Here is a 136,586-nt window from a genome sequence, read left to right on the forward strand (position 1 = left end):
CTGAGCCTGCCTCTGAAACCCTCAAGGGACTCCTGGCCTTGTTCATGTTGCTGTGGAAGTGCTGTGATCCCTCACTGTAGGGAGGTCAGAAGCTCCACTTGGAAAAGCATTGACCCCTTTTCCCACGAGCGTCCCCTCTCAGCTTCCTCTGGGGACAGGACAGTAGGGAGGAAGAGGGAGAGTCAGGTGCAGATGTGTGTCTGGATAGGACAGAGACTGGCTGTGGCAGTCAGCTGGGCCTTCCACCTGCCTTGCCCTGCCTTACACTCAGTCTAGCCTGAACCTGCTGATTCAGGGCCTGCTCCCAATTTGAGGCCACCAGCCCATGGCCTCCTCCTTGGTATTGGTAGGCGAGATGCAGCTAGCACCTCCCTTCTGTTCCTTGCACCTGTTGGGCCTCTACCATGGGCGTTCTTGGCCTAGTGGGTGGGTCAAAAACCCCACACGTGGACTTGGGTGAGGCAGCTAAGCCCGTATGTCCTGCCTGCCTACTCCTAGGTCCTTATGGATCCTCTCAAATTTCCTCAGTGTACCTGAGTCACCGTCAGGAATGGTGAGCATATGTGTGGGTCCCATCTTCCCACCCTCTACTGGGGGGCCTTGACCAGTATGTGGGTTCCCAATCTGTTTCCCTCCTGTTTCTCTGCCCAAGTGCCCTGCAGTTCACCTCTTGGCCTGGCCTGTAGTCTCTTGCCAGGATGTCTGTCCCCAGGGAACTGTATCCCTGGCCCTGAATTTGGCATCTTCTGGCCTTCCTGCAGCCCCAAGCATGTGATGTGGAGGGATGGTGACAGGACCTCCTGCTTAGTCCTACTGTGCATGGGATGTGTGATGCTTCTGAGGGGCCTTTCCAGGCCTTAGCATGTGATAGAATGTGACAGCAGAGCTATTTCTTGTAGGTAGGGTTGGTGCCAGGAAGGAATAGGAGGCTCTGGGTGACCTGGAGCAGGCAGGGGTGTGCTCAGTGTGAAGGGTCCTGGGCATACTGGGTATTGAGAGGAGAAAGCTATGTTTTTTGGGTCTCCCATCCTCCCCTCCATGATTCTGGACCTCTTTGGACCTGGTTCTGCTGCCTCCTATCTCCTCTCCAACTGGTCAGCTTCCAACAGCCTCCAAGAATGTGGGGGCACCCCACCCTTCCTTGCAGTTGAGCAGGAGTAGTAGTGGGGCAATCATGGGGGACCAGACTTTATCCGGCTCCATCCTTGCTGCCTCTTGGGCAGTATCTCTGTGGGACTGGCCACCTTGAGCCCAGGGAGCAATCTGCCCTTATTTTAAGCAGTGTGAACAATGGCATTTTCTTGCCTGTAGCACCTTAGGATCAGGTGGTTGCTTGTTGTCTTGGAGCCACAGACTCTAAACCTTTGAGCTTTTATGCTAGGGGTGCAAGGTGGGAGCTGACGCCAGTTCTGTCCAGCATGTGCCATCCTCATGCAATTGCTGGCTCTGTCATAATTGGTAGGGCAAGAGTACCTCTTGACTAGCCTACAGTTGTGTGCCATCTCTCCTGGTCTTGTCTGGAAGACTGAGATAGAGGGTCCAGTCAGGAGCATGTGTTCAGGATTTTCCTGCCCTTACAGGGCACACTCCTCCCCCTTGGCTGGTGGGGTGCCTCCGTGAGCCATTAGGGGCCAGTATGGGAACATGGTGACTCTCTGGGTATATAGCACTGCCTCAGGCCACATCCTCATGGCTTAGGAGGAAGTGAATCCAGAGACTGAACAGTGCCTGGCCTCTTGCTGCCCCCTTGCTGCCCCTGCTGTGTCCTCAGTCCTAGAGCCCAGGGGAGGGGAGCGGAGGGTGTGTGGGAATCCTGGAGCCCTCAGAGGTCTTGTAGGGTAATTCTAAAATCCTTGGAAACTTTTAGGAGGGGCCACAGTAGTCCCTCAGAGGTCTTGAGGAATGGGTTCCAGACCCTTGAGAGCATTTAGGTGGAGAGACCTGCTTGGAGGCTGCTGAGGCCCTTGAGTGTCCAGAGACTTCATAAGCCTGTGGTTGAGGCACCTTGAGCACTTGGGTTTTGCCTGTAGCTCCAGTCCTTGGAGATTGGGGAGAACATGTCATTGGAGTGGGGGCAGAGGCCAAACCCAAATGGGAGGCTTGGGACTTGGAAAGGAGCTCAGGCATGTAGCTAAACCCTGGGGTGGGGGGAGCGGGGAGAGACCCAGAGGAATCTTCTATTTGGTCCTTGTGCATGGATAAACATGGAAACCCTTGTAGAATGAAGGGGTGAACGGGGAGTCTGTAACATATGGTTGGCCACTGTTATCATCCAATCTTCCCTCATGCCAGGTACCATAGCTTCCGGGCACACCCACCTACCTGCTCTCTTATACCCAACGTGCAAACAGTTCCAGGATCTGAGGCCTAGAGGACCATTTTGTCCTTAGGTCTTGACACCTCTTTCTCTGTTCTTGGGATGCTCTAAGCCAAGCTCCCCTTCCTCTTGTGATGTCCTTTCTCTTCACCACTTCAGAGATTTGGAGTGTCAACCCTGCCACCACCCAGGCCCCATGTGGGTTCTTGTCTTCATCAGGCTGCAGTCCAACAGCAATTCCATGTAGTCAGTCCCTTCTCTCAATAGCTGGTGAAACAGGAGGTTGTCACCATGTCCTTCTTAGGTCCTGGTGGGGACCCTGTTTGTTCTGCCCACTCAATGATCCTTATTACTGATCTACAAGGAAGTAGCATCACCTGCCCATGCCCACCACCCACAATGGTTCATCTAGGTTGCAGGGCCAGAATCCAGTCCTTTGTATTGACATTGGAATGGTGAGTAGAGAGAAGGGGACTGGGGGTCAAGTAGTGGCTGGGTGCTTACTGGGGATGAGCCAAATGGGAGGGATTTACAGCAAACAAGAGAATCTGAGTCTATAATGAGTGGTAAGAAAACCAGAACTTTTTTTTTTTTTTTTGCGGTACTGGGGCTTGAACTCAGTCTGCACCTTCAGCCACTCCACCAGCCCATTTTTGTGACGGGTTTTTTGGAGATAGGGTCTCAGGAACTATTTGCCCAGGCTGGCCTCCAACTGCAATCCCCCTGATCTCTGCCTCCTGAGTAGCTAACATTACAGGTTTAAGCTACTGGTACGGTGTTAGTGTTCTTGTCTTTGTAGAACATTTGAGTAACATTTTCTTTTTTTTTTTTGGTACTGGAGATTGAACCTATGGTCCTGTGCATGCTAGGCAAGTGCCCTACCACTTGGAGACATGGCCTCACACTGTAGCCCAGGCTGGTCTCAAACTCCTGATCCTCTTGCTGCCACATCCTAAGTCCTGGAATTACAAGTATGCACCACCACGCCTGACTCTTGTGCCTAAGCAAAAACTTATTTTTGCTGTTAGAGATTGGACCTAGGACTTAGCTACACCCCTAGTCTCTTTTCTTCAGATTTTAAATGCATAAGAACCATGCATTACTTTTAGGATCACAAAAAAAAGTAGGTAGGGAGGCTAGGATGCAGCAGAGAAATGGTCAGGGGTCTGTCTTACCATAAACTCACTGTGTGGCCACAGACAACCAAGAACTCCAGAAGGCTGCAGAGCTCAGGATGCATGTGAAGGAGTGCATAGGTACTGTGAGCAGCCAGCTTAAGTCCCACAACCTTTAGCAAGGAACAAACTGGAGCTGAGCACTGGTGGCTCACATCTGTAATCCTAGCTAATTGGGAGACAGAGATCAGGAGGACTGAGGGTTGAGGTTTGAAGCCAGCCCAGGAAAGTAGTTTGTGAGACCCTATCTCAAAAAAAAACCAACACAAAACAGGGCTGGAGGAGGAGTGGCTGAAGCAGTAGAGTGCCTGCCTAGCAAGCATGGGGCTCTGAGTTCAACCCCCAATACCACCAAAAAAAAAAAAACAAACAAATTAGTAAGAGGGACTGAAGCCAGGACCTCACCCCTGGCTGGGCCTCTGCTTCCCACTTACTGGTAGGGAGTGCATGCCAGCCCTCTGTGCTTTCCTTCCCTCAGCTGGCACCATGGACCCAGGCACAGAAGACATGTGGCATTTTATTCTAGATTTCTTTAGAATGCACTGTAAGAAATATATGTAAACTGAGAATTATGAAATAATATACCTGGGGTAGCAAAACCGGGAATAGAACAAGAATATAAAAATGTGAAGCGTTGTAATGTGGCAGGAAGGCAGGGAAGGGGAAGAAAGATTAATGAGAGTTACAGTAAAACAAAGAAAAACCGGAGCTGGGGAATGTTACCTGGAGACCAGAGAAGGGTCACCTCATCCCACAGGTTAGAGCGGCCAGTGAAATGACGTAATTATTTACGGGACAAGCTGCACCCCCCCATTTTTGTAACCTGCTCTAAAGGGTATATAAGGAAGGACCCCTTTGTTCTCGGGGCTCAGCCTTTGGACTCAAGTCTGCTGAGTTGCTGCCGGCTTGCTTAACAAACTTGCTTTCCGAAAGCTTTGGTGCCCTCTCAGTCTCTGTCTAAGCCCTCCTGTAACAATAGCCACATATAAGAGGATACTGCCATCTTTGGAGTATCCCCCCATGTCATTAAAGGAGCAGTGAACCCAGCAGCTGAGCAGCAACCCACCACCAAGATGCTTTGTTTCCTTTCCGTCCCTGTGCCCTCAGATGCTTAGGTTGGCTGGTGAGCTTTTCCTGGTGAAAATACCTACAGAGGATATTGTATATACAGCTTTGTCTATATTTCCAAGAGGGTTCTCTCTACACTATTTATTGTATGGTAGTTTTTTTTTTTAAGTAGTTAAAAATGCATTTGGGGAATGAGTCTGAATAAAACTCAAACATCTATGGGTAGCATTTGATTCCTTTCTCAAGACCAAAGTAAAAAATGCAGAACAAATTGGGCAAAGCAACATAGGGATCCTTGAGGCCCAAGACTGAGAGCCTCCATACCATGGAAGCCCAACTTCTCCCCCTGCAGTAAGAGCCAACAAATTAAAAATAAATGTTTTTTTTTTTTTTTTATTGTGTGTCCACGAAAACAAAGGGTGGCCTTTGGTTAATCCTCCCCCAACAAGGTGACAACAAATAAACAGAAGGCATGCATGACAACAACATGTTCTCCTCTAAAGGAGTGAGGTCTTGCCCTCCTGGGCCCTAGGGTAGAGACAAGCAGGGCTAGGAGGCTCCAGAGGAATGCACAACCAGGCCCACCCAGCCATGGAGTCTGCAGCTTCCCTGGCAGGATGAGGTGGAGGGGGAGCAAGCACTGCCCTGGGACAGGCCCTGCACCCCCAAGCTAAAACACAGAAAAACCCCCACCCCCACCCAGCCCTGCTAAGGTAGTCAGCCAGGATGTCCTAGAACAGCTGGCTGTGGAGCCAGTACTCCTAGGGATCCATCCAAAAGGGGTTGCCTTCCTCAGCCTGCATAGAGTAGTAAACAAAGAACAGGAAGGCAGCAAAGACCAAAAAAAGCAGTAGCTGGGCCCAGAGTGGGACCTGGCGATCCTGGCCCAGACCAGCGACAGGAGCCTGCTTTTCTGGTCTGATGGCACGGCGGGTGAGCCAGGAGGAGGGGGAAGATGAAGATGAGGACACAGACGAGGCGGAGGACGCAGGATAATAGGACAAGCCCAGGGAGCTCCTGGAGACGTTGGAAATGGGGCGATAGTGCGCGATGCTCTGGTAGGCACTGTCCCGGCCATATACAGGGCGCTCCCTGAGGCAAAAGTAAGGGAGCAGATGGGCAGGAGAGCCTGGGCTCAGAACCTGCCTGGCCCCTGCCCTGGACCACTACTCACCTATCCTTGCCCTCCTCTTCAGAAGAAAAAAGAGAGTCATCACGCACCTGCAAAAAGAGAACTGGGGTTAGGGGACTGCCCTGTCATATCACTTAGTACAAATGTCCCTGGCCATCCCACTCTGACCATAGCTTAAAGGCCAGACCCGTGCCTCTTCTAGAATCACTCTGGGTTCTCGGGCTTTTTTCTGTGGGTCCTTGGCATTTAGTGACTGTCCCAGTTGTCTTTGTCCCATTACCCTCCTCCCTGAGGAGTCTCAAAACCCAAATCCAAGACCACAGCTTTTGGTGTGCTTCATGTGCGCTAATAAAAAAAAACATTTTTTGCAGTGCTGGGGATTGAACCCTAGGCAAGTGCTCTATACTTCGGAGCTACACACCCAACCCTAAATAAATGGGTTTTTTGGTGGTACTGGGGTTCAAACTCAGGGTTTCATGCTTGCTAGGCAGGCGCCTTACTACTTGAGCCACTCCACCAGCCCAACAAATACTTTTGAGACCCCCAATGTAGGACTTTGACCAAACAGCTGTATGCTGACCTCAACCTTCCCTGGAGGCCTAGGAGCTATCATTTGCCCTCAACAGCTTCCTGACTTACACAAACCCCTCAAGTTGCACCCTAATACCTAATAACCAGCTCACCTGGTGGTGGAAGGTGTCAGCATCTGAGAGTGAAGTCGTGGACTGGCGGAAGCCCTTGGACATGCCTACAGACTCGGGCTCCCCATAAGTCCTGGTGGTCAAGTAACTCTCCTCACAGTAGTCGTCATTATAGCCTTGGAAAAGGGGACAATGGTAGAGGAGGTAGTGGTGTCCCCACCTGGCCCAACGTCCCCAGTCTGAATCCCACTAAGAGCCCTGTGCCAGTTTCTCCCCTCTAGGGCTACTGAGGAATGGTGGGAGATTAAGGTCTTAGGTTCTCCCCGTATTGGGGTCCCTGATGGAGAGGGGGTGAAGGTGTCAGGGTGTCCACCTCACCCCTACCTTACCCTTGCTCTGGTAAAGTAAGGCATCCTCCTTCTTGGGCAGATCATACATATCCGAGTCCACAGATGCTGAATCCAAGTCTGAATTGAGATGAGGACAGGACCATTTGACCCCAGGCTTCCCTCCATTCTCTCGAGTGCCCATCTTAGCTAGTGCCCCTGCCACACCCTCGCGACCCCATCCTCCCTGTTGCCCAAGCCCCGTCCCCACAAGTGGCCAGAAGGGTCAGACATCTCACCCGAGAACCGGTAGGAGAATGACGAGTTGGGGGGTGACAGCCTCCGCCTCTGGGTCTCGTACTCGAAGATTTTCTTTTCGTACAGCTTGCGAGTGGAGCCTGGTCAGACACAGGGCGCGGGGCGGTCAGGGGTGCGAGACAGGGGGCGCAAACCCAGGGGAGAGCATGCGGAGAGCGAGGGAGACCCGGGTGGGAGGAGGAAGTAAGGACGGGGAGCGCAGGAAGCGGATCCCAGGAAGGGGTTCAGCGCGCCGCCTGCCGCCGCGTACCCACGACAGGCCCATGAGGGATGTTGTACTGGCGCAGCACTGCGGCCAGCTCGGTGTCCGACAGTACCGCGTAGTCGTCCATGGCAGGCGCGACAGGCACTGGGAAGTGGGTGATGAAGGCCGGGGGAGGGGGCCCGAGCCTGGACACACAGGCCGAGTAACTGTGTGTTACTCGCGGCAGAGGCAGCGCCAGCGCCTCGGGAGCGGCCGCTCCGCGTCACACTGCGTCACGCTCACGTCACAACCGCGGGCTCTGTAAGCTGCGCGCGCTGCGAGGGGCGGAGCCAAAACGCGAGAGCAGCCGGTGCAGACCGGTCCAGCCGTGGGAGTGGGCGGGACCTTGCTGGGTGGGGGGGGGCTGACAAGCCGACAAATCACAGCCGTGCGGGATTGGCTAGCAGTAGAAGAGGGGCGGGGCTTACAGGAAAGCCTGAGAGGTTCAGCGGGATCTAGCTGTGGGAGCGGATGGGTGAGGCCGGGCGGAGCGAGGAAGGGCAGGGCGGGGCGGGCGGTGAGCCGAGATGTCACATGTGGGTACTTTTGTGCTTAACATGCGAGAAGGGCGGAGCGTGCACGACTAGAACCGGCAGAAACTGGCCAGGAGTTGAGATCCCGCAGAATCGGATGTGGTTCTCATCCCTGCGTTATGTCAGCTTCACCATGTTCCCCTCATCCGGACGCCAGGGCTTAGGGTCCGGACTCCAGGCCTGAACTCTGGTCTGCAGCAGTGGGAAGGGCCCAATCGTAAGAGCGAACCCTTCCAGAGCGCTTTGTGAACACAACACCACGAGAGCGGCTGCCCCAGGAGGGCTCGGAGCCTACGCAGCCGCTCCCAGCCTGAGCATCTGCTCCCACCGGTTCCCACTGCCTTCCCCCCTCGCTCCAGGAGGAAGTGGGGCACTGGACCAGGAGGCCGCCAGCACTCCAGGACCAAGCAGCCTTCCAAGGGCCCGGTGTGCCAACGGGCACGGCCAAGGGCACCTACCGTTGTGACGCTTGCAGACACTGCGTGCCTACCTAACCCACCATTCTGTCCACCTGGGATCCTGGGGGACCTAAAGGAGCGTGTTCTCCTGGTGGAGTAGCTCCTGAACCTGGCATGTCCCATGTTAGTAGACAGGCAGGGCGCAGAGGGTGGTGGCAAACCATGGGAGTCTGCCAAGGCTTGCTGAGGCTCCCAGACTGTGGCTAACTGTTGGTGAGGGCCTTGCCCAGAAAACGACTGTCCTGTGGAAAGACAGTGGTTGTCATATCAACCAAGTAGGGTGCCCCTTACTGGACAGGGTGAGAGCTAAGGGGAACAGAGATGCCTGGGATGCCTGGTCTCTTACATGATGCCTGGGGCTGGGGAGAAGAGGAAAGAGCGCGCAGCTCCAGCTGGTGAGGGTCACAGGCAATATTCCATAGGGTAAGGCGCTGGTGGCTCACGCCTGGCTACTTGAGAGGCTGAAATCAGGTGGATCAAGATTCAAGGTTAGTCCAGGCAAATAGTTCAGGAGACCCCATCTCCAAAATAGCCAGAACAAAATGGACTGGGGGTGTGGCTCAAGCGATGGAGTGCCTGCCTTGCAAGAGTGAAGCCCTGAGTTCAAACCATACTCACATCAAAAAAAAAATTGGGGGGGGGGTTTGAAGAGACAGACACTTAGATAGTAGTGAGGAAAAGGAGCCCTGCTTTGACCATACACAAAGACCCTAGTGAAGGAGACTTGCTGTTGACTGGGTTTTCGAGCGAAGGCATGGTCCTCTTCCCAGAATTATGGGAGGAGGTGTGTGGGTCCTTGAGGACACAGCACAGCACGGCAGTAAGACAGGAGAGCCTTGGGCAGAAGCTTGCTCATTTTCTCTCAGAATGGGTGTGAGCAAGCATGTGTGTGTGCGTGCGTGTGTATGCCCTGGTCCATTCAACGGCCGCCTCATGGAGTTTTTAGTTTTGGCAAAATCACATTCCCCAGCCCCTCTCCAATCTGCCTTCTGCAGTGCTGGCCCCTCTCCCAGAAGACTGTGTGTACAGAGTGCTTGTTCAGTCCTCCCCCATGTCACCCCTCCCCACATAGATCCAAGCTGTTTCCTTATGAGGTCAAGGAATTTTAGGTTTGCCTTCTCCCTGAGGAACACTCCCCGTACCTGCTTTAGCACTCTGCCTTTTACGTCCACCTTCCCCCAATTGCCCCGCTATGAGCTCCCAGCACGTAGGGCATCAGGAAACTGAACTGTGATGATCTTCTTACACCCGCCCCACGGATACCTGACGTTTAAGTCTAGCCCCACTGCAGTGCAGCTCTGTCCTAGACCACTAGAAGCCAGGCACGCCCTTAGCCAAAAGAGCGAAGAAGATACAGCACACCCCCATCATGCAGAGGGAGAATCAGGATGTCAGGGTAGGGGAAGACAGACGTTTGTGAGGACAGCATTTCACTCATGGAAACATTACCCGCAGTCAGTACCTGCTCCATTGGGTACTGACTTGACTCACCTCACATCTCTCAGGCAGGATGGGCATATACAGCACATTCTGAGGGTCTCTGGGGAGTTCTTCCTGAGAAAGACAGGCAGAGTGGACATTGGGGGTGTAATCAGAGGGGAAGCAGCTGATTACAAGCAAGAATAAGAAAACTGAGGCCAGATGGTGTCTTACACCTGTAATCCTAGTTGCTCAGGAGGCAGCGATCAGGAGGATCAAGGTTCAAAGCCAGCCCTGGGCAAATAGTTTGAGACTCTGTCTCAAAAATACCTAACACACAAAAAAAGGGCTGGCAGAATGGCTCAAGTAGTAGAATGCTTGTGAGCCCTGAGTTCAAACCCCAGTGCCACCAAAATAAAAAAAAAAGAAAAAAGGAAAATTGAGTTTTTCCCTTTAAGAATGGGGAATTGCTTTGAAGAACTATATTGTACAACTTGCGATTCCAGCAAGATTGAAAATGGTAAGGAAAAAAGTTTGCTTAAAAACATTTCTTCAACACAAGGAGATCTTCACCAGGGAACAGTGGCAGTATACAAATCTTTATGCTGCTAGACCTGGAAGACATTGAGGCAAAGAAGTAACTTCTTGTGTTTATAGAACTTGTGCAGTGAGTGAGTACAGAGTTCAAATGCAGTGGGAGTCCTGAGGCTCAGCCACCACCTATTCTACTCCTGGCTCTACATTGCCATGGTAGGTGGGTCCCCCCTCAAAGGACAGTTTGGCCATGAATCCAGCAAAGCCACCTCATGGCCTGACTCAGGCCTCTAGTCTAGCAAGTGAAGCTCACCCACCGGCCTCCCCAGCAGAGGAGCTACTACTGGAGAGAACAGTGGGAGATCCTGGCACTGTTTGGTGGCTCCCATGGTGAGTCAAGGTGTGAAATGTCATTGCCAGCAGAGCCAGGAAAGGCAGCAGTGGATGCAGAGAGCCTGGAAGGCAACCAGCACCTTAATATTCAAGTTAGACTACAGATTGCCAAATTCATTCAGCAAGTATGACCAAACTCCTGCCCTTCCTGGCTCCATCTGTTCTTCCCTCTTTCTTTTCTATTTCTTTTTTCTTTTTTTGGCAGTATTGGGTTTGAAATCAGGGCTTCATGCTTGCTAGGCAGGTGCTCTACAGCTGGAGCCATACCCCCAGCCATCCCCCCTATTTCTTTATTCCTTCTTTTCTCCTTTTCTCTCCTCTACTTCCATCCCCTCTCCCTCCCCTCCTCCCCCTCTTCTCTGTTCTTCTTTTTCTTTTTCTTTCTTTCATGCTGGAGATTGAACCCAGAGCCTTGCACGCACTAGACCAGCCCTCTTACCACTTGAGCTATGCCCCAAGCCCTTTTGTTTTTATTTATTTTCTTTTTGAGACAGGGTCTTGAAGCTACCTTTGTGTGGGCTGGCCTTGAATTCCTCCATCCTCCTGGATCCCTCTGCCTCCTGAGAAGCTAGAATTACAGGTGTGATTGACCATGCCTTTTTCTCTCTCTCTCTCTCTTTTTTTTTTTGCGGTACTGGAGCTTGAACTCAGGGCCTTCACCTTGAGCCACTCCACCAGCCCTATTTTTGTGAAGGGTTTATCAAGATAGGGTCTCATGAACTATTTGCCTGGGCTGGCTTCAAACCGCAATCCTCCTGATCTCTGCTTCCTGAGTAGCTAGGATTACAGGCATGGGCCACTGGCGCCCAGCCTTTCATTCTCCTTTTGATGAAGAAAAACAGAAAATGCTGGTTGTGTTGATGGCACACATCTATAATCCCAACATTCAGGAGGCAGAGGCAGGAGGATCACAGGTTCAAGGCCAGCCTGGGCTACATGGTGAGACCCTGTCTCAACAAAATGAAACAAAACAAGAATAGAAAATATCAGAGCACACTACAGGTAGTGAGGGAAAGTGTCCTGCTACGAAATGTTCGTTTCAGTTTGTGTGTGTACGCACGTACTTGGTCAGGATGTAACATGTAGCTCCTATTGGGGATTGCAGGCAAAATGTTCCAGTGGCACTGCTGGCTGGTGAAGGGACTCAAGTGATAGAATGCCTTCCTACAAACACCCAGTACCCTCAGTACTGCCAAAGCAACATGGCTCTGCTCTGTGTGGCTTCCCCACTGGCAAGTGACATTTGACTTGACTCTGAAGCTATCAGGAAATGGCCATGTAGAAGAGGAAGAGAGAGCCTGTCAGTGCCAGGGCGTGGCTGTGTCCACCAGCTCCACAGACACTAGACTTTTTGGCTGCACCCCACCACACACTGCTAGGCTTTGGGACCACACCCAGCTGCACTGAGAATTCAGTACATTTCTGCTCCTTGCTCCCAGACCAGGCTTTGCACTTAGCAGGAGGCAAATCCGTGGCAGCCAGGTGACTTGTTCATCACTGGGCTCAAGGCCCTGCAGTTCATGTTGCTTGCTGAGGCCTTGTGCATAGTAAGCACTCAGTGAACACCTACAATGGCCTGCTGCCCCCCACCCCAGGGTGCAGGATCTGACTTGTGTGGCCAGCCCAGACTTGAATGGAAATGGACGGCCACGGTGACTGTGGAAAAGGTGGCCTTAGAGCTGAGCCTTTTCAGCTCCCCTGAACTTAGTCACTCAGAGTCCTTGGGATTGGGCCTAGACTTGGGCCCCTCAGATCCCGAGCTGGAGGTGAGCCTCCCCTACCCCACACACCACGGGGCCTGGAGGCCCTCGCTGAGCGGTGAGCTCATCCTGGGGGGCGGCGTCGCCAGGCGGCCAGGGCACTCGAGCTGATGGCGTGCCCCCGCACCCCACCCTCCGCCCCCGGCTCCTGGGCGATTTTACCAATTAAGGCTTTCTCGCCGGGCCGGGCCGGGCCGGGCGCAGGGCGGGCGCGGGGCGGGGATGCAGTCAACAAGAAGGCGGGCGGCGGCGGCCCATTCGCGTGGAGGCGCGCGGTGCGCAGCGGAGGCCAGCGGAGGCCAGCGGAGCCCTCAGGCGTTGGGCGCCGGCTCGGGCGCGAAGGAGAGCCGCGCGCCACCCCGCGGTTGCCTGCCGCCCTCCGGGACAGCAGGTGAGGGCTCCACAGCCCGGGTCCACGCCTGATGGTCGCCGCGCTGCTCGCGGGCCGGGGACAGAGGTGGCGAAGGCGGGCGGAGAGGCTGGAGAATGCAGGCGCCGACGCAGCACGCCCAGGTCCAGGCCAGGTGCAACTCGGGTGTGTGGGTTTGGGGCCCAGGCATCTGGGAGTGGGTGTCCAGTGGCTGCCCTTCATAGTTTACCCACAAACCCGTGTCTATGCCCACGAATATGGTAGCCCAAAGCCATGGCGGGGGTCCCTGAGAGAGAGGGGGGAATGTCTGGGCGTTTGACAGGAGATGGGTGAGGGTGGAAGATGGATACAGGCGTGGGTGCCCGTGAACGGGTCACTACATGAGACCCTTCTTTTGTCGTATGGGATGAGGATAAGTGGAAGGACACTTCGCAGCCGGTGAGAAGGGTGAGGGAAGGGAATGGTGGGTCCGTTGCTGCTATCAGCTGCTTTGGGCACAGGAGAGCTGGCTCTTGGGGCTGTGGCAGGGCTGTGGCCAGCTAGATTTCCTGGTTGAGCCCTGAACCCTGTCTGTCTTATGCTGGCTCTGAGTGGGATGATCACCGCCATCAGAATGTAAGCGCCAGTGTTCCCAGATTCCCATGCTACCCAGGGCCAGAAAAGTAAGTAGGTGAAATCCACTGGTAGGCCCATTCTTATGTGCTCCGGGTTGCATGGTCAAGGTAGGAGCTTCGGAAATAGATGTCCTCACCTGTCACACCTGGATTCGCCTCGCCAGTCCAGGTCTCACTTTGCCAATCTGCCACTTCCTTCTGTCTTGGCGCCCCCTGGCTACACAGGTCTAGAAAAAGCTCTTTAGGGGGCTGAGGGCATGGCTCAGGTGATAGAGCACTTGCCTAGCACGTGCAAAGCCCTGAGTTCAAACCCCAATACCACCAAAAAAAAAGTCCTAAGTTAGAAAAAGGTCTTTAGGGGTTCCAGCCGAACAGCTACTGGGCTTGGGGCTGTAGTTCCCCAAGGGAGGGCCTGGCCTAGGGTCTGGGGGTGGGGGTGGGGAGGTGGGCGGGGTGTGTCTAACATCCAAGAATCTACTCCAAATAAGGGAAAATATGAAAGAGCTGGATTTTGGCTTCTTGGGGCTGCCCCATTTGGGGGCTTTGGGATGGGGCGACATCTGGTGGTGGCACTATGTCCTCCTAGGGACAAGAACCTTCTACACTCCCATTTCTTCTTTTCCCCTAAATAGCCAAAACTAGGGCTGGAAGATAAGATACCCAATTTCTGTCCTATCTACTAAAGTTGACTACTGGTCAGTTACTGCGATTCAACTTCCTTGTTGCCTGAATATTAAGGAATGAACCTAGATGACCCGGCTGGATGGCACTTGGAGAGAGAATTGATTTTTTAAATTTCATCCCTGCCTCGAATGGCACCTGGCAGGGTGGGATCTATATGGGTTTTCCCTTCACAGCTCTGTCACCTCTTCTACTAACTCTCACTGTGGTGCGTTTGGTGCAGGAGTGTATGAAAGTGGTCAGAAGAAGGGAGAGTATACCTGGGTGGGCGTTAGCACTAGAAAATGCCGTCTGATCCCTACCACTACCATTGGTGCGAAAACCGTTGGGGTTATAGGCATCCCACAAAGTGAACATGCTGACGGGTAAGAGAGATGTCCACTGGGATCACAGCCCACTGCAGGGAATGCAGACACCCAAGGCCACAGGAGAGTCAACCATATTTGGGCATGACATGCTGCTCGACCAGGAACTCCTTCTCCCACTGGTCTTAAGAAGATAAATTAATTACTGCTAGAATTAAGCAGTAGGAACAGGCCTGCCTTTCTGGAGAAAAAGACATAGGAGAAGGGAACATTCTGGAGAGGGGAGGTACAGATGACTGAGAGAAAAGGGAGTCCAGCCTGGGGAAGAAGCCATAGGTAGGCTAACTTTTCTTGACTAAGCAGGGTGGCAGTGAGTGTCCCCTACGTTCTTCTTGCTCCTGTGCCTTTGCTGGTCTCTGTGTTGGCACAGCAGCCTTTTCATCATCTCCAGAATTAGCTACCAGAAAATTAACTTTCAGTCAATAGTTTCACACTACTCTGGGAACACAGCCTGGGCAAGTGTTCCTAAGCAAGCCTTGGCAACCCCTGTTTCACCCTCCTCACCTGGCCCCCTGTCCTCAAGCCCCCTGCACGCCTGCCACTGAACTTGGAGTCCACTGAGACCCAGGTGCTCAGAGCCTGAAAAGCCTTATGGGAATCCCTGAGCAGGCCCTTCTGGTCTGGAAAGCCAACCCCCCTCTATATTCTGCTTGTCTACCTGCTGGGACATGCTAGGTTCAGGAGCTACTCCACCAGGAGAACACGCTCCTTTAGGTCCCCCAGGATCCCAGGTGGACAGAATGGTGGGTTAGGTAGGCACGCAGTGTCTGCAAGCGTCACAACGGTAGGTGCCCTTGGCCGTGCCTGTTGGTACACCCGAGCCCCTTGGAAGGCTGCTTGGTCCTGGAGTGCTGGCGGCCTCCTGGTCCAGTGCCCCACTTCCTCCTGGAGCAAGGGGGGAAGGCAGTGGGAACCAGCGGGCGCAGGTGTTCAGGCGATCACTGGGCAGAATGGGAAGGGTGGTGGAGGGCAGGGGACTGCTGGGGGTTGCGTAGGGTCCGAGTCCTGTCTGGCAGCCGCTCTCGTGGCGTTGTGCTCACAAAGCATTCTCGAAGGGTTCGCTCTTAGGATTGGGCCTTTCCCACTGCAGTTGGCCTGGGACCCTATTCCCGGAGGCGGGAGGGTGGGGGAGGAGGGCGAGGCGGGTGCAGGGGCTGGGCGGAGCCCAAGAAACTCCGGGACCCTGTCCGCACCACCCCCCGCAGGGGCCTTGGGGAAGGAAAGTCCCTTGTAAGGACGTGCCAGCTGGAGCGGAGCAATCTTGTGCCAAATACTGCTCAGCCTTTCCTTGCCTTGCTCCAGGGTGCATTTCCTGCAGTGTTAGAACGGAGATTGCGGGGTCAAGGAACCGCCTAGCCCGCCTTTGGGGCCCAAAGACCCTATGCGAAGCCCAGGAGTTGGGTTGTACCGGCGTGAGCTGGGGTCTTTGTGGAGGCATTCCAACGGGTGGGGCGGGGCGGGGCGGGCGCGGCCCGAAGCTCCACCCAGAGGCCCCGCCCCAAAGAAGCCCTGCCTCCGGCTCCGCCCTCCGTCCGCATTTAAAGGGCTCGCTCTCTCCACAGCACAACCTCTGTTCTTGGCCTCGACTCTCACGCGCCGAGGTGCCTGCTGCTTTAATTAAAGGGCCGTCCCCTCGCTGAGGCTGCAGCACCGCCCCCCCGGCTCCTCACGCCTCAAAATGAGTAGCTCCCACTCCCGCTCCAGCCAGAGCGCGGCGGGCGCGGCTCCGGGAGGGGGCGCCGACACGCGGGACGCTGAGATGCCGGCTACCGAGAAGGATCTGGCGGAGGACGCGCCGTGGAAGAAGATCCAGCAGAACACATTCACGCGCTGGTGCAACGAACACCTTAAGTGCGTGAGTAAGCGCATCGCCAATCTGCAGACTGACCTCAGCGATGGGCTGCGACTCATCGCGCTGCTGGAGGTACTCAGCCAGAAGAAGATGCACCGCAAGCACAACCAGCGACCCACCTTCCGCCAGATGCAGCTGGAAAACGTGTCGGTGGCGCTTGAGTTCCTGGACCGCGAGAGCATCAAACTTGTGTCCATCGGTGAGGACTCGGGCTGCGCGGGTGGGGGGTGTGGTGGAGCGGGGGCTTCGCGCGTCTATCCCCCCACTACGGCCCCCTCCCAGTACTCCTCCCTGACTGTGCCACAGTCACTTTTGTCCTTGGGGCCCCTCGGCCGCCTGGCTTCGCGCGGTCCTTGAGAACAAAGGCGCGCGGGCTGGCCTGCCCAGCATTCGAACCGCTACGCGCCCCCGCCCGCTGCGCCCCGCTGGCCTGCGCCCAGACTGAGCTCACATCCTCCACAGGCCGCGCCCCCACCGCTGTGCCCGTGGTGGGACAGGGCTTGGCAGGGCGGGCAAAAACCGGGCTACTGACCCCGAGTGCCGCACCCCATCCCCGAAGAGGCTGGGGCGGGGGTCGGCGGGGGAGAAAGGCAGGCTCTCTACAGCAGTTGTGAGAGGGCCCTTTGGTCTTCAGGTGCCCCTGTGGTTCTAAAGTGGAGGTTGGTGTTTGTGGATCCCATTGTCTAGGGCTCTCTCAGCTTCTGTTCTGGAAGATGCCCCCCTCCCCCAATTGGAGGTGGTTCCACAGTCCCAGCTCCCAGTTTAGGCTGCCCGTCCCTCTCCCCGGAAGCATAGTTGGCAAAACTGCACCCGAAGCTAATTGGGCTTGGTTGAGTGAGCAGACCTGTCTTGTCTGCTTAGACAAACTCTCGCTTCCCTTGGTTTTTCTGCATTTGGACTACTGGAGTTGGTTTAAGGTGCTCCAGCCTTAAGGTGCTCCAGCGTGCACTCGGCTCACTGCCAGACCCGTGTCCTTGTCACTGGACTGGACTGGAGAGGCTGGCATTGGCCAGGCCTACTGCAGCATCCCAGGCCTTCTTAAAGTAGGGGGTGCTCGAGGACAGGCACTTGAACTGGTGACTTGGGGAATGTGGACCAAGAAGAGTAAGAAGGGGGAACGAACCTTTTCTTCATGGTCAAAAAGAGCCTTCCAGTTATCCTTATGGCCTTGGACTGGTAGATGCTGAGCCCAAAAAAGCGAAGGGACCAAGACAGGGTTCTCTTGGCTACTCAGAAAGCAGGTTCCGGGAGCCCAGTTCTTTCTTTGGAATGCCAGTGGAGGTATGGAGGCCCACCCCCCAGTCCCAGCCTCAGTCTAGCCAAGCTGAGTCATTTCTGAGTCTGGGGGGGGTAACCGGATGTGGGGAGGCAGGCCACACCCCAGCTCTTTGGGGGGGGTCTCCTCCCTCCTCCCTTCTCCCCTCCTTCTTGTGAGCTGGCTGGAGCAGGCCTAGTTCCCAGAGCTTTGCCATATAAGGCAAAAAAATGTTGGAAAGCAGCAGTGATTAGGGGAGGGAGGGGGCTGGCTGGCCCAGGGGCTGGGGAAAGGGGGTGGGATGGGGCGGGGCCATCTAACCAGGCAGTCTCCCAGCTCCAGGCCCTGGTCCTCCCCTCCCTCTTGGAGGGGGAAGGGGCTGGCATAGGCCTGCTTGATATGGACCAGGGGAGGGCCCTGCCTTACTTACCAGGGCTGGTGAGCCTAGCCTTGCTCTACCTCTTCCCCTTGGAGGTCACTGAGGAACCAAGGCCTCCTGAGGGCTCTTGTGCTGCACCCAGGACTTTGGGGTGGGGTGGGGTCCTGGTGGGAAACCCCTGCAGATCTTGTGGCCTTGGTTTTCTCTGAACCTCCCCTCCCTATTTTCCCACCATTTGGGGGCAGTGAGGAGCAGCCATGAGGGGCCAGAACCAACCTGTTTGGGAACAGGGGAGGTTGCTCTGCTTTGAAGGGCTCAGTTGGTCCTCCAGGTGCTGTCCCCTGGACTGGGAGGCCACCTGCCGTTGATGGCCCTTCAAAGGGTGTCTGTCTCATCTTTGTGGCCCTTCCGCAGTTGACTCACTAGACAAGTATTCTCTGATTACAGGGAAGGCCAGCAGGGTTTCCAAAGATGAGCTCTTAGAAACCCCAGCCCACTCCCAGCCACCCACCCTTGAGGCAGCTTTGGGTGGGGCTCAGAATGGTTTCCATGGTTATGGGTGTTCAGGGTGCCCGCCCTAACCACTTCCCCTGTGGTGAGCCTGGTGGCTGCCTGAGACATATAGGCCCGTTAGGTAGCAAGTGGGGCGGGTGGTTGGTGGCAGCTGAGCAGGTTCTGCTGAAGCAGCGGGACATGCAAACCCCACCCAAGGCCTCTGCCTTACAAACTGTCAAGCAGGCCCTGGGCACCAGACTGAGGCTCACCCAGCCCCACCCTACTCTTCCTCTTCCTCCAGCTGGGCAAGCGGGGCCCCACAATGTCTCCTGCTCTGTCACTCCAGCAGTTCCCTGCAGGCCCCAATGAGTCAGGACCATGAAGTCCAACCGCTTGTTCCTTCAGGCCCTGACCCTCCCCCAAGCCAGCTCTGTAGCCACCTCCTGCTGCCTCTTGACTCCTAACTTGGCTGGGGGATACAAGGAAGTGGGGAGGGGTGGGGTTCACACCCCTTCACCCAAGGGTCCTTACCCAACGCCTCCACTTCCCTTGCCTTCCACCCCACCACCCCCACGCCTGGAACAGCGGTTACATTTCCCAACATCCCTTTGCCAACCTGGCCTTCCTCTTCCTCAGTCCCAGCCCAACTTGAGGTCCAGAGTTCTGGTTTGTAGGCCAGCTGAGGCTGGGCTACTCCTCCTGGTTCCCAGAGATCTCTGGAGATGGGAGAGGGAAGTCTGTACCTCAGTAGCTGCAAAGCATTCATCTCAGTCACTCTCCAGAGCTGCCCTGTGTGGGGCATATCCTGGCTCTTTCTGCAGCTAGGTCAGTCTTCTGCCTTTCCTCTGGGCCCAGGGACTGCTGCCAGTCCTCTTATTGCACTATATTGTCATTGTGCATCTATGGGTGCCTTTCCTCCCCCTCAGAAGTCTCTTTTCCCTCTGAACATCCCCTTGTGTCCTCCATAGAGGTTCTGAGTAGAGGGTGCCTGATCCACACCCCACCCCTAGCTGGGAGGGGGCCTCTCCCTCCTAACTGGGCCTCCCTGTGCTGCCAGACCCTGGCCCCCACTGTCCGGGAGTGGCCTGACTCCTTGTCTGTGGGCGCCTTCCTGCAAAGTCACAGGGAGAATCTGTGCTATCCAGTGCTGCCACTCCTTTGCCCCACAGACAGCAAGGCCATCGTGGACGGAAACTTGAAGCTGATCTTGGGCCTCATCTGGACTCTGATCCTGCACTATTCCATATCCATGCCCATGTGGGATGAGGAGGAGGATGAGGAGGCCAAAAAGCAGACACCCAAGCAGAGGCTCCTAGGCTGGATCCAGAACAAGCTGCCACAGCTGCCCATCACCAACTTCAGTCGGGACTGGCAGAGTGGTCGGGCCCTGGGTGCGCTTGTTGACAGCTGTGCCCCAGGTGAGGAGGCACAGAAGTAGGGGATACTGGGCTGAGGCTGTCTGGGTGACCTGGAACATGGCCCCAGACTCACTACACAGCCATCCTTGTGTTGCAGGCCTGTGTCCTGACTGGGACTCCTGGGATGCCAGCAAGCCTGTGAACAATGCCCGGGAAGCCATGCAGCAAGCCGATGACTGGCTGGGCATCCCTCAGGTATGCCTCCCGTCTGGCCCTGCCCAAGGCTGTGTGGGGCCACTTCCACAGTGAGGAGAGGCCCAATGGCCCCTGCCTTTTGCCTGTGACAGGTGATCACTCCCGAGGAGATTGTGGATCCCAATGTGGATGAGCATTCTGTCATGACCTACCTGTCCCAGTTCCCCAAGGCCAAGCTGAAGCCCGGGGCTCCCCTGCGGCCCAAACTGAACCCAAAGAAAGCCCGAGCCTACGGACCAGGTGAGGGAGCCTGGCCAGGGTTGCTCCTGGGAGTGCACTGACATCCTCCTCATGGGATAGTGTCCTCTCTGAACTTGAAGGTTCCAAGGGGTCCCGAGTCACGGGGCAGCTAGGTGAGCAAATAACCTCTCAGGGGAATGGCTCACAACAGTTCAAGAACTGGTCACTTGACAAGAGATTGCCAGTAAGTTCCTCAAGCTCCAGTGGGGAAGCCTCCTCAGGGAGGGAGGACCCAGCGGGTTGATTTTCTATAATGGGACATGAACCATTTGGGGATCACACAGCAGCAAGGGCTCAGGCAAGGAGTTGGGTAGTCACACTAGTGCGACAAACTAGCATGTTGCAGAAAGCAGGCATAGGCTTGTTCAAGTGACAAGAGCACAGCCAGGTCTCTAGGACAGGCTCAGTGTACTGGGGTTATCATTGAACAAACTTGTCCAGTTGTAATGAGCCTGGTTTCGGGGGACTGGCAATGAGGGGAATTGAGCCCGCAGAGTGACAGGGGCTCTATAATGCTTTGTCCTTGGTACTCCTGAAGGGCCAGAGGCTCTTTCTGCCTGTCTGAGTGTCTGGGGACCAGGGAATAGAGGGTAAGGCTGTGGCTCTAACCGCTGGCCCATGGCTTCCTCACCCTCTCCCCTGACAGGAATCGAGCCTACAGGCAATATGGTGAAGAAGCGGGCAGAATTCACTGTGGAGACTCGAAGTGCCGGCCAGGGAGAGGTGCTGGTGTATGTAGAGGACCCAGCTGGACACCAGGAAGAGGTAGGGTTACACCCTGGTGGGGCAGAACTCCGCTATGCCCCTTTTGGAGGGGAGGGGCTGCTCTTAACAAAGGCTCATGGACTTCCTCCCACCACAGGCAAAAGTGACTGCCAATAATGACAAGAACCGTACCTTCTCTGTCTGGTATGTCCCGGAGGTGACAGGGACTCACAAGGTGAGCATTCAGCTGGCAGGGAAACTGGTAGTCATGGGCAGTGGCTAGAGGGCCCAACCCTGCCCTCACAGCCCGCCCCTCTTGGGAACAGGTGACTGTGCTCTTTGCTGGCCAGCATATTGCCAAGAGCCCCTTTGAGGTGTATGTGGACAAGTCACAGGGTGATGCCAGCAAAGTGACTGCCCAGGGCCCTGGCCTGGAGCCCAGTGGTAACATCGCTAACAAGACCACCTACTTTGAGATCTTCACCGCAGGTGAGGCTGCTGAGATCCAGCTGGCCTGAGGGACAGGCATGCTGGAGCCCAGGAGCTAAGCCTGTGCCTTGTGGCAGGAGCTGGCACAGGCGAGGTGGAGGTCGTCATCCAGGACCCTGCAGGACAGAAAGGCACAGTGGAGCCTCAGCTGGAAGCCCGGGGTGACAGCACTTATCGATGCAGTTACCAGCCCACCAAGGAGGGCGTCCACACTGTGCATGTCACCTTCGCTGGTGTGCCCATCCCTCGCAGCCCCTACACTGTCACTGTTGGCCAAGGTAGGCCCAGCCCTGGATGCCCCCACTGTGGTGCTGTGACCTGGGCCTCCTGTGGGAGGGGGAGGCTATTTGGGGCCCGTCCCACGCCAGCCCTACCCGGGTGCCCCAATCTCTGAGCTTCCACTGTCTGGGCATGTACTGTCTTTCCTTCCTTGCTGGGACCCTTCTCCTCCTCTCCTCGTCCTTCTCCATCTCTCCTCTCCATGCTTTTACCTTCGGAAGAGCTCGTTCCAGCTGTCTAGAAACCTGCTGCTCTCTGCTCTGCTCACAGGGTCAACGGTACTTGGATCCATCTTCCTCTTGGAGGGGAGGGGTGGTGGGAGTCTGTGGGCTGGTGTGTAGCAGGTGGGAGAAAGCCTGCCGTGTCCTGGCTTGGGATGCAGGTCCTGGGGTCACAGCCTGTTCCAGTTCTTTCTTGCATGTGCCTCACCAGCCTATTGGGCCAAGCTCTGAGGGACTCTCCAATCCTAACAGCCTGGCCCTGTGGGTAGCAAGGGAGGGGTACCCAGGTCCAGCTCCTAGCAGCTCAGCTGGCCCCTCTGCCCACAGCCTGTAACCCAGCTGCCTGCCGGGCTGTTGGCCGGGGCCTCCAGCCTAAAGGTGTACGGGTGAAGGAGACAGCTGACTTCAAGGTGTACACAAAGGGCGCTGGCAGCGGGGAGCTGAAGGTCACTGTAAAGGGACCCAGTAAGTTGGTCTAGGGCCAGGGCTGGGTGATGGCAGCCCTTGGGGTCACTGCTGGGCAGACCTGAGCTTCCTATTTTTTGGCAGAGGGTGAGGAGCGTGTGAAGCAGAAGGACCTGGGGGATGGCGTGTATGGCTTTGAGTATTACCCCACAGTTCCTGGCACATACACTGTCACCATCACATGGGGTGGCCAGAATATCGGACGCAGGTGAGACCTTAGGCATTTCCCCTCCCCACTGCCCTGCTGCCTGGCATGCCCTGAATCCTTCTATCCCCCTGTCTGGTGATGAGGGGCCAGCTGGCTCTTCCTGTGTGGCCCACCACTGCTGGGTACAGGATGGCTCCAATGCAGGGCGGTGTCTCTCCATGCTCTCCTGTGTGACTCTCCCACTTGCAGTCCCTTCGAAGTGAAAGTAGGCACTGAGTGTGGCAATCAGAAGGTACGGGCCTGGGGCCCTGGGCTGGAGGGCGGCGTTGTTGGAAAGTCAGCAGACTTCGTGGTAGAGGCCATTGGGGACGACGTGGGCACTCTGGGTAAGTTGGAGGCTTCATTGTGGGCCCCTGGGGCAGAGGGCAGCCCACCCTCAGGCTCCAGGGCACCAATGGGACTGGTGGCTGTTGTCAGGGTTCTCGGTGGAAGGTCCATCACAGGCCAAGATCGAATGTGACGACAAGGGCGATGGCTCCTGTGATGTTCGTTACTGGCCCCAGGAGGCTGGCGAGTATGCTGTTCACGTGCTGTGCAACAGTGAGGACATCCGCCTCAGCCCCTTCATGGCTGATATCCGTGATGCGCCCCAGGACTTTTATCCAGACAGGGTAAGGGGCACACAGCACTGGCCTCAGCCTTGGTCTCCTGCTTCTGCCTGGGAAGTCAGCTGGGGGTGGGCATAGCCCTGTCTGACCAGCCGGGCTGGGGTCCTAGACCCAGGCCCTGGGCTGCTATCTGCAGCACCATGCTCCTTGCCACTCTGGTTCCTGGCCACCTTGCCTTGCTTGGGGTTTTGGTGCCTTGACTTGGTCTCCTGAGATCTGGGCTCTCTTACCAGGTGAAGGCGCGTGGGCCTGGATTGGAGAAGACTGGTGTGGCTGTTAACAAGCCAGCAGAGTTCACTGTAGATGCCAAGCACGGCGGGAAGGCCCCTCTCCGGGTCCAAGTCCAGGTGGGGTGCTACCCATGCTGGAGGCAGGGCAGGCAGGCACCCAGACCTGGGCGCTAACCATTAGGCTGCCTGCTTCTGCCTGCCTTGTAGGACAATGAAGGCTGCCCTGTGGAGGCATCCGTCAAGGACAATGGCAATGGCACTTACAGCTGTTCCTATGTGCCCAGGAAACCAGTGAAGCACACAGCCATGGTATCTTGGGGAGGTGTCAGCATCCCCAACAGCCCCTTCCGGGTAAGCCAGTCCACATACCCATCTCCCTAGAGCTCCTGCTTTGTTTCTTGGACAAGTCTTTATAAGTTAGAATTGGCATACTGTGTGGTTTACCCCTTTAAAGTGGACAATTCAGTGACTTTCAGTACATTCCGAGTTGTCCAGTCATCACCACAATCTTAAGTTTAGGACATTTTTGTCATCCTCAAAGAAATTCCCACTCTTCCAACCCGCCCTTCTCCCAGCCCCTGGCAACCACTAATCTTCATTCTGTCTCTATGGATTTGCCTCCTCTGGGCCTCTCATATAGATGGAATTACGCACTGTGTAGCCGTTCGTGTCTGGCTCCTTTCATTGAGCATCACGCTAAGGTTTGTCCACGTCAGCATGTATCGGTGCTTCATTCCTGCTTAGGGCTGAATAATACCACTGTATGGAGGGACAGCGTTGTGTTTGTCCATCCATTCTATGGACCTGTAAGAATGTGTTCACTTTGGGGCTGTTGTGAAACAGCCCTGCTAGGAACATCAGGCTGGGTACAGCGTTTATGTGGACTGAGTTTTCCATTTCTCTCGGGCAGTAAGCTAGGAGTGGAAGCAGAGCATCACATGGTCGCTCTGTTTGAGGAACTGCTCCATGGTTCCCAAGGCAGGTGTGCTATTTTGCCTGTTTACCAGCAGTAGCTGAGGGAGCTTCTGCCTCTGAAGGCTTGCTGTGCCCTTGCACTTGCCCCTGTGTCTTACAGGTGAATGTGGGAGCTGGCAGCCATCCAAACAAAGTCAAGGTGTATGGCCCAGGAGTGGCCAAGACAGGGCTCAAGGCCCATGAACCTACTTACTTTACTGTGGACTGTACAGAGGCTGGCCAGGGTAAGGCCCAGCCCTGGGTGGAAAGACAGGTGGTATGGGGTCTCCCCACAAAGTCCCAGCCTCTGCTCCTTCCACCTAACCACAGGTGATGTCAGCATCGGCATCAAGTGTGCCCCTGGAGTGGTGGGTCCCACTGAGGCTGACATCGACTTCGATATCATCCGTAATGACAATGACACCTTCACAGTGAAATACACGCCCCGCGGGGCTGGTAGTTACACCATCATGGTCCTTTTTGCTGACCAGGTAGGTGCTACTGCTCGTGGTCCCTAGACTGCTAGGTGTTGGCAGCACTGTTCTCAGCCCTTCTCCTCCTACCACCTACAGGCCACCCCCACCAGCCCCATCCGGGTCAAGGTGGAGCCCTCCCATGATGCCAGCAAGGTGAAGGCTGAGGGTCCTGGCCTCAGTCGCACTGGTAAGGACGAGTGTCCTGTGGGAAGTTGAGAGGTAGCGAGGGTGAAGGATGCAGAGCAAGGTTCTCCTGTGTGGTTGCCATGTCTCCTCAGGTGTTGAGCTTGGCAAACCGACCCATTTCACTGTCAATGCCAAAGCTGCTGGCAAAGGCAAGCTGGACGTCCAGTTCTCAGGGCTGGCCAAGGGGGATGCTGTGCGAGACGTGGACATCATCGACCACCATGATAACACCTACACAGTCAAATACACTCCTGTGCAGCAGGTAGCCATCCCTGCAGCCATACTCTCCACTATAGCCATTGAGTCTGGGCCTCCTTACATGGTGGGCTAGGTAGGCTGCTCCAAGGAGCTTCCTGCCAAGTCTGATTTCTCTCCTGGGAGGGAGGTTGAGGGGCAAAGCAGGTATCTCTGAACCCCCTATCCCCCATGTTCCAAGTGGGATGGCTGTAAGCCAGGGAGACCAGGCTCCTGCCTGATGACTCTTACCCTTCTGCACCCATCTCAGGGCCCTGTAGGCGTCAATGTCACTTATGGAGGGGATCCCATCCCCAAGAGCCCCTTCTCAGTAGGAGTGTCTCCAAGCCTGGACCTCAGCAAGATCAAGGTGTCTGGCCTGGGAGAAAGTAAGTAGTTGGCACTTGTCATGGTCACTAAGGACTCCCCAACCCTGCCCAGCCAGAGTCTTGCCCCAGGGCCTGCCTAAATTAGATGTCATGGTGGTCTTTTTTTCCCTCCTCTTACCATCTCAACAGAAGTGGATGTCGGCAAGGACCAGGAGTTCACAGTGAAGTCAAAGGGTGCTGGTGGCCAAGGCAAAGTGGCATCCAAGATTGTGGGTCCCTCAGGTGCAGCGGTACCCTGCAAGGTGGAACCAGGCCTGGGGGCTGACAATAGTGTGGTGCGCTTTGTGCCCCGTGAGGAGGGGCCCTATGAGGTGGAGGTGACCTATGATGGCGTACCTGTGCCTGGCAGCCCGTTTCCTCTGGAAGCTGTAGCTCCCACCAAGCCTAGCAAGGTAATTGGGTTTGGGAGGCCTTTAGGGTGGAGTCTTTACCCTTTGTTACTTTTGTCCTTATGATTGACTGATGGCCTAGCAGCCTGAGCCTGCTCATGTCCCTGTTTGGGGGGTGAGGAGGGGAAAGCCAGGGCAAAAGAAAAGGCTTTAGATGGAGGGTTGGGCTGGAGGTAGCATGGTCTCAGCCCCTGAACCTCCCTTCCTCAGGTGAAGGCGTTTGGGCCAGGGCTGCAGGGAGGAAGTGCAGGCTCCCCTGCCCGCTTCACCATCGACACCAAGGGTGCTGGCACAGGTGGCCTGGGCCTGACAGTGGAAGGCCCCTGTGAGGCACAGCTTGAGTGCCTGGACAACGGAGATGGCACATGCTCTGTGTCCTATGTGCCCACTGAGCCTGGAGACTACAACATCAACATCCTTTTTGCTGACACCCACATTCCTGGCTCCCCGTTCAAGGCCCACGTGGTTCCCTGTTTTGATGCATCCAAGGTCAAGTGCTCAGGCCCTGGGCTGGAGCGGGCCACTGCTGGTGAGGTTGGCCAGTTCCAGGTGGACTGCTCAAGTGCAGGTAGTGCAGAGTTGACCATTGAGATCTGCTCTGAGGCGGGGCTGCCAGCAGAGGTGTACATCCAGGACCATGGGGATGGCACACATACCATCACCTACATTCCTCTCTGCCCTGGGGCCTACACTGTCACCATCAAGTATGGCGGCCAGCCTGTGCCCAACTTCCCCAGCAAGCTGCAGGTAGAGCCTGCTGTGGACACCTCAGGCATCCAGTGCTATGGGCCTGGGATTGAGGGCCAAGGTAAGGAGGCCTGTTATGGGGATACGTGGAGGTGGTGTGTAGAGCCAGGGTCACTAGGGCCCAGCCTCCTCACTGTGTCCCTGTCCAGGTGTCTTCCGAGAGGCCACCACTGAGTTTAGTGTGGATGCCCGGGCTCTGACACAGACCGGAGGGCCACACGTCAAGGCCCGTGTGGCCAACCCCTCAGGCAACCTGACTGAGACTTATGTGCAGGACTGTGGTGACGGCACATATAAAGTGGAATATACGCCATATGAGGAAGGTACATGCTGGCACTCCCTTGAGCAAGGCAGGGGGCAGGTGGGGCAGCCCGGGCTACTCTTGACTTGGCCTCTCCTGTAGGACTCCACTCTGTGGATGTGACCTATGATGGCAGCCCTGTGCCTAGCAGCCCCTTCCAGGTGCCTGTGACGGAGGGCTGCGACCCCTCCCGGGTTCGTGTCCATGGGCCGGGCATCCAAAGTGGTACCACCAACAAACCCAACAAGTTCACAGTGGAGACCAGGTAAATGAGCCACCAGGGAGGCAGGGGTACCCAGTGGGCTCGGAATCCGGGGAATGACAAGGCTGTCCATTTGGAACAGGGGAGCTGGCACAGGTGGCCTGGGCCTAGCCGTAGAGGGCCCCTCTGAGGCAAAGATGTCCTGCATGGATAACAAAGATGGCAGCTGCTCCGTGGAGTACATTCCCTATGAGGCCGGCACCTATAGCCTTAACGTCACCTATGGTGGTCACCAAGTGCCAGGTGAGGAGATGATGGCCAGGGAAGGTCTAGGACTGCCTCATCCTCACTCAGTCTTATACAGCTGCTGTTCTTCTGCTCCAACCTCCAGGTAGTCCCTTCAAGGTCCCTGTACATGACGTGACAGATGCATCCAAAGTTAAGTGCTCTGGGCCTGGCCTGAGCCCAGGCATGGTCCGAGCCAACCTCCCTCAGTCCTTCCAGGTGGACACAAGCAAGGCCGGGGTGGCCCCACTGCAGGTCAAAGTGCAGGGACCCAAAGGTGAGCGTTCACACACCTGGGAGCAGGGAGGTCAGGGAGGCAGCCTCTGCTTTGAGGGGTGGAGAAAGACACTGGAGGCCTAGCATGTAGGGGCTGGGGCAGGTATGAAGGCAGTTGGTAGAAGAGCTTTAGGTGACTATAGAGCCAGGTGGAAACCTGGAGGGGCTCGAGGCGTTGCTCAACTGGTAGAGCACCTGCCTATCAAATGTGAAGTTCTGAGTTCAAATCCTAGAACTCCCCCCCCCCTGGCAAAAAAAAGAAACCTGGAGGAGGGTAGAATAGACAGCACTTGGCCACTGAACAGATGTGGCAGGAGGGAGGGCAGGCAAGAGTTCAAGGTGGTACCCATAGATGACTTTATACTACAGGGGCTTGGGATCCTTCCTGGGGCTGGGCGGGTAAGAACATGGTGAGTCCTGGCCATCCAGTGGGATGGGGGTAGGAGCCCAGTAAGGCCACCTAAAGTGCTGTCACTGGGGCCAGGCCTGGTAGAGCCAGTGGACGTGGTGGACAACGCAGATGGTACCCAGACTGTCAACTATGTTCCCAGCCGAGAAGGGCCCTACAGCATCTCAGTGCTATATGGGGAGGAAGAAGTACCCCGGAGGTAAGAAGCAGGGCCCATTACCTGTAGTGGGGGCAAGCTGGGTGCTGAGAGCTGTCTGTTCAGTCATAACACTCTGGCCCCATAGTCCCTTTAAGGTGAAGGTGCTGCCCACGCACGATGCCAGTAAGGTAAAGGCCAGTGGACCTGGACTCAACACCACTGGTGTGCCTGCCAGCCTGCCTGTGGAGTTCACCATTGATGCAAAGGATGCTGGGGAGGGTCTGCTGGCTGTTCAGATTACGGTGAGCTCACTGGCTTCCCAAGCTGCGTTGTGACTCTAGGGATGGGGAGGAGAGGCAAGGGTCAGGCCTAGGCAGTTGGAGTGTGGGGCTGCAGGTGGGGTGGTGGGCAGACCAGTCCAAGAGTCTGGTCTCCTGGGGAGCTGCACCAGCAGGACAGGGACGGGTAGGCCTCCTGCATCTGGTTTGCTAAGGTTGTGAGTATCTTAGGATGGTGGTAACACTCACTGCTGACTTCGAGCACATTACCAAAGCCTGTGATGCCTCAGTTCCCCTGCCTGTAATATTCTCATGGGGCAAGTATAAGATCACAACCTGGAGATCTCCTAGTGCTGGGGCATGACCTGGGGCCAAAGTTCAGTACCAAGCTCCTTGACCCTGCCTGTTGTCATGTGAGAATGCTGGATGTTTTACGGGTTCCATTCTGGACTCTGTGCCCATGGTGAAGTAAAGGACAGTGCCACATGCAGGCGCCATTGGAGTCACGATGATTGAGCGGTCCAGAGGCTGTCTCTGTAGCAGCAGTGTTGGTGCTCCTTCAGGAGGGCCTGAGGCAGGCCTGGACCTGGCTGGGCTTCTACCAACCTTCTCCCCTGTGCTCTGTCACACAGGACCCTGAAGGCAAGCCCAAGAAGACACATATCCAAGATAACCATGATGGCACATACACAGTGGCCTATGTGCCAGATGTGACAGGCCGCTACACAATCCTCATCAAGTATGGTGGTGATGAGATCCCCTTCTCCCCATACCGTGTCCGGGCCGTGCCCACTGGGGATGCCAGCAAGTGCACGGTCACAGGTGAGCCAGCCCACCAGTGGCCACCGCGGCGCTCGGCACGGGGCTTGGGTGTGCCTGTGTGCAAGGGCTCGCTGCTTGGGGCGGCGTGTGGGAGTGGGGGCCGCCCCCTTGAGTGACTCACCTGACCTTTCTCCTTGCTCTCTGCCCTCTCACCTCAGTGTCAATCGGAGGTCACGGGCTAGGTAAGCTGCTTGCTGGGGCCACTCCCAATGCCCCTTCTGCCCAGAGGGGCAGCTTCCTTTCCTCTTCATTGCTAATTCATTCCCAGAACAGTTCCAGCTGCAGCTCTAGGCAGGGACAGAGTGGGGGAGGGTGTGCAAGACAAGGACATGGGCTGGAGGGTTAGGGCCCAGGGAGGTTTCTGGAGCTGAGCATGAATGCTCTGGCCCTTCCCCTCTCTGGGTTTCCATTTCCCCATGAGAACTCGGGTTGCAGCTGAGAGCTTTGGGGTGAAGTGTATCCCAAGAGGCAACCCACTGGGGACTTTGGGGTCTGGGGATCTTGGCATCCAGGGAAGCACCTAGGGATGGGCAGCAGGTGCTTCTTTCTCACAAGGACTCCTGCATAGGCTGAGTGGACAAGGGGTCTCCTCTACTCAGTGGGAATCTCTAGCCCTGGTCAGATCCACAGACTTCCATCCCCACCTCCCAGGGGCCTCTGCGTCCCAGGCTGGGGGAGGTGCATGAGTGGGTGGGGCTGCCTGGTGGTGCAGCAGCGCCAGTGTCGACTGCTTGGGCGGCCAGCATGGCGGGGCCTGGCCCAGCCTCAGAGCCCCAAAGTGCACTCTGTGACCCATCTCCTTCCTCCCCTCTTTTCCTCCATCCCCCCAGCAGTGACGTTATTCAGACAGTCCCCAACCAGGCAAAGAGGGGTTTGCCTTCCCTAGCCAGGGACACCCCAGGGATGCTGAAGGCTGCAGGCTTGGCACTTGGGCAGGTGGCCAAAGAGAGTGACTGGTGGCTGGGGCTTTGTAGAGTGGGACATGGGATCTGAAATGATAGGTGTGCATAGACCAGGGGGTAGGGAAAGGCCAGAAACTGGGAGAAGCCTAATCCAAGGGCCTAGGGGGCCAAGGGGAAAGGGCAACTCAAGAGTAGCCTCAATTTCTCTGGAAATTGTGGATTGGAGGCAGGGAGCCCAGCTGGGGGTGCTTAAGTTGCTTTTGGGCAAGCCAGAAGGTTGGCTTGGGCCAGGTCGGTGGCCATGGGGGCTTCAGGTAGGAGCCTGGTTGGTATACTTTGAAGACAGCATGGCCAAGACCTGCTGACTGCCTACAGAATGGGTCGGGAAACAGGGAGTTAGTTAGGGATACGGATTAGGAGTGGGCCCAAGGCACTAGCTAGACGGCATAGGGCAATAAGCAACCAGGTCCAGAGCTAGGGGAGCTGCCTGGGCTGCGGAAACTCAGTACAGAGCCTAGTGCAGCACAATCCCTCAGCTAATAGGGTATTTGGCAGCAGGCTGGCCATAGGGGCCCTTGAACTTGGTCCTCAAGCAGGTTTGGTGTTCCCGGCTGCTTTTCTGGCGGGAGGCCGGGCTGCAGGGGTGCTCTTGCTGCCAGGCCTCACAGCCCACAGCTCCCAAGCCTCCACAGCTGAACCCTGGATCATAACGTCACTGTCCTCCCCATTCCTCGGGCACTATGGGGCCCTCGAGGCTGCTCAGATGCTCTATCCTTGCAACCCAGCAATGGTGGCTGTGGCTTGGTCCTCCTGTCCCCATCCCCTCGGTGCTGCCACTGCTCTGCCAAGCCTGCTGTGCTTCACTGCTCGGGTGCTAACCCCACTGCCTCCCTGCTCCCTGCTCCTAGTTCTTGCCTGTGCCTGGCTGCCTCTCATCATGAACCTCTGGTTGAGCGAGCATTCTCAGTTGTCAGGAAACTCCAGTTTCACTGTCAGGCCTGGGTGGGGGTAGGGAGGAGGCAAGTGTCACATCCCCCACGCTGCAGCAGGACTGCCTCACTGCGTCCACATACAGCATTGAGGCCCAGGGCCAGGCGACAGGGGTGCAAGCAGCCATGGGCCTATCCAGAGCACTGGTGTTCATCAGCATGGGCCATGATGCCAGCTGAAGCTGAGTTGGCAGAGAAGGGGGCAGCAAATTCTTGTGCTGGGGTGGCCCCTTCCTGTTCCTCCCAGGCACCTGGGTATCACCTGTTGGGCCTCTCTCAAGTAGAGGCTTGAGGTGGTGAGGAGAATTCTTCCTGCCTTCTGAGAAACCACTCGCCATCCCAGCTTGGGGGATGGGGTGTGGGGCCTGGCTTGCTTCGTGGTGGCAGTAAGAGACCTGGATGGGTGGCAGGCTGATGGGAGCAGTCTGAATATCAGGCTCACCTGCTGGCCCCCCCTTTGGGGACCTGCCCTGCCCTACCAGGTGCTGGCATCGGCCCCACCATCCAGATTGGGGAGGAGACAGTGATCACTGTGGACACGAAGGCAGCAGGCAAAGGCAAGGTGACCTGCACTGTGTGCACCCCTGACGGCTCAGAAGTAGACGTGGATGTGGTAGAGAATGAGGATGGCACCTTCGACATCTTCTACACAGCCCCACAACCGGGCAAATACGTCATCTGTGTGCGCTTTGGTGGCGAGCATGTGCCCAACAGCCCCTTCCAAGTGACAGTGAGAAGGGGCCAGGGATGGGTGGCAGGGGGATCTGGGAAGTTCTTAGCCTGTTATCTGTGCCCCTTTGTGATGTCAAAGTCTCCAGCTCTTCCACTTTGCTCTCCAGGCATTGGCTGGAGATCAGTCCACAGTGCAGCCCCCATTACGGCCTCAGCAGCTGGCTCCACAGTACACCTATGCCCAGGGTGGCCAGCAGACCTGGGTAAGGCCTGACCCACCTCCTGGATTTCCCAGCTCAGGACACATGGGGTTGGCAGCTGCATGTCTCATGAAGCCATTCTACAACATGTGTGGAAGAACCCCAAATTCTCCTATAGTCCCTCACTTGATTCCTCTGTCTCCACTGCAGGTCCCAGAGAGGCCCATGGTGGGTGTTAATGGACTGGATGTGACTAGCCTGAGGCCATTTGACCTTGTCATCCCCTTCACCATCAAGAAGGGCGAGATCACTGGTGAGCTGGGGCTAGGAAGAAACTCAGGAGCCAAGGAGGCCAGGGTGTGTCAATGGGCTGCCCTGACCCCGGATCCACTGCTTTGCAGGGGAGGTTCGGATGCCCTCAGGGAAGGTGGCACAGCCCTCCATCACCGACAACAAGGATGGTACTGTGACTGTGCGCTATGCACCCAGTGAGGCTGGCCTACATGAGATGGACATCCGCTATGACAACATGCACATCCCAGGTAGGCCCACTGCCTCTGCCCACCCCGCCCATGCTACTGCTGCTACCATCTCACCAGAGGGATGGGGGGGTGGGAGGAGGACATGAGGCTGACATTCCCTGTGGCCCCTATTCCTACCTCAGGAAGCCCGTTGCAGTTCTATGTGGATTATGTCAACTGTGGCCACGTCACTGCCTATGGCCCTGGCCTTACCCATGGAGTAGTCAACAAACCTGCCACCTTCACTGTCAACACCAAGGATGCAGGAGAGGGTGAGGAGCAGCTCTAGGCTTAACCTGTTCTCTGCATCTGAGGTGTCCTCACCTGGCTGAGGGCTGGGCATGGGAGATACTCCTGATTGGGTCTCCATACTCTGCATCTTTGGCCTCAGCTCAGCCATCAGGTCTCTTCATTGGTGCAGACCCAGCATTGTGTCCCTGGGCACAGTTCCCAATCTCACCTGTGACTCTTTCCAGGAGGCTTATCGCTGGCCATCGAGGGTCCATCCAAAGCAGAAATCAGCTGCACTGACAACCAGGATGGGACATGTAGTGTCTCCTATCTACCTGTGCTTCCTGGTGACTACAGCATCCTAGTCAAGTACAATGAGCAGCACATCCCAGGCAGCCCCTTCACTGCCAGGGTCACAGGTGGGGAGCACCAGCAGTGACAGGAACAGGCCGCAGGGTGGGCATGGTCTGTGGCTGGATGTACAGTGATGGATGACCTACCTCCCTCCCGCACACCAGGCGATGACTCCATGCGGATGTCCCACTTAAAGGTGGGCTCTGCTGCCGACATTCCCATCAACATCTCAGAAACGGACCTTAGCCTGCTGACTGCCACTGTGGTACCTCCTTCAGGCCGAGAGGAGCCCTGTCTACTGAAGCGGCTGCGTAACGGCCACGTAGGTAAGAGGCTGAGAAGGGGTCAAGGGTTTCTAGAAAGGAGGAGGGCTGTGGGTCCACACCTACTCCTATTGATGACCTTGCCCCGTGTCCAGGGATTTCATTCGTGCCCAAGGAGACTGGGGAACACCTGGTACATGTGAAGAAGAATGGCCAGCATGTGGCAAGCAGTCCCATTCCAGTGGTGATCAGCCAGTCGGAGATTGGGGATGCCAGCCGTGTGCGTGTCTCTGGCCAGGGTCTCCATGAAGGCCACACCTTTGAGCCTGCAGAGTTTATTATTGACACCCGAGATGCAGGTAGGCAGTGGTGACCTGCCAGCTGAGGCATACAGCTGTGTTTGACATCCTGGCTCATGACTGTCCATCCTATAGGTTATGGCGGGCTCAGCCTATCTATTGAAGGCCCCAGCAAGGTAGACATCAACACAGAGGACCTGGAAGATGGCACATGCAGGGTCACTTACTGCCCCACAGAACCTGGCAACTACATCATAAACATCAAGTTTGCTGACCAGCATGTTCCTGGTGAGTGCAGCAGCCACTCCTCTGCCCCCACTCCCCATTGCTTAGCAGCCCTCCTTGCCACCTCCCAGGGCCCACCTGCAGCATATAACCTGGGTGGGATATGGGTTGTGCTTTCTTCCTATAGGCAGCCCGTTCTCTGTGAAGGTGACAGGTGAGGGCCGGGTGAAAGAGAGCATTACACGCAGGCGACGAGCCCCTTCCGTGGCCAATGTTGGCAGTCACTGTGACCTCAGCTTGAAGATCCCTGGTAAGGGATTTGGGGGAGCCCAGGAGGGTTCCTGAGACAACCCTAAGCTCAGGGGTGGAGACCAGGGTCCTGTTCACTAGGCCATCTCCCACTTGCAGAAATTAGCATTCAGGACATGACAGCCCAGGTGACCAGCCCATCAGGCAAGACCCATGAGGCAGAGATTGTGGAAGGAGAAAACCATACCTATTGCATCCGATTTGTGCCTGCTGAGATGGGAATGCACACAGTTAGCGTCAAGTACAAAGGCCAGCATGTGCCTGGAAGCCCCTTCCAGTTCACTGTGGGGCCTCTGGGAGAGGGAGGAGCCCATAAAGTCCGTGCTGGAGGACCTGGCCTGGAGAGGGCTGAAGCTGGAGTGCCAGGTAGGCATGTGTGTCCACTGAGCTCTTGCTCTCTTGCATGGGCCCAGGGGAGGGATAGGGTGGAGGAAGTAGATAGCAACCATATTGCTCTTGGCCATGCTTAGAGGGGGATATGGGGGATGAGGCCAGGGGACCAGCCCTCCATGAGGACACACTGCTTTCCCACAGCTGAATTCAGCATCTGGACCAGAGAAGCTGGTGCTGGGGGCCTGGCTATTGCCGTCGAGGGCCCTAGCAAGGCTGAAATCTCCTTTGAGGACCGCAAAGATGGCTCCTGTGGTGTGGCCTATGTGGTCCAGGAGCCAGGTACTGGGGGCACTACTGGCTGGGTTGGGGGAGGTGGGGTCTGAGTGTGGGTATTGGGCCTCAAGGGCTACATAGACAGCCTCCCTTCCTTGGCTCCTAATCTCCACCCTGAGGTCCCAAAGCTACCCAAGTTGTAAGTTGGCCCTTGGGGGCACCGTGGTGCCCCAGTGCAGCCTTATGTTCTCTTCCTGTCCAGGTGACTATGAGGTCTCAGTCAAGTTCAACGAGGAGCACATCCCTGATAGCCCCTTCGTGGTGCCTGTGGCTTCTCCGTCTGGTGACGCCCGCCGCCTTACTGTTTCTAGTCTTCAGGTGAGGCACTGAGAGAAACTGCCCACCTGGGGTTCCTGGGCCCGGACAGACCAGAGCCACTGTGGACAGCAGGCCTCGGCCGTGTCGAGTGACCTCTCCAGAACAGCTCTGGGTGCCAGGCCTCTGCTCTGGCCGGGTACAGCCCACCGTGTGGAGTTTTTCTCGTGTCTCAGGTCTAAAGGCTTTGAACAGAAGCCTGTGCCCCTTGAGCACCAGGGCTGAGGTTTAAAGAGGGACAGCCTGCCAAGGCTGGGTGCTACCCACAAGGTGGGGCCACCCTCCCTTTCTGCTGTGTGTGTGTGTGTGTGTGTGACTGCTGAGCATGAGTCTGGGGAGGGGGAGCTGGGAGGTATGCCTGTGGCTTGCTGCCCTCACAAGTCAGTGGCTCTCCCTCTTTAAACCAAGTTGGACACCAGATGGGTAAGTGTGACCCTGTGGGCCTCCTGCTTCTAGGGCCCTGCTCTTCCCTTGCCCTGACCCCCAGCCACCCTGTCTAACCACATCTGCTGTGCTTCCAGGAGTCAGGGCTAAAGGTCAACCAGCCAGCCTCTTTTGCAGTCAGCCTGAATGGGGCCAAGGGGGCGATTGATGCCAAGGTGCATAGCCCCTCAGGAGCCCTGGAGGAATGCTATGTCACAGAGATTGACCAAGGTGAGAACCTATCTCTGCCCAGACATGTGTTCTGCCCCAACCAGGGACAGCAGGCCTCCCTAAGATCTGGTCAGCTGAATGGAAGCAGGCTTAGGATACAAAAGGAAAGTATAGATTTTCTAAGGAGCCAAAATGGGGCCCCAACACATGGGCCCCCTCACCTAAAGAACCCTTCCCTAGCCACAGTTGCTAGGAAGATCTTCTTTGGGAAGACCACTCAGTCTTCAGATAGAGAGATCCAAAGTCTAACCACTGGGCTCCTACCTGGTCCCGTGGCTAGGGGTATAGCACTTGTGTTACATTACACTTAGTTTTACTAGTTTCATAGCCTAGTTCTGCCGCTTCCCACCTACATGACCTAAAGCAAGTTTCTGCCTGTCTCTGAGCCCCAGTTAACCTGCAGATAATATGGCATTCATGGAAAACTTTCTAAGGAGGCAGCAAGGTGGGCATTTTGTAAAGGTCCAAATGAGCCTCAAAAGTGGGCTGCTTGGGTGTCTGAGGCTTCCAGACCTCAGCCTTCAGGATGTCTGCCAGGTGTCAGTGCCCAGCACAACCCTGGAGGAAGCAGAGGGGGGGTCCCATGGAGCTAGCTGCTGGGCTCCTGCTGGTGGCAAGGGAAACGAAGAAGACTAGTACTGAGGTTGTTCCTTGCAGATGCCATTTGCTACTTACAGAAAGGGACCCCCAGCCCACAACATGTCCTCCTTCTCCTCAGATAAGTATGCCGTGCGTTTCATCCCACGGGAGAATGGCATCTACCTGATTGATGTCAAGTTCAATGGTACCCACATCCCTGGAAGCCCTTTCAAGATCCGAGTTGGGGAGCCTGGGCATGGAGGAGACCCAGGCTTGGTGTCTGCCTATGGAGCAGGCCTGGAAGGTGGTGTCACAGGTAGGTCCATGGGTGCAACTTTGAGTATGAATGCAGCTGCTAGGGCCCTTATCTCCCAAGCTTTTGGTGACAACAGGAGGCATGTGAAAGTGACAAACCTGTGCTAGGTGGTTAAGGATAGGGAAGATTACCAGGTGAACACTGTCTGATTTCTCTCTCTCATGCTCCCAGGAAGCCCAGCTGAGTTTATCGTGAACACAAGCAATGCTGGAGCTGGTGCCCTTTCGGTGACCATTGACGGCCCCTCCAAGGTGAAGATGGATTGCCAGGAGTGCCCTGAGGGCTATCGTGTCACCTATACCCCCATGGCACCCGGCAGCTACCTCATCTCCATCAAGTATGGTGGTCCCTACCACATTGGGGGAAGCCCCTTCAAGGCCAAGGTCACAGGTGAGCCTAGGACCAGGCTGCTGGTACCCACCCAATTCCAGGCACTCCAGCCACCTCTCATACCCACCCACTCTGCCCTTTAGGCCCCCGTCTCGTCAGCAACCACAGCCTCCATGAAACATCATCAGTGTTTGTGGACTCCCTGACCAAGGCTGCTAGTGTCCCCCAGCATGGAACGCCAGGTCCCGGTCCTGCTGATGCCAGCAAGGTGGTGGCCAAGGGCCTGGGGCTGAGCAAGGCTTACACAGGCCAAAAGAGCAGCTTTACAGTAGACTGCAGCAAAGCAGGTAGGTAGCCCCGTCCCTGGCTTCCAGAAGACAAGGCCAAAAACAACAGGATGGCCAGCATCTGGGAAGTGCAGGAACTGCCTTTAGGGTGTGGCTGTCACTTGTAAAGCCACCTCCCATCTGGGCCTCTCTGCTTTCTCTGCCCCTCAAGAAAATGGCTTGGAGGAGCTAAGTTTCCTCTGCTGGCCTGGGTAGCGGGAGGGTGCTGGCAGCTCTTTGGGAAGGGCTGTCATACCAAAACAGGTGAGGGAGAGTGTATGAGATAGGGAAAAAGGGGGTCAGTACAATCATAACTGAAGGATGGGGGCTGGGGACCATGACTGAGGCCCCTTCCTACCTTAGGCAACAACATGCTGCTGGTGGGGGTACATGGCCCAAGGACACCCTGCGAAGAGATCCTGGTGAAGCATGTGGGCAGCCGACTGTACAATGTCTCCTACCTGCTCAAGGACAAAGGGGAGTACACGCTGGTGGTCAAGTGGGGTGATGAGCATATCCCTGGCAGCCCCTACCGAGTCATGGTGCCCTGAGCTTGGTGCCCATGCCAGCCAGTAGCTCCCATGGCAGGAAGTGTCCTCACACCCACCCCACTCCCCAAGCAGCCCCATCTTCCTGAGCCCTCTCCTGCCCCTCTGGCCTGCCCTGGCCACCCCCATCACTGCAATCGCCCCTGCCCTGTGCTGTGCTCACCTGCCTCTCCCGGTCTGCCTCTGGCCTCTTGGCTTTCACTTGGGCAGAGGGAGCCATTTGGTGGCAGCGCCTATCTTCTTTGGTTCTGGGAAGGGTGGGGCCCTGTACACACCACCTGCTAGTTCTCTTTCCCAGCCAAGAGGAATAAAGTTTTGCTTCTATTGTCCTGTGAGTGGCTGTAGCTTTCATGGGGGAGGGATGAAGGCCAAACTGGCAAGGGTACCAGCAGGGCAGAAGCATAGGCCCAGCACAAGCTGCTAAATTTCCAGGTTGACACTCCTAGTAGAGGGTATCTGCTTTATCTCCCACCCTCCACACACACTCTCCAGGGTGCCCCATCTACACTTGCTTCCTGTCAGCATTCTTTGATTATAATCAATGCAGAAAGAGGGGTGAGAGGTATGTGGTGCTTCCAGAATGAGGTCTAGGAAAACACAAGGCTGTAGGAGGCAAAATGCTTGGCAGGAGGGCCTATTACTGGCTGGGGTGGGGTCAGGAAGATTTCCCTGGTGGAGACAGCCAGGTAAGCAGTCTTTGAACTTACAGGAGATCCTGGCCATCTCTCAGGCACCTGGAACATGACCAAATGTTTAAACAAGGGACTATTATAAGATGATCTGCCGCAACAGACTATGGGTTCAGGGCCCCTCAGTATAAACTGGTGTCAGCAGGTGGATGCATTTGAGGCCCACTCTTAGGGAAGCACAAGGCAAGGCCCTGACCTTGATAATTGTCCCTTCTTCCTTGAGTAGCTTCTTGCAGCAGGATCACTTGGCTCCTTCTGTATCCTCTGCCCAAGGGATCCCACACTAGCCCAGTGTCTCCCACCTTGAAAAGTATCCCAACAAATGTGCTCAGTCCTACCTTCCAATGATACCTGAAGATGGCTGGGATGACCACATTGCAACCCACCCAGTCCCAGGCCAAGGGCCGCCATGGATAGCAGTGCCACTTCATTCACCTGCAGGCAAAGAACATGAGACAAGCTTTCGGGGTTAAGGTGCACCCTGCAGATAAGTACCTTCAGCTCCCCAGTGCTGAACCCACCTTTTCAGGCAGAACACTAGAGCCCTAGGCCAAAGGCCAGGAATTCAAGAAGACCACAAGAAAGGGGTGAAGGAACTGAAGGGCTAGACCAAATCACCCAGGGCTTCCTGCGGAATGTGCATGGGGTAGGAGGAACAGGCACAGCAGGGCAGCAGTCAGGATGGTGCGATCCTTCCTCATATCTACCCCTGGCTACACTGTTCCTCTGGCTCAGGGTGGCTGGTCTCAAAAAGACACTGCACAACATGCAGGAAGGACAGAGCTGGATAAAGTCTGCTTCCCCATCCTTCTCCCACTACTAGTCTTGCTCAAGTACAAAAGGGAGTGGGAGGCCCCATACTCTTGGAGGCCTCTGGAAGCTGACCTGCTGGAGAGGAGATAGGAGGCAGCAGAACCAGGACCAGAGAGATCCAGCATCACTGAGGGGTGATGGGAAACTCCTGAGGCACAGCTTTCTCCCCTCTACTCCCAGAATACCCAGGACCCTGCACCCTGAAGGCATCCTCGCCTGCTAATGTCACCCAGAGACTCCTATTCCTTCTTGGCATCAGCCCCACCTAAAGGAGACAACTCTGCATCACATCCTCTCCCATACCCAGGCCTAGCTTGGCCCCCTTGGAGTGCCAGCCAAACGATGCTGAGTAGCACTAACCAGGAGTCCCTGTACCCGTCCCTCCACATCACATGCTTGGGGCTGCAGGAAGGCCAGAAGATGCCAAATTCAGGGCCAGGGATACAGTTCCCTGGGGACAGACATCCTGGCAAGAGACTACAGGCCAGGCCAAGAGGTGAACTGCAGGGCACTTGGGCAGAGAAACAGGAGGGAAACAGATTGGGAACCCACATACTGGTCAAGGCCCCCCAGTAGAGGGTGGGAAGATGGGACCCACACATATGCTCACCATTCCTGACGGTGACTCAGGTACACTGAGGAAATTTGAGAGGATCCATAAGGACCTAGGAGTAGGCAGGCAGGACATACGGGCTTAGCTGCCTCACCCAAGTCCACGTGTGGGGTTTTTGACCCACCCACTAGGCCAAGAACGCCCATGGTAGAGGCCCAACAGGTGCAAGGAACAGAAGGGAGGTGCTAGCTGCATCTCGCCTACCAATACCAAGGAGGAGGCCATGGGCTGGTGGCCTCAAATTGGGAGCAGGCCCTGAATCAGCAGGTTCAGGCTAGACTGAGTGTAAGGCAGGGCAAGGCAGGTGGAAGGCCCAGCTGACTGCCACAGCCAGTCTCTGTCCTATCCAGACACACATCTGCACCTGACTCTCCCTCTTCCTCCCTACTGTCCTGTCCCCAGAGGAAGCTGAGAGGGGACGCTCGTGGGAAAAGGGGTCAATGCTTTTCCAAGTGGAGCTTCTGACCTCCCTACAGTGAGGGATCACAGCACTTCCACAGCAACATGAACAAGGCCAGGAGTCCCTTGAGGGTTTCAGAGGCAGGCTCAGGGGAAAGGGAAAAACTAGGAAAAGAGCAAAGAAGGTCTTTCCCACCTGCAGGCCAAGAAAGACAGCAAGTAGGTGACTGTGGGAACAGCCCTACCAGGACCTCACAGGAAGGGCAGGCAGAAAGGCCCCGAGACATCTTGGAGGGTGTGGGAGGGGTCTACAGACATCAAATCAATGCAAGGGTTGGATGTCTGGAGCATGGACAGGTGGTAAGGGTCAGACTGAGGACGGGGGGCACTGGGAGGATAGCAGCAATGCCTGACTGAAGGTCAAGTGTGGTGAAGGGTGGGCACAAGAAAGAGGGCACCAACCCAAAGCAGTGTATCTCAGAAGAGACACAGGACCGACCAGGGCTCTGAGAAACAGGGTGGTGTGGGCAAGTGCCTCACTAAACCCCTTCTGGTCCACCAACAAAGAGGCAGCGTGGGTCCTTTCCTGACAAAGTGTCCAGGGCAGGGTCCTCAGAGTCTGGGACAACCTCCTCAGACCACAGGAACACCCACACCGAGCTGATAAAGACCAGGGGTCAATGGGAGGCACGAAAAACAGGGTACTAGACTAGAAGAGGCAGTTACAGGACCATTCCCCAACTGTGATCAGGGTCTAGTCACCTGCAGACCTAGGTATCCCTGGGGACAGGAAATTGACTTAGGGGAGGGGCAGAGGCCCCATATCCAGGGACAGCTGGAGGGATCCTGGATGCAAGTGCCAAGGGCAACCACGCTGGCCTCAGAAAACCCTAGGGACATACCTGGTGGCGGGGCCACAGTGGGGGCAGCTACTGGCAACCCACAGGTCTGGGACACTGGCCATGGTGCTCCGAGACACAGCTGCTTCGAAAACCTTGATGGAGCCAGTGGGGTGAGGAGGGACAGCTGCTAAGTCAGGGTGGTGTGTGGGTCAGGATAGGGTCTGGCTGCTTTCGTGTGTGTCCACCTGCAAGGCAGGCCACTAGAGGAAATCCCCGGGCGAGGGCACCGGGCAGTTGTAGGAACAGCAGCCTCAGCCCCATCCTGGCTCCCTGAGACCAACCCAAGCACAGGAAGCCTTGTTCCTTGCTGGGCCCCAACCACAGCAGTAGGGGATGAGAGAGGCAGCCTGGCTCCATCACAGGCAAGAAGGACAGAGGACAGTCAGTGGACAGATGGCCCATGAGTATGGGGCTGTGCATGAAGCCCGAGCATGTCTTGAACAGCCCCAGCATCCGCAGCCTGACACCCTGATCAAGGGAATGCACATATCCTGCAAGAAAGGCCCAGCAATCTGCCCGCTCAGGTCCGACATATGCAAGGCAGTTTGGGAAAGTGCCAGGGGGCTGTCACCAGTGCCCACGTGTTGCCCAGGGGAGACAGCCAACAGGAAAAACACTCAAGACCCACAGAACCCGCATGACACATTCAGAGCCACCAACAGCGTCACTGGGAAGTCACCTCCGTCTTCAGGAAGTCGCCTTAGAGTCCCCACCAGGAAAGATGTAGTACACGTCTCTAGGGAAACAAGATACCAAAAACCCCTTTCAGCCCAGAGCGCAGCTCCTCCCGTGCTCCTCCCACCTGCCAGAAACCAGAGCCCAGGACCTGGGCTCCTGACCCAGACACTGGAGAAATGGGGCTTGGATGCCTGCACCGTGACAACGAGGCACACGCCCCTCCGTTACCGGGCCTCTGCCCTTTACAGACCCATCTGTGGTGGAAACAGTAGGGTGGGGGGGACCGGACTATCCAGAGAGTTCACCCCTACCTTGTGCATGAGTTCCTGAACGAGGGTGCTCAGGGAGTAAGGGTTCTGCCTTCCAGTCTGGGTGGAGATACGGGATATGGGATGCTGAACCAACTGCTCAGACAAGAAAGGGTCTCCTCTGTCTCTCCCCCTTCACCCCATTCCCAGGACTGCAGTAGCAAGGCAGGTTTGGGGTCCGGGGGACCACATAGCCTCACCAGGGCATATTTTCCCTCCTTTTAGGTGTTTTCTGTGGAGTTTTTGTTTGTTTGTTTAACGGGAGTGGGGACTGAACTCAGGGCCTCACTTGATCCACACCCCCAGCCCTGGTTTGCAGCCCCTCGAAGATGGGAAAGCCACTCTATGCCTTTACATGCACAGGCCTTGCCCAGCCTGGGCTCCAAAGATGGAGCCTCATACCTACTCTGGTTTTATAGCAAGGACACATGCCCGAGGTGGACCTGCTCAGGATCACAAAAACTAAACTCCTCTGCCTGACTCCAAACTACTCCCAAAGCACAAATGCAAGAGGCAACTGAACGTGGGGAAAAACTCCTAGCAAGAGGTGTCTAGGAGCTCCTGTCCTTACCATAGAGAAGGCAGGCACAAATCAAGAAGCAGGAGCCCACAGGTCGCAAGCAGAAGAGGCACAGGAGAGGCATGGAAACAAAGGCAAGAAGCTTCCACACTGGCAGGCGACTCTTCTGGAGAGGACCTGTTCCCACAGCAATAAGATGGCGAGTGCCCTGATCCAGCATTCCAGCTAGACGACAGGCCACCCCTGGACCTGAAAACACAAAGACCAACCAGGGCAAGGGCTGGCCGAGCACAGCTGTCTCCCAGGGGCTGGGTGGCTGTGTCCTGGGCTGGACGGCGCAGGCAGTAGCAGCACCCAGGCGCCGGGAGACCTCCCTGGCAGGGCAGTTTGGAGGGCAAGGAGGTGCTAACACAGAAGCTTCTCCGGGCTGGGGCTTGGGATCCTTCCTCGTCCGTGTGTCTCAGCATGTCGGCACAAGCTGGGCAGGTGTTCAGCCACAGGGAGGGAGGGCTCCTGGGCCCATGCACTTCCAGAGGAGCCACCCTCTCTCTCTTTGTGGGGCTCACCTTGACCTACCTCCCCCACGTAACAGAAGGGCCCCAGCTGATGCCAACCCCACGTCGCCCTGGAGCAGAACAGGACGCCCCTGCGGGCGGCGCACACCTGTCAAGTGACATGAGAGACTTTGTTACCTTCTCAGTCTCCACCTCCAGAAGCGTGGACAGACGCCCCTACGGAAGCCAGCCCCTCCCGCCCCCCGCCCCCCGCCCCCGGGACTCGGGGGCCAGGCGGCTATGCCCACTGCTCCCTAGGCCGTACCCTGCGTATGTGGGGAGGGGGTGACCGTGCTTGGCCGCCAACCGGCCCAGAAACGTCCTCAGAGGCCCTTTCCGCACAGCACACTGCGGCCGGGGACGAGAACCGCCACACGTTGGGGTCCTGGGAGGGCAACGCTCACGGGAAGGGGGGCAAAAGTGCGGGGAGGCCCGGACTGGGGCTGAAGGCGGCGCGGGGAGGGGCGGTTGCCACCCTCCTTCCCCCTTCTCCAAATCTCCCCGCGGAGCTCACTGTCTACTTCCAGGACCTTCTAGAAGGCCCCACTGCTCCTCCGACGGGCCCGGGGGGCGGGGAGGGAGGGCAGGAGCGGACCCAACGCGGCCCACAGGTCTCCCGGGGCCCCGGTCCCCGAGAGAATGCAGACACAGGGTCGCCAGCCCAGCCCCAGCAGGGTCAGGCCAAGAAGCCTGAGACGCCGAGGGTGGAGCCGAAGAGGCCTCCGCCTCCGCCGTCTCCGCTTCAGCACACGCACCGGAAGCTCCCTTCTGCCCTCCTGCTCGCGGGGCTGACTAGCTCCGCCAATGAGGAAGCTCGGCCGAAGTGGAAGTCCCGCCCCTCAGGCTTGACGGATGCTCCCTCTGTCCACTGGAATTCACCCAGTCGCGTGCGCGCTCCTGCTGCGGCAGCGGGCGGGTTCTTTGCGAGTCTCTGTTGTGGCCGGAGTCTGAAAGGCGTCCTGCCGCGACGGTGTCCTGTGCGCAGCAGTCACCGGAAGGTTGTGTTTTGTTCGTGGACTTGCTCTGTTGAATTCAGGATGTTTGCCAGAAGCTGCCAGAAGCATGCAGAGCCCGGTGATGGGGACCCGTAGTTGCCCCGGGACCCTCTAAGAAGGGCCTGGGGTGTATGAGGTCGGGCGTAAAGCACTTGGCGGGCTGCCCGAGGCCCTGAGTTCCATGTCCAGCACCCGGCCTCCCGCAAAGGAAAGTCCCAGCGGGGCGCCGGTGGCTCACGCCTGCAATCCTAGCTACTCAGGGGGCAGAGAAGTAGGAGGATCCAGGCTCGACGCCACCCCAGGGAAGTGGTTTGCGCGCTCCTATCTCGAAAACCCATCAGAAAAACGAGCCGGCAGAGGGGCTCAAGTGGTAGAGCGCCGGCCAAGCGAGGGCGAAGAAGACCTGCGTTCAAACCCCAGTGTGGCCTAAATCCATAAAAAACAGCCAGTCGACCAATAACTGCCCTATAGAGCATTTCCAAATGTGCAGGTGCCGGGTGTGAACCTGCCATCGCTTGCATGTCCCTGTCACCATGAGACAGCCCTCCTTGGCCACGAGAGTCGCCACTGTTGGCTTTGCATAGACTAAGCCTCCCCCGCGGCAATCCACAGCGACCAGTGACCTGTGCTCCGTGTGTAGGATTTTATCGGTGCACCTCCTAGGGTGTGCTTGTGTGCATTCGGCCGGGTGCTGGGAGTTTTGTTTGCACGTTGAGGTTCTTCCACAGAAACCGCGGGTGAAGCATTCTTCTGCGCTTCCTGCAATGTTTCCATTCCTTCCCCAAGTGCCCAAGACAGTGGTTGCTGCTTTCAGTGAAGCGGATGTGTGGTTTTAATGGAAATGGCCAAGCTGCCTTCCAGAGTGGCGAGGATTTTGCATGGCCACCCCGCATATTTTCAGAGCGAATCACTGCAAAGTGTTACAAACCAGCATACTCTGAGCAAGAGTATCTATGTTGCTCCCCTCTTGTTTTTCCCTGCGATCACCAACAGTCATTCACGCGGTTTTGATTTCTCCCTTTTCGCTCGTTCACAGCTTGAAAGCACACATGCGAATGAATTCACTTTTGTTCTGATTCTCTTTTCACCCAGCAATATAGCTTCACGGTCCTTCCATGTTGACACACAGTTCTTAGCTCCTCTTTCTCTGGCTTCATGGTATTTGGTAGGATAGCTATATTATAATTTACAAAAACAAGTCCCCAGTTGATGTCCTTTTCTTGTTATTTACTTATTGCTGTTAGTATAAACGCTGCAACCATCAGTCTTGAGCTTGTGTCTGTCTAGGGTAATTAGCTGTGTGTGGAACTGCCAGGTCAAAAGACTTGCATTGCTGGGCACGGTGGGCGACACCGGTCGTGCCAAGCAACAATCAGCAGGATCCGGAGTTCCAGCTCAACCTCTGCTACACAGAGAGATCCCATTGCAAAAAATGAAAAGAAAACCACCCATACGCGTTTAGGATTTTCATGGACACTGAGGAATTGCTTCTTGAAAAGCGCTATCCTTTTACAGCATGTCTCGGCACAGTGCACTGCATTGTTTACTCACGGCCTCGCTAACGATGGGGAGAAGACGGGTCAACAGGGCTTTTCATGTTTCCTCCCCTTCCTGGCTTTCCTGCTCCTGTTCCCTGCTCTTCCCAAGGCCCTGTGCTGCTTCCCTGTGTCTTCAGGTGCGTGTGTCCCGGTTAGGTAGGCCGTGTTCTTCTGAATTTGGAGGTTGACAGTTTCTTCTTTTTGATCGTGTTTCCCCACCTCGTGCCCTCATAAATGTCACTGTGCAGTGTCCTCATCCCCGTGACAACTTTTGTGGTTCTTCCCTTGTGGCCCTGAAGCCATACACTTAACGTGGCTTTCCTGCTGTGGCAGAGTGGTCCATAACCCAGGGCTGACACGTTGATCATCCCCACCGTGTGGCACAGACCCAGAGTGCTTCGGTGCTGCCGTGCCATAACCACACCATGACTGCCACATGGTTCCTGTCTCTGAGGCAACAGGCGAGGATTTCTCTTGGTGAAGTAGCAAAAGGAGGAATTACTGGCTCAACGGGCTTCGAGGTGCTTCACTTGTTTAACAGTTTCGTGTTGTTTTTAAATTCGTGTACATTAGTGCTGCAGGGGAATTTCATTGTCATAATCCCATACATGCACACACTTGAACAAGTTCACCCCCCGTTATATTTCCATCCCTCTCCCTCTCCTACCCCCTTCTTTCGCACAGTCTGAGGTGGGTTTCTTTATGCCTTCTACCTCTGTACGTACGTAGCGTCCTTCCGTCCTCTTCACCCCTCAGTAGTTTTTCCTTCCCCCGCCACCTCATGCTGACCCTCAGACCGTCCCCCAGATGCATTCACAATTATTCACTATTATTAGTAGTCTCATCGTCCTCGCCAGCATCATTTGAGGTCTAGGTTCCACAAACTGGGTGAGAACATGCCATATTTGGCCTTTTGAGCTTGACTGATGTCACTCAGCATGATGACCTCCAGTTCTATCCATTTTCCTGCAAATGACATGGTTTCATTTTTCTTTGTGGCTTTGTGGATTTATACCACATTTTCTTTATCTGTTCATCTGTTCTTTCCTCCGTTTGGCCTGTGGGACGAGAGCTGCAAAAAACGTAGGTATGCAGGTATCTCTCTTGTGTATTGATTTAAGCTCCTTCACGTATATGCCCGAGACTGGTGTGCTAGGGTCGAGCAGGTAAATCTAATGGTAGATTTTTGAGGAACCTCCATGCCGATTTCCATAGTGGTTGTACTATATGACATCCCACCAACCGAGAATGAGGGTTCCTTTTTCCCGATGATGCCCTTCATTTTGAGCTATGCCACCCCTAGTTTTCAGTAGCAACTGGTGGTTTGCTCCCGTACTGACACTACCCAAGAATTCTGGTGTGTGCACAGCATGCTTGCTGTTGTCCACCTTTCTAAGGTTTGCTAACCTGCTTCGTGTGAGGTTGCATCTCCCTCGGGTTTTGCCTTACTCTGCTCCACACCGAGGGTGATCCCCTCCTCCCACACAGACCACCTGTCTGGTCTTCTTGGTCCGGGAAGTGCCAATGCCCTGAGGAAGCGTGTCATACACTGTGGCTATTCATCCTGGTACATCCTGTTAATCTTCCCTCATTTGGTCCCTTCTGAACAACTCTGCTGTTGCTGGCGATGAGAAGTTGCCTGTTCCTGTGTGAAGAAGCTTATTATACTGTTGCTTTACTGATTTCTGGGTTGTGTATCTTATCAATGTGCCCCCACACACATTAAAAAAGTAGTCTGTATTTTCTTCCACTATTTCAGCGTCGTAATTATGCTTCTAGCTCTTTCAACTTCTGTGGGGTATTGGTGGTGTTTTGCTTTTGTCACGGGGTCTTGCTATGTAACCCCTGCTGGCACTGCCTTTCGATCCTCCCACCTCTGCCTCCTGAGTGCTCTGATTTCAGGCATGTAATCCTTCACCCCGGCACCAGGCTGTTTCACCAGGCACTTGGGACTTTCCAAACATGTCCCGGCGCACCCAGCTCTTTCTTCCCTGGCCTTGGGGAGGCCCCGGCTTCCAGGGGGCTGGCCAAGAAGCAGCCTGAATCCTGAGTCATCTGGTAGGAAAACCATGAGTGGCTTCTGCCTGTGGCTGCAGTGATGAGATTCCATGGTCTGTGGTTTTCAGCAGTTGGCTTTTATGACACTGGCTAAGTCAGGATCTTTCTCTTTCCTATGGGACAGCCATATGCCTCAGCTCCAGCCCATTTATGACACACAGGGGGCTGACCTCACCTCATCCCCAGGTGAGGAGGGAACCCAGGGCCTTGCACATAGGAGGCGAGCCCTGTACCGCTGAGCAACACCCCTTGCCTTTTTTATGTTCGTTTGTGTTAACGCAGAGTGGCCTTTCCCAAGGATTGCAGCAGCTTTAGTGACAGGAAATGCCCACTCATTCGTGATGTGCCTCTCACCTTGGCCTTCCAGTGAGTACTTGCAGTGGAATAATCTCATTCCTGGTGGACCTGCCTACTCTGTCTGTCATCATGATCTTTCAGATGGTTTCAGTCATTCTTGGGGATTTTCTTCTCACCAGCAGTTTGTCTAGGGGCCATGAGACACCCACATCACTCGCTTCTTTGACTGCGGCAGTGACACAGGAAGAGCCCTTTTCTCTGCATTTCTTTGTTCCAGAAGACCTTGGATATTGTCCAGGTGGGAGCAGTGGACTTAGCTCTGCTGGGTACACTGGAGGTGCCATCAAGCAATTCCTGCAGTGTCATGCCTGGGGACATGTGGCACCAGGAGCTGCAGCCTTTGGCCTCTTGGAGGTTCTTTGTCATGATGAGACATCATCAAGTGGCATATTCCACAGTCTGTGACTCAGGGTGGGGCTGTCGGCCATGTTCAGGTATGGGATCTTGGGGTGTTAGATGAGGAAGGTAGTGGTGAGGAAGCCCACTTAAACTTTCTTGTGTAAAAGGAGCATCTATTGGAAGGATTCACGGGTGGCTCCTAGGCATGAAGAGGAACCAGGCCTCCCTGGGAGCAGAGCCAACAGGTGGAGAACTGGTGGTTCCCCTCTCTTTGCTATCTGGGTACAAGATTCCTGGGTTCCGTGTAGGCTACAGGGCCCCCGTGCATCCCTGAAGGCCTGTATGCACATTAGCCAAAGGCTCTCTGCCTTCTGAGCAGGTGTACAGGTAGAACACGTGGAGATAGGGCACACGCTCTCTCTTTCCCAAGGCAGGAGTCCTTGTCCAGTGTGCACAGGAAACCTGGCCTACTGTGCGTTCTCACTCTGCCTAAAGTAGCTATGGAATCCCAGGAGAGAGAGGGAGAGAGAGAGAGAGAGAGAGAGAGAGAGAGAGAGAGAGAGAGAAAGGACAGAGAGAGAGAGAGAGAGAGAGAGAAAGGAGAGAGGGAGGGAGGAAGAAAAAGAGAGAAAGAGAGAATGTTATGGACTGCCTGTTCCAAATTCCTGTTGACCCAGGCGGGTAGATTGCACCACCAGCCCAGTCAGGTCAGGCTGTGGGTCTCAATACAGGAGCCTGCGCTGACTTGGCAAGGCTTGAGGGGTGGTGCCTCTTAGACACTCAGCACCTGTCCTCTGCAGTGCCCCTAGTTGTGTGTGGGAGAATGTACAGAAAACAGTTATAAGACGTTGAGATGCATCATTTCCATGCATACTGGACCACAGGTAAGTGAGAGATGCCCATGGGGAAGCCAAGGGCACATGAAAACGGAAGGGCAATTGGGAGCTGGGATTGGAGCCTCATAGGAAAAGAATGCTGGGCTGGGCTGTGAAGGCACTTGGGTCTTGGTGCTTTTTGTTTACTTGTTTATTTTTCATGGCTCACGGCCACAAACTCAACATCTTCCTACCTCAGTCTCTGGAGTGCCAGGTATACAGGTATGCACCACCATGCCTGGCTGGCACTTGGGTCTTGATGGTCTCAGAGGCAGAGAACCCTTGAAGCTTCAGCATGTGACAGAGTAGAACTGAGATGCCCACCTACAGCAAGTGCTGTTGAAGGGCTAGCTGCAAGGTGGAAAGGAAGGATGGGGACAAACTTGCCTCTCAGCCCATGGATCCATAACGTGTGGGTCCATCTCAGATTCCATTAAGTCAGCAGTTGAGGAAGTGCACTTGGGAGCAGGGACTGCCTTCCCACAGGTCAGCGAGAAGGTGAGTCTTTGGGAATCCAGGCTGAGAGAGCAAGTCGCCTCCCTGGCACGGCCATAGTGCTGAATTCTTACAGAGAAAGGACAGAAGGGCACAGTCTACCCTGGGATTTGCACACATGACTCCCAGGGATGAAGTCACAGATAGGCCAACAGCCTCACATTGATGATTCAAGGCACCCTCTCTGAGAATGAGCAGGTGGATCCAAGGGCAAGACCAGAGTTGTCAATGTTCCCGGGGCACGATGGTCAAAGGACCTGATAACGTGATCGGTAACACTGGACGTTTGCTATGTGTGGGGCTGTTCCTAGCGCTACACCAGGACCCTTCCGCTGCATCCTCAGCAGCTCCAGGAAGTTGGTGCCAATGTCACGCCTATTTTCCAGATGAAGACATGAGGGCAGCATGGCACGGATGAGTTATGTGGCCTGTTCTGAATCACAAGCTGAGAAATGGAAAAAGCAGAGTGTAAATCAAGGATGCTGGCCTCCAGGGCCTGCCCCCTCTCTGGGTTATGCTCTCTGCCTTCCCCTGAGATTACCGTGTGCCAGTGTGCCTGGGAAGGGATCAGAGGGGGAACCTGGTGATCAGATGAGAAAGGGGAAAGATAAAAGAACAATCCTTTTCCTCTCTTGCTTCATCAGGATGAAGTTTTGAATTTTCATGACACTAGGTGGCAGCAGTCATGGACGTTTACAAATTATTTGTGTTTTGTGATGTAAAGCGACTCTGATGCGTCTAATGGTCAATACCTTGTGAGATACAACAAAATGAAGATTTACAGGAAGGAAAAGGAAAGAGAAGAATTTTCCAAGTCCAGGCTGAATTGAAAAAGATGCAGGTAGAACTTTTAGAAGTAAATACAATAAAACATAGTTGTTGAAATAAAAATCCCAAGTGAGGAATGAAACAATAAACAGATGCTAATGAAGAGAGAACTAGTGAAGTGGAAGGTGAAGCCAAGGAAATGCCCTCCTACCCTGCTCTCCCTCTTACCTGATGTTGCCGCCTTCTTCTTCCTTGAGAAATTGCTGTAGCCTCTCATTAGAGTCCTGAATCCTGGTGTATCAACACTGCTGACTTATTGGCTCATGAGATCCCCAACTTTCTTTACCTCTCATTTTAGGAGCAGTAGCTTCTTTCTTTGTCAAGTGTGTTACTTCAGTGTTCTTCTTTGCACTTTTGGCTCTCCAATCCCTGAGCAAACCACCCTTCACGTTAAATTCCCTGTCTTGTAGTAGTAGGTAAATTTTTGTCTCTGACTTGTCCTTTGAGTGGTCTCAGAAGACAGACCTCCAACATAGCATTTGGGCAAGATTGTGCCTTTGAGCTAGATTGCAGAGCTGAGGGTTTTCTTTTCCTTGCAAGTGGCGCATGAATCATCCATGGCCTGCCGTGGGCTCACAATGAATGTAGCTACTACCCCCTTTTGTTTGACTGGGTTGATGTGCCAACTGAAGCCAGTGTCTGGGGAGCTCAAGTCATTGTCATGGTGGCCATGAGGACTACTGGTAGTCTGGGATAGTCCTCTGTGTGCATTTGACTGAGAAATCATGAGCTCGTTTTCCTTAACTCTCAAGTCAGAGACCCTGGGGACTCCCAGAACAGCCCTCAAAATCCTCTTCCTCTTTGTACCCACAGTGCTGACAATTCTGACAATCCAGCCCAAAGTTGAACATGTGGGTTACAAAATGCCAATGTGTTGAATTTCCATCCTTGACTTTTGTCCTGTGAAATGTAAGGGGTAGTTTTCGAAAAGTGGGGTCCTGAAACCTGCAGTTGGGGAATGTGGAAAAGGTTATTCGAGAAGCCCCCAGCCTCTTTGAGCCTCCTTTGCTGATGGAAATGGTCTGATGTCCTGGTTCGGGGGTGGGGGGATGGACTGGTGTTCCTTCCCTGAAAATGTCTTTCATTTTACTGGGGCGGGTACCTAGCATGTGATACTCGTTACTCCTGAGACCTTCCACTCCTTCCCAATGATGTCCTTAGAAGTATAATCACCATCCTCCAGGGAGGCATGTACACATTCAGACAGGGACAGCTTCTGTCAGTTCATATACCACTATGTGCATACCCCGTTTTTTTTTTTTTTCTTCTTCTTTTCTTTAATGCAGGGTTTTGGTTTTGGTGCAAGCTGGCCTGGAACTGGCAGTACTCCTGTCTCAGTTGAGAGTACTGAGATTACAGACGTGGGCCAACACACCCAGTTCTATATAAGGATTCTTGCTCTGAGTATTTTAACTATTGCTTTTCCAGATAATTATGTGCTATCATTTTGGGCTTATGCATTCCAAAAACCACATATTTTCTCTCCAGAAACTCAGGCTGGGAGATACTGCAGTAGCCAGGAGGAAGGAAACTCCCAAGACTTCCCATGGCAAGACCACCCTTGGGCAATGTCTGTGGTGGTGTTTTGCTCAGAGAAGTCAGATTTGAGATCCCACTATTTTGGAGGTCTGAATGGGAAAAGAAACTCACTGCCCTATAGCTTTATGAGTTCAGTTGTCTCTGGGTTGCACACTTGTGCCATCCCTCCCACTCCAGATGCTCTGGAGTCCCTTTGGTCTGATTCTTGCTCCACCCTCGACGTTTGCTCAGCCTGAAGCTAGAAGCAGAGGCTAAGACTGTTGTGAGGCTTCAGGGGTGCTGCCCCGCCCCATCAGCCCATCTTTAAGTCCTCAGGGCTGCGGAGGAGGGGTGTGTGTAGATAGGCTTGGGCTGTGTGACAGGACAAAACCCAACGATGAATCCTTGGCTGTGTGGGGCATGGCAGGACAGGCTGGCAAGATGCACCAGTGCCAGGCAGTCAAATGGTGGTTAGAGTGCGCTCCAGTAGGGGATGGATGAGTTTGGTGGAATGAAGGGGCAGGCGAGCTACCAGGAGTTTAGGGGAAGAGGCTAGTAACGGAGAGGCAGGGAAGGTAAGAGTAGCCAACTACCCCAATATAGCTAATGCCAGTGAGAGTGGGAAGGAGAGGAGCCCATGGGGTGGAACAGCTGGGAGATAGAAACCCACCAGGTGGGCAGGGCGGGCGTATATGAGGATTTTGCAGTGGCATTTATACACTCCTGACCACATCCCTGAAATAGATACTACCATTATTAGCAGCACCATTATCACCTTTTACAGATGAAGAAACAGGAATAAAAGGTTACCTAGGGCCCCACCTCCAACAAGTGACAGAGATAAGCTTAAAGCCAGGTAGCTGGCACCGCACTGATGGATGGGCAGCTGCTCCATGGGAGGGAACTGGAGTAGCAGGTATACAGTAGGAGGACTTAGAGGCTAATCTCAAACACAAGGGTCCAAGGTATCCTTCAGTGTTCACAAGCCTTCACTCCCAGGCTCCTGAACAAGTAAGGAACATTCAGCACCTTCACAAGTTACATTCAGACCCCTGAATTTAACACCTTGGCTACTCAGAGGCTACAGCTAGGACAAACTAGCAATGGAACACATTCCTTTCACCAGATCACTGGCCCCTTACCCCTTACCCTATTTGTCCTTTTCTGCCCAGCACCTTCTAGTGGACTGAGTCGAGGGTTTTCTTCCCTGCGAGTTGGAATTGTGCTTTTATCAAGGATATTTGTTGCTCCACTTAGGCTGTCAGCGTGTGCTTATGTGCTGTTTGGGCTGCAGAGCTACCAAATTTGTCATTTTATACCCCAAAACAAGCATGGCCACTCAAGATTGTGGCTTGCCTATGTTGATGTATTACTTTATAGTAAACAATGCTCTATAGATTGATCAGCACCTTCCAGTTGTTTCATACAAAATTGTGATTAACCCTGCCCCCCCCCCACACAAAAGGGTAAAGAGAATTGCTGTATGATCCAGGGATTCCACTCCTAGCCACACACCTACCTGAGAAGTGAAAATACATATTTACACACAAACTTGTGTATGTAAATGGTTCTGAACAGCACTATTCACAGAAGACAAAAATGGAAACAACCCAAATGTCCATCAACTTCATGATGGACAAATGTGGTCTATTCACGTAACAAAATATTATGTGGCCATAAAAGGAATAAAATTCTGACACAGGCTACATGAAATTAAAAAGCACTTATGTTCAGTGAAAGCCAGACACAAAAGGTCACATATTGTATGATTCCATTTTTTTTTGCAGTACTGGAATTTGAACTCAGGGCTTCATGCTTGCTAAGGGAAGTGCTCTACCACTTGAGCCACTCCACCAGCCCAATGTACGATTCCATTCTTATAAAATATTTAAAATAGGCAAATCCATATACAGAAAGTACATCAATGGTTATTAGTGAGTGGGATGGTAAATGGGGAGTAACAAGGGGACAGGATTTCTTGTGGAGGCAGTAAAAATGTTCTAAAATTAACTGAGTATACTAAAAATCCACTGAACTGTGTACTCTGAGTGATTTGTATGGAGTATGAGAAACAGTGATTACCCTGAGATAAGTGAGGTAGACAAAATTTTTTTGCCTGTTTTCTAAAATCACCCTTTATCAACTGTTACTTTCAGAAAATAATTTTGAAATCTTGTGAAATAAGTACAGCAATTATCATACTCCTTTTACATGCCAGGAAACCAGCTCAGTAGTCTAATAAAGCAGGAATGAGAAAGCCTGTAGGACTCCTAAGTCCCAGGTTTAGTCTACCACACATTGCAGCCCAATTCCTGAGGCAAACTGGTCATGACTCCCAAAACCGCTGATTTCTATTTAATGAGGGTGATAAAAATAAGGCATGTGACATACTAGACACATCCAGTATGCTTTTGAAACTTAGGCCCATCTTTATCTGGCTGGTATCTTTATTGTATTTCAGCCAGTGGGAAGGAGTTGGCTCGGGCTTGCCTTTTCAAGGAAACTTACTGTTTCCTAGTAAGTAGTTTGTCTGCAGTCCATTATCCTTTTCCAGGTTTACTGTTGGGGGCCATGGCTGTCTTTCTGTCTGGTTGAAATAGAAGCTCCTCCCTTAGGTCTGTATCAAAGAAGATAACTGAATCTCATAGATGGCGCAAAATGAACAGAACAGCTGGTTTTGAAATGCTTTATTAACACTGACTTGAACGGTGTAGAGACCAGGACACTTCTTGTGCCCTCATGTCTCCACAGAACAGTCACTGCAAGCAGCATAAGACATCCTATCATCTTATCGCTATTGCTCAACAGCCTCTGAACTGTGGAGGAGAGTGAAGGACATTCCAGGGCAACTGAAGTCACATATTATCCAGGAAGCTGGTAGGAAGGCAACACATGGCACCTCAAAATGGGAGCAGCAGTATGGATCACAACGCTATAGTGCTATGAAACCCGGGCTACTGAAGTTTACAATTCAATGCACATTTTCTTCACTCATCTGTAGTCTTATCAAAAACTCTAATAATTCAAAAAAGAGCCTAACATTTGTATACATAGTCATGGTTTAAAAGGAAAGTAGTTAACTGAAATGTATGGATTGGGAATGAAGATAGGGATTAGCTGGCTTTGCTTTTAAGAGAAATAATCATAACAGTTTAGATTTAAATGTTTTTGGAAGCATAAATGTAAGATAAAGTGGCTAGTCTTTTAAGACCAAGGCCAATAGCTAATTTAGCTCATTAAAATGCATTTCACGGCCATGATGATGTGTCTGGCACTGATTCCAAACATGTCCAGCAGTTCACTGTGTTTCCCGCTCTGAGGCACTCCCACCACTGCCAGCTGATGAACCAAGATGTCAGGCTCCATGGAGACGGCTGCACAGACAGCTTCCCCAATGCCACCTGGGGAAGTGAGGGTGTGTTAGGATCTTTTCTGGAAGTGGCTAGTAAGCCTTAAAAGCCTCATAATATAGAGACCTTTGAATAGTCTCTTTGTTCCTATACTTTTTTCCCAACTGGCCAAAGAATTCTCATTCTAAATTGCAAGTCTCTATGAGCACATGATAAAAGCGAGAGCACACAAGGGAGGGGTGAGGATAGGTAAGACATCTAAAAAATTAGCTAGCATTTGCTGCCCTTAACGCAGAGAAACTAAAGCAGATACCTTAAAAGCAACTGAGGCCAATAGGAAAAGGGGAACTGGAACTAGAGAAAAGGTTAGGTCAAAAAGAATTAACCTAGAAGGTAACACCCACGCACAGGAAATCAATGTGAGTCAATGCCCTGTATAGCTATCCTTATCTCAACCAGCAAAATCCCTTGTTCCTTCCTATTATTGCTTATACTCTCTCTACAACAAAATTAGAAATAAGGGCAAAATAGTTTCTGCTGGGTATTGAGGGGGTGGGGGGGAGCGGGAGGGGGTGGAGTGGGTGGTAAGGGAGGGGGTGGGGGCAGGGGGGAGAAATGAACCAAGCCTTGTATGCACATATGAATAATAAAAGAAAAAGGAAAAAAAAATTTCATAAATAAATAAATAAATAAATAAATTGCAAGTCTCCTAATTGCTCCCTCCCCTGCCTAAAGCCGGGGCTGCTTTCAACATGGGCTACATGAATTTGGAAGTCTGTGGAGCTGAGATTCTCAAACCTGTCAGGGACCTGAAAATCACTAAAGACAACAAATGAACTGTGCAGAAGAGTGACTGGCAGGCCTGAGGCTGTTAGCCTGAAAGGTCTGCACAAGTGCCCTGTGATGCTCCAACACTTTCCCTGATGATAAGGGTTGTCTCTGTGTCTGGACTGTTTGTACAAACAATGCACTCACTTTTTTCTGCCAGGAGTTGGGAATTTTGGTACATGCCATGCCAGCCTTCAACAGAGAAATGGAGTGCCGAGTATCTAGTGGGTAGTGCTGAGTATCCCTGGGCAGAAATGGCCCATGTGGGAAGTGTTCTTTGTATCCCTCACGAGGGGGCAGGGGAGGTTTCTCCAGTCTCCACCAGAGGTTCTTGCCACATGTACTTCCCTTGTGATTAACTCAGCCTAGAGGAAAAGTGTCTACAGATCCTGGGAGTCTTTTTAGAAAACCGCCCATCAGGATGTGGTTTTGGGATTTTTCATGAGAACAGGAAGCACCTCATCGCATCACATCATCTGCCTTACCTAACCTTCCCAGGCCCAAACATCACCCAAGCCCTCTCTCCCTGGCACAGCACACTGTTTTTCTGCATGTGCTATGTTGTTTGCTTGCAAGGAACTATTTTTTTAAGGGGGAGAGTAAACTATTAATCAAAACTCAAAAGTAGCTATAAAAGCTGTGACTGTTCTCTACTGAGAACATACTTTTATGTTGCCACCAACCCATTCCAGTGACTGGGCACTGTGTTGGGGACATTCAAGTACATATGGGTGCTAATCTATGCTCAGAGAACCAGTCTACGTGGGTGAAAGAGACCCCCTACATTGATTCACTAACAAAGAGCAATGATAAAAAAGTATGTTGGGTGAGTGCTGGCTGGCGATGATGCCTGAGAGCACAGTACATTTCTAAGTAAGGAAAATGGAAATGCTTCTCTTCAAAACAAACTTTCAACACCATCCCCAATGCCTCTACACACCTTCTGCGTAGTGATCCTCCACTGTGATAATTCGGCCATCTGTGGCTTTTGCATTGGAAATGATGGTGTCAGTGTCCAGGGGTTTGATGGTAAATAGGTCAATGACACGGATAAAGATATCTGGAGAACAGCAATACCAGGTTGGTATAAGAAGCAGACTCAGAATAAAGTATATGCAGGGATAAAAATAAAACACCAGTTGGGACACATGAGGTAGCCGGAGTTCTAGCCCTCTGCAGCTTGAACTTCAATGTTCAGACATAATCAACTAACTGACCTTCTTTAGAAAGCTCTTCAGCAGCCAGCAGGGCTTCATGTAGAGTAACTCCAGCTCCAATAACTGTGACCTTGTCAGTGATACTGTGGCGGACGACCTGGTATAGGACCAACAAAACAAAATGCTACTGTTACTCCCCAATACTAACAATTTCAATTCACCTATAAAGAGGTTGAATCAGATCCATTGAAACTATTCCAGGAATGGTGGGAGGGGAGATAAAGGAGAATGATGGAGGGGGTGAATTCAACTATGACATATTTGTAAATGTCACAATGTACCTCCAGTACAGCAAGACTCTGGGTTTGATTCTTAGTACTGTAAATAAAATAAATGTATGTATTTTTTGCAGTGCTGAGGATGGACTCCACAGCCTTGTGCATGTTAGGCAAGCAAAAAGCACTCTAATGGTCTAGCATGCACAAGGCCCCGATATGTGTGTATCTGTGTATATATACACGCAGATACACATATACATACCCATATACCCTTTCCAAACCCAGCCCTTTCATTACCTGTGCTGTGCATGTTATCACACACACTTTAACTTACATGCTTTACCATTAGGAAATTAATTTTTGTCAGGACTGAGAAAAACTTAGGGAAAAAACCACAAAAGACATATGAGAAAGCTCTGCAAACCAAATGAATGTCACGACACCCTGCCTTCACAGGGTGAAGAAATCGATATATAACTTTATGTTTTAAGTGTGGAAATACAGAATGGCAGAATCTGTAGTTAATGCTGAGGGCAGCACTATACTGTTTCCATTTAGTGCTGTTTTCCAGCTACTAATGGCACATGGTAGACTTCTGAAAATAACTATTTTACAGTAGCACTGCACCCATTCAGAACCAAGATACAGTTGTTCTGAGTAGCAGCATCTACTAGCATCATTTCCTTCACAACCAAGTTGATGTTACCTGTTGCTCCTTCAAGAGTGCCTAAGTATCTCACATGATTACAAAGAGTATTAACGGCAGTTAAAACTGATTATGGTTCCCCACATGTGACTTTAAAAGACAGGCAGAGTAGGAGGCGGATACTGCCTAGGCCTGAATCCTGGCCATGGTGCTCAGGAGTTGTGAAGCCTTGAGTAAGTTGCTTACCTATTCTGATCCTCTTTTACAACTAGGGCTGATAAAGTGAGCTTCCGAGTCCTTTTGTGGTAACACCACAATAAGGAAGTGTTCAGTAATGCCAACCTTTGTCAGCAGGCCTGCAGGAAAGGCTATATCCCATGTGCAAAATCAATCTCAAGGTCACAGCATCTCCAGTGGCATGACAGTTCATGTATTCTTTTCTGCCTGGTATTAGATATGTAAAATCTGAACAGAACAGACCTTTTATTCATTTGGACTGATTTTTATTGTTTTACTTAGCTGGAGGCTATAGTAACAGTCAAGATGCTCAAGTACCTTCAAGATAGCATTTCTTTAAGAGTTTAACAAAGCCAAATGTGGTGGGTGCACACTTATAATTCCTGCACTAAGAAGGCTGAGGCAGGAGGATTGGGAGTTCCAGGCCAGCCTTGGCTACACAGTCAGACCCTGTCTCAAAAAACAAACAAAAGTTCAGTAAGAGACTCTATTTGGAAAGATGGAAACTACAGACCAAGGGGAAATTGTCATAAATGTTCCTTTCTGAGGAAAAGGAGACTAAGGTCACAGGCAATATTTTAAAGACAAGAGCAAAGTAAAGATGACAAGCAAGGTTTAGAACAATTCTCTTCATATAAAAGGATACTGGAGAACCTAAACTCTTACCTTGGCCTCTCCGATCTTAAAGGTTTCTTCTGTGGTGTAAATAACTGCAGTTTCAGGTCGGCTAGTCCGAATGAAGCACATTCCCTAGGGTATAAATGCAAACAAGAATACTAGTTTAGAAAATCAAACTAAAATTCACAACTAATACATTACCAAGAAGTAGGAAAGAGAACTGGACAATTCTTCACACTACATACAGCTTTGGAGTGTACATTTTGGAGTAAGGGAGAAACATCTATAACCACAAGTCATATGTCTGATAGTGCTGCTGGGCTAGGCAAAAGCCTGAGCAGGACCCTGTTGGACATTCTCAACGACAAGTTTTCCATGCTGCACTATTAATGAACTTAGGAAAGATTTCCCAAATACACAATGACTTGTGTTCATGGAACATAAAATTCAGGTCAGGGGCACTGACTCATGTTGAGCAGAAATTGAAGACTATATTGTTAAAAATTAATTTTGCCACAATATAGTGTGTAATGCTTCATCCTTAGAAAGACCTTAAATATCTGAATGTAAAGTGACTCACTCTTTACCCAATAAGGTGTAAATACAGTTTTACTACAAACGTGCACATATGTATATTTGAGTATGAATGAATTCTCAAATACCTAAAGTACTTGCTAAAAGTCATACATATATAAATAATGCATTATAAACTAAAACATTACTCAGGAACATTGCTCTGTGCAACCATGTTACGTAGCAGCTTTATTCAGTGTGTCCTCAGTGAAGCGTAATTCAGCTATAGACGAGCGCACAGATCCTAAGCGTAGTACCCCCTGAACTATATACATAACCACTGTCCAGGTCCAGAGAGCATGTCTACCAGCTTGGTATTCCTTCATGCCTTTTTTTAGTCCCTCTCCTCACCCTAAGAAGCAACCTCCACTTGCATTCTATCATAATCTTGTTTTACCTCTTTTGAACGTTCTAGGAATGGAATCTGATAGCATGTATGAAATTATAAAATGAAACAATCTCCAAGACATAGTAAGTATGGGCTGGGGAGTGGCTCAGTAGTAGAGCACTTGCCTAGCATCCCAAAGGCCCTGAGTTTCATCCCCAGAGCCAAAAATAAATAAAAAGCACAAAAAAAAGATAAAGTAAAAAATCAAGTACAGTGTAGTATGTATAGCCTGAGCTTACTCATAAAAATAGTCAAGATCAGTTGGAGAGGTTGGAAAGATAAACATTAATCCCCTAGACTCCCTTGCAGCTAGGGTCAGGACAGGAATTTGCCTCTATGTGATGCTCCTGCATGAGATCTCAGGGGGAGTATGTGAGGCCATAGCCACACTCCTGTCCTTCTGAGCTATTTCTGACAGCAGGGTCAGGGGTCCTGGGGTTTGTCTGAAGTAGTGACTATGGTCCACTCTCCAGCTTTCTGGATTTCAAGAGGCCAGTGGTGGCAGCAGCAGTGGTTTTTTGAAATCCCTGACTGCAGCAACTGGGGTTTGTCTTAAGTCCTACAGGCCCAGTGGTGGCCTCCGAGGTGGCAGCACCACTGGTGAGTGAATGTTATAGTTTGAGATTCTACCTGGGGCCCACACCTGCTACTTCACAAGCATGGTTTGTTAAGCCTCTTTTCTAGCCCGGTGCCAGGGTCACACCTGTAATCCTAGCTACTGAGGAGGCACAGATCAGGAGAATCATGGCTCAAAGCCAGCCCAAGCAAATAGTTCGTGAGATCCTATTTCGAAAAACCCCTTTAGAAAAAAGGGCTGGTGGAATGGCTCAAGGTGTAGGCCCTGAGTTCAAACCCTAGCACCAAAAAACAAAAACAAAAACAACAAACAAACAAAAAAACCCCAAAAACCTCTTTCCTGATTAGAATATGCAGAGTGTTCCTTATTTCTTGCCCTAAGACTTGACCGGTGTCTTTCCTTCTGTATCATTTGACTCTTTTACAATGCCAATGTGTTCATGTGAATATCACTTATTGTTGTCATAATTATACTTTTAAAAGAATCCTATCACCAAATTTTCTATAGTGTTACTTTTATGCTAAAAATTGAGAAAAATCTTATCAGTTCAAAAACTTGTAGCAGAGCCTGAAAACATTTTGTTAGAACCAGTGTCCCCTTAAACATACCTTGTGATTGGCTGCCAAGTAAACAGCATGCTCTGTGGAGATGGCATCACTTGGATAGAAAATGGTACAGTTGGGGACTGCCCGGAACATGGCCAGGTCTTCCAGGGCCATCTGGGAGGGGTCATCTTCACCTGAGAAATTCAGTTCAACAAAAACATGAACACAAATTCAGGTTCCACCCTGAGGCTCCATTGCTCTTGAGAAGCAACAACTCCTTGCCACAGGGTGCCTAAAACTGTGGCAGAGCCCTAAAAAATGGTTCACTGGTTGCTATAAATCATTGTAATTTACATTGAGCTTCTGCATGTCTACATCCCTCGAGAGCTCACTGAGGCCCCCATGTTAGGCTCCCAAATGACCTTTTAGATCAATAAACCACTCTGTTTTTTTCTTTCTTTTTTGGTGGTACTGGGGTTTGAACTCAGGATTTGTGCTTGTGAGGCAGGCACTTTACCACTTGAACCACGCCTCCAGCCCTATTTCTTAGTCACTTGGTACTACTGTCCAGGTTTACTCAATGCTCTCTTTCCCGAGCCTCAGTGGCCTGAGTCAGACCTACCAAGTCTCTCAGTGACCCTGTCCTCTTCTCATTAGGAGGGCCCCTCAGGCATTGCCCTTCCTTCTCTGTTCTACCTTTTCTCCCTCAAGACAGTGAAGTGTCTCACTCATTTCTCAAGGCCTTTTAAGCAGTTCAACCATGACATACCTTTGGGATACCCTAGGGTGCCCTTTGGGTATATTTGGGATCATAGTTTCTGGCCAGAAACACTGCAGAAAGAGAAACTGTAATGTACAGAGGGGTAGCCTAGCTCTTCTCAGCTAGGAAGAGGGCTGTCACCATGCACACTGCTTTGCCTAGAACTATTTAACCTCAGAAGCTCAGCTCTTCTCTAGATTGGATTTAGAGTCACTTGTCTCTGTAGGTGACTTGATTTCCAAACCTATATTACACAGCCTCAGGCAAAGACTCTGGGCCCCTTTCTTGGGCCCCTAAACCTGTCTACCCTGCAATGCTGCTGTGCCTCAGTTGCCTTGGCTCTCTGCTCTCACTCTATTCACTTCCTGGGCAACCACCTGTGCCTCAGCTTCACTTATTTGGACTCACAGCTTTTTATCTAGATCTTTTTTATAATCTAGTCTCACAGGAAGTCTCTTAGATTGCTCCCCAATGTGAATCTGCAGCATTCTAGGAGCAAATTTTTTTTGAAGTACTGAGATTTGAACTCAGGACCCCGTGCAGCCCTTTGAGCCACACATCCAGACTCTCTAGCAGTAAATGTAGTCATATCTACCTAGTAAATTTGTCACATCTACCTAGTGTCTCACCATAGGCATGTTATCCGATTCATCTTTCCCACATCATTTCTGCTTTCTTTTGGTGGTACTGGGGTTTGAACTTAAGAGCTTCAGGCTTGCTAGACAGGTGTTCTACTACTTGACCCCAGAGCCAGTTCTCCCACATCATTTCTGTCATTCACACACACAATTCCCTGCCATCTCCCAGGCGAAAAACTCCTGGATGCTTGCTTTCTGTTTTCACACAGCTTTGAATCCTTCCATCTGTTTACTTCTTTCTCTAGACTACCAGATCCACTCCTAGTTTTCTACCCTACTGCTAACTCCCACTTTATTTCAGTCCTCTCAGAGCTTCCCTGTTTCTTGTTGTGCCTTCTAGCCCTCCCTGCCAGATTGTTATTCCTAGAATTAAGTTTCATCAGCATATGTCTCTGAATTACGGCTCCCATTGCACAAAGGTGTCACGACTATCCCATGTCCCCTTTCATCTGAGTGACTGTCCAGCTACTCAGAACCCTCCCTTTTCTATGCCCTTGCTACTTATCTGAGTTAAGACTGTGACCATACAGAGGGCAGTTAAGAATTCTGTGCTGTCCTTATTCATATCCAGTACATGGAAACAATCTGAAGAGGCCTCAGGACATATAATTATTTCTCAATGACTGACTGTGGGCACTTCAGAGTAACACCAAGAGATTTGCCTCAAAGATTACCCAGAGTACCTAAAACATTGAAAACATGATACGGCTTTTCAAAAAGAAGTCTTGAATAGTCAAACTTCAGGAAATAATAAACAAATGCAAGGTTTGAGTGATCACACACTAATCTTTCTCTGTAGAAGAAAGCTATCAAGATGATGGCATTCAGAACTCATACCAATGGATATCCCACAATGGGAACCAATGAAGTTGATGTTGATTTGAGAGATGGCTCCCATGCGGATCTGATCAAATGCTCTGGTCAAAAAGGCAGCAAAAGTGCTAGCAAAAGCAATGGTTCGACCATTGGTGGCACAGCCCAGTGCCACGCTCACCTGCAACATAAGGAACACGAATCAGAACATTTCTGGATCACATCCCCTCCCCCATTTTAGACCACACAGTCCTTGTGATGATAACCTCTACTCTGTAGACCCTAGACTGCTGTGTAGTCCTATCACATCTTCTTCCCATGCGTTCTCAAATCTCCTGAGCACTCCTTCCTGCCCTTCCTGCTCAGGTGGCACCTTCACCTTACATCTCCTGGGGACTGAGAAATGACAAGATAAAAATTTTCCCATCTGCCCCATCCTCCCTCCACTATCCTGTGTTATGGACGCTCCCTGAGAAGGATTTGCCTACAGGTCATCCTGGATCTTGTCCTTCTCTTGCGTTCTCCAATCATGCAAGGATTTCCCTATTGAATCAGTCTTTCCCATTCTCTTGGATCAACCTATTACCACTCAAATAGTGCCAGTACCTTCCATTATCACTCTCCCATTTTGTTCTGTCCTTTCCAGAGTCTGCTGCACATATACATTCTCCTTCACAGAAAACTTTTCAAAAAATTGGCTATTAGACATTGTCCCCACTTTCTCATTTTTCACTGTATTCACAGACTAATTTACCTAGACCGCCACTCACCAGTGACCTCAAAGTGGCCAAATGTAAGAGGTCTCTTGATTTGAGACGTCTCACTTGACCTCTTAGCAGTATTTTGCACAAGTCACCCCACTTTTCTCAAGGCACATCCTGCTCTAAGTTTCTGTGATGTTGCAACAGAATCAGTCCAGCTATCTCTCTGGATGTGCTGATCATGCACCTCGTGCTGATGGGCAGCTGGAGGGAGTCCTCCAAGGCCCTGGCCTCACTCTTCTTCATTGGCCCTCTGGCTACTCTGATCTGTATATTGCAGTGATCTCATGTTATATTGCTATTCCTTAGCTTCCTTGGAACTCCAGGATTATACACCCCGGTAGGGGTTCCAACTAGGGTATGAACATCTCCAGGTGTAAACAAGCACTTTCCAAGGGTGATGTGGCTATGGCTGGTTTCAAAGTCAAGATCCTTGACTCCTTTTAAAAAATATTTACTTATTTATTTAGGTGGTACTGGGGTTTGAACTCAGGGCCTATACCTTGAGCTACTCCACCAGCCATTTTTTCTGAAGGGTATTTTCCAGATCAGGTCTTGCAAACTATTTGCCTGGGCTGGCTTTGAACCATGATCCTCCTGATCTCTGCCTTCTGGGTAGCTAGGATTACAGGCGTAAGCCACCGGCACCTAGACTTCTTTTTCCATGTTCTTTTTATGGTGCTGGAGCTTGAACTTTGGGCTTACCACTTGGGTCACGCCTCCAGTCTTTGGCTTTTAGTGCTTTCTCAGATGGGGTCTTGAGTTTTTGCCCAGGCCAGCCTTGGACTGTGATCCTCCTACTTTTACCTCACTAGTAGCTGGGGTTACAGGCATACACACCACCATGCTTGGCCCAAGATCCCTGACTCTTTATCGACTGGGTTCTACATTCATCTGCCAGAGAAAAGGACCATGGTCTCTTCTCCCGTTATCTCCCTAGCAATCACCTTCAGCAACCTAGCCCCCAAAAGGCATGTTCTCACCCACCTTAATTTTACAGTGGGCAGTATTCAACACAGTAAAAACTTCAGACTGGATAAAAGCAGACAACTTGAAATAATCATGCTGGCACTTAGAAAGTGAAGAACTTAAATGATCAGATGATAAACTTGCAAGTCAAGAGGTTCCAAATTCTTTCAACAAAACTGAAGGAGAACCTAATGGAACTTATCAACCCCACAAATAATTTTTACCAACATTAAATGAAAGATTACTATGTGACTTCTGACTTGTAATGGGGAAGGAATTCAAAGAACTGAGTTTGATTCCTATGATAAAAACTTCACTTGCACCTATTATTTATTTATGTAAATAAGGTTTATCAGCACTTACATCATTAAAATGAAGGCCAGGAATATAATTTGTTCTGAATCTTATTCAAATTAAAAGTTTATGTACTCATTGATATTTAAGCTAATAATAACCACAGCAGCATCTGGAAGGAAAAAAAATTCCAATGCTCAGAGGCCTATAGATATAAGAAATTAAAAGCTGGGCACCAGTGGCTCCTGCTTATAATCCTAGCTACTTAGGAGGCAGAGATCAGGAGGATCGAAGTTCCAGGCCAGACCTGGACAAATACCTCATGAGACCCTATCTCGAAAAAACCCATCACAAAAAAGGGCTGATGTAGTGGCTCAAGGTGTAGTAGGGCCTGAGTTTAAATCCTAGTACTGCAAAAAAAAAAAAGAAAGAAATTAAAAACTTATATGCATATTTTTGTTGTAGAGAATGATATATTAAGGAAATAGAATAGAAATAAGAATTCAAGTAGAAAGCACATTTAATTTCTGACAATGAGATGTCCTGGAGTAATCTTTAGTTGGATGATTTGAGTATTAATTTAAAACATTGAAACTTAATAAAGCCAGATATGGTGGTATATGCCTGTAATCTCAGTACAGAGGCAAGAGAATTACAAGTTTGAAGTCAGCCTGGGCTACATGTCAAGATGTTGCCACAAAAACACCAAAAAACCAAAAAACCAAAAACCACCCCTTCAGATGCTAACTTTAAAACTTGGCAAATGCAGCTTAGCAAGACACATTCAGCAATTTTGAGAGTGAACAATTTGAAGATAGCTCTGTTTGCCTCCACCTCCAGGGCCCAAGCAGAGCTCCTGATGATCCTCCAAAGTCCACTCGTCCCCAAGTCTTACCTATCTCAAGAGGTGACACCACTTCCCTCAGGCGTTCAGACAGGCAGCTCACTGCTGCTCTCCCACAAGTGGAGACTTCTGGATCCGATTCTCTCCAAAGTCGTAGCCTTCCCCACAAGTCCTTCTTAATGCTGCAGGACCTTGGAAAGGACGCCCTGTCCCTTTCTGTCAAAGCCTTCCGGTGGTCTCCCCGTGAACTTCAAGAGACTCAGGGATGCTGAAAGTGGCTTGTATGATGCTCGGAGACCTTCCTGAGCTAATTTCTCTCTGTGCTCACCAGGCTTTTATCACACCAGGCTTTTATCACACCGGCCTTCTCTCTACTCCTTAAACATCCCATGCTTTGACCTGTCACCTCACAGCTGCCAAACCCTCTGCTGAGAACAGCATCCCCCACATCTGTACACTCACTCCTTGTTGCCTGAATCTCAGCTTCAATGTCACCTTTCCTGAGAGGCTGTTCCTAATGATCCTTAGTCACACTGCTATCGTAGCCACCTCTTTCAAGCATGATGCTAAAAACCACCTGTTTGCTTCTACTTTATTGGCACAAAGTACTTGACTGCTTAACTGCTGACTGCAGGAGTCAATGAAGCTTTTTTTTTTTTTTTTTTAGTACTGGGGGTTGAACTCAGGGCTTCTGCTCTACCATTTGAGCCATAACCCCAGACCTTTTTTGCTTAATTTTTTCTTGCAGGATCGTGTGTTTTTGCCTGGGGCTGGCCTCAGACCATGACCATTTTACCTATCACCTCTTATGTAGCTGGGGTAGCAGATATGCACTGCTACACCCAGCCTGTTGGTTGAGAAGGGGTCTTGATAACTTCTTCCCCTGGACTGGCTTTGAACTACAATCCTCCTGATATCTGCCTCCTGAGTAGCAGGGATTACAGTTGTAAGCCACCACACCCAGCAATCTTTTTGATAGGAAGGTCAATCCAGAAAATTAAGGATTACATTTCTTTTCACTCAAAATGACAATATCTTAATGAGACCCACAAACATGCAGATTCTTATAACTGTGATGACATGTTATTGAAAAGGAATGCTTAAATTCTACCACTGGTGTGGTCAAGGAAGTGTAAAGCAACAAACAGGCCTACAGAGACCATGCAGAGCTGCCTTTGAATGTCCATCTAAACAGGGCTGCTGCTTGGCTCCAGACAACTGGCATCAGAAAGAAATGCCAGCCTACTGGCAACTCTTCCCATTTTTTTATGAGAATCTAGAAATTTGGATTCCATGTAAAATCTGATTTTTAAATGCTGGCAAGTCTTTAAAAAATTTAAATCCCACTTGTTTCAAATAAAGTATTCATGGCGTTCGTGTGAGATCTGCTGGCCCATGGTTTTCTGGCTAGAAGAAAATCACTGAGCTACTCAGGGATGTTTTTAGCCTCTTTTTTTTTAAGACAGGAGATGGGTGTCATCCTCTATGCTAGCATATGGGTTAGAGTTCAAAGGGTTTGTTTGCATTAACTTCTTTCTCTCGAGAAGGGTACATGTGCATGAGACTCCCTGCAAAATACCACTCTGGGCAAAGCTTTACCCAAGGTGCCAGCTCTAACTATTGGCATTCTTCTTTTTTGGGGGGGGGGACTGGGGTTTGAACTCACAGTTTTGTGCTTGCAAAGCAGGCGCTCTACCGCTTGAGCCACACCTCCAGTCAAATTTGGTCTGGTTATTTTGGAGATGGAGTCTCTAAGACTATTTGCCTGGGCTAGCTTTAAACCTTGATCCTCCCAATCTCAGCCTCCCCAAGTAGCTAGGATTACAGGCATGAGCTACCAGCTACTATTGGCATTCTCAATTCCAATTCTCAGTCTCAATTCTCGATAATACTATTGCAATTAGTGTAACATTTATGTATCTATATTAAGCCCTGTGTTCCAGGGTGGGGGGAAAAACCCACATTTCTGATAGCTGCTAAACCTATTTGCCTCTGTGTGACTATAGGATTGTTTAGTTATGAACTGGATGGGACAGAAAGAGCTACTAGGGAACTCAAGATGCTTCAGGTCTGCACCCTTGGCCTGCTGCTCTCCACCTACCTGAACAAGGTACCCAGAGGTGTTGGGGAGTCTATCACACCCCTTCTAGCTGACCTAGAAGCCACCTCTCCAACTTGTCTGGCTACTTACCTCCAATTTCCCAGACAGTTTTTAATTCTGGTTCCTTAGCTTTTCTAAGAGGAGAAAGTACACACAGGGTGGAACTCCCCTGTCCAGTGGAGCACTGATGGTCAATAAGAAGACCTGAGAGTCTCACAAAGTACACTCACTCACCATGTTCTGCTCAGCAATGAAACACTCAATGAACCGCTCAGGGTGCTCTTTCTTGAATATCTCAGAGAACGTGGAGTTCTTGGGGTCACCATCCAGCACAATAACTCTGTCATTTTCATGGCTCAACTTAGCCAGAGCCAAACCACATGCTTTCCGAGTAGCCATCTAGAAGAGTTAAGTGACAAGAGCTTCTTGGAAAGCACTTAGAAGGAAGGTGCAATTTTATACAATTACAAATTGCTACCTATCTTGATGAAGAAATTCTTGCTTCATAAACATGTATTGCTAGCCAAACTTTTTTTGGTGGGACTGAGGTTTGAGACAGGAAATCTTAAAACCATCCTTGGCTCATTGAGAATCAATTTCTCAAAAATGTCTCACACATGGGTAATATGGTGCCCAACTTTTTCTCAAATTGTGCTCTTCTTCATTCACATACTCCTAACCCCCATTTTCCAAGCAGGAAAACACTCTGTAACTCAACAGCAAGACTTTAAACATTAGTGGTTCTCAATGTATTCTTCACATAACTCTGCTATATTAATTGGCTTACTGCCTAAAAATTCAGATTGCATTTTATTTGAAACATTTACTTCAACTAAATTTATACTCTGTCCCATCCGTACAGTTCATTACAAATTTTAAAATTCATCTTTAAAAATGCAAATGCCTCTGTGGCTTTTTCTTTGGGAGTGGTAGTGGAGTCTGAACTTGCAGCCTTGTGTTTGTAAGGCAAGTGCTCTAGTACTTAAGCCATACCTCCAGTCATCCATGCTTTAGTTTATTTTTCAAGTAGGGTCTGAAACTTTTTGCCTGGGGTCGGCCTTGGAATATAATCCTTTCATCTTCATCTCATGTGTAGCTGGGATTATAGGTGTGTATCACAATACCCAGCCCCTCTGTGGCTTTTAAATGAAAAAACTGGTAATACGAGTATTGAAAAATATAAAATACAGAACTTTAAAATCATGATACTGATAATAAAATTATTCAATCAGGATACTGTTCGAGATTGAATTTATAAATTTAGAGAACTGACATCTTTTTTGTTGTTATTCTTGTTGACATCTTTACAATACTGATTTTTCTATTAAAAAACAAGGTTTGAGCCAGGTATGCTGGTGCACACCTATAATACCAGCACTGGGGAGGCTGAGGCAGGAAAACTCAGAGTTTCAGGCCAGCCTAGGTGACACAGCAAGATCTTGTCTCAAAAAAAAAAAAAAAAAAAGATAAAAGCCAAGGTTTGACAATACCTCAAATGGTTAAACACAGAATTACCACACAGCTCTTCAATTCTACTCCTATGTACATACTCAAGATCTCTCCCATCTATACAAAACTAGTACAAAACTGTTCAAAGCAGCATTACTTCCAATAGCCAAAGGTCTATCAGTGAATGAATGGATAAGCACATGTACTAGATAAACAAATGAGTTATGATTCAATCGTAAAAATGAAACACTGGTATATACTTCAACATGGATGAACCTCAAGAAACATTGTACTATATGGAAGAAGACACAAAAGATCACACATTTCACAATCCCATTTATAGGAAATGTCTGAAACTGGTAAATCTAGAGAGACAGAAAGTATATTAGTGGTTTCCAGGTGCTAGAGGTAGTAAAGGAGAGAATGACTGCTAACCAGTATGGGGTGTCATTTGGGGTTATGGAAACATTGTAAGATTGACTTTGATGATGGTTGATGTTGGCACAACACTGTCAATATGTTAAAAACCACCTTATTTTCTTTTGGTGCTGGGGACTGAATCCAGAGCCTCACACATGCTCTACCACTGACCTACACCGCCAGCCTGATTTGTATACTATAAGGTTTTTTTTTTTTTTTGATGGGCCTGGGATTTTAACTAAGAGCTTTGCATTTGCAAAGCAGTCACTCTACCACATAAGCCACACCTCCAGTCCAGTTTGCTCTGGTTATTTTGGAGATGAGGTCTCAAGAACTATTTGCCTGGGCTGGTCTTGAACTGTGATCCTCCTGATCTCAGCTTCTCAAGTAGTTAGGATTAGACATGAGACAACTGGCAATCAGCTCTGAATCGTATACTTTAAATGAGTAAATTATATGGTGTATGAATTACATCTCCATAAAGCTGTTTTAAAAAATAAGGTTTGCCTCTTCATTTGTCTTCATTCATCCATGCAAGCACTGTTACGAAACAGTTTCTTAAAATAGTTTAAAAACAGGAAATGTGTGAAGACAGTACAAAATTAAAAAGTTGTAACAGACCAGGTGCAGTGGCTCAAGCCTATAATCCTAGTTACTTGGAAGGCAAGAGATCAGGAGGAGTGTGACTCGAAGTCAGCCTGGCAAAAAGCTTGTGAGACCCCATCTCAACCCATGGCTGGATGCAGCAGTGCACACCTGTCATTCCAGCTACAAGGGGAAGCACAAACAGGAGGATCATGGTCCAGGTTGGCCTAGGCATAAAGTGAGATCCTATCTCAAAAATAACGAACAGAAAAGGGGCTGGTGGAGTGGCTCAAGTGGTACAGCACCCTCCTACCAAGCATAAGGTACCGAGTTCAAACCCCCAGTACGGCAAAAACAAAACAAAACAAACCCAGTTATACAGGATATTGAGTAAAGAGGCTGTCTTCCTCCTGCTCCTGTCCCCAAGCCACCTGGTTCCTTTCCCCAGAAGTAAATGGCAATAACAGGTTTGTAAGACATCTTTTTTAGAAAGGGCCTAAGCATACATACTTGGTGAGAATTTCTTACATACAGCACATTGTCTTCCTTTAGGCTTTAGTTGTACAAGTATCTTAATATAGATCTTGTATATTTATTTTTAGTTATTTTAGGACTACCAAAGAGGATCGTTCTTCTGGTAACTGCTAACTAGCTATTGTTACTAAAGGATATGTTAGTTCTCTTAGTGGTTTCAGTTTTTATCTTTGTTTCTTCTTGGTTTTTTTTTTTTTAATTTTTTTATTATATTATTGTTGTACTGGGGACACACTGTGATATTTACAAAAGTTCTCACAATGTATCATAGTTGAATTCACTATCTTATTTTTGTGTTTTGAGATACTGTATAGCCCAGGCTGGCCTAGAACTCGCAATCCTCCTGAATACTGGGATTACAGGAATGAACCACTAAGTTCAGCTTTCTGTTCTTATCTTCAACCATTTCTGGTTCTTTTGGGTTTTCTAGACATACAACTTAATCACTTTCTTTTTATCAGTACTTATTTTTTATTCTTTCATTTTACAGCAATAACTAGTATGTGCAGAGTGGGGCTGGATCTCTTTGCCAGATTAATGAGAATGTTTTTGACTTTAGATACAAAAAGGGCTCTAGATTTAAGATACTGAGATCTACACATGAATTGAACAAGTATCTCAGCAGTCTTATTTTTTTCTAAGAGCTGTTTTGTTTTGTTTTTTTTGAGGTACTGGGGATTGAACTTAGGGCCTTGCTAAGCAGATACTTCTAAGAGTTGTTCTTTTGCAGTACTTAGGTTTGAACCCAGCTCTCACTCATGCTATGCAAGCATTCTTAACACTAAGCTAGCAACCCTAAGCCCTATTTTTTTTGTGGTACTAGGGTTTGAACTCAGGGCCTATACCTTAAGCCATTCCACCAGCCTTTTTTTGATGGGTTTTTTTTTTTTTTTTGAGATAGGGTCTCGAGAACTATTTGCCAAGGCTGACTTCAAACCGTGATCCTCCTGATCTCTGCTTCCCAAGTAGCTAGGATTATAAGTTTGAGCCCTAAGTGGTTTTTAAACAGAATTAATGTTAAATTTTATGAGTTGCTTTAATTCAGCATCCATTAAAATGATAATGCTTTCCCCTTCCACCTTCAACTTAGTAATACAGCAGTGAGTTTCATGAACAGTCTCTGACTCTTGACTGGTTTGATTTACGATTGTTTACAGTGGTTCAGAAGTGATTCACATTCAGTACAAACTGTACTTTTTTTGTAGTGAAAATGAAAGCAAAGCTTATTAGGAAAGAAACTTAGTATAACAGGATAAAAGTGGGGGAGAAACTGTACTTTGTTCTATTGTGATCTTTTCCTTAGCTAGTGATATGCAGTATAATACTTTCGTGATACTGGGTAGCAGTGAGTCACAGGTCGTAGTCAGTCATAAAATCACAAGGTGAGTAACTGACATTCTACATGCTGTTGAGCTGTGATGTTTGGTAGTTTAGGTAAATTAAATGCATTTTCAACTTGTATTATCTTCAACTTACAGTGAGTTTATTGGGACATAACCCTATCAAAAGTTGAAAGCAAGTGCTCTACCACTCACACCACATCTGCAGTCCATTTTGATCTGGTTATTTTGGAAATGGGGTTTTGTGAACTATTTGCCTGGGCTGACCTTGAACCTAGATCCTCCTGATCTCAGTCTCCCAACTATCAAGGAGTGCAGGTTTTGAGTTACTGGCACCCAGCTTGCATTACTAATTTGAACTTCACCAATTCATGTAATGTTTTTCTTTTTGCCAGTACTGGAGTTTGAACTCAGGGCCTCACTTTTGTTAGGTAGGAAGGAGCTCTACCACTTGAGCCACTCCACCAGCATAATGTACTTTTTAAAATTAATAAGTGAGGGTAATATAATTTGTTTTTCCTTTGGACTAGCTTTGTCACATTTTGGCTTCATAAATGAATTGGGATGACCTGTATCTTCATATTTGGAAAGATTTGAAATAGCTTAGGTATTACCTATTTCTTGAAGGTTAAAAATAAGTCACTCTTGAAACTTGGTAAGCCTGATGCTTTGGAGGTGTAACTCTTGGACAGTTTTCTCAATTTTTTCCATGGCTATTGATAAATTTAAATTTTATTATCCGTTTTAGTCAATTCTGATATCTCATGTATGCCTAAAATATGGTCCTCCCTTGTCAAAACATTTTTTTCCATACCAATTAAGAACGAGTTGGATGTTTTTTCTTTTTTTTTTTTTTAGTGGGACTAGGGTTTGAACCCAAGGCTTCACATTTACAAAGTAGGCACTCTACCACTTGAGCCATACCTCCAGGCCCTCTCTTAATTCTTTAAATGTTCTCTGCATCTGTGATTATACTCTTTCCAATAACTAATTTTATATACTTAAAGGTTTTCTTTTATCTCTTTGGGTAGTCTACCTACATGGCTTGCCTACTATATTAGTAATTCAAAGAGCCAACTTAGATTTGCCTTTTAATTTGACTTGTTTTTGAATTCACTGCTTTTGATGAACTAGCATGCTTTCCTAGTAAGTTTTTTACTATTCACACTTCTTTTTTTAAAACAGGGTCTCACTATGTATGTAGCCCAGGCTGACCTTAAACTCACAACTTTCCTGCCTTTGTCTCCCAAATACTGGGATTACTTATATTTCTTTTAAAAAATGAAAAGTTCCCATAATCCCACCTTCCAGATTTCTCCAAATATATTTTTCTATGCCTTATGATAAATAACAACTCTTAAAGATGTTCTACACAAAAATAAAATTATAATCTATGTTGCTTTGCAACTTTAAAAATTTAGTGATAATTTGGTCAAGCTCTTAGCTTCTATTTTTAGGTTGTTTCCACTTTTGGTATTATAACCCATGTTACAATCACCATTCTTTTCAACAGACATATCTGCATTACCTGATGATATATATTTTTGTAGGATAAATTCCTATAGGTTGCATAGCTAGTTTGAAGGGAGTGAAACAGCTGATTTTTTTAACACATAATGCCAAAGTGTCTTTTTGCTTTTTAATTTGTTTTCTAATTTTCCAAGTGCTTAATTCATCTATTTTAACCCATATTGTCAGGCTAAGAAAACATATGCAATAATCAAAATTTATCCCAATAAATAAGAACAGAGAATAATTTGTTCCTTCCAGGCGAACCATCTTAGTTCCTCTAGGTTTTGAAGATCCTACCTATTTCAGGTCTTCTGTAAAAAACCAGAAGGTAGTATATAAAAATAACAAAAAACCCTGCTAGGCATGGTGGTACCCACTTTTGTTCTAGCTACTTGAGAGGCTGAGGCAGAAGAATTGCTTGAGCCCAAAAGTTTGAGGCTAGCTTGGGCAACAAAGTGAGAACCTGTTTCAAAAATACTAAAATGCTTTGTGTTCAGAGTTTCATGCATAACTTGGTACCTTTTTAAAGAATTGGTTTTTGGTGAATTGGGCTGCTTCCTTGTGTAATCCAGAGAGTAAGGTCAAAAGATCAGCCCACGTAGGGGCTGACACAGAAAGCATCAGGCACCAAAAAATAGCAATTGATCCTTAAGGCTATTCAGACCTTAGTAAGCGTGAAGGTAAAGAACAAAAATAGAGCCAAACATGATGGTGCACACCTGTAACCCCACCTGGCACTTGGGAGACTGAAGCAGGATCTTGAGTTCCAGGTCAGCCTGACTTGTATAGTAAGACGCTGTCTCAAAAATCAAAACAAAAACAGTAAAAATCAGAGCTGATGAAAGAAGTAACTTCACCTTTACTACTTATTAACTGCTAATAATTGATTTATCCATAGAGATCAGAATGGAAGAATCCTGTACATTAAGGAAGAAAACCAGAAAACAAAGCATGTTGATGCACAGGACTTAGTTGATTATCCGTATTTTTCCTTACCATGTCACCAACTTTGTAAACAGGCAGAGAGGTCATTTTTATATCCACAATGTTGATTTGAGGTGAGTCCTCAATAGGGGGTTGTGGCATAAGACTCTGATTGGTCTCTATCTGGCTCTCAATTAATTTAATAATTGCATCTGCTCTTTCTTTTGGCATTGGCTTTCTATACCAACTTTCTGCATGTTCAACACCTGCAACAAAACAAATGAAAGCCATTCATTTCAAGTATTTAATGAGTGTCTATTAGATCACCTGAAAGACACCCTAGTAGAAAAGATGTCAGTCTAGAACTCACCAGAGTAAGAATCTGACAGAACTCCTAGAAGATACTGCAGTCAGAAAGAACAGCCTGAACAAAGACCCTGTGGCTTTTCAGGGGGTCACTGGCCTACGTGCTAGTGAATGGGGGGAATAATGAGGGAGACAAGGCACGAAAGACAGTTAAAGTGGACTGTGGAGAGTGGCAGTTGAGCTTGAATTTTATCTGAATCAGACTGGAAACCACTGAAAAGTTTGGAGGGGGGAAGTGAATGATCAGATGTGTTGTAGGAAGATCACTGCAGTAACAGTATTGAGACTAACTTGGAGGGAAGCAAATGGGGAGTGGACAGCTTCTACAGTTTAGGACAGATGATAAGGGCTTGGTGACAATCATAGCAGTAGAGATGGGGAGAAAGGAATGCATCTAAGATACACACTTAGGGACTGGATATGTGGGGAGGCATGTAAGGGAGAGGTTGTGGCAAGGCCATTATCCACGATTCTTCCTGGGGCACATTAATAAAATTGCTATTTACCGAATTGAGGATATTTTTTGGAGGAGTCGTAGAACAGTTTTATTCCAAAATGTCTCTATTACTTAAAAAAAAACCAGGAATTATATCCTTTCCAACTATACATAGTAACTTGAGATGAATGATTTCAGATGACAGACTTGAAAGGTACAAGGAACATTTCAAAACTCCCTCCTTCCTCAGCCCCCAGCTGTTGTTTCTCGAGGCAACACTTTACTCGTTTTCTGTGTGTTCTTCCACGATAGTCTGAGTATAGACAAGTGTGTATGCATGCACACCCTGCTCGTGCACACAGCACATTTTCTCGCTCTACTGTCCATGGAGAGCATTCTCTGTGAGCCCTCTTACAGAGTATCCTCCTAGCCACTCCCTCACACAGGCAGAAAAATCACTGTTCACTTGCTAGGAGTTTAGCATCGCCCTCCTTCCCTAACCAGACTTGTTATCTAGTGAGGTAAAGAGAGAGAAGGAACCTCCAGCATGTGTTACAGGCATTATCAATATTCATTAAAGAAGTCATCTGCTTGGTAAGTCAAGGGCTCCTCCCGCCCTCTTCCGCTGTGCAGACAAATGTTTTAAATACTCACAAGCAGGAAAAAAACACTTACTTGACATGCCACGGCCCCTGAAAGTCTTGGCAACCACAGCACTGGGCTTGCCCTTCACTTGAGCTGCCTGCCAGAACACTTGGCAAAGTGCCTCCACATCACGGCCATCTACCACAGAAGTATTCCACCTGTCAATGAGGATGCCAGGTTACAAGGAAGAAAGGGGACAGGACAAAAAGAAGGTAAAGCATGAAAATACAGTTACCCAAAGGCTTCACAGCGCTTCTGATAAATCTCTATGGAGTGCTCAACAGGCAGGGATCCACCATGTCCCAGATGGTTCATGTCAAAGATCACCACAAGATTGTCCAAATTGTAGTAGGAAGCAAAGGCCAATGCCTCCCAGACGGAGCCTTCTGAAGACTCACCATCTCCCAGGAGGCAGTACACCCGGTAGCTGCAACAAGCCAAGAAAGAGTTATAACCTTGCTGGGCTCACCTGGTGCCACTCAAGCAAATGCACTTCAGAGAGAGGAACAAAGAAACCGACTGGAAAAGCTGCTTTAGCTCATGAGGTCCCTAAGACTGTTTTCCTCATTGACTCTGCCCAAGTTCAACTACTGAGAAAATGGAGGTTAAAAGCTTGGGCCTCATGAGATGGGCTTCATCTTTTGCTAGCTTTCTCATTCTAGTTTAAGACTATTTTCAGCTTCTGCTACTTTTGATCAGCAAACAAGAGGAGAAAAGGAAGGAAGTAGCTCCCTGAAATACCCAAACAATCACACATACGTTTTCTTTGTAAGTTTCATTATTAAGGACCACCACATTCTATTTTTGATTTTATAATTTATTTATAATAATCCTATCAATTAAAACATTCTACCTCAAGAACATACATTCTGTTGTAAACAGTAAACTCTTCTGCAGCAGAAACAGGAACCATTTATACCAGTGAGACATATGCCAGACCTTGTTAAAATGCTTTAAGTGGTTTAAAAAAAAAACAATTATTAACCCTAGGATAAGAACTAAGAAGGGCTGGAGGTGAGGCTCAAGCAGTGGAGTACTTGCCTAGTAAGCACAAAGCCCTGAGTTCAAACCCCAGTACTGAAAAAAGAAAAGGATAGCTGGACACTAGTGGCTCATGCCTGTAATCCTAGCTACTTGGAAGGCTGAGATTAGGATGATAGCAGTTCCAGGCCAGCCTGGGCAAATAGTTCGCGAGACCCCATCTCCAAAATAACCAGAACAAAATGGGCTGGAGGTGTGGCTCAACGTGCTTTACAAGTGCAAAGCCCTGAGTTCAAACCCTAGTTCCACTAATTAAAAAGAAAAAAAGAACTAAGAACTAAGAGAGGTGAAAAAATGGGCACATAAATGAGAAATGGATTGGAGTGGCTGCCTGAGGAGTGGAGAAAGCACAATGAAGTACTTTCAAACCAGTTACCATGGGCTGGAACAGGCACTAGCCATTTAGGATACTTCTCTACTCCAAGGAGCTAGGAGGCTGTCCTCTGAGACCCCAGTAGAGAGAAGCTCCTCATCTTACAGAAACTGAACCTAGAGGCTTTGCACTCAAGCCTGCCACATGCAGCAGGAACTTATGGGTTAAGACCAGGCATTTCACTTTGATCTTGTTCCCACACCAGCAGCAGCTGAGTACAGGATCCACAACAAAGAGACTGATAATCTTCTTGTCTTTAGAAAGGGGGAACCAACCCCCACAAAAGACCTTTGTAATGAACATTTAGGAGCTCCCAAGGCAAAGCAAGTATGTGCATATGTTCATTTTACAGTGATGCTCAACAGAGATGGAAAACGGGAGGCTATCTTTCTTAGAAAGGAGTAGGGCTCTAATACACTGGTGTCTATACTGCAGTTATCACTTAGACCCCAATCAGAGATACAACAATAGTTTCCAGAAATGTGCTTTCTTTTGCTTCAATGCTTGGCAACCTGAATTCTTCTCAAACTAAGGAGAAGAAAAGTCACAGTGCAGGGTAGGGCAATGAAACGGACTCTGGGAAGTGCCTTACCTGGCCTGGTCGAAGTACTTGCCAGTATATGCCATCCCACACGCAGCCCCCAGTCCTTGCCCTGGCCATCCTGTTGCCACATCAACAAATGACAGTCTCTGTAAGAGAGAAGGGACCCCATAAACCAGGGAGTAGCTGCATGATACAGATGTTAGGCAATTTCCAATGCTGAGTGCGGGATACTCCTATCAATTGTGTGGCGGTGTCCCACGGGAATGTGCCTTCCCACCCCACTGGGTGAATTCCAGAATCTTTTCCACACCCACATGTACCATAAATCTCAGCTCAATGTCATAACCTGACCATGGACCAAGCCTGAGGCCCAGCCTGGGCTGGAAACTAGGGTGACAAACATAAGGAAGAATCCATTGTCCAAGCCCTTAGGAACTATAGACTCCACAGTGTGGTGAGGATGACTACAGCTTTCAGAACAGAGGAGGGAGCCTAAATGCAAAGCAGAAAACATAAAGTACTTTCTTCAGGCCTTTTTTCCCCAGTCATGCAAAACCCAATGCTTAATCTTTTGGAAAATATGGGTACTTAAACAGAAAAACAGAAACACCAAAGTTTGTGAGTTCCCTTGTTTGTAAAATTCATGTCAACTGAGATCTTAGAAGTGGTCATCTAGAAGTGCTAATACTAGAGACTGGAAGCACAGCTCAAGTGGTATAGCACCTGCCTAGCAAGTGTAAGTCTCTGAGTTCAACAGTACAAATGCTGATACTAGAAACAAATCCATTTCAACCTGTACGTACTCGGTTACCATTGTCCCATGGAGAGAATGCAGCCCTCTACAGGCCACAAGGCCTGCTTAATTCTGCTGCTCTGGTGGGAGATACCCTGCTCCTGTGCTTCACTGGATTTATTCAGTAGCTTACATTGCCACCAACATTCCTTGCCTGTCATTGCATGACATCCTCAGCTGGCCTTCCTGCCTCTCCTTATAGCCATTCACAACCCATTGGGGGGGTCAGAATTTAAGTCAACTCAGCACAACTCTGGTAAGTGCCCAAGGTCTTCCCATCTCTCCAACCCCCATCACGTTCAGCTTGCCCTCCCACTGCTCCAGACACCCTGGCTTTTTTTTTGAAACAGGGTCTCACTATGCAGCTCAGGCTGGTTTTGAACTTGTGATTCTCCAGCTTCAGCTTCTGAGTGCTGGGATTAAAGACATGCACCCACCATGCCTGGCTCACCCTGGCCTTCTTGCTACCCCTTGAATACATTGGGCATGTGCCTGCTTCAGGGCCTTAGCACTTGTAGCTCTCCCTTCCCAAGAGCTTATGCCTAGACAGGAGCATAGCTCACTCACTCTCTCATCTCTTCCAAATTTCTGCTCAAAAATCATCATTAAGGTCTTTCAACTAGTGGCCCTTACTCCCTCCTTTACATGGTTCCACAGTGCTCAGCCCCAACAGACAAGCTATATATTTCCAGGTTTGTGTATTTTCTATCCCCCTCCTCTGTTCAAACATCAGCTTCATTCAAGCAGAGATCAGCGTGCATTCACCACTACTGCAGATAAATGAGTGGTAGTTGTTATTCTCAGCTCTCTCGCTCTCCTTGCTTCCTACCCTCTACTCCTTTCAGGTCTTTTCTCATATTCCCTGATATTCTTCACATGCTTTATGCCCCCAGAGTCTCCCTTTCAGTTGTGCTTCTCTAGCCTAGCAGAACTGTCCTACTGAAGTCTCTTCAGACCACATCTCTGGCTCCATGGCTCCTACCTCACTCCTGTAACAAGCTCTGGTTCCCAGTTACCTTGCACGCCTCAGAGCTGAGACCTTACAATGCTATCTCTCTAAGGTCAATGTTGAGCCTGGGTTCAGCACTCAGACCAACTCTGCTTCCTTCTGGATGAGAAGTGTGAGGCAGGTGAGCTTACTTCAAGACTTCACTTTTTGGGTATTACAGAGATGAGAGCCCCGCTCAGAGGGCAGGAGGTTATAAAGACAGATTTAGAAAATGGGTGGGTTGTTAGGAAGACACCCAGCATGGCACAAATGCCCCTACATGGGTTCCCTTCTTTTTCCCTAAGAATTCTTACGTAGTATGTGTGTGTAGGGGGGAGGTGAGGGCTAGAATAAAGGTACATACAGGGTACTAAGGGCACTCAAAAAAGGAAGACTTCTTTTCCAGATGGTACTTCAGTTCACTTCTTTGTTCTAGCACAAAGTGTGCTTCAAGAAGTTCACACAAGGATGCAGGGAAAAAGGAACCCTTTTTACACTGCTGGTGGGAATGCAAACTAGTACAACCACTCTGGAAAAAAATTTGGAGGCTTCTTAAAAATCTAAACATAGATCTACCATATGCTCCAGCAATACCACTCTTGGGGACATACCTAAAAGAATGTGACACAGGTTCCTCCAGAGGCACTTGCACATTCATGTTTATTGCAGCACTATTCACAATAGCCAAGTTATGGAAACAGCCAAGATGCCCCACTACTGATGAATGGATTAAGAAAATGTGGTATTTATACACAATGGAATTTTATGCAGCCATGAAGAAGAATGAAATCTTACCATTAGCAAGTAAATGGATGGAACTGGAGAACATCATTCTGAGCGAGGTTAGCCAGGCTCAGAAGACCAAAAATCGTATGTACTTCCTCATATGCAGACATTAGATCAAGGGTAAACACAACAAGGGGACTGGACTTTGATCACATGATAAAGTGAGAGCACACAAGGGAGGTATGATAGGTAAGACACCCAAAAAACAAGATAGCATTTGTTGCCCTCAATGCAGAAACTTTAAAGCAACAGAGGCCAATAGGAGAAGGGGACCAGGAACTAGAGAAAAGGTTAGTTCGAGAAGAATTAACTTAGAAGGTAACACATGTGTACAGGAAAGCAATGCAAGTAAACTCCCTGTATAGCTATCCTTATCACAACTAGCGAAAACCCTTGGTCTTTCCTATTATTGCTTATACTCTCTCTTCAACAAAATTAGAGATGAGGGCAAAATAGTTTCTGTTTGGTAGCAAGGAGGTGGCGGGGAGAGGGAGAGGGTGGAGGGAAAGGGAAGGGATGGGGGAAGGGGGAAGAAATGACTCAAACGTTATATGCACATATGAATAAAAGAAATTAAAAAAAAGGTATTAATATTACTATGACAGAACTTAAAAAAAAAGTTCACACAAAGGCCTTTTGTTTATTTCCCAGGCAGGCTTAATAGGAGAAATACAAAGAGTTGATAAAACTAAAACAAAACCCTGGGGCGGGGAGGGGGGGAATAGGGGATCATAAGCCCTTCCATTCAAGAAGCCTTCAGCACTATGACAGTTCTAGGGGAATGGAAGAACATGACAGCCACTGACAAGGCCAGGCCTTAGCAGTTGGTCTCTTAACATAGTATATTCTGCATGAGACATACTGATTATCCAATTGCCTGTAGGCAGACCCAGTGCTTCAAGAGCACCAACGGTGAAGGCCCCGACTCCTCTGCCTACAGTGTGACTATTTACTCTGGACTGTCAAAGCCACGAGGAACTATATTTCCGATGTGTTTTCTCTTTCTCCAACTTTTATCTGCTGCTCAAAATTTGATGAATACATACCAGGAAGTCCATTTATCCCTTTAAGGCTAATTATTCAGATGGCAGTAGTTGTATGATAGTCTAGATAATTTTCCTTCTTTAAAAAAAAAGAAATTTGAGTACCCAGAGTGTTTGTACACCTTTTTTTTTTCAGTTTTTACTGTAAAGAAACTTGAAGTTTATAGGCAAATTGTAAGGCTAGTATGTTGAATTTCCACACACCCATTCTCCTTGAGTCACCAAGTTACCAATGTACCACTTTTACTTCATTTCTATACAGACAAAAGTTTCATTTATTTTTTGCCAAAGCATTTGAGATTACATTTTAGACACCAAGAACCACAAATCTGATCCCTATGTACTTGAGTCAAGCCCATAGTTTGATTTTGTCTTTACAATGCAAACTTCCCCCTTCCCTGACCTGGTATCTGGACATGATGCTCTACCAGGGAATTTTAAATGGTTGGCTTTAATAACATAATGAAACCCACTAAAAACTGTTAAGAGGGAGGGAGGTGGATTAAGAAAAAGTAATATCGATGGGGTGAACTTGATCAAAGTATACTATATGCATGTATATAAATATTACAAGTAAACAAACCCCTTTGTAAATTAATTTACAGTAACAAAAAATTTAAAAAATAAATCATTTGCTTTGGAACGCAGCGTACTTTCAGATAACATCAAACCAGTCACACATTCTCAGATCTATCTTTTCCTTTTTTCCCAATCTCCCTCAATGTCATGAGGTAGCTATATTGACCTAGTCTAAGGAGCAAATGTCCTAACAGTATCAGGGCACATCTGCAGAGAAAAGGGAGAAAAAGATGACTGATAGGTTGTGATGTCCCTCCAAGTCTCCCTCAAGTTTCCCTAGGCTCAGCAAGTTGGAGCCACTAATGTTACCCTGCCACTCCAAAGGCAGCACAGAGGATGGGAGTGGCACGACTCTACCAGGGGGACGTTAGTGCCAGGTGGGGTATGGCAAGGTACCATCAAAGGAAGGATGGCCACAAGCCATCCCTCCTGCCATGTATGTCCATGTCATGGGACTCAAGGGCCGTCTCATTAGGACACCTTTTAGAACTCTGTGATACAAAGAAAAGGACCTCAAAGTACCTTTGAGAGGACGAGCCGGTCGTTATCTGGGTTCTCTGGGTCTGACTGTATATATCTCATTGTGTGGAAGAACAGCACAGACATGATCTCAGCAGCACTGCTGCATGATGTGGGGTGGCTGAAAGACAGACATGACACAAGGCATTTCTCACAGGCAAATTACTTCCAAGGAACATGGTATATGAGGTTGCCTAACAGCACTTGGTGTCCTTGGACCAGATGCAAAGCAAGATTTTAAACAAAAATTTACTATTTCGTCTGACAGCAATGATATTAGAAATCTGAAACAAAAAAATGGAAAAATTCAACAAATTAGTGCAAACAGAAACATTCTTACACAACTGAAGGGTCAAAAAATCACAAGGAAAACTAAAAAACAAAAACACAAAACCAAACTTAAATAAAGTGCAGCAAAAGCAGTGCCAAGAAGGAAATTTATAGCTGTAAACACATTTTTAAAAATTTTAAATCAACCACTTAACTTTATGACTTAAGGAACTAAAAAAAGAACTAAACCCAAGCTAACAGAAGGAAAAAGTCATAAATATTAGAGCAGAAATAAATAAGAGTAGGAAAACATTAGATAAAACCAAAAGTTGGTTCATTTTGGTGTTGTAGTTCTGGGGATCAAACCCAGGGCATTCTGGGCAAGCGTTCCACCACTAAATGACACTTTCAACCCCAAAAGATGGTTCTCTTTGTTAAGATTAGCAAAACCTTAGCTAGATATCTAGGCAAAGTGGAGAAAAGACTGAAAAAACTAAACTCAGAAAATGAAAGTAGAGCCGGGCATGGTTGTACATTTCTATAATCCCAGCTGTTTGGGGCCAGCCCCAGTAAAAATAGTGAGACCCTTTCTCAAAAAAAAAAAAAATCTGGGTACAGTGCCTCAAGCCTGTAATCCTAGTTACTCAGGAGGCAGAGATCAGGAGGATTATGGTTTAAAGCCAGCCAGGGGGAAAAGACTGCAAGCCTCCTATCTCAACCAGTGGCTGTGCATGGTAGTGTAGGCCTGTCATCCCCAACTACTCCGGGAAGCGCAAATGCGAGGATCTCGGTCCAGGCAGGCTGGGCATAAATTCAGACCCTTCCTCAAAAACATCCGAGACAAAGGCGGCTAGTGGAGTAGGTGAAGAGGTAGAATGCCTCCCACAAGTATGAAGCCCTGAGTTGAACCCCCAGGGGTGCCGAAAGTATATAAAAGCTAGGTGTGGTGTTCCATGCCTGTAATCCCAGCTACTTGGGAGGCAGAGCTATTCGTGGTCCAATGCCTGTCCAAGCTAAAGTGAGACTTTACCTGAAGATGGCTGGGAACTTGGTTTAACTGGTAGCGTGCTTGACTAGCAAGTTCAAGACCCTGAGTTCAAGTCCCAGTACTGCCCCTTCTCCCCCAAAAAACCAAAGTGGGGATATTACTACTAATTCTACAGGAATGAAAATGGCTGAGCGTTCTGTGGAACAACTGTATGCCAGCAAATTGGTTGACCAAAAGAACTGGATAAATTCCCAGAAACAGAAAACCTAACAAGACCAAGTTGCGACTAGAAAAATATACAACTTAGTTAGGATATTGAAGCAGCAATGAAGCTGGGTTTGGTGGCCCATGCCTTATGCCTCAACTACTGCAGTCTGGTGCAGGAGAAACCTCAAGAATTCAGGGCTGGCGTGAAACCAGCGGTAGCCTGTGTTAAATCACAGGTAGAGATGCGGGATGCGCACCATGGGCAAAAGCGGAGACCCTCTATGCCACTGAACGGCAAAAAGGGCTTTGGGCGTGGCTCCATAAACCGCCTGCCTTCAAACAGCAATGTCCTGACTTGGCACCCCAGTAACCACCAAAAACCCAAAAAACAATCGAAGCACTCCTTCAAGCGCCAACACAATAGCACCCTTTATCCATACTGCACCCAAAACAGTATTAGCAAACCCTACAGCTCACTTTTGCTCCGGTTCTTACCCATCAGGCACTTTAGGTCCTTGCCTTCCGGGCTGGGGATGGAACCCAGAGCCTCGCACGTGCTAGGCAAGAGCCCTATGAAAGAGCTACATCCCAACCTCGCTTTATTTTTTACCTTCCTTGGTGAGGGTCCCTCATTCATCCCCCGGCCTCCATTCCAACTGCTAACACAGGAAGCCTCGCCGCCTGCCCCCCCCCCCCCCCCCCGCTAAAATTCCAACCACCACCTGCCCACCCAGACGGGTTCTAGATTTTTCTCTACTAATGGGGGAGGGCAGGTGGCCACATAGGCTGAAGAGGGTAGGGCCTGAGGCATCTGAGATGTGGGGGGGAGGGGACACGGGGGTGGGGGGGTGGAGTTGGGGGGGAGGGGGAGGGGTTGGGGGAGGGGACGGGGTGGGGTTGGGGGAGGGGACGGGGGGTGGGGTTGGGGGGAGGGGACGGGGGTGGGGTTGGGGGAGAGGATGGGGAGGGGACGGGGGTGGGGTTGGGGGAGAGGATGGGGAGGGGACAGGGGATAGGGGGAGGGGACGAGGGAGGGGACGAGGATGGAGTTGGGGGAGGGGACAGGGGTTGGGGGAGAGGACGGGGGAGGGGGTGGGGTTGGGGAGGGGACGGGTTGGGGGAGGGGATAGGGGGAGGGGACGGGGTTGGGGGAGGGGACGAGGGTGGGGTTGGGGGAGGGGACAGGGGTTGGGGGAGAGGACGGGGGAGGGGACGGGGTGGGGTTGGGGAGGGGACGGGTTGGGGGAGGGGATAGGGGGAGGGGACGAGGTTGGGGGAGGGGACAGGGGTGGGGGGGTTGGGGGAGGGGACGGGGGTGGGGGAGGGGACGGGGAGGGGATGGGGTGGGGTTGGCGGGAGGGGACGGGGGTGGGGTTGGGGGAGGGGACGGGGTTGGGGGAGGGGATAGGGGGGAGGGGACGGGGTTGGGGGAGGGGATAGGGGGGAGGGGACGGGGGTGGGGGTGGGGTTGGGGGAGGGGACAGGGGGGAGGGAAAGGGGTGGGGGTGGGGTTTGGGGGAGGGAAAGGGGTGGGGGTGGGGTTTGGGGGAGGGGACGGGGGTGGGGACGAGGGAGGGGATGGGGGTTGGGGACGAGGGAGGGGACGGGGGTGGGGTTGGGGGAGGGGACGGGGTTGGGGGAGGGGATAGGGGGGAGGGGACGGGGTTGGGGGAGGGGATAGGGGGGAGGGGACGGGGGTGGGGGTGGGGTTGGGGGAGGGGACAGGGGGGAGGGAAAGGGGTGGGGGTGGGGTTTGGGGGAGGGAAAGGGGTGGGGGTGGGGTTTGGGGGAGGGGACGGGGGTGGGGACGAGGGAGGGGATGGGGGTTGGGGACGAGGGAGGGGACGGGGGTGGGGTTGGGGGGAGGAGACGGGGGTGAAGGTGGTGTTGGGGAGAGGGGACGGGAAGGGGATGGGGAGGGGGTGGGGGGAGGGGGAAAGCGCGCAGGGTGACGGGGGTTCAGGGGGAGGTGGGGCAGCCTACAGGAGGGGGCACGGGGACCGCGGGGATGGTTGGGGGACACTGGGGCGCCCTCACAGCTAGACCCAGATGGCTAGAAATGGAATCTCTGTGACCGAACCCACTGAGCCCGCAATAGTACTCCCTTCACCTCACAGCCTCTAGTCACCACTGGTCCCTAGGGACGCGGTCTTCCACGAAGGGGCCTTACCCAGAGCTTGAGGCGCACGTGGCTCTGATGGAATGGATGCGTAAGCGGTTGGCCATGTCCCGCAGGATCTGCACAGTCCGCTCATCGGGCTTGACCTGCTCGGCCATCACAGGGCTAGCCTCGGAGTCTGCCATAAGGAAACTGCGATGGCGTTGGCGCGCGCGTAGCACAAATATGGAGGAGCCGACCTGTGGAAGAGGCGCCGGCGGCGTCGTCGTCTGCGCCCCGCCCCTTATATGCGGCGGCTCCCTCCGCGCACTTAGGCCTCGCATGTGCTCTGACCATGTGCTTATCCCTCCGCGGTCTGCCTGCCCCTCGGCAGTAGGCCGTTTCCTCTAAGCGCCCAGCTGAAGCGATTGTGAACGTCTGTCACTTACACGGTCACCATTGTACACACTAGTCCATTTTCTGTCTTTCCTTGAGCTGACAGGTCCAAGGGGCCTCCCTCGGCGAACAGGTACCCGCTCTCCTTTATGGGGTGGCGATTGGACATCTTGCGTACGTCACAGTTATTCACACACTTTAGTACAGTGACGGGGAACTTTGTGCGCGTTTCCTCTCCCTAAAGCGCACGCCGCAACTTCTTTTCGTTCTTTTCTCTTTTTTTTGTCTCTGTTTCTTTTCGTTCTTTCTGGTTTTGTTTTGTTTTGTTGTACAGAGGGTTTTGTTAGCTGGCCTGCAATTCGGGACCCTCTGCCTCAGCCTCCAAAGTGCTGGGATCACAGGCGCTAACCACGACGGACGCTTAGCTCTGCTCTGCGACAATTTCAACGTTTGCCACTGACCACCACCCCTCACCCATAGCTGCTGAGGCGGGCTCTGCCATTGTCCTTTCTAGAACCTTCCATAAGGTAAGCCTCGTGTGACTGCTGAGGTAGCTTTAGCCGGATGTCAGCCTGTAATTTGAGCGGGGAGCTTGACTTCAGTGAGCTACGTAACTACAGAATGTGCAGTTTCTGTCCCAAATGTCACATCGAGGGCTATGCCTCTCTCTAACGGCCACAACATCAGTCTCAGCTAGTCTTTTTGACTTTGAGCCGGTCTTGTCCGAACCAGCATGGATCCCAATTGGTGTACCTAGGTTCAACCACTTAGAAATTCAGGTGTGGCCTCATAGCTCAAAAATCCCAAATTCCTAATACGAGAGCCCTAAAGTGTCACCTGAATGTCAGTAGGTTCTTTACGTTTTTGCTAGGTGAAGTAATACATGCACTTAAAATTTCAGTAGATGCTGTGTTGGTGGCGCACGCAGAAAAACCTGAACCTTTTATCCGGCTTCTTGAAGACTATGGGAGTGCTCATTTCCCCACATCCCTCATTGTTACTCTAATTTTCCGCATTCGGATGGATGAGAAAATAGTATTTCAGATCGCTGATCAACTTGCAGTTGGGTGTTTTTTGGTGCAATGTTTTTTGCTTGTGATTCGTCCTGTTAGAATTGTCGGTTAACGGTTTTTATATCTGATTGGTCTTACTTTATTAATTTATAAGCGTTCTTAATATGTTGATCAGTCCTTTAACTATTACAGATATGCCAAGTGTTTTTCTCAATCTTTTTGTGTTTTTCATGGTAAATGAGATACTTTGCTTTTATTTATTTATTGACAGTACTGAAGTTTGAATTTAGGGCCTCACAATTGCTAGGCAGGAGCTCTACCACGTCAGCCACTCCACCATTCCAGAGATAGAAAAAGCAACTGTTTGAATTTTTTTTACTTTGACTTTTTTTCCTTCTTACCAAAGGTTATGATTTTTTTTTAGCTAATAAAAATCTAAATCTTTTCCTTGTGGCATCAGGGCTTGCTTGTTTACAAAGGTCTTCTCTTACCTTTAGTTCTTTCTACTGTCCGGACTTTCTTACTGCATAGAAGGTGAAGGAGCACTCCAGCTTAATATTAGTACCCCATTTCCTCCAAACCCTAATTTAGTATTGTTTTTGAAATTTGTTAGCAGTTTGGCATTTTCTCTTCTGAAAAAAAAATCAATTGTAATTCATAAGACATTCCCATTTGGTTTTTCGAGGTTTTGTTGTTGTCTTGAGACAGGCTCTTGCACTATAGCTCACACTAGCCTCAAACTGAAGATCCTGCCTCAGCCTTCCAAGTGCTGGGATTATAGGTGTGTCCTACCTTGCCTGGCACCATTTATTCTTGTTCTTGTTTGTTTGTGTGTGTGTGTGTGTGTGTGTGTGTGTGTGTGCGTGTGTGTGTGTTTTACCTTTTCAGCAGCATTGGGGTTTGAACTCAGGGCCTTGGGCTTGCTAGGCAGATGGTTTTTAATTCTGATTTCATGGAATATATAGGTTAATTACATTAAGTAATCTCCCCCAAGAACATGGCATAGGGATATTAAAAATCACATCTCATTGGCATCTTATTTTTTTGTACTTCTGGAGATTGAACATAGGACCTCACCAACACTAGACAAGCACAGTACACTAAGCCACACCGCCAGCCCCATATCTTATACTCTCTATTTGCCTTCATGTCTCATATCTTATTCCTTTTTGTTCCTTCTTTCCTTCCTTTTGGTTTGGTTTTATTTTTATTTATTTATTTATTTATTTATTTATTTATTTATGGCGGTACTGGGGTTTGAACTTGGCCTCCCACTTGCTAGGCAGGTGCTCTACTTACTACTTGAGCCACTCCACCAGCACTGTTTTGTGCTGGGTTTTCTGAAGGTGATAGGGTCTGGTGAACTATTTTGCTGAGGCTGGCTTCAAGCTGTGATCTTTCTGTTTTCTCTGTCCCAAATAGCTAGGATTGCTGTTGTGAGGTACCTGTGTGCGTCATATGTGCATACAATGTTTGGGTCATTTCTCCCCCCTCCCCCCACCCCTCCCTTACCCCCACCCCACTCCCTCTCTCCCCCCCCACCCCCTTGATACCCGGCAGAAACTATTTTGCCCTTATCTCTAATTTTGTTGTAGAGAGAGTATAAGCAATAATAGGAAGGAACAAGGGTTTTTGCTAGTTGAATAAGGATAGGTATAGAGGGAGTTGACTCACATTGATTTCCTGTGCGTGTGTGTTACCTTCTAGGTTAATACTTCTTGATCTCACCTTTTCTCTAGTTCCTGGTCCCCTTTTCCTATTGGCCTCAGTTGCTTTTAAGGTATCTGCTTTAGTTTCTCTGCATTGAGGGCAACAAACGCTATCTAGTTTTTTAGGTGTCTTACCTATCCTCATATCTCCCTTGTGTGCTCTCACTTTATCATGTGCTCAAAGTCCAATCCCCTAGTTGTATTTGCCCTTGATCTAATGTCCGCATATGAGGGAGAACACACGATTTTTGGTCTTTTGGGCCAGGCTAACCTCACTCAGAATGATGTTCTCCAATTCCATCCATTTACCAGCGAATGATAACATTTCATTCTTCTTCATGGATGCATAAAATTCCATTGTGTATAGATACCACATTTTCTTGATCCATTCGTCAGTAGTGGGGCATCTTGGCTGTTTCCATAACTTGGCTATTGTGAATAGTGCCGCAATAAACATGGGTGTGCAGGTGCCTCTGGAGTAACCTGTGTCACAGTCTTTTGGGTATATCCCCAAGAGTGGTATTGCTGGATCAAATGGTGGATCAATGTTTAGCTTTTTAAGTAACCTCCAAACTTTTTTCCAGAGTGGTTGTACTAGTTTACATTCCCACCAACAATGTAAGAGGGTTCCTTTTTCCCCAAATCCTCGCCAACACCTGTTGTTGGTGGTGTTGCTAATGATGGTTATTCTAACGGGGTGAGGTGGAATCTTAGTGTGGTTTTAATTTGCATTTCCTTTATTGCTAGAGATGGTGAGCATTTTTTCATGTTTTTTGGCCATTTGAATTTCTTCTTTTGAGTAAGTTCTGTTTAGTTCACTTACCCATTTCTTTATTGGTTCATTAGTTTTGGGAGAATTTAGTTTTTTAAGTTCCCTGTATATTCTGGTTATCAGTCCTTTGTCTGATGTGTAGCTGGCAAATATTTTCTCCCACTCTGTGGGTGTTCTCTTCAGTTTAGAGACCATTTCTTTTGATGAACAGAAGCTTTTTAGTTTTATGAGGTCCCATTTATCTATGCTATCTCTTAGTTGCTGTGCTGCTGGGGTTTCATTGAGAAAGTTCTTACCTATACCTACTAACTCCAGAGTATTTCCTACTCTTTCTTGTATCAACTTAAGAGTTTGGGGTCTGATATTAAGATCCTTGATCCATTTTGAGTTAATCTTGGTATAGGGTGATATACATGGATCTAGTTTCAGTTTTTTGCAGACTGCTAACCAGTTTTCCCAGCAGTTTTTGTTGAAGAGGCTGCTATTTCTCCATCGTATATTTTTAGCTCGTTTGTCAAAGATAAGTTGCTCATAGTTGTGTGGCTTTATATCTGGATCCTCTACTCTGTTCCACTGGTCTTCATGTCTGTTTTTGTGCCAGTACCATGCTGTTTTTATTGTTATTGCTTTGTAATATAGTTTGAAGTCAGGTATTGTGATACCTCCTGCATTGTTCTTTTGACTGAGTATTGCCTTGGCTATTCGTGGCCTCTTGTGTTTCCATATAAATTTAACAGTAGATTTTTCAATCTCTTTAATGAATGTCATTGGAATTTTGATGGGAATTGCATTAAACATGTAGATTACTTTGGGGAGTATTGACATTTTTACTATGTTGATTCTACCAATCCATGAGCATGGGAGATCTCTCCACTTTCTATAGTCTTCCTCAGTCTCTTTCTTCAGAAGTGTATAGTTTTCCTTGTAGAGGTCTTTCACATCTTTTGTTAGGTTTACACCTAGGTATTTGATTTTGTTTGAGGCTATTGTAAATGGAATTGTTTTCATACATTCTTTTTCCGTTTGCTCATTGTTAGTGTATAGAAATGCTAATGATTTTTCTATGTTGATTTTATATCCTGCTACCTTGCTATAGCTAGTGATGGTTTCTAGGAGCTTCTGAGTAGAGTTTTTTGGGTCTTTAAGGTATAGGATCATGTCGCCTGCAAATAGGGATATTTTGACAGTTTCTTTACCTATTTGTATTCCTCTTATTCCTTCTTCTTGCCTAATTGCTCTGGCTAGGAATTCCAGTACTATGTTGAATAGGAGTGGAGATAGTGGGCATCCTTGTCTAGTTCCTGATTTTAGAGGGAATGGTTTTAGTTTTTCTCCGTTAAGTATAATGCTGGCTGTAGGTTTGTCATATATAGCTTTTGTAATGTTGAGGTACTTTCCTTCTATTCCTAATTTTCTTAGAGCTTTTATCATGAAATGGTGTTGGATCTTATCAAAGGCTTTTTCTGCATCTATTGAGATGGTCAAGTAGTTTTTGTCTTTGCTTCTGTTAATGTGGTTTATTACGTTTATTGATTTTCGTATGTTGAACCACCCCTGCATTCCTGGGATGAAGCCTCCTTGGTCATGGTGACTGATCTTTTTGATGTGTTGTTGAATTCGTTTTCCATTATTTTATTGAGGATGTTTGCATCAATGTTCATTAAGGAGATTGGCCTATAATTCTCCTTTTTGGAGGTGTCTTTGCCTGGTTTTGGGATAAGTGTAATACTGGCTTCATAAAATGTGTTAGGCAGTTTTCCTTCCCTTTCTATTTCGTGGAACAGTTTAAGGAGTGTTGGTATCAGTTCTTCTTTAAAGGTCTGATCGAATTCAGCAGAGAATCCATCAGGTCCTGGACTTTTCTTTTTGGGGAGACTCTTGATTGCTGCTTCAATTTCATTTTGTGTTATAGATCTATTCAGGTGATTACTATCCTCTTGGTTCAGCTTTGGATGATCATATGTGTCTAGAAATCTGTCCATTTCTTTAAGATTTTCGAATTTATTTGAATATAGGTTCTCAAAGTAGTCTCTGATGATTTCCTGGACTTCCATGGTGTTTGTTGTTATCTCCCTTTTTGCATTCCTGATTCTACTAATTTGTTTTTTCTCTCCTCGTTTTAGTCAGGTTTGCCAGGGGTCTGTCATTCTTGTTTATTTTTTCAAAGAACCAACTTTTTGTTTCATTGATTCTTTGTATGGTTTTTTTGGTTTCTATTTCATTGATTTCAGCTCTTATTTTTATTATTTCCCTTTTTCTATTTGTTTTGGGATTTGCTTGTTCTTGTTTTTCTAGGAGTTTGAGATGTATCATTAGGTCATTGATTTTAGGATCTTTCAGTCTTTTTAATATATGCACTCATGGCTATAAACTTTCCTCTCAGGACTGCCTTTGCTGTGTCCCATAGGTTCTGGTAGGTTGTGTTTTCATTTTCATTGACTTCCAGGAACTCTTTAATTTCCTCTTTTATTTCATCAATGACCCATTGTTCATTAAGTAATGAGTTATTCAGTGTCCATCTGTTTGCATGTTTTTTGTCTTTACTTTTGTTGTTGAGTTCTATTTTTATTGCATTGTGATCAGATAGAATGCATGGTGTAATTTCTGTTTTCTTATATTTGCTGAGGCTTGCTTTGTGCCCTAGGATATGTTCTATTTTGGAGAAGGTTCCATGGGCTGCTGAGAAGAATGTGTATTGTGTAGAAGTTGGATGAAATGTTCTGTAGACACCAAGTAGGTCCATTTGATCTATTGTATATTTTAGATCTATGATTTCTTTATTGATTTTTTGTTTGGATGACCTATCTATTGATGATAATGGGGTGTTAAAGTCTCCCACGACCACTGTGTTGGAGTTAATATATGCTTTTAGGTCTTTCAGGGTATGTTTGATGAAATTGGGTGCGTTGACATTGGGTGCCATATAGGTTGACAATTGTTAGTTCCTTTTGGTCTATTTCCCCTTTTATTAGTATGGAATGTCCTTCTTTATCTCGTTTGATCAATGTGGGTTTGAAGTCTACTTTGTCCGAGATAAGTATTGCTACTCCTGCCTGTTTTGGGGGGCCATTGGCTTGGTAAATCTTCTTCCAGCCTTTCATCCTAAGCCTATGTTTATTTCTGTTGGTGAGATGGGTCTCCTGTAAGCAACAAATTGTTGGATCTTCCTTTTTAATCCATTTCGTCAAATGGTGTCTTTTGATGGGGGAATTAAGTCCATTAACATTAAGTGTTAGTACTGATAGGTGTGTGATGTTTTTCCAGGGGTCTGTCGATCTTGTTTATTTTTTCAAAGAACCAACTTTTTGAAGAAACTAGTGTGATTTCTTTTTCTCCCAACTTTTTTTTTCCTTGGAGTCCATCCCCCTTTCGCTTCTTCCCTGTTACTTATCGCTAGGTCAGCTCTTCCCTCCTCCCAACTGTCTAAATTTCTTATCCATTTTTTCAGAGATGTCCAGCATTCTTGTAGTTGCATTCCCAGTAGTTCTCTTAGAACCTTTTGACTTGCTCTCCAGGCCTGCTGCCCAGCCCTAAGTTTGGGCTCTCCTGTCACTGGGGAGATGGTATTTGCCTGTTAATTTAGTTTGAGTCCCCTGTTTCCTAGATCCCATCTTTACCTCCCTGATTTTGGTGGTGTTTTGTCTCTTAAAAGAAAGCTTCCAGAAGATGAACATAGAAGAAGTAAATCATTCAAGTTCTTTCATGTCTGAAAATGTCTTCAGTCTAAATTCACAGTTAGGGCTGAGGTGGTAGAGCACAAAGTTATCATGTGTGAGGCCCCAGGTTCCATCCCCAGCACTGGAAAAAAAAAAGGGAAAGGAAGGGAAGGGAAAGAAAAGAAAATTTAAAAAGGAAAGAAAATGATCCTATGAAGCCAAGTACTGTCGTTCATGCTCCTAGCTACGCAGGAGGTGGATATAGGGAGGATCTCAGTTTGAGGCCAGCCCAGGCAAAAAGTTCGAGAGACTCCCCCATATCAGCCAGTAAAAGCCAGGCATGATGGTGCATGCCTGTCATCCCAGCTACTTGGGGAGCATAAATAACCAAAGCAGGGCTGGAGGTGTGGCACAAGTTTGTATAGTACTTGCTTAACAAGTGTAAGACCTTGAATTCAAATACCACCAAAATAAAATAAAATAAGAATAACCAAAGTAAAAAGTAGCTGAGGGCATGACTCAAGTGGTAGAACACCTGCCTAGCAAGTACAAGGCCATGAGTTGAAACCCCAGTACTGCACCCTCTCCCTCCGCCCCACAAAAAAGGAAAAGATCCTAAACTCACACTTGATAGCTTGGGTATAGAGTTCCAGGTTGCAAAGCCTTCTCCTCAGAATTTCTAAAACATTACTTCATTGTCTCCTAGTTCTCCATATTGCTGAAAGGTCTGAAGATGTTCTAACTTCTGATTCTTTTTATTTCCATCGAAGCATCTGCACTGGATGACTTCTGATTTTTTGCGTATGACCAAATGTTTTCTCTCCAACAGTTTTCCTTTCAGCATATTGAAGACACTATTCAGGTATTTTCTGGAGTTCATTAATGCTATCAAGAAGTCATTTTGCAGTTTAAAGGTCATGGTTTTAAAGGTAATTAGCTTTTTTTTCCCCTCTGACTGGTTTTAATACCTTTTTGTAGGTAATTGGTCTATTTCAGTTTTTCCTGCTTGGGGTTTATTAGGCTTCTTGAATTTTTGACTTTCATTAGTTCTGGGAAGTTGTTAGATAGTATCTCTTCAAATATTGTCACTGCTTCATTATCTCTGTCTTCTATCTCTCATGGTGATGAAATTTTCTTTTGGTGCGACTAGTTTTGAACTCAGGGCTTCGCACTTGGAAAGCAGGTGCTCTACTGCTGGAGTCACACCTCCAGTCCATTTTGCTCTGGTTATTTTGGAGATTGGGTCTTGAACATGCTGGCCTCAAACCATGATCCTCCCAGTCTCAGCCTCCCAAGTAGCTAGAATTACAGGTGTGAGCCACTGGTGCCCAACTTGGTGATTAGATTTTTGTTAGATCTTCTGTTTCTGTTTTGCAAATATTCTGTTTCTCTGTGCCTCTGTGCTGCTTTCTGGATACTTTTTAAAGCTCTGTTTTACAGTTTACCAGTACTCTCTCCAGTTATATCAAATCTGCTATTATACCTATCTATTTAACATTTTAAAACTTTTTAAAAATGTGAAATCTGGCATGTGTACATAAAGGTACAGAAAACATAAACATATATTTTAAGAAATAATGATAAATACATGTTTAACTACTACTGGATCGAGCGCCCTGGCCTCCACCTATTCCTCCCAGTCACAGTCCCCTTCTTCCACCCTAGTGGGAACCCCCTTCTGACAATTACACTACTTGTATCTTTTTTTATTATATACTTTTTTTTGCCTATGTAGGTATCCCTACACAATATTAGTTTTTCTTGCTCTCCAAAATTATACAAATGGAACCATATGTAGTGTAGATTTTTTTTGGTTTGACTGTTTTTTTGTATGTGTGTGTGGAACTGGGGTTTGAACTCAGGCTTCACACTTGCAAAGCAGGCACTCTATCACATGATCCACAGTTCCAATCCGTTTTGCTCTGATTATTTGGAGATGGGGGTCTCTTGAGTTTGGGGTGGTCTTGAACTGCAATCCTCCCAATCTCAGCCTCCCCAATAGCTAGGATTATAGATGTGAGCCACCGGCGCCCAGCTTGGTTTAGTTTACTTGCGTTCAACATTGTGCTTGTGAGGTTCACTCCTGTTCCTAGTGCTGTAGTTCTTTTCCCTTGCTATGTAAGTAGTATGTTACTTGGACTGGCAGAGTGGCTCAAGTGGTAAAGTGCCTGCCTAGAAAGTGTGAAGCCCAGAGTTCAAACCCCAGCATCTCAAAAAACAAAAAGTACTGGATTGCTGACTCTTTAAGTTTACTTACATGCTCTGCTCCTGGATGGGCAGATGGGTTGTTTGTAGTAGTTGCTTTCTGTGAACATACCCAGGGTGTATCACCTAGAAATGCAATTGCTGGGTCATTCAGTATGCACGTCTTTCACTTTATGGTGTTACCAAATGCTTTTTCCATAGGGTTCCGCCAGTTTCTCTCCATGCATAGTGACTTGAGGTCCTGTCCTTGCCAACAATTACCGTTAGTTGATCTGAGTTTCATGTAGTGATGTCACACCGTGTTCCTTCAATTGAGGTGTAATTTACATACAGTAAATACAGACGAATCAAACCGTCAACTGCAGTGTAATCGTTCTTGACTTGCCAGTGGGAGATCATTTTCAGATGGTAAACTGTGGTGAAGGTCCATATGGTTTCAAAGTGGAAACAAAACATAGGCTCTACCTGCTCTGCCTCCACCCCCCTCTCCCAGCTCCTCAGCCTTTGCCCTGTGCCTCTGGGTTCCAGCTACACTCCTCTTGCCACCTTGATTTCACAGTCAAGAAAACTGAGCCTCAGAGTGGTTTCTTAGCTTGCTCAAGATCTCTGAGTGATAAAGGCAGAACTTGAACTGGGCTCTATTTCAAAGGCAGTGTTACCCCTCAGCACGGGAGAAACTCGTCCTTTTGTGTTGCGACTGAATTTTCCACCCCAGTGTCAGCTCTTTGAAAGCAAAGAATGCCTCTGACTGCATACCATGGGGTAGGTGCTCAGGAAATAATTTGTGGAATGGATGAATAAACCTATCAGGTTGCAAATCTTTCTGCCTACCTCTCTTATCTCCCTGGGAGTAGCAATACAGCAAACCATGTGGGTTAATGGGATGAGTTTATTCATACTTTACAAGAACAGTTCTTTATAAATGAGACCCACAACTGACAGTTCTTGGAAGAGAAGATAGGAGGAGAGACCTAAGAACAGGAGGGGCAGATGTGCAAGTGAGAGTCTAGCTATCTGAGGGTCATGGTAAGGTACACCTGTAAGGCAAGAAGCTGGATGTGAGAAAGGAGGGGAGTAGAGCCCAGAAGATGAACTCGACCTCTTCAGTCTTTTTTGGGCCCATGTTGAATGCACAAATCTTATACACACCAGTATCCATGCATGCATATAAGTATTTTTATGAAATGAATCCACACGTGTTCAAATCCCTACCTTTTGCAGCTCACAGAACAACTGTTGTGTAATTTCTTGTTTCCTAATGCAGGAAAAATGCACCAAGAGCCCAAGTGTGACCCTCCCCTCCAGTGTGCCTCCCAGCAAGTCCCTGTCATCCAGTAAGGATAAAGAGTTTGCCCATAATTTACAGGAAAGTGTCAAGCACAGCATCTTCTACCTGTCAGAGCAGCTGAGAGTGGAGAAGGTCAATCGGGATGAGAACACTGTGAGCTACCTCAAGTTGGTGTCCAAAGCTGACCGGCACCAGGCTCTGCACATCTGGTGGGCCTTTGAGAAGGTGAATCAGCATGCCTCTGCCAACATTGCCTAGATCGAGCAAAGGCTCCGTCAGTGCTACCAACAGCTGCAGAAGCTGGAGAAGGGTTTAGGGCCAAAGCATTCAGTGCTGAAGGTGGAAAGCAGCTTGGATAACTATGAGAAGCCCAGTGTGAAGGGCTCGGTGTCTGAGTTGCCCAGGCTGAGTGGGGAAGATGACCTGCTTGCCACCCAGCTTGATGTAGCCAGGCCCTTCACTTGGGAGAGTCACTTCTCGGGCTTGCAGCAGTGGAAATTCTCAGAGCTAAAGCCTGTGGCCCAGCAACAAAAGCTGCTGTTGCAGAAGGTGAAGGAAGAGCTGACAGAAGTCAGGAAGTTCCACATTGACCTTCACGTGTCCTACGAGAGTGTCAAGGAGAGGTATCTGATGGACCTGCAGGTGTCACTGGAGTCCCTTCAGGAGGAGAAACGCAGGTGATGCAAGCCTCTTCAACTGTCTCAGCTCTGGGGACCAGAAACAGTTGAGGGGCAACACCAGACTCACTTGAGGGTTGGGGTGAGAAAGATCAGAGGGCACAGGCTTCACAGTGAGGGCAGATGGGAAGAGCCGGTCTGTGCTTCTCTTGGTGGCTGGGCTCTGGCAGTGGTCGGGATGGGTCCTCTTTTTGCTGCCCCATTCCTATCTTGTGCCTTTACTGGCTGAACAGGCTCCAGAGAGGGTCCCTGCCAGGCAATCTTAGTGGCTAAGTGGAACATGAAGACAGCCAGGTGGTGATGGGAGCCTGGCATGCAGCCAGCATTAGTTAGGGAGGCAATGTCTCCTGGTTCCCATCTGCTGGGGAGGTTTGTCAGAACTTAAGTTACCTTACCACCCTGTCTGAACTGGTACATGAGTCAGTCATTGGCTGCTTGCTCCAAAATGACTGCCTTTTGGTGAATACTCTCTCCCCACTGTGCCATGACTTGGTTCTCTTTTTCTCTAAGGTAAAATTGGGGCCAACCAATTAAGAAAAGGCAAATACAATCCATCCCTTTCCTATATGGGCCCTTCTCTGGATTCCCACAGGCTCTCAGGGGTACCACACTCCCTCCCTTGTCACCGTCATTACAGTTTATGGCCAGAGCTCTGCACTCCTTTTAGTGCCTACATGTTTGGGGGAGAGAAGGCAAATGGAAATCATTGTTTTTGGTTTTCCCAGAGAAATCTCACCAGCATGTATGTAAGAATCCGTAAAGGAAAATTAGATAGTATTATGGGACAACCCAGTGTCAAGTAAGATAACCAACCACAATTGCAGGTTTCTTTTGGATGTTATTTTTATAGGACATGATAACCAAATCTGAAATCTTTTCTTTCTTTCTTCTTTTTTTTGGGCAGTATTGGGGTTTGAACTCAGGGCCTTGCTTTTGCTAGGCAGGTGCTCTACTACTTGAGCCATACTTCCAGTGCCCAAATCTAAAATCTTGGAAGTCTTAAAGACCCCTTCATTGAAATAACATTTCCAGGATCAGATCTACACTAAGCAACAACAGCATTTGGTGGCAATTATAGATTATCCCCATGCTTCCATACTGTGCAGGTCATTGAGACTTGTGCTTGGATATGCTCTTAACCTCGTCTCTACTAGAAAGCAGATGTGATATATGTGTTCAGTTCAGTGAAGTGTCACCAAGCAACCATGCCTGTTCCGCCACTATCCAAGCCTCTGTGATTGTCACCTCCCTTCTGGTATGTCATAGACTGAAATTTCAAATAGAAAGTCCCATGACATTCATCACAGTTAAATCTGCCTCCTTTCAAGAAAGCTCTTGTAATTTTTATCATTTTGGTTTCTTTCTGATTTGGTCTTCAGCTAAAGTAGCTGCTCTCTAGGACAGCCCTGACCAGGGAGAAGTACACTGTGGTGTATGTGTCACGGGAGACACAATGAAGTGAAACCAAAATGGATGAAGCAGAAGAAATGTAATACTCCCAGGCAAGAGATGCTGACTGGAGGCAGAGGGGGAAGTCTGAGGGCGACAAGGAGCTTGACCAGTTGGTGGGGTGTGAGGGGAACTTTGTTTTGCAGTATGGGATTGAACCTAGGACCTGGAGCTTGCTAGACAAGCTCTCTACCACACGAGCTATGCTCCCAGCCAGGGCTTGTTCCTTGATTAATATGCATGAGTGTTAGCCCTATAGGATTTTCCACAGGGATATGGATTGGCTAGTTTAAGGAAAATATGCACAAAGTGGGGGGTTCTTATTTATATGACTGTGGAATTGACTGTTTGGTTCCATCATCTCAATGTGAAAGCTTTCTTTTCTTTTTTTCCTGAGTCTTTTGATGGGCAAAAGTTCTTAGTTTTATGCATTTTTGTTGTGGTAAAACCCACAAAACAGATGTGATGTGGTGGCACATGCCTATAATCTCACCTACTCAAGGAAGTGGAGATAGATAGGAGGATTGAGGTTCAAGGCCAGTGCACTAGGGAGGCTGAAGCAGAAGGATTGTGTGTTCGATGCTAGCCTGAGCTACATAGTGAGACCCTGTTTCAAAAAGAAAAAAAAAAGGAAAAACAATATTACATAAAACTTTGCCATTTTAGCCATTGAGGCCTTCCTTTTTGATTCTACAAATTACAGTGCCTCTTATCATAGTGGCAGTTAGTCTTGGGAAGCTTGGGGCTGTCCTAGTGACCCTGGGATTTCAGGAACCCATCTGGATTTGAGGGTCCTCACAGGGGATATTCTTGAGCCCTGAAGTACCATGACTGCTTGCTCTGGAGCTGCTTGAGGCCCTGATTAACCATCCTCTAGGAACTTTTTTATTTCCCCCTTATTTCTTCAGAGAATCACATGAGTGTTGTGGACTTGAGGACTCTTCATGGAAGAGTTTTGGACAGACTTCTCTTCCTTTCTTGTGAAAATAAGGAGGTGCTTTGAACCTCCAAGAGCATAGCACAGTGAGTGGCTTGTCTCCTCAGTGAGGCCAGTCTCCTGGGGTACTAGAGGCCTGACTCCTTAGTGTCTCCACAGGTCAGTAAGAAGCCCTGAGAATTAAGAAAATGTCTATTTGTAGAAGAGATGGCACCCAAGGAAGTCATGGGAAGTCTTCAGTTGAAAGTCTGACCAGCAACACCTTATCTGGGTTCCTTCCATGGAATTTACAGGAGATCTGGAGTCTTCTAATGAGGGTCCCATCCCCCTCTCAGGATGCTGGGCTAACTTCTGCTCGATGGTCAGAGGCAGTGCTGTCTGCTGCTGCTGCTGAGGCAGCCAGGTGCCAAGCTGGCTCCCTAGAGTGGGCTTGGACAAACCCATCATTACTTGCCAAGGCCCACAACCAGGCCTAGGCTGCTCAGCTCCAGGGGCATCTCACTTTGTGACACTTACTTGTCCAGTGTCTACTTTCATATAGATCAAAGCCCTCATCGTCTTTCCTCACCTTTATAGCTCTAGTGGATGGTTCAATGCCTGGGGAAGAGTGGTTGCTGGCACATGTTTATTGATTGAATAAATGGTCCTAGAAGAAAACTCAACATCAGGATGACACTGATTCTTACCCCATTCCTATTTCTTTAGAACTAACCTTGGACTTCATGGGCAGTTGATGCCATGGCATCTACTCACTTAAGGCTGTACTTGATGGCAATAAAGTGGTCTTCTCATTTTTTTTTTCTTTTATTATTCATATGTGCACACAAGGCTTGGTTCATTTCTCCCCCCTGCCCCCACCCCCTCCCTTACCACCCACTCCACCCCCTCCCTCTCCCCCCCTCAATACCCAGCAGAAACTATTTTGCCCTTATCTCTAATTTTGTTGAAGAGAGAGTATAAGCAATAATAGGAAGGAACAAGGGTTTTTGCTGGTTGAGATAAGGATAGCTATACAGGGAGTTGACTCACATTGAGTTCCTGTGCGTGGGTGTTACCTTCTAGGTTAATTCTTTTTGATCTAACCTTTTCTCTAGTACCTGTTCCCCTTTTCCTATTGGCCTCAGTTGCTTTTAAGGTATCTGCTTTAGTTTCTCTGCATTAAGGGCAACAAATGCTAGCTAGTTTTTTATGGCCTTCTCATTTGAGGATTAGAATACTTCTTGGGCTTTTCAACTTAGTGTTGCCTGTCTCTTCTATGCAATTCTCCAGCCCTTCGCAGGACTGCTTCGTTGTTATGGGGTTGGACCATGGTCCCCAAATTCATATGTTGAAATCCTAATCCCTAGTACCTCAGAGTGTGACCTTATTTGGAAATAAGGTTGTTGCAGATGTGATTAGTTAACATGAAGTCATACTGGAGTGGAGTGGGCCCAATCCACTTTGTAAGGACTGGTGTCCTTCAGGAGATTGGGAGAATGCTGTGTGTGTGTGTGTGTGTGTGTGTGTGTGTGTGTGTGTGTGAAGATGGGGCAGAAAGTGGGATGATGCAGCACAAGCCAAGCCAGGTGAGGCCTGGGGCAGATTCCCTCACACCCCCAAGAAGGATCCCATCTTGCCACCTTGATCTAGGCTTGTAGTCTCCAGAACTGGGTAAGAGTCCATTTCTGCTGTTAAAGCCACCCAGTCTGTGGTGCTCTGTTAGGGCAGCACATGATACATAATCACTTTATCCATAGGCTCTGCCTTAAGCTCTCCTCAGAGTCTTCCTGAATCACATGTTCAGTGGCCTCTCCATTTATTCCTTTTTTTGACTACTAATTGTGTATTGAAAGCAGTAAGAGGTTCCATAACACCAAATAAACCAATTCTGAGGTATCCCCAAGATAAATTTAACAGCTCCAGCTTCTTCAGTATTTATCAAAATACAAAAGACAAAAGTAGAGGTCGTCATTTTTGATGGCAAATCGGACCTTTGCGGCTGAGGGAGGAAGCTTCTTCACACATGGAGATGGGGGGCTCCGGGGCTATGGGTCTGGAGTGGACTGACCCTCCCAGCTGGCACACGCTTCTGCTGGCGAGACCCAGGCCTCCTGCCAGCGCTTAGGGTAAGTGCAAGAGCGAGCTAGGAACACAGGGTGCCGCTTGGCCACACACTCACCAAGGATGAGGCTGTGCCCTGCAGCCCTGTGGTGGCCCCCACCTGCCCCTAGGTGACCATGTGAGCATGAGTACAAGCACGACGCTATGGAATGCAGGTGACCCAAAGACAGGCGAGTCACGGGGGCTCTACTGTGTCCATGCAGTGGATGGTGGTTTTGTTCATCACCATCTCCCATTCCCACAGGGGAACAGCTGATCCGATGGCCTAGCATTCAGGCGGTTACTGCAAAACCTACACTAGTCTTCTTTGTGTTAAAGTGTTCTGCTTATCTTGTATTTTTAACTATTTTAAAAAATGCACCGAGTTTGGGTTAAATACCAGCCACCAAATGGATCTTGACACTGACCTACAGCTCAGTGTTTCCCAGAGACCAGGTGCCCAAACACCCAAACCCTTTTCAGTACTGACAGTGAGCTGATTCTCTTTAAAAACAAAACAAAATAACTGAGTAATATTGCATACTCAGTGGACACAGAAACTATTTACATTAAATAAAAACCTGGCTGCGGGCTGTGTCTGCACATGTACAGCACAGTGCGGTGCACACTGTGACCAACCCAGGGAGACAGCTTCTGGCACTCAGGACCACAGAGTCACACGTTTGCCACATGAGAGGAAAGTGGAGGGCAGCAAGGAAGAAGTGAGGAGGAGGGAGTTCTGGCTCACTTCTGGTTCCAGAGCTGATTGGACAGCCAGTCCAGTCCTTCATGGAGCCCATCCCCACTGGTGTGGCACAGGGGGCTGAACGTACCAGTTTCTGTGGTGTAGAGAGTGCAGCCCCCAGCTCATCTGTGATTTCAGCAGTATCCATGGCACTGGGGAGGACGGCATCCTGGAGCTTCCGCGGCCAGTACCCGCATGAGCTCCTCACACACCTCACTCACACGCTCTCTAGCCTTGCTGTCCACCATGAAGATCAAGGCTTGGGTGTTCTAGAAGCAGTGGCGCCACAGTGATTGGGTCTTGTCTTGGCCAGCCACGTCCCACACGAAGCTGATGATCTTGTACTCAACCGTGTCCACGTTGAAACCTATGGTGGGAATAGTGCTCACGATGTCATCCAGCTTCAGTTTGCACAGAATTGTCTTCCCTACAGCATCAAGGCCACCATGAGGATGCATATTTCTTTTTTTGCCAAAAAAAAAGATATTCCCCACGCTGGTAGACACGTGGAAACGACACTGGCCAGAGACCTCAGGGGCAGCTGCTCGGAGCCAGGCATTGGTTTCACTCCCACAAGATCCATTTATTCCTTAATAATCTTTTTATTGAGGTCAATTTTTTTTTGGTGGCACTGGGGTTTGAATTCAGGGCTTCACACTTGCTGGGCAGGTGTTCTTACCGCTTGAGCCACTCCGCCAGCCCTGAAGTAAATTTTTATAGTGAGATTGTACTTAAGCTTACACATACAATGTAATAAGTTCTTGTTGTTGTGGTTTTGAGACAGGATCTTGTTATGTGGCCCAGGCTGCTTGGAACTTGATGTGCATCCCAAGCTGGCCTTGAACACACTATCCTCTTGTCTCAGCCTTCTAAGTACTGGGATTACAGGTATGTGTATGTGCCACCATGCCTGCCTACCAATTTTATGAGGTTTTGTTTGTTTTTTTGTGGTACTGGGGATTGAACTCAGGGCCTCATGCTTGTTAGGTAAGTGCTCTACCACTTCAGCCATATCCCCAGTCCTTTTGTTTTTCAGATTGAGTCTTGCACTTTTGTTTGGCTATCCTTGGACCATGATTCTCTTACCTCTACTTCCTGAATAGCTGGGATTACAGGTGTGTACCACCATGCCCACCTTGTTTTTGAGGTAGGGGCTCACTAATTCTTTTGCCCAGACTGGTCTTGAACCTCAGTCTTCTTATCTCTGCCTCCTGAGTAGCTGGGATTATAGGTGTGTACCACCACACCTGGCCCAATTAAATGAGTTTTAACAAAGGTATACACCTGGGAAATTAAGATTCTAATAAAATACTTTCTATCCATAAAATTCCCTCATGCCCCCTTGCAGTCAATACCCATCCCCTATAGGCAACCACTGTTCTGGCTTCTAATACACTAAGTTCATTTTGTCTGTTCCTGAATTTCATATAACTGGGATCATACAGTATGTAGTCTTCTGTGTCTTGGGCGTTATAGAATGACTATCAGCATTCTGACGTCACTCACTAGATCCCACTAGCACCTCACATTAGTTTTCTGCTGCTTCCACAACAAAACATACCCATCTTCGTGGCTCGAAATGACTGAAATTTATTCTCTCACAGTTTTGGAGACCAGGGGTCCCAAATCACTTTCACTAGGCAGTAATCAGGCAAGGCTGCATTCCCTTGGGAGGCTCTGGGGGAGAGTTTGTTCCTTGTCTTTTCCAGTTTTTGGTATCTGTGGATATATCATTCCAGTCTTTAAGGCCAGCATCTTCAAATCTTTCTTCACTCTGTCTTCACATGGCCTTTTCTGTATGTGTCTAATCTCCCTCTGCCTCCCTCTCACAAGAATACATGAGGGCTGGTTCCATCCCCAGCACCAAAAAAAGTGCTGTGCTTGCATTTAGGCCCACCAGGGTAGTCTCCACGTCTCAGAATTCTTGACCTGATCATATCTAGAAAGATTCTTTTTGGAGCCATATAAACTAACATTCATAGCTTCCAGGGATTAAGACATGACTATCTTTTGGGTGGCCCGGAACTTTCTATGGGGGCATTTTTAGCCTATTATGTTCTCCTTGATTTGTGACAAAATTTGTCACAAATTTGTGAGAAAACTGCCCATAATTGAGAACCACTATTGTAACCCTATGAAAGTTGTCAGTGTGACTTAATGTCCCTGTCTCTGACCAGTGATGCTGAGCCCCTTTCATCTGCTTATTGGCCATGCAGCCATTCATATATCTTTGTTAAGTAGCTGTTCAAGTCTTCAGCCTCTTTTTAAATTACTTTGTCTTTATATTATTGAGGATTGTAAGAGCTCTTCATGTATTCTGGATACAAGTTCTGACAGGTGTCTGGAGAGCCCTAGTCACTCAGGAGGACTGATTCTGGATTTTTTGGCAGTACTGGGGTTTGGACTCAGGGCTTCATGCTTGCTAGCAGGCACTCTCCCACTTCATCCACTCCACCAGCCCTCTCATTCTGGATTTGGATCTGGTCTAGACTCCTCTCTTCCAGGTAGTTATTAAATTGCACTAGAAAAAGTGCTTAAAATTGCAATACTCAGTTTCCACATCTGTAAAATGGAGGTAATAATGATCCCACTATCATCGGCACTCTTGTGAGAATTAGCTTAATCAATGTTTGGTTTAAGCTCCAAGTCAATGCGCACAGTACTGAAAAACTCACAATTCTGATTCCTGTCTGCAAACCTAAGTCCTTGAGAGGTCAAATAGAAAATACGTTAATGGTTATTGATGAACTCATCAATGCACAGCCCTAGGGTGAAGAGGCGTTTGGACAGGATCTTGACCTGGCCTTCCTCTTCTTCCCCTCAGGCAATGCCTGCTTGGCTGCCCTCTCCTCTCCTCCCCCGTCAGAATGGCTCCACTACACCATCACTACTCTGGCTCTCTATCATTTTCTACCAACTTTCTAGGACAAGAATGTCATTCTTGCTTTGTATTTTGGGCTGTATTCATAGATGATTGAACTCATGAAGTTTTCTCATAGTCCATCTTGGATGTGAGTTCCTGCTACTGGAAAGCTGGTCCCCTGGCCTCAATGCCAGTTCACAAATAACTAGAGAAGGGTTTTGAGGAAAAGGAAATAAGGTTTATTATTTATCAGACAAAGAGGAGGACAGGGAGAGTCCAGCCTTTCAAAGCTCTGAAATCCCACTTCTGAGAGAAAATGTCTGCTTTTTAAAGGGGCGCTCAGGGGCTCAGTTTGAGTACATGACCAAATGCATGTCCCCGAATAGGTGCTGGCCTTGGTTCACCAGGTGCCCTGGCACCACATCTCTGAAGCTATATGTCTTGGCTGACAGGTTTACTTCTGTGGTGGTTTAACTGAGGAGTAAAGGACATTAACCTTGGGCTCTCCAGCACGTAGACAAAAGGGGACAATACCGGTTTGCTTAACAAGCAGAGTAAACTGGCTAGCACACAAGCTGGCTACCACTGAAAGTTTTTCCCTTTTGTAGTCCCGGTTACATTTGCCCCACTGTCAATTTGTTTCCTCCATTTCTATGGAATAGTGGCACCACAATTGTCTCCCTGCTTCCTACCTTTAGTTAGCTCATAGGCCCAAATAAGGAGTCAGTGCTCCTTAGCAAAAGCAGCTTTAAAGCCACCATTGCAGTTCCCTCTTTTATACTTGAATGTTCCTTGATCTTGGGGAAATTAGGATGCCAGCCAATCTGGCTTTGTAGGTTTTTTTTTTTTAGATCATAATAAGCCAGCACACAAAAGGGGACAAATATCGGATATATATGTATAAGTCAAAAAGCACATTGTTTAAGCCTAAAACTATAGACACCATTATAAAGCAGGATACAAGAGGGAGTAAATAACTCCATGAGCATGGACCATTGAAAGGACATACCTGGAGCCAGGAGAAATAGTCAGTTTTGTCTCTATTTTAATAGAAGACTCTGACCAAAAATATGAGTTTACCTTCTGTCAGAAGTGCCTGGAAGGACTTTAATGCCATATAGTCATACATGCATAAGAACCTTTTTTTTTTTTCTCAGTACTCAAGGCCTACACCTTGAGCCACTCCAGCAGCCCTTTTTTGTGAAGGGTTTTTTTGAGATAGGGTCTTGCGAACTTTTTGCCCGGGCTGGCTTCAAATTGCCATCCTCCTGATCTCTGCCTCTTGAGTAGCTAGGATTACAGGCATAAGCCACCAGCGCCTGGTGAACCTCTTCTTTAGACCTCTTAACTTTGGTTATTTTTTGAAAGGTCTGGCACAAAAGCGACTACATTCATATTTTGATAACATCCCCCCTTTTCTTATAAGTTTTTTTTTTTTTGGTACTGGGGTTTGAACTCAGGGCCTCACGCTTGCTAGGCAGGTGCTCTACCACTTGAGCCACTCTGCCTGACCTGTTTTGTGTTGGGTTTTTTTGAGATAGGGTCTAGCAAACTATTTGCCAGGAATGGCTTCGAACCTCGATCCTCCTGATGTCTGCCTCCTGAGTAGCTAGGATTACAAGCATGAGCTACCAGTACCTATATCTTAGAAGTTTTGTCTCCAAACTGTCTCTGACAATCTTCCCTGAAGATTTTACCGGTTGGCTATTCTGGTCCCCTGTTGCCAAGATTAGCTTTCTCCTGGATGGTCTGATCTGCTTCCATGTCAGAGGGGAAGTAACAGATATGTCAGGTGGGAGTCAGTGCTAATAAGACCCTTTTGGCCAAACATAAGCAACAAAGAGACTTAGAAGGAGTAGCTCTTAGGCTGGGCTTATCTGGAGTCCATTTTTAAGTCTAGTTTTTTTCTATCCTACAGGAGATGTGCTAGCCTCTCAAAAATGTTCAGGATGTTTGTTAGAAGGTGTATTTCTGCAGAGTCGTAAAAGACAACACTCACAAAGGTTTGCAAGAACAATATAAAATGAAACCCAATAAAAGCAGATTTTTTTAAGTGACTTAATTGGGGTCATATATTTCTCAGAGGTTCTATTCCAAAAGTAGATGAGCCAACGATTTGGTTTCTTAGAACCAGCATAGACAGTCATATTAGTTTCACCTGTGGCAATGACCCTGAGCCCCAGGTTCTGGGGCCCCAAGTGCCAAAAGCAGATATTTTAAAAGTCTCACTTGGCTGATAAATAAGTACTTATTAGACTCAATTTTCCATGAATTTGATTGCAAATTCTCCAGAAGAATCAGAACTGCAATGATAAAAATTATAGAGTAGCCATGGCTAAAATTCTCAAAAACAGTTTAGCAATAGAAGGAATAGTCTAGTTGTTTTTATTGTATACAACATTTTAGGATAATAACTATGATTGACAACATTACATCAGCAGCATTAGGCTCTCCGTGTTATAGTTAGGCACACATACACACAAACCTGCGAAAGGCTCGCATCACTGACAGTTTCAATTTGGAGGACACCAGCTTGGCACAGCATTTTCCTAAACTTTGCATTTTAGAAGGCTTTAATACTTGGAGAACAGAAATACACTTAACATACGAAGGAGCCAGCAACAGCTTACACCACAGTTTTACAGCTACCATACTTACATATTAATTTAGTTGTTACCCTTGGAGTAAAACCTTGAATGTTTGGGTAGGTAAGATTACAGGTGTATAGCAAAAATCAAAACTCTAGACTTCACACCAGTTGGGGGGACAGTGCCAGTGATCCCAAACAGCCCCAGTTTTTAATGTTCACTTGCATCTCGGGCCACTCCCATCTGAATGTCACTGTCCATAAATAACAGAAATGCTGAACGTCCTACGGACCATTTTTATATTTAGAAGGTTTAGAGGTAGTGTATTTCAGATAAAAGAGAGCATCAGCTGGCCATTTTTTATATATATATATATATATATATAATGTACATATTTTAACCTGCAAACATTTGTACAATATTCAGATAAAGTTTACATACACAGCTCCACATATCTTTAGTCACAGACACCTCATATAGGGCACTACCTGTATTATAATCACTTAAAGTAATAGTTCTTTAAACACAATTATGAAGTGGTCATTTAAAAAAACCAAACACTTAAAAGTACTTTTATTTAGTTTAGAATCAGTTTCCATAGTAGTCAAAACCCTGACAAAATCAACAGGGAACACAAGCAATTAGTGATGAGGACTAAACATGGAGTTAGGAAACCTGATGGCTGAGAACCATGGTTTGGATATTGGTAAGGAATCACATCCCAGGCTGCTGACATTAACAGAATAGCTTGTGACATACAATAGGGTCTTGATGACCTGCAGCCCCTGGAGTCCAAAAAATAACAGGCTGAGCATGACCATCTAAGGCCGAAAATCTCCCTCCACCCAACATGGGAGAGAAGTTGATGATATGCCTCTGAGAGTTAATGACATATACCCAGTCCTGCAGGTCTAACCACCTCTGTCTCTGCAGATCCCAATAAAAGCTTGAGGTCTTGGAACCTCTCACTCAGTGCTCCTTCTTGAGCCTTCCCGCCATCTCATCTGGAGGGTGGGCTGGGGAGACATGGCTCAAGTGGTGGAGTGCCTGCCTAGCAAGGACAAAGCCCCGAGTTCAACACTAGTACTGCCAAAAAAAGTCATACCAGCTGGAGGGTGCACTCTTGCTTTGCTTTCACTTTGCTTTACATAAACAAATGTGTCCCAGCCTTCATATTGGAGCTGCAGCAGCAGCACTCCCTGTGCTCAGCTGCCTGCTACTTCTGTGTCCTAATAAACTTCCTGCTTCTCCCACTTGCTTGTCTTGGTAAGTTGTCTTACCATCCTGTGGCCCACATAAGCTTTTATAAGTCCCATCTTTTATATCTTTTTTAAAGACTTACTCTGCACTTTACATAACTTACCGAATCTTCTGGGGCTTACCCTTAGCCTTCTTTTTCCATTTTGGAACAACCCATTAGGATAAACCTTATCTACAAAATCCTTTCTCATCCAAAAGCATTTCCTTTTCCCCTTAGCTTTCTTTTTCCAAAAACATATCCCCCAGTACATTACTATATGTTTCCTGCTTGTTGGGTTTTTTTCTGTCTCTTCTTTCTAATTTGCATTTTGAAATAACTTATAAAACTTTGAACTTAAACAAGATTGTTTTTTCCCAATAAAATATAATACTCTCAGTAGCTTTATAGTCTCATGAAAAACCAAAAAGAAAACAATCTTAAATTGTTTCCCTGTATGAAAACAATTTATAGAAAGCACATTTGTTAATATACTTATACATTAGAAAAGAGAACTAAATCTCAGATAACCTTTATGACAATGACACAGGTTAAGGTCATTTGTCTGAAACACACAAATTCCAAGATCTCTTTTAAAGGGTGCCACTTGAGTTAAAAACTGCCCTTTCTTTCCCTTAGTCTGAGTCAGAGAGTTAATCTCCAAATGCTGCATTTTAGTCAGACCTGATTTAGATGACTTTTTTTCTGCTGTGTCGGGGATTGAACCCAGCGCCTTGAGCATGCTAGGTGCATGCTCTGCCACTCAGCTAGATAACGGGGTTTAAGGAGACAGCAGCTTTTGCATAATAACTTTATAATAACAAGTGAAGAACCATTCTAGAGATGTTTACGTACACACAGATGTTGCAATTTAGGCATGCCAAGATTGTCAATTTAAAGTGTGTATTTTTACATGTTATGTAAAGAAAAACTTGAAAATTGGCTGAAACAGTTTCTGGAATTCCAGGGGCAAAGAAGTTTTTGCCCAATCCTAGACAGACAAATGCATTTAAAAGAGTGCATATAAATTAATTATAATTAATATAATCATATTAATTTAGAGTACTCTCAGACCTTTAAAAAAATGCCTAAGGTTAATTATAATTTACCCTAGGGGGTAACAAAATGTACTCTGGGCTCTTTATTCTTACAGAGCTCATAGTAGATCTCAAACTTCTTAGGTTTTTTTTTGTTTGTTTGTTTGTTTTTTGGGGCTTGAACTCAGGGCCTACACCTTGAACCACTCCACCAGCCCTTTTTTGTGATGGGTATTTTCAAGATAGGGTTTCATGGACTATTTCCCTGTGCTGGGTTCAAACCACGATTTACCTGATTACTGCCTCCTGAGTAGCTAGGATTACAGACATGAATCACCGGTGTCCGTCTCCTAGGTTTTTTGGTTTGCTTATTTTATATCCATCACTGAATTCTGACCTGGAGAGTCCTGAGTTAGGACCCTTGCCCTTTATTTCACATCTTTTCCTGTGGGCATAATTAGGGGGTACAAAGGGACTGCAGCATGGCAGGTTCACTTAACCTGAAAGTAAACCCCATACCTGAGATTCTGGCAGATGTGACACCTGCAGAATTGGACCACCATGCAAGCTGCCTGGGCCAGTTACAGCAGAGATGCAGTGAATTATTTCCCTCCCCAGTCCTGAGTGGTTGTCTGTTGGGGAGGAGCAAAAGTTGGAGGAGAGGAAGGGAGACAGCATGGAGCCCTGCACTTTTGTCTTCTGGGCCAGAGTTTCAGGCGGCCTCCATGGTACTTGAGACCTGGGACTCCCCCCACCTGGGGGTCCTCCATCTCTTCCATCTCAAGCTTTCCTATCCTTCCTGGCTCCCCTCCTTTTTCCTTCTCCTTCTCAGGAGTCCTGCAGTGTGTCATTCAGACTACAGACCCCCAAATTGGCTGACCCACAGTCTGACCTAGGGGCTGGAATGAGTGTCCTTGCTTTTCATTGTATCCACAGGCCCCACAAGTTTTTCCCAGAGGGCTTTCAGATGGAATAGATGTTGCATTTCCCATATTAAACATGAGCAACAAATGCCAGATAAACCAACAAACATCCACATGGGAGTTTCCTACCCCGGAGCCAAAGCCAACAGATGGAACTCTAACAGAAGTCAGAAAGGGGACACAAATTCCCTCAAACCAGATGGGGATCTTTAACTAAAGAAACACCAGATGGGGACAACAACCCCCCCTAAAAATCAGATGGATACAGACCCCCCAGATTCCCTAGTCTCTTTCAATCTGGGACTTCCTCCCCGAATAGGTGCTCGCCTTGGTTCTCCAGGTGCCCTGGCACCACATCTCTGAAGCTGTATGTCTTGGCTGACAGGTGGTGGTCAGAGAGAGGTAAGGGGGAGAAGACTGCCTGGTTTAATTGAAGAGTAAAGGACATTAACCTTGGCCTCTCCAGCATGTAAACAAAAGGGAGAAAATGTCAATTTCATTAACAAGAAGTGTAAACTGGCCAGCACTCAAGCTAGCTGCAAACAAAAGTTTTCCCTTTTGTAGTCCCGGTTACATTCCCGTCATACTGAACATGTCCTGAAGTGAATATTCTCGGTCTCTGCTTCTCTTCCCCTTTTGGATATCAGGTTTTTGAGGGCATTTAAACTCTAGCTCCTATGTTCCAGGAATGTTCTGGTATGAGACAAGATTCAGAGATAAAAGGCTATGGTTAGCAGAGGCTTCAGGATCACTGCAAGATCTCAGCCCCAGGGATCCAGTCTTGGGCTGACTTTTCGCAAGGCATCTGCTTACTCCTTTGTTGTGGGTTCAGGTCATGTTAGCCAGAAGGCACAAGAACTTCCATTTCTTTATGAATTTCACCTTGTTCAGGTGGGAACTTTGTATCTTTGAATCTCTGAAAAGCCTAACTCACGGTCTAAGCAAATCTTTGAACTCGTTCCTCTCTCCTCAGTTGTGGTGAAGCCTAGTGCGGCTGTCTTTTAAGTTCATCTGTAAATATCTCATTGTGTGCCTCAAATGTGAAACTTTTTGTTAGAAATATATAGTCTAAATATCACACTTAATCTTTAAAAACAGTTCCATAATATTAAATATCCAACCACTGTTACTTCCTACGTGCCATACATTCTGTTTTAGTTCAGAAGTATATTTTGGTTCAACATAGAATTCTAGGTTGCACTTGTTTCTTTGAAATCATAAGCTTTTTGACAACTCCCCTTCTGATTTCCATTGTTCCTCTTGCAAAGGCAACTGGCAGCATTATTGTTGCCCCTTTGAATGTAATCAGTTTTATATTTCCTCTTGCCCTTCTTTGGAGTTTAGTGGTTTCTCTTTGGCGTTTAGTGGTTTTGCTATGATGATGCTGGTATGATTTTCTTTGGTTTCACTCCTCCTTTTAAAAAAACGCTGCTTTTCCTTAGCTTCTGTGATGCCAGCATGCCCTGGTTTTATTCTCCATCTCTTTTTCTGCGTTCTCCTCTTCTGTCTGACCTTTACATCTCAAGTTGTGCTGCTGATTCTACCTCACACTGACTCAAGGTGTTGGGAGTTTTGATCCATGGGATTATGGGTCTAACAAGAGATGCACAGTGGACATCAGCTCATTAGATCATCTGAAATTGTCATTAGGGAGGAGGGTGGACATAGGATGCTGGGTGACTAAACTCTGCTGCCAGCCAATGTAGAACCTCTTTACAGGGTAAGTGGAGGTAGCAGTGTCTGGCTGAGAGATAATGTCCAGAGCTAAGGGGGCCTGAAGGGAAAGAACCCCATCCAACACTGGACTTTCAGGTCTAATGGCCTTGAACTCTACTTCATATTCAGTCAGCTGCTGTACAATGATAGTACAGACCTTGCCAGCTCTCCACAATATTTCTTATCTCTAACATCTTTTTTTTTGGTGGGTCTGGGGTTTGAACTCGGGACTTTGCGCTTGCAAAGCAGGATCTCTACCACTTGAGCCATGCCTCCAGTCCATTTTGCTCTGGTTACTTTGAAGATGGGGGTCTCATGAGGTATTTATGTGGATTGGCTTTGAACTTAGATCCTCCCGATCTCAGCCTCCCAAGTAGCTAGAATTACAGACGTGAGCCCAGCTATCTCTTGACATCTTCAAGCCTACCCTCCTGTTCTGGCAGCCAGGACTCCTGTCTACCCTTCTGGTGTGTGTCACTCCTGTCTTACTGCTCTGCAGTCTTCATTATCCCATTCAGATCTTTGACCCTGCAACTTAATACCACCACCAACGACAGCTGTCACTTGTGAGCTTTTCTACCTGCCAGGCAGCACGCAGTGCTGTACATGTACTGTCTCATTTTGCTTGGTGGCACTGAGGTTTGAACTCAGGGCTTCATGCTTGCTAGGCAGGTGCAATACCACTTGAACCACTCTGCCAGCCCTTTTGTGTGTTGGATATTTTCAAGATAGGGTCTTGCAAACTGTCTGCCTGGCTCTGGCTTTGAACTGCGATCCTCCTGATCTCTGCCTCCTGAGTAGCTAGGATCACACATGTGAACCACCAGTGCTTGTCATCACTTTTGATTTTTAACTCTTTTTCCACAGGAATGGAGTTTGAACTCAGGGCTTTACACTTGAAAAGCTTTTGAGCCACAGCTCAAGTCCTAAACTACCTCGTTTAACCCTAGTAGGTCATTAGTACTATTTGTTGTTAGTATTCTCAGCCACTCAAGCACGAATGGATTCAGTGGCTTGCCCAGCAAGTGCCAAAGAGACTTCAACCTGGGTGAGATGACCCCAGAAACAGTGCTCTGAGTCAGTTTCTGCAAAGCTTCCAATGTCCTCTTGCCTTGTGTTCTTCCCTGGACTCTTGTGGGCTTTACCTTCAGTCTCTGACTTCATGGGGAAGTAGGAGCTAACAGTTTCGCACCTCACCACCTCCCTCAAAATATTTTTCTCTGTTGGGTCACAATAGCAGTTCCCAGCCACTACCTGCCCTCTGCTTTCCATGCCTGTCAGTCAGACTTTCAGAGACTAAACACAGTCTTCCTTAGCCAATTTTCAGGAATAATCATGAATATACTCTTGAAATAAAAACATTGTATTGGAGAGGGTGGTTTTCATAGCTTTGGAATATTTTAGGGGTGCTTTTGTTGAATGGTCATCATGCATTTTCCAGAGTTGTCCATTTGCCTCTTTGACCATAGGAGCTGGATAGAGGCTCCTGGACTAAGGAAGACATAGGGAGAACTCTGCTGTATCATGGCCAGGATGCTGCTGCTAGAGGGGAAGGAGACTGGGTGGGCAGAAGGGGAGACCGAGAGAATGAAACGATTATTTATGAACATCTTATTCAAGAATCTATTCATTACTTGGGAGGTTGAGAATGGAAGGATTGCGGTTCAAGGCCAGCCCAAGGCAAATAGTTCATGAGACCCCTCTCCAAAATAGCCAGAGCCAAATGGACTGGAGGTGTGGCCCGAGTGGTAGAGTGTCGGCTTTGCAAGTGTGGAGCCCTGAGTTCAAACCCTAGTCCCACCAAAAAAAAAAAAAGAATCTATTCATGTATGCTTATAAATATATCAAGGCACAACCCATTCATTGACTTTCTATTCATGAAAAATACATTCTATACTTGAGCATAGTTAATATCTTGAATGTTCTTTAGCTTGATCTTTCTCTTTTCTCTCTCTCTCTCTCTCTCTCTCTCTCTCCTACCCCACCTCTCTCTGAGACAGAGTCTCACTATGCCTTCTGTCTCAGACTCGTTAGTGCTGGGATTACAGGAGTGTACCACCATTCCCAGCTCAGATATTTCTTGCAAATGGAAAGACAGTAATGATGAATCTATTTTAGGGGTGGACACCCTGCTGACCCCCTCTCTGTGAGCAGTAGCCTTGGCCCTGTTGTCAAATAACTCTTCTCAACAGGGACCTGAGGCAGAGACAAATGGAATAGTCCTGAAATGCTGTTAGTAACTTGCTTTCGATGAATTTGCTTTTGACAAATGAGTAGGCAGCTTATGAGTTGCCTGGATTTCTCCATGTGTTGTTAGTGAAGTCCATTATAAAGGACCAAATGGAAGTCCTTGCTTGTGCCCCTGTCTCTGTATGCACACCACTATTTATGCCTTGTACAGCCCAGAGTGTGACCATCCTCCTGGGTCTCACAGGGCAGCAGCCCAGCCTTTCTGTGGACTCCATGACACTCCATGAAAAGTCACCACTGCTGGCTTAGGCCAGACCTTCCTCTGTTCTCCCCTGAATGACAGACCCAGAGCCTCCTTTTTGGCAGCCTGGCTTCTGTCCTTTTGGCCTGTCCTTCATGGTACTCAAATGAGGAAATTCAAAAAAGTTTTTCAGTTATGAAACATTTCAAGCCCATAGAAAATGTAGAGAACAGTGTAATCAACAGCCTTGACTTCTCAAGTTTTAACATTTGCTTCAATTTTTTTTGGTGGTACTGGGAGTTGAACTCAGGGCCTTGCGCTTGCTAGGCATGCTCTCTTCCACTTGAACTATTCCCCTAGCATTCCTTTTTTTTTTTGCTTTAGTTATCTTTGGGATAGGGTCTCTTGTTTTTGCCTGGGACCAGCCTGGACAGTGATCCTCCTGTTTATGTTTCTGTCATAGTTGGGATGGCCGGTGTGTGCCACCATGCCTAGCTGGTTGATTGAGATAGAGATCTTGCTAACTTTTTGTCTGGGCTTGTCTCAAACTGTGATCCTCCAGATCTCCATCTTCTGAGTAGTGAGGATTACAGGCATGAACCTGTAATTTGAAGTGCCCAGCTGCTTCAATTTTTTTTTAAGAACTCAACCTTTGAAAGATTTAGTTGGACAGGCTGGGGATGTGTCTCAGTGATAGAGTGCTTGCCTAGCATGAGTTCCATTCCCAATACTGCAAAAGTAATTTTAAAAAAGATTTAATTGGAGCTCTCTCATTACACCTTTTCCCAACCCCTGTTCACTGCCCTTACTACCCTCATTTTGGTGCTTATCTTTTCCATGTATGTTTCTTGTTTTTATACACAACAAGTAGTGGTGTTTTGCTTTTTTTTTTTTTCTTTTTTGTGGTACTGGGGCTTGAACTCAGGGCCTTCACCTTGAGACACTCCATCAGCCCTTTTTTGTGATGGTTTTTTTTGAAATAGGGTCTCGTGAACTATTTGCCTGGGCTGGCTTCGAACCGCGAACCTCCTGATCTCTGCCTCCTGAGTAATAAGGATTACAGGCGCGAGCCATCAGCACCCAGCTATGCTTGTGTTTTTTAAACATCTCTATTGAGTCATAATTTGCATATCATAAAATGCACCATTTTAACTACATTTTAGTGGTTTTCATTAAATTTAGTGAGTCATGTAACTGTTACCACAATCCAATTTTTGGTTTTGTTTAAACAACAGATTTATTGAGATCTAATTCATGCCCCATAAATTTCACCCATTTAAAGTATACAGTTCAATGGTTTTTACTGCTTAACAGTATTTTGTTTGTTTTTGGTGAGACTGGGGCTTGCAAAACAGGCCCTCTACTGCTTAAGCCATGCTTCCAGTCTGTTTTCTGCTGTGTAACCCATGCTTCTAGTCTAATTCAGTGGTTTTTAGTATATTCCCAGAATTGTTCAACCATCACTACTATCTAATTGCACAACATTTTCATCATCTCCAAAAGAAACCCCATCCCCCAACGCCCAGCCCGTGGGTACCCACTCATCTGTCCCTATCTCTATGGACATGGCAAATGAATGGAATCATACATTATGTGGTCTTTTGCGACCACTCAAGTCCCATAATAAAGATGGCTTTATGGAGTATCTCACTGCATGCTATACATTGCCCCTGTAATCTTCGTGGATTTTGATATCTAAACACAGATAGTTTAGATTTTCATTTCTACAACTTCTTCTCTGTGATGGTTTTTGGAAAGCTGTTACTAGAGAGTAGGTATATGTAAGGTATGTCTGGATATCACGTGTATGTGACTGATGTGTGTTTGGAGTATTCCTAGTCAGATCTAGAGGAGGAGGCTATCTTTGGAGTCCACGACAAGAGGAGGGAACCTGAGGAACTCAAGTCAAATCTATGTCCAGTGTGCTCACTACCAGCGTGAGCTCTGAGTAAGGTACTGAGAGAGTGTTACTTTCTCTCTTGCTCCCAAGGCAAGCATTGATGGAAGAACAGGTAAATGACCACCTTCAGGGGCATATGGATGAGATTTACTACCTCAAACAGCATCTGGCCTGCACTGAAGAGAAAATGGCCTGTCTGACCTATGAAAGAGACAAGGAAATATGGGTGAGAACCTCAGGGGGACAATCTGGGAGAAAAGGATAATAAGAAGATGTAGGAATGAACAAATCCATTTGAATTTGCCCCCAAACCAAGGAAGAGGTGGATTCTCCAGCTGTGCCCATCCTGAGGCACAGTGACAGTCGACACCTTTGTTTCAGAGTTAGCAGTGTCCTGTCTTTTATGTCTATATGAGCTCCACTTCCCACCATCCAGCTTAGCTGCTTTGGGACCTTTGGTGCTATGGTTCTCAACCCTTGAGAGCAATCACTGGGAGCTGCTGGGGATGCTTGTGTTGCTGGAGCAGGGAAGTCCTCTGAGAACCCCTCCTTTAAACATAGCTTCCTGCCTCTCACTCTCTTCCACCCCTGTTATCTCTTACTCCTGTCCTTAGCCCTGTCCCAAGCAAGTCCTCAGTTTCAGGAGGCAGTGCCTGGGGACCAAGGCTGAGTCAGCAGCTTGACCCTCCCCAGTACCTCTTGGCCTCTGCTGTGCATACAGTGGAAGTTCCCTATGCCTCTCCTAAAAGAGTCAACTCAACAATATTTGTTACACATTCCCTAGCAACTCGATTGCATAACCACAGTTCTGCTCTGATTTCTGATGAGTGTGTGTGTTTGTTGCCTGCAGGAGGTCATAGAGACTTTCAAGAGCCGAATATCCAAGCTAGAAACTCTACAGCAAGTCAATCAACTGGAGACAATGGCGAACCTCAGAAGCTGTCCCCAGGAGTTTTTGTTCCGATTCATAAGCCTGCTCCTCACACTGACCAGCATCCTCTTGGTCTTTGTCTTCACTGTGTGCTCCTGCCCCTTACCCCTGATCAACTCGCGCCTGTGTACATGCACTGCAGTTATGCTGCTTGGCCTTGGGGCGTTGGCCTGGCAGAAGCTGCATACCATGGGCTGGCAGACGTGGGTCCCCGCCAGGTGGAGACTGGACACCAAGGACTCTAAGCCTTCATCAGATGGACCTTAAGGGGCCGACTATGCCACCTGCCTGTTTGCTAGTTCCCTCCCTCCTTCTGGGTGTCGAGGTCATCCAGTGAGTTCCCTGTAAAGGGCCACTTTGCGGCTCTCACTTTCTGATTCTGTAATCACCAGTCCAATGAGACAGGTGCAGGTGTTCACCTGCCTCCCGTCTCCATGTTGCCTTCCATGCCATCTGAAGACATGAGATTTGAAAATGATTAAACTCCACAATGTTCTGTTCTGCTCTTTATGTCCCGTGAACCCTCTTGAGGTGTGGGGCCTAAACACCCAAAGAGGCTCATGTGTCCCCAAGCTGTAGTAGCAGCCACTGAGACGTTGGTTTGGGCAAAGAGAAATTGCATTTATTTCACATGGATGGAGAAGAAGGTAGGGGAGAGGTAGCCAAAGCCTCAGAGGGTGGGACAGGTAGGAGGCAGATCTCAGGCAGGTGATACTGAAGAGACAGATGAGGCCTCCGTTTTGGAGGTGCTGGAGAGTTCAGAGCTATCATCAACCTTCTTCCCAAAAAGCTGCAAGATGCAATTTCGAAACTGGAAGGACAGAAAGCTAAGTTATTCAGCAAGGCAGGAAAGGCAAGTGTGCTGTGCTACAGGGATGGTATTAAGTGTTGCTTTGATTACTCAATCCCTTCCTATTTAACAGTACTATCTGTAGGATGGGGAAAGGCTCAGGTCATTCTTTGCATATTGGGATGGTCATCTGAGTTATCTAATTTAGCAGTTGATGGTGACTGTTGCATATTGAATTGTGTCCCCCAAAAGACATGTTCAAGTCCTAACTCGTAGAACCTGTGAATGTGTCCTTATTCAGAAATAGGGTCTGAGTCAACGCCCTGTAGAGCTATCCTTATCTCAACCAGCAAAACCCCTTGTTCCTTCCTATTATTGCGTATACTCTCTCTACAACAAAATTAGAGATAAGGGCAAAATAGTTTCTGCTGGGTATTGAGGGGGTGGGGGGGAGAGGGAGGGGGCGGAGCGGGTGGTAAGGGAGGGGGTGGGGGCAGGGGGGAGAAATGACCCAAGCCTTATGCACATATGAATAATAAAATTAAAAAAAAAAGAACTAGGGTCTTTGCACATGTCATTAAGATGCACGTTACGATGGGGGTCATACTGGATTAGTGTTGACCCCAATGCAATGACTGGTATTCTTACAGGAAGAGGAATATTTGGACACAGCTACACATACACAGAGAGAAGAGGTCATGTGAAGATGAAGGCAGAAATTAGAGTAATGCATCTTTGAGTCAGGGAATACCAACGATTGCCAGAAAACCCCAGAAGCTAGGAGAGGGGCACAGGACTGATTTTCTTTCAGCACCTCAAGAGGGAACCAACTTTGATTTCAGACATCTGACCTCAAAACAACTGTGAAAGGTTCAGATCCTGTTGTTTTAAGTCACCAAGTGTGTGATAGTTTGTTGTGGCAACCCCAGGATACTTATGCAGTGACCAAACACAATGCCAGCTAAGAGGCCCATGCATACAGCAACCCATCTCCCAAACATCTTACAAGAGGCTCAGGGGCATCTTAGTGAACAGGTGATGCCATCTTATTTCTTGCCCATCAACTTCAGGGCAAGCTGAAGTGGTAGAGGCTTGCCTTGCATGCATGAGGCCCTGGCTTCAATCCCAGCACCATACACACACACACAAAAGAAATGTTCAATCCATTTTTGATGCCCAGTGTGGTGGCAAATGTCTGTAATCCCAGCACTTGGGAGGTTGAGCCAGGAGGATAAAGAGTTCAGAGGCTGCCTGGGCTACATAATGAATTCAAGGCCAGCCTGGCTACATAGTGAGATCCTGTCTCAAAAAAAATGGAGGGGGATCAAGATAAGAACTAGGGCAACAATAGTCTAACAGTCCAACCCCTCCCTCATCTCTTCATCCAAGAAAGTCTTGTGGTACCAGGAGGGGGTCTTCTCTTTGTCAGTTGACCCCTGAAGAGATTTGGGTTATATTAATTTCTTAGTTATGGCTGACATCATCACTGAAGTAACCACAGAGCTTGGAGAACCCACACCAGAAGCAACCCTAAATATTTTGGACCTATTCTTTTTAATGTATTTTTTAGATGAGATTAACATTTAAGTGCACCTATTAATTTCCTTCCTCCCTCCCTCCCTCCTTTCCTTTTTGGTGGTACTGCAGAATGAAGTCAAGGTCTTGAGTGTGTCAGGCAAGTGCTCTACTCTAGTACTCCTTGGGCTGTCCTCCTGTCCACTTTGCTTTTCGTTTGTTTTTCAGAGTCTGGTGATAACTTTTGCCTGGTCAGGCCTTGGACTGCAATCCTATCTCCATGCCTCAGGTAGCTGGAATTACATACGTGCATCCTACACCCGACTTTTTGTTGTTGTTTTTGGAGCTAAGTTCTCGCTAACTTTTGCCCAGGCTATCCGTGAACCATGAGCCTCCTAGCTGCATCTCCTGAGTAGCTAGGCTTTCAAGCCTGTTCTTAAGTATCTCCACCTTCCTCTACCATCAAAACACTCAAAAATTTCAAAAACCTAATTGTTGAAATTAATGATGTAAGACATGGGCAGAATAGTAGAATGGACTTGGCTGAAGAGCTGGCAGGTGAGGCTGATGAATTTATTCAACGAATTCAACATCTACTTACTGAGCACTCCCTATATGTCAGCCTCTGTGTTCTAGAAGGCTATAGCAGTGAGCAAGAAAAGCAAAATCCCCTTTCCTCGTGGAATTTCATTCTAGAATGGTGTTGCTTACCTGCCGGTTCATAAAGACGTAGATGATGGGGTTGTAGATGGTGGCGCTTTTGGCAAAGTAGGCTGGTAGGGAGGCCAGAAGAGGGTGGAAAGCATAACCAGGGTGGGCAGTTGCAAAGCATGCAAAGAAGGTGTAGGGCCCCCAGCAGAGGCAGTATGCAAAAACCATCACCACCACCATGCGTGTCACCTCCTTCTCAGCCTTCTGGGTGGACTCAGATTCTTTCTGCTGCTTTGCCACCTAGGGGAGACAGGGCAGTGAGTGGGGTAGTCACCCAGACCTTTCAGTATCTGAAAGGACTCTGTTGCTATTGCTCAGGCAGTGATTCAGGGAGGCAGCAAGGAGGGTAACCTGGGGTTGGGGCGTTGTGAGGGAGGTTTGGAGGTTTTAAGATAACAAGCAGCTGGCTTGGCCAAGGATGACCCTCAGGGCCAGGCCAGGTCTCTCTCTTTCTTTTTTTTTTTTTTTTTGGTGGTATTGGACTTTGAGCTCATGCTTGCTAGGCAGGTACCACTTGAGCCACTCCACCAGCCCTGTTTTATGTTGGGTATTTTCGAGATAGGGTCTTACGAATTATTTTGCCCGGGCTGGCTTCGAACCGTGATCCTCCTTATCTCTGTCTCTTGTGTAGCTAGGATTACAGGTGTGAGCTACTGGTGCTTGGCTAGGGTCAGGTCTTTGAAGCCAAAAAAGGCTTCAAAGTCCTAGCCTGCCAGGACTTGGGAAGGAGAACTGGGGAGGCCGATATTAGCCTCATCTGAGCCCTTCCTTATCAGAGCACCTCTTCCTATGCTCAGATTTGAGCATTGAGGCCTAAAGAGATCACTGGAAAGCTGAGAATGAAAGAGCTGTTAACAGATGGCACACAGAGATGGGGCTAATGGCAGATGAGGTGATAACAGGGACAATTAGTGTGCGTGAAGACACGAGGGGAACACAGCTCAGCACCACAGTTCTACATGATGGAAAATGGCGGGGAGGTGAAAGAAGTTGGGGTTGCTTTAGCTAACCAGGGGCTGGCAGGGTGACTAATGGCAGTGCAAGAGCCATGCATAGAATTCTCAGGCTTTCTAGAGCAGGATTGGCCAGCCTATGGACAGGGGCCAGCTACTGCCTGCCACGGACGGACGGATAGCAGGCAGCTAGCTAAATGGGGATGGAGGAGGAACTGTGGGGGCTGGAGTCTGGGGAGGGCTGGGACAGCAGGGAGGGACTGCACCAGCACAGAGCTAATAGCACTGAAGCCATGGTTTGATACTTGTGGGAACCAGCTAAGTTGGTTCTGATAGGTGACCACCAGCCTGGGAGATCAAATTGCAGCCTTTAGCTCAAGGCAGTGAAGTGAGTGGAGCTTATCGCATGGCCCCATCTAGAAAGAGCTGTTCATTGTAAGCACCTGCTGATCCAGTCGTGCGCACAGCAACCTCATATAGGAAATAGGAAAGGCACCACCCTAAAGGGACTTCTGCCACCTGTGTTAGGCAAAGTCCCAGCAATGAACAGATGGCACATGGAGATGGAGCTAATGGAAGGGGAGTTGGTTGACAAAGGGATAACTCATGGTGTGTATGTGGAAACCCAGAACCTCAGCATCTCGGGACCCAACCTCACTCTCCTCTCTTGCTCTGATTTCCTGCAGGAGCTCCCCAGTGTCACCCAGCCTGAGGTGGGGTGAGGAAGGGGTGGTGCCTGTGAACAGAATCAGCTTCCCAGGGTGGAGCACCAGACACAGAAGAGTGGAGAGCAGGCCTAGCGGGCAAATGGCCTGTGAAGGGGACGAGGGTGCTCTGGTGGCTCCACTTTATGGGAGAACTGTCCCGAGTCAGAAGAAAGACACAGATGTGCTCCTTCATCATGATCCTTTAGGAAGCAGCAGGCAGTCCCTTCCCATCCCACAGAAGTGAGGACAGTGCAAAGACCCCAACTGTGTCCCCAAAGGGACTGCCTGATCACATCTCTGGGCCTTAATATTTTCTTATAGGGTGGAATCCTCTTATCTGAGGATTTTAAAAAGCAGCTTAAGAAACTCAGTGGACAGATTTGGAAGCAAAGCAGCTTGGAGACGGGACAGTGCACCGGGTGATCCTTTGTCCCCACCTAGACATTCTGTCAGCCCGGGATGAGGCAGGAGGGTGAGGGGCTTACTGCTCGGATGGCCAGCCACACTTGGAGGTAGCAGAGCACAATGATGCTGAGCGGGATGATGCAGCACGTGACCATGAGGACCATCATGTAAGACTGCACCCCAGGGTACGAGGTGCCGCTGAACACATCTGGGCCACACGACGTCTTCAGGCCATGAGGCCAGTACCTGAAGAGAGGGGCCAGGAGTCCATCATGACGCAGACTAGGGCAACCCAGGACCCCCAGCCCAGCCCACGCATGCCCCTGACCTGGGTCACAGGTTTGGGGGCTTTTCTGTTTTTGGTGGTACTGGAGTTTGAACTCAGGGCCTTGCACTTGCTGGGCAAGTGCTTTACCTACCACTTAATCCACGTCCCCAGCCCACAGTATTTTTAAATGGAGGTGAAATTCACATTACATCAATTTTTTTTTTGCAGTACTGGGGTTTGAACTCAGGGCCTCGCGCTTGCTAGGCAGGCGCTCTACCACTTGAGCCACTCCACCAGCCCTGCATTTCGCAGTGGTGAACAATTCAGTGGTACTTCATACATTTGCAGTGTTGTGTAACCATCACCCAAAACACAGCCCTCAGGTATGGCTTTGTTAAGTTCCTCTCCGTTGATAGGCGTCACACCTCCTCTCCCTCTCTTTTCTTTTATTGTGGTAAGATACACGTAAGCTTTGCCATTAAGGCTGGAGGCGCTCAAGCAGTAGAGCACCTACTTTGCAAGCATGAAGCCCCGAGTTCAAATACCAGTCTCACCAAAAAAACATTTGCCATTGTGACATTGACACATTCACAATGTTGTGCGACTAACAGCACTATTTGGCTCCAAAATTTCTTTCTTTCTTCTTTCTTCTCCTTCTTTCTCTTCCTTCCTTCCTTCCTCCCTCCCTCCCTGCCTCCTTCCTTCCTTCCCTCTCTCCTTTACTCTCTCACTCCTTCCTTCATTCTCCTTCCTTCTTTCCTTCTGTCTTTCCTCCCTTGATCCCTTCCTTCCTTCCTTTTTTTCTTTCTTTTTTATTGTTGTGCTGGGTGGGGGTACAGTGTGGCATCTACAAAGGTTCTTACAATGTATCAGATATATCTTACTTGAATTCCCTCACTCCACTGCTCTCCCCCATGTCCCCAACCCTGATTCCTGGAACAGTTTCAACAGGTATCATTTTTGCATTTACATACATGTGTGCACATTGTTTGCACCATATTCACCCTCCTACCCCTCCCTCCCCACCAGCAGAAGATAAAAAGAGAAACGTGTTTTTGTTAGTTTGAGATAAAGATGGCTACACAAGGATTTTCCTTGTGTTGTTTCCATGCACATATGTGTTATAACCACGATTGGTTCATCTCCACCAGTCCTCTTCACTCCTCCCTAGTCCACTTCCCATGGTGGCCCCGGCCAGCTTAAGATTTCTATATTCATCCTGTACACTGAGCACATCAACCTCATTCAAGGTTTTCGTTTCCTTCCCTTGCCCTATCCCTCCTGTATGCAGACTCCCCTTTGTGTGTGACCCATGTCCCATAATATCCCTGCATTTGTTTTGGGTTTATAATCTCCATATGAGAGAGAACATGGGGCTTTTGACTTTCTGGGCCAGGCTAACCTCACTCAGGATGGTGTTCTCCAGTTCCATCCATTTACTTGCGAATGACAAAATTTCATTCTTCTTTGTGACTGAGTAAAATTCCATTGTGTAGAGATACCACATTTTCTAAATCCATTCGTCAGTAGTGGGGCATCTTGGCTGTTTCCATGGCTCCACTATTGTGAATAGCACTGCAATAAACATGGTCTCACGACATAGCCCAGGCTGGCCTTAAACTTATGATCCTCCTACCTCCGCCTCTTGAGTGCTGGGATTACAGGCATGGGCCACTGTGCCCAACTTGGTTCCAGAATATTTTCCTCACTCCATCACACCGTCTTTTTCCAAATGAAGGGTGAGGCTTCCTCTTGCTCTGATCTTCTAAGAACGTTCATGAATACATGAATCTTTTCTTCCCGAGACCAAGTAGGCTATGACTAATAAAGGGACTTGCTCACTGAGCAGCTGTGAGCCTCCACCAGAGCCGGCACTCAGCCATGTTCAATGATGGGCAGCTGTCGTGGGGCCTGGTGGCTAAGCTTCCCAAAGACCGAGCATTCCCTCTCCAAATGCCACAGGAACTCATTCTCGAGATTGACAGGTAAGACAGTGTGCACCCCCCTAAACATCGGCACCATTTACTCATAAATTCCAGCCTTTCCCCAAAGAATCGGTCTGTCCATCCGTGACGGAAGATCATTCCAGTTGCTATTAAGATCCTCCATCCCAAGAAGCCTCCAAAGGTGGCAAGGCAAGATGTGTGGGAAACAGGCCTGGCACTGAGCTGGCCAGAGGGCCCGGGAAACCAGACGTGTCCTGCATTCACGTGCGCCTGTGTGGATGTCCTGCGAGCTGCTCGTAATCGAGAGAAACAGCTTTCTGGAAACTGGGGACCACAGGGCCCCTTTCCATTCTGTGGCCAAACAGATTCCTACATTTATACACATTGTGCACGTGAAGGAGCCTGGGGAGAGTCTACCCATCTTTTTGCTTTTATGCAAGGAGCCATAGAGGCCCAGAAACAGGAAGTGATTTGCCCAAGCTCACAAAGTCTGATCCTGCTCGCTAGATCCTAAAGGAACCACCTTCTTAGTAACCTTCACCCTTACCTGCTCCAACCAAAGATAGGTGGGGCTGTCCACACAGCAGCCCAGACCCAGGAGAAGGCAATGCCCACGATGGCCAGCTTGGCGTCAAATCTCATGTTGCCGAAGGGCTTGCAGACCACCAGCCACCTCTCCCAGGAGATGATGGCCAGGGACCAGAGGCCTGTGATCCCTACGGAGGAAAGAGCAGACAAAGGAGGGCGTCAAGCAAAGGAGAAACAGCAGGGAGTATCATCCCATGCCGGCCGACAGCTTGCAGGATGAAGACTTTTCCCTTCCTAGCAGCCAAACTGACTTCTCTAAGAAGTGTTTTCAGGTCCGGGGTCCAGTGGGCCTCTTGGTTAATGGCCAGGTTTTCATTGGACTTCTCCGACACCTTGCTTCTCATTTTCCATCCCCATCTCTGCTGGCCTCTTCCTGTGCCTTGCTTCCCCCCTGAACTCAGCCGCTTCATTTCTTCCCCAGTTTTTCTGCTCTCTTCCCTCTTTCTGGCCTTCCTCTTAACCTCAAATGCGTTCCCTCTGGAGTGGAGCTCCAGTTTCATGCCAATCCAGTCATGGTATCCTGAGGCTGAGAACTTAGAACGCCCAGAGCTCTCTCCTCAACTTCTACTCCCTGTCTCCAAAGAGGAGGCAAGAAAGAGCTATGGTAGCCAATGGCCCTGTGTGTGGTCACCACAGAGACCCTGTTGGCACTGTATCTCTTGCCATCATGGCTACCATCCCTTTCTTTCTCTGATGCCATTGATGGCCATGTGTACAGAGATGCTTTTATCCCAGCCAAGAGCAAGGACACAGGACATGTCTAGTAACCTGTGCCCCGCCAGCCAGTTCACATTGCCCTTAGGTTGTTTCTGAACTTCTTGGGCTCCCCCATGGTTTGGAAGCTGAGATAGCTTCCTGCCTCTTGCCTGTGCCCCAAACGTCCATGCACGGGATTCAGGGCTCCATGAACTGGGTTGTAAAAAGAAACATCTTTCATTCCACTAACCTCTAAGGGACATTTGGTATTTCCTTCATTGTGAACGTGGCTGTATTGGCAGGACCTCTGATTTGGTCAGCCAAAGAAGGACAGATGTTTTTACATCACTCTACAGAGGTGGAAGAGCTCACAAAAGATTGCTCCTGTTCATTACTAACCGAAGTTTTGGTACTTGTCAGATTACATCCTGTTACTTAATACTTTAGAACAGAACAGTATGCTTACCACTTTTAATAAATACTTTTAATGTTAATACTTTTAGCAAAAGACTGTGTCACTAATTAATATTTCAACTTTGATAACTATGTTTCAATACACCTGGCTGCCTTTGTAATCCTATGGTCTCATTTCTGCATTTACAGCCATCCCCAGAGGGCCTAGGGTAGCTCTAAAACTGCACTGACTGCCTGGCACCTCAGCAACTCAAGAACACAGGCAAAGGCGAGAGGAGGGACTGGTAGAAGTAGAGATGGTCATGGGGAGGGAGGGATGCAGGGGGCCTCTCTGGAGGGGCCATGAGACCACCAAGGCACACAGTTGCCATTAAGGACACTTGGACTTTCTCTTTCTCTCTCTGTTTTTCTGGTACTGGCGGTTGAACTCAGGGCCTCATGCTTGCTAGGCAGGTGCTCTACTGCTTGAACAACTCCTCCAGCCCTGTTTTGTGATGGGTTTTTTGAGATAGGGTCTCTCGAACTATTTGCCAAGGCTGTCTTTGACCAAGATCCTCCTCATCTCTGCCTCCTGAGTAGCTAGGATTACAGGTGTGAGCCACTGGCGTCCAGCAACGTTCTCTTTTTGACCTTCCCCAGTGATGCCATTTCTATCCTTCTGGGAGAGCTTTGGCCAGCACCTCCTTTGGTCTGAGCCATCATCTGCCCAATGAGAGCAGTTAGGTTGGGGGTGGGTGGCAGAAAGAATGGCAAGGAGACAAGAGTAAGAGTGACTTTTGTCGCTTGTTAGGTGCCTGGCTAGATGAGTGGGGCCCTTAGTGGCTCTCCCATCTCTAGACTCCTCCTCTCAAAATGAAGTCTTTGCTCCTGAGGATGGCACACAATACCTCGGCCTGCCTGCCTCATGTCCGCTCAACAGAGCCATGCTGCTCGCTGGTACCGCCAGCCCCCCGAGCCGCCAGCTGTTCCTGGTCTCTCCTCATCACCTTCTCTTCTGAGAGGACTAATGGGGCACTGTGTAGTCACTATCTGGGTACAGGGCCCCTTCCCAGCACAGAGGTACTTTTTGGCCACTATTCATTGAACTAAGCAAATTGTGACCCAGAGGTATTAGTGATGGGGACAAAGAAAGGGATCTGGGATCTAGTCTTAATATCCTGAAAGTTCTAATGGGGAATTGTGTCTTTCCCTAAGGAAACTCACACAGTGTGGGCAACCAGCAGGTGATGTAGGGACAGGATGACAGCATGTGTGTCCCTGATTTGGTTGGGAGTTCTGTCCAAGGTGCCCAAAGCCCCTCTCTACCATACTGTTCTAGATTATTTGAGTCAAGATCTGTCTTCCCCCGTGTGAGCCTCACAGTCCCACTGGCTGTCCCCAGGCAGAGCCTGTCTCAAAAGTAGAGACAAGACGCAGGGTGTGTTGGACTCAAGCAAACTGAGTTTAAAGTGAGTGCTCAGATGGAAGCCTCCAGAACCCTGTAAGCCTGTCCTCCCACCCGTGATGACCTTGGCCCAGCTTCTCCTGGGTCTATCTCCCTTCACACTTGAGCCTCACACATGTGAATCGTGGCTGCCTTTCCGGGTTTGCCGTGTGAAGGTTTTTGTTTTGTTTTGTTTTGTTTTTTAATGCACATCAAGGTCTCCTACAGCTTACCACACAGGGAAACAGTGTAGCCCTCCACAACACAGAGAGGGTAGCCCAGCACAAAGTAGCCGTAGACCTGGTTCACAACACTGATAGTGCTGGCGATGATGGTCTCTGCTAGGTCAGCGACTGCCAAGTTCACCAGGATCCAGTTCAGAGGGTGGCGCAGCTTCTTAAACTTCATGGTGGCCACCAACACAAGCCCATTAGTGAAGACAGACGCAATGACCACGAGAATCATCCAGAGGCTGGTGAGGTGGTACACCCATCTGGGAGCAATGTGGTAATTGGGGCCTTCAAAGGGGCCTAGAGGCAAGAGGTACAGAATAGAGAGAGGAGCTGGGCAGCAGCATCGCCAACCCATGTGGACACCCTGATCCCACCTTTCCCAGATCTCAGAGAGCCCCCTGAAAGCATTAGGATGATCCCGAATCCGATAGGACTGTGGTCCTTATCAAAAGGGACATTTGAACACCCACTGAGAAGGCCATTTGAAGACAGAGATCAGGGTGATGCGTCCACAAGCCAAGGAATACCACAGGCTGCCATCAGTCACCAGCAGCTACTAGAGGCATGGGACAAATTCTCCCTTAGAGCCATCAGTAGGAACCAACCCTGCAGACACCTTGATCACAGACTTCTGGCCTCCATAACTGTGACATAATACATTTCTATTGTTCCACCACTCGGATAGTGGCACTTTTTCATGGCATCCCTAGCAACCTCATACAGAATAAAAGGAGGAATAACTCATCTTTATTATGACACCGAGGCCAACAACCTTTTCATGTTGGAAAGAACTTCTCTGCCATAATCATTTTGACAAAATACTTGGAGTATTTACAAGTTCCAGTCTCTGTTTCCATATAATAAGGCCTCATGGTGCCTAGGAAAACATACACAGAAAGCCCCTGGACTTAGCAAGATTCTTTAGTTGTGTGTTACAAAAACCCAACCCAAAGTAGCTTAAGAAAAACAAGGCTCTCTTGGCTGTGGCCAGGAGGGATGGGTAAATCTCACCCTCAGCACGACTGGACCCCATGACGCCCCAGTTTTGCTCTTTGCATGGGCTCCATTTCTTCCTAACACAGGGAGCTCCCACAAACCCTGCACAGAATTCCCATGAACTCGAATATGAGCATTAGGACAGACCATTGACAACCCAAGACCTATGTGGTCTCAGTCTCTCTGCATAAGGGAGTAGGGTGAAGCAATGGGGCTGCTGACAGACCTGAGAACAAAGAACCCCCAAACTGTCAATAGATCTTCCCCGGAAAGTACAGCAGGTTAACCGGAAAAGAGCAGTTGAAACTGGGAGGTGTTTGGAACACTCCAGTTTGCGGGCATGGGAAGGGGTTGGAACAATCTAGATGCTACAGCCTTTCAAAATAAGGCAGCTAGTGCCCTTCCTGGACAAATCTGTGGAGCTCAAACTGGGCAGGGGAGGGACAAGAGGGGCAAAGGAGGGACCAGGGCCAAGCAGCTGTGGGGTTGGGGAGGAGCCTCTAGCCGTGCCTCCAGTGCAGGTGTCCTGGCCTGCCTCACCCTCCTGAAAGTTCTAGAACTGGTTTCATGAAGAAATGAGCAAGAGAAAGGTATGAAAAGGCAACTCCCAGGCAAAATGTTTCTATGAAATGCAAGGAGGAAGGGAGTTTTATGGAATGGGGGCAGGGAAGCTGGACTTCTTTAAATCCATCTCTGTTGTAGATTGTACTTTGGAACCCTATAAATAATTCATTACATAATTTTGAAATAAAATTTAAATTTAAAAATCAGTCTTTGATTATGAAAAACAAAACGAGTGAGTGAGAATGCATAGCCACTCAGTGGTATAGCCCTACAGACAGAGGCTACTCTAAGGCACTGAAAGCATGCTGGCTTGTCTGTAAGACCCAGGGGCACATTCTCTGAGGATTAAAAGACCCTACAAACGTTAGGGTTTTGGTGGTATTGAGATGATTTTGTGTGTTGCGAGATACAGAAAATGGGTGATTACACGATATTCAATTCTAATTCCTTGAGAACAGGATTCTTAGTGGGAGGAAAAGGAGACACAGATGTCAAACCCATGGCCTCCACCGGTGAACCAAATCATTATTTTGAGAATGGAGACATAAAAGGATAAAATCTAGCACTTATCCTGCTTCTCATGCACACTGTACCCCTGGGGAGCCCAGTAGTAGAAACGGGCATATTTCTGTTTATCAAAGCAATCCAGCTAATAAATGAAGACAGAGTGAGGAGCCAGCATGTCATCATCCGACGCCCCCGGTGGCTTAATGGGTCTGGGCAATGAGTCTCAGCAAGTTCCAACACCTGAGAAAAGAGTTGGTCTTCTAATAAGTGGTCTTGCCAAGACCCACCCACGCACTAGCCTGCCTCTGGTCATATCACTGGGAGAAACGCAGTCAAACTCCTCTAGCTACCACTACTCTGTTAATTTAGAGAGCGAGTTTTGGAGGTCACACAGCTGGGCAATTTCCTACTAGCTTTGCTATAGATAACACTTTTGCCATGTGGATTGTGATAACAGTTGCCTAGGTTACTTTTCATGGACCCAAAGGCCACTTTTTTTGAAAACACTGATTCTTCACTTGGGCCTGTAGATATCCTCTGGGGGTTGGAATAGGAGAAGGTTTGGCATCTCTGTCTTCATATTGGGTCTATCTCCTTTGCTGCCTCAACATTTGGGTCAGATCCAACTCAACTCTGACTCTACTGTAGGCATGTTGAACATTTGAAAAATGTTTTGTCCAGAACTATAACACATGGTTAACTTGACCTAGGCTTGCCTAGTCTCTCTTTTCCCACTCAAGGCTTCCGACACCTACCAGCTACTGTGACTGGAAATACCATGCCATGAAAGTAGTAAAAAGAGGTGGCACCTGAGTTTCTAGAACAAGTTTGCCACCCAATTGCCCCATATCTGGCACAAGAAAGAAAACATCTTCAGCTTGCTCATGGCCAGTAAAAGTTACCCGACTACATAGGACATTTGATGATATTCGGTAAATATCATTACACTTTTAGGTGTGGTGATGTCCTCGTGGTTATATTTTTCAGCCCCTTTCTCTTAGAGTCATATACTGAAGATGCAAAGAAGAAAGAATGTGATGTCCTGAATTTGCTTCTAAGAATCAAGAGGAAAGAGCTACTGAAGAGGTCATGGATGAAATAAGACAGGAGCCTGTGACAGCTGAGTGATGAGGACCTGGGTCTGTTCTGTTCTTCCCTCTACTTCGGTACATGCTTAAATTTCACAAAAACTGAAGCCTCCGGTATTTGAAAATGGATGATGCCATGCCTCACTGGAGCCTTCAGGAAAAGCACTGTTGCATCACCGGCGAGGATTCTCTGGGGCACAAACGGTCACGTTAGGGTGAACTGCAGGAAACTCAGCAAGTTTGGCCTGATACCCCAGTTGCTAAACCCCTTGGTCTTGATTTCTGCATGGCAGAATATTGCTACCCCAAGGACGGGTTGAAGAGGTTTCAAGGAGGGACCTAGGGATAGAGGACAGAGATGGGGAAGGGATTCACTAGCATCCTCAGTCATCTGAAAGGGCCAACTCAAAGCTTTGTGCCCAGGGAACTCCCGAGGGCAGAACTCAGGCTGCCCTGATAAGTTTTTAGCTTTTGGTTGTTGTTTCCCAGGACTGCTCAAAACAAAAAGGCTGCCCTGGGCGCCAACCAGCTCTCCTCCCCGGCAGTGCGCAGCAGCCAAGGCTGTGTGCTCTGGGCATGGAGTGGACAAGATAACTGCTACAGTCTCTTCCAACCTTAAGTTTCTAGAAGTTGCTGACCCTCTGCTACTGCCTTTCCCAGGTTCCCTTTCCGGGCCGGCACCCTTGCCTGCCTGTCGAGCCTCCCCACCTCCCTTGCTGGGTCAGCATTTTGCTCCAGGCCACCTCTCCATCTTGCTAGCGGTTTTGGGAGGTGCAAAGACAGACCCGGCTTCTTTCCTGGGTAGCAACGGAAGCAGCGGCCAGATAGATGCCACCAATTTCATGTAATGAGAGCTCGCCAGAATCGTAGATTATCGAGGGGCCACAGGGCAAGAGTCCATGAACCCTTAGAGGGACATGTGTTCTCAAATTCTCTGGGAGCAGATGTGCACATTCCGTAGCACAGTGTCCACTATGTCAGGGGAGAAAACCTCCCTGATCTGTACTTATCATCAAAGCTAAGGGAGATGGCGTGTGCACCTCCATGGGGTGGGGGGGCTGGTGGCCTCCAGCATGGCCATCCTGGCCTGGTGACCCAGCCTCTACAGCTCCTCTTGCTCACCTCTGGTGGCATTGCTGTTGGTATAGGTGAAGATGCTTGCCTGGGTGCTGTCCTCATAGCTGTCCTGTGTCTGTCCACCTGCAAGCCTTTGGGGGCCCCAGTGTTGCGCCATGGCTGTACAAAGTCCTGTCCCGGATGCCCGCCAGGCTTGGCATGCTGCCTAGGGGGTCATGGCACTTTATACCAGACTGCGGGATCAGCCTGGGCCTCCTCACCTTGAAAGCTCCCAAACCCTTCACCATCTGATCTCTTAATTGGGCCCAGTACTTAGACCGCCCCCTCCCACTCCTCACTCCCCTGCTTCTGAGGCTATCCTACAAGGGTGGCTCAGAGGGATTTGCAGGCAGCCAGACTCAGATCCCCCCACTTTGGGCTCACAAAGCTGCCTGTGCTGTGGCCCTTGCTCATGTTCGGGGATTTTAGGTTGGGGTGGGGCTGAGGAAGCCTTCCCAAGCCCAAATCTGCCTCTCTCAAAAGCGCTGGGAGAACTTTCAGGGCTGAGGTCTGGAACTGGTCCTTCTTGAAGGAAAGAACATCTCAGTGGGCCAAATGGGTACAGCATATAGCGGGGCCCCCCGAGAGTGAGAGGCAGGCTATGGCTGGGTAGACTTGGGGGACAGGTCCACCAGCATCTTGCTTTCAGCTTCTACCCTCCCGTTTGTTCCCCATGAGCTGTAGCTCCTTCTGTCACTGGGTTGCTGCAAGCCCTCCCCCTCCCAGCAGCCCTGATGCAGCACCTGAGGGTGTCCACAAAGTGCTTCCCTCCTGCCTGCCTGCCTGCCTGCTCAAGTTCACAACCTTTCCTTGAGTTGACCTTGACCACAGCCTCCTTACTGACAGTGTTCTGGGCAGGCTGCCTCCATTGTCCCTCTTCACCCACAGCAGTCTGGCTGCTGCTGGCTGTAAGCTTGGCAGGACCAACGATCACCTGTGCATCACCCAACTGGTGACCTTCATATCCACAATTCTCAGTGCCATGATTCTCCAGCACTTCTGGCTCCATGCTGCCAAACTGAAGGCCGGAGCCAAGTGAAGCCACTGCTTGGCCACCCATAGAAAGAATGGCTCCTAGAACCAGTTGGTGTATGCCACATGCCAGGTGCCAGGCTAGGGGCTCTATGTGGAATGGCCACAGCTTTTCCAGGGCCCATCAGCAGCCTGGAAAACTTGTCCACACAAAAACTTGTACATGCATATTCATAGCAACACTATCCACAAGAGGCCAAAAAGTAGAAACAACTGAAATATTCATCAAGAGATGAATAAATAAAAATGTGGTCTATCCTTATAAAGGAATATTATTCAGCCATAACAAGGAGTGGAGTACTGCGCCATACTGTAGTGTAAATAAAATTTTCATATGCTCATTTTTTTATTTTATTGCATTCTGCTCTTTTAAAAACATTATTAGCATATAAAAGTTGTACGGAGGGGTTTCATTGTGACATTTCCATATCTGCTTGCAATGTACGTTGGTTAGATTCATCCCTCCTACATTCTTAAAGCAATTTCAACACCTTTCCTTGTTCTATTTCCATACAGATATGTGAAGTCCATATTGGCCCTCTCCGCTCACCCCCCCCATCAGCACCCACCAGCAAACAGGACACCTGTTTCACATTCCCGTCCTTCGTTGTTA

The 136,586-nt window shown here is 48.7% G+C and overlaps 5 protein-coding genes across 9 annotated transcripts; 2 read left to right on the forward strand and 3 right to left on the reverse strand.

Annotated features, from left to right (window-relative positions):
* Positions 1-4,939: 4,939 nt before the first annotated feature.
* On the reverse strand, positions 4,940-7,487 carry Emd (emerin). Of its 2 annotated transcripts, XM_020180128.2 has the most exons (6): positions 7,228-7,482; positions 6,959-7,057; positions 6,723-6,800; positions 6,376-6,509; positions 5,735-5,781; positions 4,941-5,652 (listed from the first exon to the last, which is right to left on the reverse strand). In XM_020180128.2, the coding sequence occupies exons 1-6, from the start codon at positions 7,307-7,309 to the stop codon at positions 5,322-5,324; spliced, it is 771 nt and encodes a 256-aa protein (XP_020035717.1). In that variant the 5' UTR covers positions 7,310-7,482; the 3' UTR covers positions 4,941-5,321. The 2 variants fall into 2 exon arrangements, with proteins under 2 accessions (XP_073920456.1, XP_020035717.1); XM_074064355.1 differs by lacking the exon at positions 5,735-5,781 and having other exon boundaries at positions 4,940-5,652; positions 7,228-7,487.
* A 5,080-nt stretch (positions 7,488-12,567) lies between these two features.
* Positions 12,568-38,508, forward strand: Flna (filamin A). Of its 4 annotated transcripts, none has more exons than XM_020180129.2 (48): positions 12,568-12,709; positions 15,911-16,399; positions 19,499-19,747; positions 19,845-19,942; positions 20,035-20,182; positions 20,829-20,947; positions 21,045-21,122; positions 21,214-21,376; positions 21,454-21,654; positions 22,204-22,341; positions 22,426-22,549; positions 22,739-22,875; positions 22,967-23,160; positions 23,391-23,504; positions 23,595-23,738; positions 24,463-24,586; positions 24,672-24,832; positions 24,914-25,004; positions 25,096-25,265; positions 25,509-25,626; positions 25,756-26,018; positions 26,226-26,823; positions 26,912-27,085; positions 27,166-27,328; positions 27,408-27,568; positions 27,657-27,827; positions 28,311-28,434; positions 28,520-28,676; positions 29,285-29,474; positions 29,633-29,656; positions 31,848-32,095; positions 32,205-32,300; positions 32,448-32,550; positions 32,639-32,779; positions 32,902-33,030; positions 33,235-33,408; positions 33,508-33,669; positions 33,762-33,965; positions 34,041-34,193; positions 34,318-34,440; positions 34,539-34,805; positions 34,974-35,111; positions 35,308-35,423; positions 35,942-36,074; positions 36,793-36,969; positions 37,141-37,359; positions 37,443-37,646; positions 37,989-38,508. In XM_020180129.2, the coding sequence occupies exons 2-48, from the start codon at positions 16,027-16,029 to the stop codon at positions 38,174-38,176; spliced, it is 7,944 nt and encodes a 2,647-aa protein (XP_020035718.1). In that variant the 5' UTR covers positions 12,568-12,709; positions 15,911-16,026; the 3' UTR covers positions 38,177-38,508. The 4 variants fall into 4 exon arrangements, with proteins under 4 accessions (XP_020035718.1, XP_020035722.1, XP_020035719.1 ...); XM_020180130.2 differs by lacking the exon at positions 12,568-12,709 and adding an exon at positions 12,717-12,842; XM_020180131.2 differs by lacking the exon at positions 12,568-12,709 and adding an exon at positions 12,735-12,853.
* Positions 38,509-55,354: 16,846 nt separating this feature from the next.
* On the reverse strand, positions 55,355-87,733 carry Tktl1 (transketolase like 1). Its single transcript, XM_074062505.1, has 13 exons — positions 87,542-87,733; positions 83,910-84,027; positions 79,247-79,344; positions 77,476-77,667; positions 77,271-77,398; positions 75,866-76,059; positions 69,264-69,428; positions 64,085-64,241; positions 61,913-62,043; positions 59,815-59,898; positions 58,048-58,144; positions 57,771-57,890; positions 55,355-56,053 (listed from the first exon to the last, which is right to left on the reverse strand). The coding sequence occupies exons 1-13, from the start codon at positions 87,673-87,675 to the stop codon at positions 55,881-55,883; spliced, it is 1,791 nt and encodes a 596-aa protein (XP_073918606.1). The 5' UTR covers positions 87,676-87,733; the 3' UTR covers positions 55,355-55,880.
* A 10,745-nt stretch (positions 87,734-98,478) lies between these two features.
* On the forward strand, positions 98,479-120,314 carry Tex28 (testis expressed 28). Its single transcript, XM_020188198.2, is given in 3 exon segments — positions 98,479-99,185; positions 119,181-119,316; positions 119,941-120,314. Coding segments are annotated over 3 exon segments (1,191 nt in total). The 3' UTR covers positions 120,289-120,314.
* A 407-nt stretch (positions 120,315-120,721) lies between these two features.
* On the reverse strand, positions 120,722-135,059 carry LOC109702979 (medium-wave-sensitive opsin 1). The gene is made up of 6 exons (XM_020188197.2): positions 134,948-135,059; positions 130,671-130,967; positions 127,864-128,032; positions 125,183-125,348; positions 123,038-123,277; positions 120,722-120,832 (listed from the first exon to the last, which is right to left on the reverse strand). The coding sequence occupies exons 1-6, from the start codon at positions 135,057-135,059 to the stop codon at positions 120,722-120,724; spliced, it is 1,095 nt and encodes a 364-aa protein (XP_020043786.1).
* Positions 135,060-136,586: the final 1,527 nt, after the last annotated feature.

This window comes from Castor canadensis, chromosome X (genome assembly GCF_047511655.1).
Source record: "Castor canadensis chromosome X, mCasCan1.hap1v2, whole genome shotgun sequence".
Taxonomy (NCBI): domain Eukaryota; kingdom Metazoa; phylum Chordata; class Mammalia; order Rodentia; family Castoridae; genus Castor; species Castor canadensis.

Excerpts from the sequence above, each read along its gene's own strand:
- Emd (XM_020180128.2), bottom strand. The coding sequence starts at position 7,309 with ATGGACGACTACGCGGTACTGTCGGACACCGAGCTGGCCGCAGTGCTG. Across the intron at positions 6,510-6,722 it reads CTTACTTTACCAGAGCAAGG|GCTATAATGACGACTACTGT; the intron begins GTAAGGTAGGGG and ends CCCTTTTCCAAG. Across the intron at positions 5,653-5,734 it reads GAAGAGGAGGGCAAGGATAG|GGAGCGCCCTGTATATGGCC; the intron begins GTGAGTAGTGGT and ends CTTTTGCCTCAG.
- Flna (XM_020180129.2), top strand. The coding sequence starts at position 16,027 with ATGAGTAGCTCCCACTCCCGCTCCAGCCAGAGCGCGGCGGGCGCGGCT. Across the intron at positions 33,966-34,040 it reads TATTGACACCCGAGATGCAG|GTTATGGCGGGCTCAGCCTA; the intron begins GTAGGCAGTGGT and ends TCCATCCTATAG. Across the intron at positions 36,970-37,140 it reads CCTGGAAGGTGGTGTCACAG|GAAGCCCAGCTGAGTTTATC; the intron begins GTAGGTCCATGG and ends TCATGCTCCCAG.
- Tktl1 (XM_074062505.1), bottom strand. The coding sequence starts at position 87,675 with ATGGCAGACTCCGAGGCTAGCCCTGTGATGGCCGAGCAGGTCAAGCCC. Across the intron at positions 77,399-77,475 it reads AAGCGCTGTGAAGCCTTTGG|GTGGAATACTTCTGTGGTAG; the intron begins GTAACTGTATTT and ends CCTCATTGACAG. Across the intron at positions 64,242-69,263 it reads TCATTGCTGAGCAGAACATG|GTGAGCGTGGCACTGGGCTG; the intron begins GTGAGTGAGTGT and ends CTTATGTTGCAG.
- LOC109702979 (XM_020188197.2), bottom strand. The coding sequence starts at position 135,059 with ATGGCGCAACACTGGGGCCCCCAAAGGCTTGCAGGTGGACAGACACAG. Across the intron at positions 130,968-134,947 it reads CAACAGCAATGCCACCAGAG|GCCCCTTTGAAGGCCCCAAT; the intron begins GTGAGCAAGAGG and ends TCTTGCCTCTAG. Across the intron at positions 120,833-123,037 it reads ACGTCTTTATGAACCGGCAG|TTTCGAAATTGCATCTTGCA; the intron begins GTAAGCAACACC and ends CTGTCCTTCCAG.